General features: G+C 33.7%; 1 protein-coding gene across 2 annotated transcripts; it reads left to right on the forward strand.

Annotated features, from left to right (window-relative positions):
• Positions 1–7,727: 7,727 nt before the first annotated feature.
• Positions 7,728–112,695, forward strand: CUL3 (cullin 3). 2 transcript variants are annotated; one of them, XM_051983447.1, is made up of 16 exons: positions 7,728–7,839; positions 40,227–40,424; positions 62,252–62,365; positions 83,919–84,079; positions 85,627–85,741; positions 86,482–86,710; positions 90,288–90,433; positions 92,503–92,679; positions 95,685–95,855; positions 96,325–96,432; positions 103,279–103,403; positions 104,084–104,180; positions 106,460–106,594; positions 109,350–109,536; positions 110,795–110,940; positions 112,221–112,695. In XM_051983447.1, exons 1-16 carry the CDS (start codon positions 7,774–7,776, stop codon positions 112,350–112,352), a joined length of 2,307 nt encoding a protein of 768 aa, XP_051839407.1. In that variant the 5' UTR covers positions 7,728–7,773; the 3' UTR covers positions 112,353–112,695. The 2 variants fall into 2 exon arrangements, with proteins under 2 accessions (XP_051839407.1, XP_051839408.1); XM_051983448.1 differs by lacking the exon at positions 62,252–62,365 and adding an exon at positions 63,991–64,104.
• Positions 112,696–144,179: the final 31,484 nt, after the last annotated feature.

Raw genomic sequence — 144,179 nt, forward strand, 5'->3', positions numbered from 1 at the left:
GTTGAAGAAACTTAGCTTTATAGTAAAGAAGTTGTGCCTTGTTATGTTGGGCAGCCTGATATTTCAGTAGCAAGAACACTGGGCTCAGAGTCAGGATCTCAAATCTTCCTTCAGACATATCCTAATAGTGTGACCCTGAACAAATCATTTAACCTTGTATGCCTCAGTTTCCTCAGGAATAAAATAAATCGGAGAAGGAAATAGTAAGCCATTTTAGTATCTTTGCCAAGAAAGTGCCAAATGGGGTCATGAGAATTACACATGACTGAACAACAAAATTTTTTGTCAGACTAGAAAACAGTTGTGTGTTTATATATATTTTTTTTGATTGACAAAGTGTCATCTTATTGTGGAAATACACAATATTAAGTTCCTTTTCCTGCTCATTAATATATCTAACAAGGCTACCATACCTAGTAGGGTCATTGTTGAGAAATGAAAAGAAATTATTTTCCCAAGAAATCAAATTATTTTGCTTCAATTTAAAATGTCATTATACCAAGGCTAATAGTCTCTTTCTTTCACGGACATAAGTAAAATAGCTTTCCAAATCAATGATAAAAGTTTAATGTCAGGAGGTTTTGATTTCAAGATCAGTTAAAGATGTTTGACTGGATTGGGTACATTTGGTTTCCCCAAAAAAACATTTATAATTATCAACTAGCAATTACTTTTAATAATACACTTACATATTCTCTTTAGTTAGAAAACAGATGTAAATAACCCCCCTTTTCTCTACAAAATGTTGCCAATAAGTATTTCAGAGTCAGAGGAACTGGGTTCAATTTCCCCTATACAACCTTGGATGAGCCTCTTCATATCTGGGGCTCAGTTTTACCTGGGTTACTAGATGGTTCCCCTCTAAAATTCCTCTCAAATCCCAATTTTGTGAGAAGCATGATGCATTAAAAATATTAGATAAGGATGATTTAACATAAGGAAAACTATTAACATAATTGATTACATCAATAACAAAAGTAACAAAAATCATGTTTATATGAATAGATACCAAAAAAACTTTTGACAAAATACTCATTCCTATTAAAAATGTGAAAATATAAGCATAAATATTTTTTCTTAAAATTAGAAGAAATATCTACTTGAAATCAACAGCAAGCATTATTTATAATGAGGATAAACTAGAGCCTTTCTAAGAAGATCAGGAGGGAAATGAGGATGCCCAGTATCACCAATATTATTAAATATCTTATTAGAGATGCTACCAATAGCAATGAAGAGATGAAAAAAGAAATGTAATCAGAATAGACAATGAGGTAATAAAACTATCTCTTTTTTCAGGTGATATGATGATACACATGGAAAATTCTAAAGACTAAACTAAGAGGTTGGAACAATTTACTAATTTTAACGAAGCAGCAGAACCTATATAAACCATCAGCATTTCTATATATCACCAATAAACCCTGCAAGAAGAGATAGTTAAGAGGTACCCTATTTAAATAACTGCAGTGAAAAATACCTGGGAATACACTAGCAAAGACAAACTCAGGAACCACATGAAATTCTAAAACACTTTTTAAACAAATAATGCCAGATTTAAATAACTAGAGAAATATTAGTTGCTCAAGGATGAGTAGAGTCAATACAATAAAAAAATGACAATCCTATCTAATCTACTTATTCAATGCCATCTCAACTGAGTTAGAAAAAATTTCAGCAAAATTCATTTGAAAGACCAAAAAGTTAAGAGTATCATAAGAATTAATGAAAAAAAAAAAGTAAAGAAAGTAGATTTAGCAATATCACATCTTAAATCATATTATAAGACAGTTATTGGGAAAACTCTCTGATACTGGCTAAGAAATAGAAAGGTGGATCAGTGGAACAGAGTAGACATACAATACATAGCAGTAAATGACTGTAGTAATTTTGTGTTCGACAAATGCAAAGAATTAAGCTTTTGTGATAAGAATTCATTTCTTATGGTAAAAAAAAAAATTATTAGGAAACCTAGAAAGCAAGATGATAGAAATTGGATACAGTCTTATATCTTATACTATTTACCAAGAAAAGGTCAAAATGGATACATAACCTAAATATAAAGGGAATTATCATAAGAAAATAAGAACATGGAACATATTACCTATCAAATTTATGGATGAGAGAATTTATGAATAAACAAGATATATACAAGGCATTGTGAGATGTAAAATGGATACTTTTGATTACATCAAAAGTTTTTTATAAATAAAACTAACATAGCTAAGATTAGAAGGAAAGCAGAAAATCGGAAAAGTTTCTTGGATAAAATCTCACATCTCAAATATATAGAGAATTTTGTGAAATTAAAAATTGATAATCAAAGACAGTATTTCAATGAAGAAATCAAAATTATAGATATGTGAAAAATATTCTGAATTATTATTGATTAGAAAAATGCAAATTAAAACAACTTTGAGATATTTTATACCTATCAGATTGGTTAAAATGAAAGGAGAAAACATCAAATGTTAGAAGAGATGTGAAAAAAACAGAACACTAACACACTGTTGGTCGAACAGTGAAGTAATGCACCAAAATTTTGGAGAGCAATCTGGAATTTTGCCCAAGAGTTATAAAACTGTGTATACCTTTTAACTTAAAAATACTACTATTTGGTCTGTTTTCCCAGAAGATCAGAGACAAAAGGGAAAGGTTATCTATTCTAAACCTTTATATCAGTTCTCTTTGTGTTGACAAACAATAAGGAATTGAGGGTATGCTCATCAATTGGGAAATGGGAAAACAAGTTGTGATGTATGACTGTATACTAAAAAAAATGATGAATGAGTTAATTTTAGAATAATATGGAAAGACTTGCATGAAATAATGAAGAATGAAATGAACAAAACTAAGAGAAAGTTATATACATTAACTACAATAGTGTTTGAAGAACAACTAAATTATTCTGATTATTATATTCAAATTAACTACAAAAGAAGATTCTATCTACTTCCAGAGAAAGAATTGGTAAACACAGTTATGTATAGGATGGTTTTACAAATATGTGTATAGACATATAGACATGTATGTGTGTACACACATACACACACACACCCAAATAAAATGTTTCAAATGGTGGTCTTTTCTACTTCAGAGTGGGGAAGGAGGAACAGAGGGTAACAGTGTAGAATTTAAAATGCAACAAAAAAGAAAATTTAATTTTTTAAAAAAGAATGCTAGACTTGTAGTATCTCTGCTATTTACTACTTGTATAACTATCATTGGTTGGGGTAGTAAATAACTAGTATTTCTATGAATAGATAGATATAGTAATATTTTGGTGTATATGTATAAATATATTTTTAGGACTTTTCCCTCTTCTTTGACTTCCTTGGAACTCATATACACACACACACACATATATACACATATGTACAAATACATACACGTGTACACACACATATATGTATGTACATTTGTCCAGTAATGTGATTACTAGATCAAAATGTAAAAACAATATAATCAATTTTCTTAATTCCAAATTTTTTCTGAACAATTGGCCCAAGTTACAACTCATACCAACGTAGGATTTATGAAGATTGGGCAGGGGAGTGATAGTGATGTCAAAAAAACAGAGGTAAAATATTTTAAAAAGAAAAAGTGTCTTGGTTTGCCTGTCTCATAGCCTCTTGTCAATAATTGTTTGCTTCTTTTAACATCTCTGCTACTTTGTGGGGTGTGAGGTTAAACCTGGGATGTTAAAGTTTGTATTTCTTCATATTGATTGATGATATCCAGTATTTTAGCCTTAAAGAGTTATAAGGAACCTTGGAGGTAATCTGGTCCAACCTCCTCATTTTAAAGATGAGAAAACTAAAGCCCAGGAACTGTCATGATTTGTTCAAAGTCACACATACAGACTGTGATAGATATCAGACTTTGATGAAAATGCTTTTTGTGCCCCAACCCCTACTCAGGCTTCTTAAGTCAAGCTCCATTCATTTTCTTTAAACAAAAGACACTCAGGCTGTTTTCCAAAAAAGCATTTGGTACAGCAATGAAGCGAACCATGGGCTTAGGTCAAAAGTGAGAGCAGAGACTTCGTAGATGTATGACCCTGGGCAAGTCACTGAATCTCCCCTTCAATTTCCACAGTTGTAAAGATAAAAATAGCACCTACATCCCAGGAAGCTTTGCAAACTGTACAACAATCTATATAAATGCTAGCTGTTAGTACAAATGACTAACAAAGTAGCCAAGAAAGGGTAGAAAGTTGTCATTTAGACAAGAAACCTGGGCTCTATTCTTTGATGTCACTAGCTGTCAGATATTACTCAAATTTCCATACGATTTCAAAACACTTTTTCTTCACAATGATCAGGCAAAGTGCTTAAAATATTTACTATGTTAGATATAGTAATATATAGTATACTTATCCATATCTTGATAATAATGAAAGTTTTCAGAGTTTAAGTGCTGGGGCTAATACTTATAAACCTGATCCCTTTGAGCTCTATAAGTCCATTCAATTGGTTAAATTGTAAGATCTTTCAGTTATTTTGCAAAGATCAAAATCTGTTCCATCAGCTATGCCATTGGTCAAGAAATTATTAAGATGACTTAAAACACTAATTGACTATCTTTAAGATCAGTAAATTTCTCTCTCATTTAATAACCACTTCTGTGCAAAGATCTTTTCCTCTTTCTTCAACTTCAGATTGCACATTTCAAGGTTGAAGTCCCAGGGAATTTAGTACATTCTGCCTGTGTCCTCTACATAGGCATGTTGGCAAATGGAACTGTCATTTTCCCAGCATGTTCCCAAATAAGCATGTTCAGAATGAGCAAAAATATAGGCTGGAATACATGTGAAATTCTGGCAGCTATTTTCCTTGCTCTTCTTTCTCTGCTAGATTGAGAATCAATATACATTAAAGGAAGTACCCACAAGTCTTTAATGTAAAAGTCAGGAACCACTGAGTAAGAGGGAGTTCTAAGGCTCAAGAGGCTTTTTCAATATAACCTGATGATGTGCTACTTTTCTATAGAAGAAAAAGCGTACAAATTCATTATTCTCTCAGACCTCTTATGTAAATTGTACCGAAGAGTAATTCCTATCACTCCAAAGCCAAGAATTTAGATGTAGAAAAGGTGATGGATTTCCCCATGAAACTGGGTTTAGTTATAGTTCAAAAGACCTTCTGTTGATTGTATTATGTACTTTTAGATCTAAATAACCAAATTGGTTGTCATAATGGGCTAGCTTGTCCTTTGTTTCAACAGAAAGAAAATATGAAAATCTGGATTTACAAAACAAATAAACCTATAAGGTGACTTCATTTTATAAAAGCATTCTTTTATACTTTCTTTAAACAGTGAAATGCCCAAATATATTTAAAGTAGGGCTGAATTTAAAAAAATCTGGATTTAAAAGCATTTTTTTTTTTTAAAAGAAAACAGCCTTATTACACAATGCAAGGCAAACCAGAAGCTGGGAGAGCAGCTTTGACTCTGGTGCTAATGATGTAAAGGCATCACAACAAAATAAGGAATGTGCTCCTGAAGTTATACTGTAGAATCAATAGCAAAACATCAATTGTTGCAATAATCTAATAAGTATAGAAGGGTAGACTTAATTAGTACAAGAATAATCAGTTCCTTCCTTGGATCCAGATCTTAGGAGACTACATGATACTTACTTTACGCCCCTCCCAATCGTAGGTCATTGTTCCAGTTCTCAGGTGACCTATATTTAGCCTTATAAGTTATGGGCAGGTCTTGCCTCAAGCAACATACTCATTTCTCAAGTCTTTGTTTTGATTTGAGCAAGGAACAACAAAAACGATTAAAAAAAAAAAAAGGAACAATTTTTTTCAAACATAACCATAGACTAATCAACAAAGTAAGTGTTGAAAGCATAACAACACCCAGTAGTTTAATTACTCAATGAATTCATTAACCTGAGGTAACTCCAACCTCTTTAAAAATATATCTGATCTTATTAAATAGTTCTGATCTAAAAAAGAATCATAGACAAATGTTCTCAAAAGTCGAGAACATGCTGCAGAAAATAGGGGTAAATTCTGTGTGGGCAAATAGTTATTTCAGAGGGGTTTAAATGGGAGGGTCCCCTAGTAGAGCTTGTAGCAAACATTAGAGCAATTAGTCAAGTAAGCAAAATCAGGAAGTAAAGTCGATTATAATTGGAAAGTAAAACCACGATTCAGACCTTGTGGGGCAACTGAATGAGACGCCAAAAAAACCAACCGAAAACAAAAACAAAACAAAACAAAACAAGCTCCTCCCCCCGACAAAAAGACCAAAACGCAAAAACAAAACCCCAGACAAAAGTCTCAAACCTTGAGTTACAAAAGATAAATGATTTTAAGTCTAATTTTAAGGATTATCAGTAATTGTGAACAGACTTTGAATTGTTTAAATTGTATTTGCCTTCATGTTTCTACAACTTGATCACGTCTAACCAGTTTACACCTGATTTGGGGAATTGACATGACTTTATTGCCATAGCAACTGATTTTTTTTTTCTCCTTGGGTCCTGCTTAAAACGTCAGGCCTGAGCCGCCTTCCGTGGACCCCGGGGCCTGGGGCCGCTTGGTGGCTAGGTGAGTCCACAGAAGGTTCACCTTCCCATCTCATTCTGGAAAACCCGCTCGGGCTGTCGCCCCCTCCCACCCTCCCCCCAGCCCCTTCCAAGCTGACAGCAGGGCAAGTACCTCCTCCTACCCAAACTCTTTCCTCCTTCGGTCTCCCACCCCACTGGTCCATCCTGTTCCATTATGCCCCAGAAAAACAGCCTTTAATGCAGGGATGCTACCTCCCAGCCCAGGCCACAGCCTCCACAACAGAAGCCCCACCGAGGATCTCACGCCTCGCCACAACCAGGGTCACTACTCCCACTTCCACGTGACCAGGACCTCGTTCCGCTCTCCACCAATCAAGAGTCACCTCCGCCCCGAACCTGGTCTCGGACTCTCCAGTTTCGAAGACGTAGCTTTCAGCTCCCCGCCCTCAACCCCTCCCCTTTCCCGCCCCTCCCCTCCGGCTCCTCCCACTTCCCCCCCCACACCTCCCGCCCCCCCATCCTTCCTCCTCCCTTGGCTCATCCCCACCCGCTCCGCCCGCCTCGGCGGCCCCGCTCCGGCCTCGGGCCGCTCTCGCGAGATCAGCGCTCCCTCTCCCCCCCTCCCCCCCACGCTGCGGCCGCCTCCCCCTCCCGTCCCACCCCCTACCCCCCTTCCCCCAATCTCTCTTACTCTCTGGCTCTCCTCCCTCCCTCCCTCCCCCCTCCACCCTCTGGGCCGGATCTTGTCTCGCTGAGGCGGAGGAGGAGAAGGAGGAGGAGGAGGAGGTTCGGCCTGCGCAGTGAGATGTTTGTCCGTCGCCGCCGCCGCCGCCATCGCGGAGGAGCGCGATAGAGGGAGCCCAGCCGCGAGTGACGGGCCCGGGGGGAGGGGGAGCCCCGCGGAGCCGCCGCGCCAGCGCAGCCCCCGAGGGAAGGCCGAGCCACAGCCGCAGCCGCAGCCGCCGGGGCCGGGCCGGGGCCGGGGCCGGAGCTAGAGCCGCCAGAGCCGCCTAAGCCGGAGCCGGGGCCAGAGCCGGGGCCGGGGCCGGGGCCGCGGGGGTCCGGCCACCTCCCCCACCCCCGAAGTCCCCCTCCCCCCTTCCCAGCCCGGGAGCCGCCGGTGTGTCCAGCCCGCCCGCCTTCGATGTGACACGGGCGCCCCGGAGCGCGACCTGAAGCCGCCACCGCCGGAGCAGCAGGAGGAGGAGGAGGAGGAGGAGCAGGAGCAGGGGAGGAGGAGGAGAACCATGTCGAACCTGAGCAAAGGGACGGGCAGCCGGAAGGACACCAAGATGCGGATCCGGGCCTTTCCGGTGAGTCTCTCCTCCGCGCCCGGGGCCGAGGGGCCGGGGGCCCGGCCGAGAGACGCACTCGAGGCCCCGGGCTGAACTCCCCCCAACAGGCCGCAGGGCCGGCCGCTCCCCCCTCCCCCCACCGCCGCCTCTAGGGCCGCGGGGCTGGAACCTTCCCGGCAACGGGGGAAGCTCGGGGGGCGCCCCGCGGGGGCGGGCAGCTAGGAGGGGGCGCCCCGGAGCGGGCGGGCTGCTCCTGCGTCCCTTCCGCAGGGCCGGGCCGGGCGGCGGCGGCGGCCCAGCTGGCGCCCGGGGGCCTGCGCGCCCCCCGCCTGCAGGCCCAGGGGCCCGGCCTCTCCCCCCGCCGCCCCCGGCCTCCGTCCCGGGGGCACCCGGCGCTGCTCATTGTAAGCCCGGGCGCGTGTGTGCGTGTGAGTGCGTGCGTGCGTGTGAGTGTGAACTTTGAAAGGGGGTTTGCTCTGCTCTGAGAGAAAAGTGCCCGAGCGGCTGCCCGGCGCCCGAGCCGCGTCCCACGGGCCGAGTTTGGCGGTCGGGCGCTGTGACAGGTGTGCCCCTGCCTGCGCCCCCACCGTGCGCGCTGCGCCCCCGGGACCCAGAGCGGCCCGGACAGACTCCGGGAGGCTATCACCTGGTGTGCGGACTGTCCCGGAGACTCTCGAGGTCACGTTTGGTGGAGGCTTAGTGACGAACGTAGAATAATAACAGACTGCACATACTTGAGCGAAGAGAGTATTAACAGGCGTCTAGCCAGGCAGAGATTCTTCTGAGCTCAGAACTGTAGTGATAAAACGGTAATTATAAACAAAACTCCCGCAGAGTAGGAGTTAAGAATTTTGCTTTTTCAAAGGTGTATGCATATATATGCACAGTAACTGCTGAGAAGGGAGAGTTGTTAATTTTTTTTTTTGAGTTCTCAAAAAGAAAAAAGTCTTACTCTATAACTTGAAATTAACAATTGTCATAGACATATATTTTTTAATTTTTGGATTTGGTGGGAGAAGTGCTGGCAAACTTGTGACATCTTAATCCTAAACTTTTAAAGTGCAATATATGTACTTAAGAATTTGGGGGAGGGGTAATGAAATGACTGTATGCAATGTTTAGGGGATTAGATTGCATTTATAATATTTTATAAATGTATTTTAGTCTTGTGAAGTAGGTAAGGCAAGTATTATCCCTATTTTACGGATGAGAAAACTGAGGTTCACAGAGTTTGTGACTTACCTAATGAAGGAGAGCTATTTGATTATGAATAAAAGGAATTTTGCCCACCGACAATTCATTAAGTGAGTATGAGAGCCTTCATTAATTAAGAGTGAGGAATGAGATCATGATTATACTGGTAGATTTTGTAAAGGGAACTGAGAGAACTTTTAGTCTAACTTTTTAATTACAGAGGAGGAAATCCAGGAAGCCTAGAGAGAGGGGAAGTTAATTTGTCCAAGTTCACACCCAGCCAAGTAGCCAAGAAGGGATTTGAACCCAGATCTTTCTATTCTGAATGTCTATTCTCCCCTTTCTACTACTTCACTTAACAGTCTTTGATGAAATTCATTAGCACCTTTTCCTTGGGAAGGGAAAAATGGTACAGTACTAACACTTCCATTGATGAAATCTTAATTGAGTCCAGAACTGCATTTAAATGCATATGAAAATTTTACCTTTTTTTTTTTTTTTTTTTTTTTTTTAACAAATCCTCGGGATTGAGTCTTAGGAAATCAATTGCTTTTTAATTATTATGAAATGTCAGATTTTGTGGGAAACTGTGGTTTCCAGTCACTTACCTTGTCATAGTGAGTTCATCTTCAACATTTTGAATATTAACTTGTGCTCAGATTTATTATAAAATATAACAGCATTCATATTGATAACAGCTCTGGGTTAGAGTAAAACTTGGGTTGGGCTTCCCTTTTGCCTCTCTGTACTTTTGACAATGTTCAAATCTTTAACCTACCAGTTGGTTTTACTTCACCATCCTTCAGTAAATTTCAGCTTTTGCATTAGCTGAAGAGTGTGAACTTCAGGAATTAGCAAGATTTTTGTCTTGTTTGAAACAAAAGTTAGAGAAGCATCATAGTCTGGTGCTAGTCAAGGTATTCTATCTAGCATCTCCTGTTTGCTACATGCTAGGGATACAAAGACAAAAATGAAACAAATCCTTTCCTTCAAGAAGTAGAGGGAAGGCATTAAATGTAGCTTGGGGGTCAGGAAAACCTTCAAGTAGAAGTTAATCTGAGCCCTGAAGGAAGCTAAAGATTCTGAGAGTCAGATGAGGAGGAGATAGTATGCTCCATTTTGGGGTATCAGTTAGTGTAGAAGCTTGGAGGAGGAAAATGGGGTGTACCTTGTATTATGGAACAGCAAGAAGAGTGGCTTGGCTTCATTATGGTCTACTTTAAGGAGAGTGAAGTGAAACAAGGCTATAAAAGATTAGATGGGGATAGGTTGTAAAGGGCTTTAAAAAGGATTTTCTATTTTGTCCTTCAGGTAGCTGGAAGCCCTTGGAGTTTATTCAAGTATATCCCAGTTGTACTTCAGAAATATTCAATTCCTATATGCAATTACTTATAATTTTAAAAAATGTTAAAATTCCTTCTTTTTTCTTTATCAATATCTAGTTTTAAGTTCATTGTTAGTGTGGCATCTGTGGCAACACATTAATTACAGATAAGTACCTCTATGGTGATGTATTTCATTGGTGGCTTACTCATCTTCAGTTATAAAAAATTTGACAGACCTTGTTTTTCTTTTCTTCCTGGTTAGTTGCTTTTATTATTTGAACAGATTAAAGTTGGAGTCACTAGTCACAAGTAGTAAATGAGTAGAATTTCCTATTGAGAAAATATGTATTGTCTTATTAAATCTGTCACTTTAAGTTTGACTGCAGTCATTTTAAATTAATAGAAATTAGATTTTTAAGGTTTCAAAATTTCACCTCAAGTTATTAACTTCCCTACTGGAAAATTCAGATGGAAAAAAATTACTGTTTTTTTCATAGTTTTTAGTTTTTTCACTATGACTTGTTTGATAATTAGCTACTTGCTAATTTATGCTAGCATTTTTGTTTATTTGTTTTGGCAAGGTTATTGGAGTTAAATGATTTGTCCAGGGTTACACTACTAGTAAGTGTGAAGTGTCTGAGATCGAATTTGAACTGGGTTCCTTCTGACTTCAGGCTGTTTATCTATCCATGCTAGCATTTTCAAAATGATTCTGAACATTTTTTCTTAGTGCTAGTAGTAAAAGGAGGCTCTTCTATTTTTGAGCATGTATAAATATGCTCTACACCAAATCCTTCAGATACTTCATTATGTCATGGTGGTGACCTAGAATTTTTGAACGTTATGCCAGCAGAACTCAAATTATGGCATATTCTTTTTAAATTGAGCCTAAAGACTGATAGGTCTATTTTCCGAAGATTGACCTAGCTAAGTTCAGACAGGCTCATCTCAGGTTAGCGCAGGATGATTTATCTCTGGGGTATAGTAGATTTTGTAGTTGTATGTACAAAATTAGATGAATTATGATCTGTTTTGGTGGAGGGAATACCTATCCAGATGAAATCACAGGTCCTTGACATGTTAAAAGTATTATAAATGACTTCTCAGCATTCAGACCATGATTCTAAAAATTACTGTTGCCTTGATACTAGAGTTTTTAAGCAACATTCATTATATTAGATTGCCAAAAACCGATTTTCCCTATGATGAAAAAAAATGAGGTTTCTATATTTGTTTATTATTTACAGAAATTAAGGGTTTTTACTTTTTGAACTCTGGTTTGAATAAAATAGTTCTTTACATTTTCTTGTTCAAGTTTTGTAAACTATTTTTCTTTTGCACTTTATAGTACATGTCAGGAAAGCTTGTGTAGATAGCAGCTTTGTATAGGCATGTAACAATAGAAGTTTAGGAAACTTGAATGCTGCTAAAAAGTGTATATAGCACTTCCTTTTCAAATTGTGCCCTTTACTGAACCCTTTAGAGTTTCCTTGTTAAGTTTTTCCCTGATGGAGGGTCTGTCCTTTAGACAATTTATCTGGTAGAACTGCTCATTATTTAGTGTCTACCAGCCTTTCTTTAGGGAATAGATTCTGGGATGATACTACCTAGGCGGTTTACATGATCCTTGATTAAGATGTGTAACAATGGAGGACAGATAGAAGAATATTTCTTGTTTTCAAATTGTCTAGGTTGTGCTTGGAGGCCAGCAAAAGAGAGTATTAGTATTTTAGGGTTACTTGCATATCGTTTTAATTAGTAGTCATTTCCAAGATTATGTAAGTCCAAATCGAGAAAGTTATTTGATTCTTATGTCTGATTTAAGTTCATCTCTTTAGGCTTAATTAGGTAATACAGTGCTGCAGCTCTGAGTATGAGAAAAATAATTTTTCAGCTTAAACTCTGAAAGGCTTAGAGATAGTAAAAGGATTAAGCTTCAAGAGTGATGAGTGGGGGACAGGCCTCACAAGCGACTTTTCAGCTTTTGTGTGTGGCCTCAGACAGACAGTTCTGCTGTTCTTACAGTAAAATTTCTTCTTTAAAAGTAACAACTGTAGAAATAGCGATATGGAAAAAGGAGAAACTACGAAAGCAAGTCAATATGGAATGTTAACAAGTGGGAATTGAGTAGAATTAATAGTTATATGCTTGTAAAAAATTAAACTTTGGAGTTTTACTTACTCTAGTCATCTTTTGATATAGATATCTGTATTAGATGTTATTAGTACCATTTGGCTTTAGTTGTTGAGAAAGAAAGGTGACATAGAATAACTATCCATAAAAAATGAACATTTGCTCTAAAAAAAATAACATCTTTTTCTTCAGTTGCTGGGAGCTTGCATAATTGATCATTGATATCAGTAATTGAGTTAAGTAGATCTGTAGTGGTTTATGAAAAATTGGTTATTTTGGTAATACATTGTACTGTAGTCTTCGGGCTCTGAAGTAAAATACATAAAAGCTTCTTTAGTTTGGAATCCACTATTTTTCCTACATTAAAATAATTGAAAGTAACAACTGTTTTATTCCTCAAAAATCTGCCATTTGAACTGTTTGCTTATGATAGCATTCAAGTCCCTGAATTTGAAAATAGCAAAATTTTGCTGAATTTTTCACACCCCTTTCATCTCATCGTGAATTATAGAATCTGAGTGCTAGAAAAGGTCTCAGAAGCCATCCTAATACAACTTGTAACTGACCACAAATCCTCTCTTCAAAGTTTATGAATAATGATCATCCAAACTTTTTTTTTAAAGACTGCCAAATACAACTTTTAATGAGCATAAAGTGCCTGTAATAAATTGAATAAAAGGTAAATGTGCAAGAAGTAGTAATAATAATTCACATGTGCACCATTTAAACATTTTCAAAATTTTATTCATAACAAAACCATGAAAGTAATATGTTATTCCCATTTTACAAGTAAGGAAACTCATGAGGCTCAGAGACATTATGTAACTTTTAGGTATAGTCATATATCTAATTTCAGTGATGAACTCTTTAAGTTTGCTCACCTTCAAATCTAATTCTCTTTCTACTATGCCATATTGATAGTGTTGTTAAATAATAGATACATTTATTGTACAGGGAAACAGAAGTAAATTAAAATATCATCTCATGAAAACTTTGGGTAGTAAGTATAGTACTTATATACAATGCTGTCATTTCCTAACTATTTTTTAAAAATTTTAATAAATGCTTTCAGTACCAGTTTACAGAAGCCATATCAAGAAATTGGTTTCATTGAAGATTTGGCATCTTTTCACATCTTTAAAAGAATGCTGTAGGTGTTAAAAACTGTTTCCAGAGAGAAGTACCAAAAGTGTCCTTTCAGTCATCATTTGAATAAGTGCATAATATTGTGTGCAGACTACTTTAGAAATAATATTTATTTGGATCTAAAAGTTCACCAATGTTTGTTTCAAAAATTGAGCCATGCTAATTTCCAGTCACATCTTATATGTAATACTGTTTATTTACTAATTGATCATTTCATAATCTTCTCTAGGTTATAATTATTTTGTGAGAGATGATCTGATCTTTCCTCCCTCCTTCCCCCTCCCTTTTTCTTTTTTTTTTTTAAATTCTTGAACCTATTTAGGAGATAGGAAACACAGGATTAAGATAGCATATAATATAGTCACCAAAGTAATTAGTTTCTAAAACTCTTATGATTCTGATTACATAGGTAAATCAATAGAGAGGTAGTAAGCTAGTGAATGTTAGGAAGCATTTGAACTAATAATTATGTGAACTTCTAATAAGATGAAATGGATTTTAATCTTATGATTGATAAAGATTTAAAGCCTGTTATCATAAAGGGGCAGTTATCCTGGACTTATGGGAAAGGATTTTAACTGTTAAATTATTTTCTATCTGAGAATTTTATGTTAGTCATAATTTTAGAGCAAGTAGGGAACATTAGAAGGTGTACCCTGCCCCATTTATGACAAACTTAAGATGAACAAACATGGACATTTTTCTATACAAAGAAAAGCCCCAAAAAATCGTATATAAAGACTTAAGCTGTGCTTAAGTGCAATTTGTTTTTTAATGCACACGTATACACACACACACAACAAACACACACACACTGTAATAACAGAATTACTGTTTGTGGCCTCTTCTGCGCCTTTTTTCTTCTTCTGCATTCTTTTAACATCTATCTCACCTTTCAGCAAATATAATTCAAAATAAATCACAGTGGTTTTGTTTAAAAATGTATAGATCAAGCTACGCCTCTAGTCCATCATCTTTCTGACCAAGAAAAGGGTTGGCGTGCTTCACATCAGACTTACAAAATCACATCCATAGTCTTTCCAAGTTGTTTTTTTTTTTTACAATATTGTGGTTGTTTTATTAATATTCTTATTTCTCTTTGCATCTGTTCATAGCTGTCTTCCCAGATTTCTATGAACTCATTTGTCATTTCTTATGGTGCAATGTAGTAATAATCCATTACATTCCAATTTGGTCAACTATCCCTCAGTTAAGAAGTAGCCACTTTATTTCCAATTCTTTGCCACAGGAAAAAAAAAATTAGAAATATTTGTGTGTATATGGGCCCTTTCCCTTTGACTTTGAATTTTGGGAGATATATGCCTGTCTTTTTTTCATAATAATCTTTGCCAATGTAATGAGTATGAGATAGAATTTTAGAATTATTTTTATTTTGTCCTTATTTTTACCAGTTCTCCCTTCTCCCCAAGGTTGTTGGTAGCTTCCATTTATTTTGAGAATTGCCTTCATATCTTTGTAATATTTGCCTTTTGGGAAATTGCTTTTATTTTTTATGTATTCATATCGGTTTTCTGTATTACTTATTTTTAATATCAAACTGTTAATAGAAAAAATAAGCTACAAAAATTGTTTTCCTTCAGTAACTGTTTCCTTCCTGAATCTAACCACACTGGTCTTTTGCAAAAGCTTTTCAATTTTATGTAATCAGAATTGTCCATTGTATCTTCTGTGACCTACTCTTTTTCTTAATGAATTAAAAATCCTTCCCTCGGGGATTGTGGTGGAAGGTATTTGTTATTTCATAAGATAAACACTATATAGCACTTTAAGGTTTGTTATTTAGTTTTCTTTCCAATTACAATAAGCATTTATTTTTCGCTCATCCTCCCTCCCCAACAGAAAGTGACCCTTTATTATAAATACATATATTTAGGCAAAACAGATTCTCTAGATTGGCCATGTCTAACAATGTTTTATTCTGGTATTTAGTTAGGCATCTCTTTGTCAGAAGGTTCATTTTTAAGTATTTATACCCTGAAATCATGGTTTTTTCATTATGTTGATCAGAGTTTTTTAAGTTTTTCAGTTTTCTCCACACATCCAGTTCTATTGTATAAATGATTCTCCTGGTTATGCTCACTTTAGTCTGCATCAATTCATGTAAGTCTTCTCAGGTTTTTCTTAAAACTGTTTCTTTTCATCAATTTTGTATAGCACTGTGGTATTTCATTACATTGCTTCACCAAAATTTGTTTAGCCATCCCCCCAATTAATGAGCACTTCTTTTCTTTCTATAGCTATTTTGGTGTACATAAAGGGATTTTGTCCTAACCAGTATCTTCCTTGGAGTATAAGACCAGTAATGTAGTAAAATCTGTGGTTCTTAAAGTTATAGATATTTTTGTCACTTTCTTTGCTTAAATCCAAATTGCTTTTCAAAATGAATATACCACTTCAGAATTCTATCAACAATGTATTAATGTGTCTATCCTACACCCCATTTGTTTCTAGTTCTTTGTATCACAAAAAAAGAGCTGTTGTAATTATTTTTGTATACTAGGGTCCTTTTCCTCTTTGATTTCTTTATGGTATGAACTTACTAATGGTCAAAGGAATATATAAACAGCTTAGTAACTGGACATGGTTCCAAGTTGTTTTTTAGAATTGCTGGACTAATTGTGCCTGTTTTCCACAGTCACTTCAACATTTATCATTTTTTTCTTTTTTGTACACTTTGCTAATCTGATTATTTGTGAGGTTCTACCTCAGAATTACTTTAATTTACTTTTCTTTAATTATTACTGATTTGAAATTTTTGTATTTGGTCTTGCTGCAAAGATATTTTTTTCCAATTAGCCATTTTCCCTTCTAACCAAAACCAATTTACTTTATTGATGTTTTTATTTGTATGTTTTAAGGGTTACAAAATCTCCCCACAGCAACTTAATTCGTGCGTTTATTATCTCCATTTTTATCATATGAAAAAACTAAGATTCAGCAAATGTGATACAAGTTGTGGGATGGTGCCACAGCTTGTCAGTTTCCAACCCTGGACTTAATTTAATGTCTTCAAATCTAGGGCTCTTTCCAATTTATAGAAATCTTGCAAGTTGTCAAAAGTTTCCTTTTGCACTTTTAAAATGGGAAAGGTTTCAAGAAACCCATTTAAAATAAATTACTTGAGCATAGTATAAACTAGCAGTGTTTAGAATAATGCATTTTTACCTATTCAACCTGATATATTCTAGACTAGGCAACACTTTGCCAATTTCCAGCTACTGTTTGTGCTTGAAAGCATAAAATTGCATTTAAAAATAGTTATAATTAGTTGCTTGTTCATTAACTGTAAGTGATTTTATTTTATATCTGTTTCCAAACCTAATATTCATAACTTTTTGGTCTAACTTTAGAGATTTTTTTTTTAAGAGCAGATCTGTGATTTCATTGGTATAGAAGCTCTCAAGAAAATTTCAACCAATGCAAATTTGCAATCTAGAGAGTTTTCTGGGGGCATTTAGAGAGTGGATAACTTGTTTAGAGTCACATAGCCACTGTATATCTGCAGGGGAATTTGAACTTAGTCGTAGTACCTGTTCCAAAGACAATTCAGGGATGTGTTTTTTATTGCAAGGAGAAAAATATTTTATATAATGAATAATTCTTGCTAATAACTACTTATCAAGTATTTACTGAGTTCTAGGTACTGTGCAAACCACCAGAAATAAAAATACAGGGTGAAATAATAATTTTAAGAAACTTGCATTCTGATGGGGGAGACAAAATTATAGTATATATAGAATAAATACAAAGGAAATAAATCCAATAGTATTGAAGGAGAAGGGATCAACATGGTGGGATTGGGAAGAATGATGTCTAACATTGTACTTGAACTGCTTTTTAAGGAAGAAAAGAATTCTGTAAAGTGGACCTGAAGAGATGGTACATTCCAGGCATAGGTGAAGGAGGGCAGTTACAAAGGTACAAGTACAGAGAAGGGAGATGAGAACAAATTTGAGGAACCAGAGAAAAGACCAGTTTGGCAGGATTGTAGATGGCTTTGGAAAGATGTATTGATGTCAAGTTGTAAAGGACTTTTAAAAACTAATAGGAGACCCTGGAGTTTATTGAGCAGAGGAGTTTTATAGTCGGGTCTGCATTTAATGAACATAATTTTGGCAGCAGTGTGGAAAATGGATTGCAATTGAGGAGAGACTTGATGTCCTTTGCAATCCTCCACAGAGATGATGGGGGTCTGCGTGAGCTAGTGAGCTAGCTGTTGGAGCAGAAGAGGAGGGCTTGAATTTGAATAGAATTATGTAGATTGCAAAGGTTGTATTTTTAATTTTTTTTTGTGATTATGTCTCAGAAATATACTTTACTATAAATCTTATACGTTTGGAATGTTAAAAACATGAAGAACTGAAAATATCTTATTTATAATTTTCCACATTTTATATTCTTGTTGGCACTGTATATTAGAGTTACGTAACAGAATATCCTATAGAACCCAAGGTGTCTTAAAGCTTCTTAAACTGTGAATTAGGTGACTCCCCTATAGGATCTCATACCTTAATGTGGGGTTGTAAAATAGTGATTTATTATCATGTCTGCCTATTTTATATACTACCTATATACCCAAGGTCATGTAAAAATTTCTTGCGTGAAAAGGAATCAGGAGTGGAAAAAGTTTAAGAAACCTTGCTGTGGAAATGTTATGCTATTTCTTTTACATCTTTTTTTGATGGAAAAATTTTGATTTGCTTATACCACACATTTATACTGAAAGTAAATCAAGAGGTTCATGTTGTATTGTAAATAAATTTTAACATGAATGAATGATGCTCCCTTGTTCATGGAAATATATACATGTGTCAGATTTAAGTGCTTTGTGAGCTGAACATAGACTGTTTCATTAATTATCTTTTTGTGCTCATATACAAACCTGCCACAAGTGCTTAATAAATGCTTGTTGATTGAACTAATAGGATTCAATGAGAATTGAATAATTATTGAGCAGATAGAATCAAACAACTTGCAACAATTCCCTCCTTTAATTTGTAACACTGACAGGATCAACTTCCAAAGTGTCTATATCTCTGGGTTTCAGTTTCTTCATCTTCAAAATGAAGGGGTTTCTTTAGCTTTACATCTGTAATCTTATGAAAAAAAGTGGCTTGGATATGTCAATTATTTGGGGGATGTTACATCTTTGATTTTTTTCGTAAAAATCATATACTGTAGGTTAAAATCTTATTTTACCTTTGGTAATATGATGCAATTCAGTTTCCCAAGAACATAGCGTGTTAAATAAGGAACATGAAAGATAAGATATTTTATTTAGTGAATGTTATTTGTGGCCATATATTAACTTATATTGTTTTTTAAAGTATTTTTTGAATAGAGAATTTTAAATTGGGAAGAGACTTTATAGCTATTCAGTTCAACCTCCTTATTTTTATGGATGAGAAAACTTAGTACAAGCGAAGTTGAGTCACTTGGCCTTCACATAGTTGGGACTGAAATTCAGGTCTCTTGACTGAGTTAATCCATATCAAGAAGTTGAAACCTAAGACAGAGCCATTCGTTGCTAATGTTACAGAATGAAGACATTTATTTAAAAAAAAAAACAGCTGATTTCTAAGTAATTAGAAAAATAATCATAGGTGGTTTTGTTTGAAATGGTACGATACAGTAGAAAGAATACTGGATCATCATATTTGGGTTCTTGCATTCTTCACTGTTGCTGTCAATTTGGGCTGATTACAAGTCTCTGGATCTTCTTTTTCTCATTGGTAGAATAAGAAGATTGACAAAATATCTTCTTGCTCTAAAATTGTATGGTTTTATTTATTTTTAAAGTTAGCTTATACAAGTTACAGATAAATGAAAGCTTATGAATTCTAGTGTAGCAATTGTTTAATTGTAATCTTAACTTCTCTTTTCAACTTTTTACATTCTATAAAATAAAACTGTAAACTCACATGGAATTTATGATCATTACATCAAAATGTGAAGGACATGAATGATCTGACAGCACTTTTAATTTGAAATAGAATTTAGGTTTACATAACATGATACCATAAGTATTTATATTATGTGACAGTACCTTAGAATCTTTTTTGTGTGGTGTTATTTTCAATCTCAAACCCACCCCATCAATTCTTCCAGAAAAAAAAGATTCTTTTAAGAGAGAAAGAAGTAGATATTTAAAAATTTATAGTATTTCACAAAGGCTGAAGCCTTCACCCTTATTTTGTGGATGTAATAATGAGGTGTTATTTTGCCATTTGTCACAGTTGGGAGTTTGTTTTTCATGTTAGATTTTTCATTATAATTTAAGGGAGTCCTGTTTCATCTGCTAAATGATCTTTTAATATCACAACCCAAAGCTCCATGGAGGCTGGGATGGTGACTTAATTATCCTTGATTAGTTCTACTTTAACATTAAATTTGAGAAGTTACTGTAATTGACCGTAAAGTAAACCATTTTCTCTATCACTTTTGGAACTTTCTGAATTACTCCTTGTATTTGGCTTTCCTATTGTTTTCCCACCCTAAAGTCCAAATGGGCATGGGGGGTGGGGGGGGGAGAGATGCTTTTTTCAATTATGACTACAAGAGTGTTAGGGAATAGCATCTTGAGAAAATAAACTAATCTCCAGTTGCATGTATGCAAATGACAGGCTCTAGTTAGTATTTCAGAATGTTGGTTTGATAGTTTTGCTTAAAAGTCAGTTTTCCAAATACGGAAACTTTGTCTCTTTTGTGTCTTTAGGTTTCTTTTGAGGAGGGGATTCTTGTTTTTGTCTAGTTTAAATTTTTTTTTTTTTTTTTGATGGAAGTCTTTCTAAGGCATGTAAACTCTCAGGCCTAAATAATATAAACAGTTTCTGGCATATAGGCAGTGCCATCTTAAGAATGGACAAAAGTGGAATCCTAAACCCATCTTCCCTTTCATTCATCTTTACCTTCCATAGAGGATCTTTCTCTCCATTCCCTGTCATCTTGGTAAAATACTAAATGTCAGGTACTGTTCCTAGAGATGTGGGATATTTGGAGGGGCTTATGATGCACTCTTGCACCCCAAATTTCAGGTCCAATTGTATAGTTTTTTTTTTCTTTCTTTTTTTAGCCCTACTATACTTCTTTACTAATATGGGAACATTTATAGCATTGTTTCTCTGGGAAAATATATTTCAAATTGGTGAACAATATTAATGCTCACAAATTCATCCCATTCATAAATATGAGAATGTTGTATGAGATACTTAATTTAACGTTTTTTTTTTTTTCCTCTGAGGCAATTAGAGTTAAGTGACTTGCCTAGGGTTACATAGCTAGTAAGTGTTTAGTATTTGAGATCAGATTTGAACTCAGGTCCTCCTGACGGCAGGGCTGGTGCTCTAACCACTGCACTACCTAGCTGCCCCTTAATTTAACATTTTATAAATGATACAGATAGATCGTCCTGAAATTTATTTTTGTTGTGCTTTGATATCCTCAGGAACTATTCACATGTTAGGCTTACCTTATAAAGCCTTTCACTGAATTTCTCTTTATTGATACTGTTTTCTATCTACTTCAGATTTCACTTTTAGTAGCAAACTCCCTTTAGACCTTTCTCCTCTTATCCTTCCACCTGCATTTCAAATAAGTGAAAGATTGCTAGATGAAATGAGATTATCAGAATTGGTAAATCCATAGACTTAGTTCTGCATAGAATTATAAGTCAATAGATAGGCTTTAGTAAGGTATTTATTATCTGTCTTTTGGAGTGAAATATGGAAGCTATGTGAGTTGTTTTTTTCCCCCTAAACTTTGAAACCTTTTAAGGTATGGAGCAATGTTTCAGTTGGATGTAACTATATTTACTGGATTAAAGCAAAGAAAAGGGGTGAAGATTAGTGGCATGTTAATCTGACTTGGTCCAGAAGTCTCATTGTGATACTTGAATGCCTACTGTGTGTGTGTGTGTGTGTGTGTGTGTGTGTCCCTATTGTTAAGGAGTTTGTCTAATGAGAAGCAGAATCTTGAGAAGTTATTTGTAATTTTTTCACTGGTCAAAATATTGTCATTCTTTGAACTTCTTTACCAAAGCAACTAATTTGAGCTTTTAGATTTTAATTTGAGACTTAGATTAAAGCATCACTCATTTTTCTTTTTTCATTTGCTGTGGCTCTTTTTTTTTTTTGGCTTTGTCATTTTGAATTGCCTGGAATCTCAAATTCTCACCCTTTTCCCCCACCCACCACCTTCTAAATTTTTTCTTGTAGCAAATTATTCATAAGGGACTAAAGGACTTTCTTGTCCTTTGTGTGCTGTGGATATGAAGAATAAAATTCTTTTCATTTACATTTCAGTGTAGTTCACTGAATCTTTGAGCAGTACCGTCAGAATGTGTAAGTACTGTACATTTATAGTATGTAAAATCAGATTTTTCTCAATTTTGGCTATGCATTTTGTGATTATTTCAAGTAATATTAAAAAGAAAAAAAGAGATTCCTGAAGGGAAATCTAGAGTATATTGTGCAAGCAGTGTTCCATAATAATTGATTTTGAATTTTGGTTACAAAGTATGGGCACTGAGAAAGGGATGTACTTTCTGGAGATTGAAATGATTGACTTGCCTTAGATTCAAAAAACGTTCTTAGTGAATTTAACTATGTGCGTTTAAAATGTTGGCATTTTAAAGATCAGTATTGTAGTTTATTTTTGCACAATTGATTTACTTGAATTTTTTTCATTAACTTTTTGAATAAAGGTATTATATGAATTTAATTTATATAATTATCTGCCAGAATGATGTTCCTTAGTTCGTCTGGGCAGCATAGGAATGGGTGTGATGTCTAAGTTCTTTGATTAATTAGTCTGGGAGGGAAGAAAAAACATTTATTAAGCACCTACTATGTGAGTGACTTTGTGCTAAGCACTTTACAGATATTAGTTATGGGATCATTGGCTGACCATTTAATGTTATTTGTTCCCACATTTTTTTTTTTTTTTTTAAAGGAGGAGGGCTGGAAATAACTTGCTCTTAAAGTTGTTTGAGGGGGAAAAAAGACCATAAACTAAACAATGATGTAAAGTGAATTAATTTAACCATTTTTGTTCAAATTACATTACAATCAGAACACTTAATCACTGTGCAATCTAATAATAGTTTTCACTTTTTGAGAATATTTATATTTAGGCATCATCAGTTCTGTGAAGTTTTTCTGAGTTAAATATTTATAAGCATGTCTGTAGTTGATGAGACTAGGAGTTGACTGATTTAGTTTAATCCCTTAACTTTTCATCAGCCTTTCATTATTGTGTTCTGAAACTAGGTGATTGAGACCATTATAAAACATTGATTATTCTGCCAACATTGCTGTAGTGTTAAATATAAGTTGCTTTAACCTGGCAAAAGTAGCTATCCAAAAGAATTTGAATATGAAGCTTCAGTTCACTTTGGTTTCAAATGTTGTTTAATGGAAACCCTTAATCAAATGAGAAGAATCCCTAAAAATTGTGCCTGTCATGAAATTGATTTTGTAGATTTTTTAATCATTGAGGAAGAAAGAAAAAATATGGTGCTGATTACACAAATAATCTTTAAATATAATTTTATTTAATTATGATTAATCCCTGGAATTTAAAGCTAGGATTATTTGTTGAAGAAAAAGATTGCATGAATGTGATGGATAATTTAGAAAACTGTATTATTAGAGTAGTTTTAAGTTACAAGTGTCAAACATAGAGCCAGCACATTCAGCAAAATACCCTAGTGCAGTTTGAACCAATTTAGGCTAGGAAGTATTTAACAAAATAAAATACTATAAAGCATAGATAACAATACATTTAAAAGCTAAGTCAGTGTGCAAGGATAAAGGCTGGTTATATATGGCTTAATGGCCTTTTTTTTTTTTTTCTATTTGATTTTCTTAGCTTTGGAGATTTTTGTGAGATATTGCCTAGATTTTTAGTTAACAATAGTTTTTACTGTTAAAATGCTAAGAATATACATAAGTATTATAAAAACCCAATAAGTTAAGCAAGTAGGGCTTTCTCATTTTGTCTGGTTTAGTTTTTAAAGTGTACCACCTCCATGAAATCCACTATATACAAATATGAATTTATAAAACAAAAAAGGGAATGTTCTCTAAAAATTTTGTTAATTTTGACCACATGGTATCTCCTTTAACTATCTTCTTAAGTGAATTTAAAATTTTAAAAACAATAACTTTCCAAGCTTATATTGTGCAAGATGAAAGACTCCTTTTAAATACACAAGAAAATGTTGATGTGGAGTCTTATGTGGTATAAAATAAAGCAGCTCTTTGACTATATCCTTTTACAGGTGAACAATCATTACACTGATATTTCTTACCTCCTAGTTTATTTGCATGGATACTAGTAGATTATGTATTACTTCTTATCTCTGTCTTCCTTAATTCTGCAAGAATCTGACCCAGACTGGTTTTTGTACTGAAAAGAGCCTTGTAGTCTTTTCTATATTGTTATAGCTATATAATATTATGCTTCCTCCCCTCTATTAAAATACATTACAAGAAAATTTTTTGAGCACCTGTGTGCAAAGATCCTGGAAGTTCTACTAGAGTTATAAAAAGAAGCAAAAGAAAGCCCCCGACATTACAGGGCTTATGTATGATATGAGAATAATAATATTTTAATATCTGTACAAATATAATATGTACAGAATTATTTGGGGTCTTATCTCAGAGGAAAAGAGGTAAGATTGAGAAGTGGAAAGCAGATGGACTTTGGCTAAAATTTGAAGAAAGTCAGGGAAGCCAGTAAGAGAAGAGAGAGGAAAAAGAGAATTCTAGTCAAGGAGCAGCCAGTGAAAATTAATGGTTGGAGTCTGAAGATGCAGTATCTTGTGCAAGGAGCAGCAAGAGTCTGCTGGTTTGCAGAATACATGGAGGAGAATAAAATGGAAAAACCTTGGAAAGGTAGGAAGGGGGCAGATTATGAAGGGCCTCAAAAACCCAAAACAAAATCAGAACTGTTAGACAGTTGGGTTCGTTCAGAACAATTGTTAATAGTTCGATGTTGGTGGATCAAGAGGTCTTCAGTGGATGGGGCAAAAGGAATTGTAGTTTAAACAGCCTTATGCTGTTGGATATTTTTATCATTTATCTAGGTAAAGGATTAGGCATCATATTCATTTAATTTGATAATAACAAAAAAAATTGAATTGGATAGCTAACAGTGAACAACATGCTCTAAAATGATCTTTGTCAGACCAGTGGTTTGAGATGAAAGGAGTACAATTTAAATTCAATAGATATAAATAAATTTTAAAAACAAAATTCGCATATATAAGTTGGAAGTGAATTGTGTAGACAGCATTTATTATGAAAAAGATCTAGAGGTTTAAGTGGACTGTCAGCTCAACATGAGTCATCATTTTAATGTGGTATCCAAAAGCAACTAATGGGATCTCAAGTTAGGAAGAGAAAAGCTGTACAGCTGACAGGAATAGGGAAGTGACAACCTCAGTGTGCTCTCCCTTCTTCAGACTTCATTTGGAGTGAGAAGAGATTTAGGGTTGGGCTTTAGAATATCCAGGCATGAGATGATGAAGTCTTGTGCCATAGTGGTAGCAATATCAGAGGAGAGAAAAGGGACAAAAGAAAGATGTTACAAAAGTAGAATCATCAGGAATCAGCAACTAATGGAATATTGGCAGGAAGGGTGAGAATGCATGAGATGTCAATTCCTGACTCAAGGAGCCAGCATGTAAACATAAAAGTGTATTTATAATAATCACATACAAAATCAATTCAGGGTAATTTAGAGGTATTGGTGCCAGCAGTCGGAGCAGGAACCGGTATCACCATGAGATAATATTTTTGCTAAGCTTTGAATGAAACTAAGGATTCAGTGTGGCAGAGGGGAGAGGGGAGAGGGTGATTTCCTGGCATGCTTGACAAAAATGTAGAGATGGGAGATGGATGGTTTGTTTTGCGTGAGTTCTCCAAAAGAGCTAGTTGGATTGTAATAAAGAATGTGAAGTGGAATAACATGGAACAATTCTGGAAAGGTAGGTTGGACCTAAGTTGTGAAGAGCTTTAATGAATAACAAAGATGTTTGTGTTTGATCTTAGTGTTAAAAAAGTAACCTTTGAGAAAGCAGTTGCATTAGAACTTTAGCACAGAAGCTAGGAATATAAACCATAAATATACCTTAGGGAAAACAGTTTGAATTACAACAGTAGGTTATTGAGTAGAAACGCATCTAAGTGATGTGAAAGAAAGAATTTCTAAGTTTTAAGTTTTTAGAAATGGTATGTAGTTTCATGAGATAGTTACTTAATAGGTATTGTTGAAGTAAGGTAGAGAAATGAAAATTGCTATAGTTGAGTAATTGGGTTGCCATTTGTTAGAAGGAATAGAGATATCAGTGAATATTGAATTGCCTGAGAAGGCTAGCAAAGGGATGGATTCAAGAGAAAAATGATGAAATAGATCAGGGGTCCTCAAATTACGGCCTCAGGCCAGATGCAGCAGCTGAGGACGTTTATCCCCCTCACCCAGGGTTATGAAGTTTCTTTATTTAAAGTTCCACAAAACAAAGTTTTTGTTTTTACTATAGTCCGATCTCCGACAGTCTGAGGGACAGTGAACTGGCCCCCTATTTAAAAACTTGGAGGATCCCTGAAATAGATAATAGTTATTAAGGAAATTAGAGGGGTGACCTAGAGATCTGTAGGTGATGGTAATATAAATAGAATGTTAAATAAAGTTTAATAGAATAAAGAAGAAAAAAGTTATTGAGGTATGGTGGGGCAAGAAAGGTTTGGAAGATGAAATTCAGAATAAAGGTTATTAATGTTACCTGTGACTACAGGACAGTAGACAAGAGTGACCACCATGGATTGTAATCAATGTGATTCCCCCTTTCCCCCCAGGGGAAAATGAGGTTTATAAAAAGGACAAAATAGATTGAAAGGAGTTTGAGGAATAGAATTAATGGATTGTGAGTTCTGGAAGAGTTAGAGGCTAGTCCTCAAAAGATAAAATAGTCAAAGAATATCAGCAAGCAATATTCACTGGATTACCCCATCATTTAGTGAAATGTTCTAAATCACTCAAACAATTATGCAAATTAAAACTCAAAAGATTAAAACCAAAATGATAAAAGATAGAAGGGCTGAGGGATAGCTATTTTAAAACACTATTGATATTTTTACCAATATTTTACCAGCTATTTTTAAAAACAATTTGGAGTTAGGATTAGAATACTAACTAAATTGTTCATACTCTTTAATTTATTAATATCAGTACACGATGTATACCCTAAGGAAGTCAGAGATGGGAAAAATCCTGCATATACAATATTTATAACAACACTTCATAGTAATAAAACTAGAAAGAAAATGAATGCCTGTTATTTGGAGAAATGGCTTGGATACACTGTGATTTTAAGGGAACATTATGACATGATAGAAAATAATGAACGTGAAGAATACAAAGAAATTTGAAATTTGTTTGAACTGCGGAAAGAATGAAATAAACAGAAACAGCAGTTTATAAATGACCACCGTTATGTAAAGAACTTTAAAATGCAAGTTCTTTATAATTCAGTGACTAGTCTTCAAATGATGATGCAAAGCGCCCCCCCCCCCTTTTTTTTTCTTGTCAGAAGTGGTAGGCTACAAGTGGAAAATGAGGGTATCACTGGCTGATAGTACTTATGTACTTGTTTTGTTTTGTTTTGTTTCTTTTGTATCTTAATTGTTACACTTTGTCCCTAGGGAGGATATGGTTTGAGCTCCTAAGAATCATCAGTAAAGTGTGCTTTATTTATTAAGATAAAAAACTTTTTTTCCAGCATCATTGAAGCTGGATTTTTTGATTTCTTTTTTTAAGATAAAGCATGCATTTTTACATCTAAGGCAAAGAAACTGAGGATTGGGAAACCAAATCTATGGGAAGGGAAAGAAATAGAAAGTATTGACAGGAGGAAGAGAAAAACAGCCTAAGTCAGTGAAAACAGCAGTGGCCTGATTTAAGGAAGAGCTGGGTTTGAATCTCATCTTTGATACATAGTTTTGTTACTTTAGTTGTGTTACTTAATTTCTTAGTCTCAATTTCTCTCCAAAATTGTTCTTTCCATTTCTTATGGTTGTTGTATGGAAAGGAGTTTTGTAAAATGTAAAACACAATAAAAATGTACATTTTTATTGTTCTTAGAAACTTAGTCTGAAATTCTAGATAGAATTTAGAATGCTAATTTTTCAGAGTTTGATCATTTCTGATAAAGTGACCTCTAAAATAACTGTAAAAAAATCTAATGATATAGTCATATATGTTGTCACTTCCATTTAATTGTTATTACATTTTTGGACAATAAAAATACATATAATCTAGTTTTTTCTGATTACATATAGGATTGTTTAATTTCAAAATATTCATTATAATTTTCTAAAATTGGCATTTATAGAATCAAGAATTATCTGTTAAAAAAGTATTGCAAGCCCTGTTTGTAGTAGCTAGAAACTGGAAAATGAATGGATGCCCATCAATTGGAAAATGGCTGGGTAAACTGTGGTATATGAATGTTATGGAATATTATTGTTCTGTAAGAAATGACCAGCAGGATGAATACAGAGAGGACTGGTGAGACTTACATGAACTGATGCTAAGTGAAATGAGCAGACCAGGAGATCATTATACACTTCGACAACGATATTGTATGAAGACATATTTTGATGGAAGTGGATTTCTTTGACAAAGAGACCTAACTAAGTTTCAATTGATAAATGACGGACAGAAGCAGCTACACCCAAAGAAAGAACACTGGGAAACGAATGTGAACTATTTGCATTTTTGTTTTTCTTCCCGGGTTATTTATAGCTTCTGAATCCAATTCTCCCTGTGCAACAAGAGAACTGTTCGGTTCTGCAAACATATATTGTATCTAGGATATACTGCAACATATCCAACATATATAGGACTGCTTGCCATCTAGGGGAGGGGGTGGAGGGAGGGAGGGGAAAAATCGGAACAGAAACGAGTGCAAGGGATAATGTTGTAAAAAAATTACCCTGGCATGGATTCTGTCAATATAAAGTAATTATTAAATAAAAATAAAAATAAAAAAAACAGAAGCAACACAGTTAAAATAAAACGGTTTGTGTCTATCAAAAAAAAAAGTATTAAGAGAACAATTAGTGCAATTTCATACTTGAACAAGGATATTCTTTATATCATAAAAAATAATCTTTTTATCTAGCTTTTGCTTGACAACTTCTCATTCAAGGGAGGTTACTATTCCTTACTCCTTAAATTGGACATCCCAAGTTGGATAGCTCTAATTTATTTGTTAAGGAGATTTTCCTTGATTCAGGTTTTAAATTTGACTCTTTGAAACTTTTGCTTATCTCTTATTCTTTATTCTAGCTGTGTGGTTCTGCAAAATGTTTACATGCTAGCCCTTCAAATATTTGACGATAAATACTATGTTCCTTCAAGTCTTTTTTCTCCCAACTAAAGATCTTTTAGCTGATTTTCATATGACATAAGTTCTATTTGCTTTCCTGAATCCCCTTTCTTGCTTAATAATATTCCTAAAATGAAAAAAACAGAACCAGAATACAGTGCTGGAAATGTGGTCTGATCAGGGCAGATTACAGCAAAATTCTAAGTCTCTAATTTTTGACATCATAACCCTTTAGGAATCCTAAGAATGCACTAATTAGTTATCTTGGCTTCCATATCACATCTTTTATTAATATTGAGCTTGCATTTCACAAGAACTCCTCAAAAAGTTGGTTGTTTTAAGTGAAATAATGTCTAATAAACCTGTGAAGTAGTTTATATTAAACTTATCTATTAATTTTTTCCTATTCAGTTTTCTCTGGATGTTATTACCTGTGGATATATTTTTATTTTTTGAATCCTGTCATTTATTATATTAAGTATCCCTTACAGCTTCGTATCATCTAGAAAAGCATGTCATCTGTCCTTTATGAGAGTTGTTCTTAAGGTTAAACAGGACAGGGCCAGTCATAAATACTTCTGACACTTCACCTCCTTTAATGCTAACAGTGAATCATTGAAGATTACTCCCTGAATTTTGCCAGATTACAAGTTTGAATCTCCCTTAGTTTTCTTGCTTATATCATTCTACCTTTTCCACAAGATTATATTGAGAAATGTTCAGATGTCTTGCTGTAATTTAGGTAAATAATATCAGCATCATTCCTCTGGTGTACCAATCTGGAAATGATACCAGAATTGTAAATGAATCCATCGTCTTTCTACTTGACAAAAGGAAGATGTTTGCTGGGACCTAGATTGGTCAGAACAATTAATTGGAGTTAGACTACTTCAGGGAGTTGTTTTTAATTACATTAACCTAGTCACCAGTGTTCTCCTGGTTCTACTAATCTTGTTATATTCATTTTGTCTTCACTTAGTAAATATACTATTATTTGTTTATTCATTGCTACCAATTTTTCACAGATCACTGACTTTTTTTGCTCTCAGTGATATAGTTAATCTGAGCTAGGGAACTTGAATTTAACGGTAGATAGATGCTCTTAATGATCTCATTAATTTCATATTGATTTCTGTTAGGTATATTTTTTCTATTCTTAACCAGTCCAGATCTCCTTGGCAAAAAACAGAAACAAAATAGGAATTGAATAAAACTGCCTTCTCTCTATTGTCAGACCAATTGTCCAAGCCCATCTTTTTTTCCTTTTAATATAGTTACTTATTACCCCACCCCCACCCCCCATGTTACTTATTATTTTTCTTACCAATGTCAGCTCATTATAATAGTCCAATAAACTGCTTGAAGTCAGCTTTTTTTTTGGGGGGGGGGTCCTCAGTGGTTTGTAATAGTAGGTACTTAAAATGCTTCTTGATTAATTTGGCCCTTAAACTTATCATATCATGCAACTTTTTTTCATTGATTACTTGCTTACTTAATTTGTAATATCTTTAAAATCTTAACTCCATTAACAATGGAGTTGATATATGAAATGATAAAATAAAATCTTTATGCAACTATGTTTTGTTTTTTCAGAAAACTATAACATCAGAATTCTTTTTGTTTTGTTTTCTCAGAATTTTTTTTGAGAGTTTCTCATTCTTCCAAGGTTAAACTTCACCTATAGAAAATTGTCTTGACTTTCTGAACTTTAAAATTTGTTATTCTTGATCCAGTGTTTTGTCACATTTTTTCCTGCCTTTTCAGCATTTATTTTTCAATTGGAGTGTTCACTTTCTCCCAAAGTTGCTATCATTTCTCAGCCATAAGAATCTCCTGACTCCAGTCCATCCTGCATTCATTTATTAAAATGATCTTCTAAAGTGAAGGTCTGACCGCTTCTCTGACCTCTTACTCCTCAGTAGATTCCAGTGGATCCCCTTCATCCCCAAGATCGAAATCTTCCTTTTGGCTGGCTTTCTAAGCTCCTCACCACCCTCCTTCTTCCCCCCTTCTCCCCAAATATCTGCCTCCTGATTACAAGTCTCAGGTGGCAGAGGTCTTTCCTGATCCCTCCTCGTTCTCCTGCCTTCCCTCTGTTGATGACTTTCAGTCCTTTCAGTACATGATTTGTTTGTCTGTTGTCTCCCCCCTTTAGATCAGGAGCTCCTTGAGAGCAAGCTCTGTGTTCTGCACTCATTTGTATCCCTAATGCTTGACATCACTTGGCACATAGTAGGTACTTAATAAATGTGTGTTGACTGACTAGATCCCACAGACAATGGGGAACTAGTGAACCAATTGAATGAAGAAAGTTACAGTCATTTAAGGGAAATTATGTGAGTAGCATAGAGAGTATGGATTGAAGAAGGACAAAACTTGAGTCAGACAAGCCAATTAATGGGCTATGGTATTAATTAAAAAGTTTTTTAAGCTTTTTCTTTTCTTTTTTTATTATAGCTTTTTACATACACAACATGCATGGGTAATTTTTCAGCACTGACTTTTGCAAAAACTTCTGTTTCAATTTTTCCCCTCTTCCCTCCAACCCCTCCCTTAGATGGTAGGTAGTCCCGTACATGTTAAATATGTTAAATACAATATTTGTATACAAATTTATACAGTCTTGTTGTACAAGAAGGATCAGATTTAGAAAGAAGGTAAAAATAACCTGAAAAGAAAAAACAAAAATGCAAGCAAACAATAACAGAAAGAGTGGAAATGTTAGGTTGTGGTCCATACTCATTTCCTAGTGTTCTTTCTCTGGATGTAGCTGGTTCTGTTCATTACAGATCAATTGGACCTGATTTGGATCCTTTCATTGTTGAAGAGAGTCATGTCCATCAGAATTAATCATCATGTAGTATTGTTGTTAAAGTGTTTAATGATCTCCTGGCTCTGCTTATTTCACTTAGCATTCATGTAAGTCTCTCCAAGCCTCTCTGTATTCATCCTGCCGGTCATTTCATATAGAACAATAATATTCCATAACATTCATATATCACAATTTATTCAGCCATTCTCCAATTGGTGGGCATCCCTTTAAGCTTTTTATTTTCAAAACATATGCACGGATAATTTTTTAACATTAACCTTTAGAAAATCTTGCATTTCAAATTTTCTTCCCCTTCTTCCCACCCTCTCCTCTACATGGCAAGCAAACCAATATATGTTAAACATGTCAAAATATATGTTAAATCCAATGTGTGTAAGCATATTTATACAATTCTCTTGCTGCACAAGAAAAATCAGATCAAAAAGGCAGTAAATGAGTAAGAAAACAAAATGCAAGCAAACAACAATAAAAAGAGTGAGAATGTTATGTTGTGACCCACATTCAGTCTGTGGCATTAATTTAGGTAGAAATCATGAAACCCTGCATTCAAGTGGTGGTGTGTATGAGAAGGTTGGATGAGCAATGTTATGAAGATAAAATGGCAGGATTTTGCATCTGATTGTATGTGTGGTGTGAAAAAGGGAGGAGAAGGATGCTGAGGATACCAACCTAGGAACCTGGGAGAAGAGTGGTGCCCATAGAAATCAGGTTTGGAATAGGGAGGGAAAAGGAAGGGGGTATTTGGTTTAAAAAAAAAAAAAAAGATGAGTTCTGTATTAGACATATTAAAGAGGCACAGTTGCTGATGCAATACTGAAGCTCAAAGAAGATACAATGTCTCCTTCCCTCGCCCCACTCCCTTTTTCCTCTTTTTCTGCTTCTCCCTCTTCTCTCTCAAGTGTATAGATATATAATCAGATTTCTGAAGGTTACAAATAAGTATGTATTTGTAAACCATCATCAGATATGTGATAATTAAACCCATGAGAATTCATGAGGTCACAGAGTGTATAGAGAAAAAAGAGGACCAAAGACAGTGTCATCAGGAATATCCCCCCTTAGGGGGTATGATTTGGATGGTTAACTAGCAAAGGAGTTGTCAGATGGATAGGAAGAGAATCAGAAGAGATTAGTGTCAGAAAAGCAAAGGAGAGAAAGTTAAGGGGGTTTTTTTTGTTTGTTTTTTTTTGTTTTTTTGATAGTGTTAAATGAATAGAGAGATCAAGTAGGGTGAGAATTGAGAAAAGATTATTAGATTTGACAGTTGAGATTATTGGTAATTTTGGAAAGATCATTTTCAGTTGATTGGGTTTGAAGGGCTATTGCAAAGATTCCCAGTAGAATTTTCTGTTTTCTCAACCGTTTGAAAGATGAAACTACCATGAGTAAAGTCAAGAAATGGTTACATGTTCTGTTTGGGGTAGTAAGTTTTAGCAGATGAAATCTTCATTCCTACTGTATGTATATTCTTATATGTTTAAAACACATCCATAGCCACATTCTGTCTTTTGAACTATATTATAATCACGTTATCTTCCCTGTCCCTGTAACATTTCATCAGAACTAAACAACATATTAACTGATTGAGCATATTCAGTGTTTCACTCCATTTCCATACCTCAAAAGAAAAGGTGTATCTTATCTCTTCTTGGAGTTAGATTGTTCTGATTCTTTTGAATAAAATATAACCTCTTTGACTTATATTTTAGTTATGAGTTCATCCCATTCTCTTTTACTTTATGCTTTCATGTCCTAAGCCTTGGAGTGACTACTTAAATAGCCTATAAAGATCATTTAGGGTTCCACTGTATTATCCCTAGTAAATTGTTTCTGAGTAGCTCATATTTGTTATCTTGACATTACATTTCTTGAGATTTTCATAATCCTTATGCCATTTTTACCATGAACTTGTTTTAAAGGCATTTAGATTTTTTTCCCTTTGATTTTAAGCTATTTCATGGAAAGTAAAAAAAAAAAATTTAATATACTCCAACAACCTCATTTTTTTTTGGTGCATATTATACTCGAGATTTTGAAAGTGATGATGAAATCATTGATTAAATCAATCTCATTAATTTTTTGTTTTAATAGCAGGGAATTAGATTATTTTATATTTTAAAAGTCAATTTTGATGGTTTAGCTTGATGGAAGCTCAAGATTTATTACCTATTTGAGATAGTTCTGCCAAAAAGGGGGATATGAGATGATCAGAAAAGTAAAAAAGGACAATTTGACTACATAAAATTTGTTTTGCACAAACAAAATCAATGCTCTTAGAATTAGATGTCAGTCAACCGGGGAAAACATTTTTGGTAGCATGATTACCTTATAAAAGGACTGATATCCAAACTTTGTAAGAAGTTGATGCCGCTATATAGAAACAAGAATTATTTGTCAGAAGATTTAAACAGTTCTCAAAAGAAAAATAGGCTAGTAACTATGTGGGAAAAAATGCTTAGCATAAACAAATAATACAAATACAAATTGAGTAACTGAAGTATACTTCAGATTGGCAAAGATGACAAAAAAAAAAAAAAAGAAAATGGTAATTTTTGAAAGACCTAAGAGGACAGGCTTTCTAATTTAATGAACTGTTGATGGCACTGAAATTCATTTGAACCCCCCCCCCCCCCAAAATCAATAACCCATCTATAATATTTTTGAAACATTGCTACTACTTCCTGGTCTTTTGCCCCATAAACGATCAAAGATAGAGGATAAGGAATAACATGTACAATATTTATAGCAGTATGCTTTTATTATTATAGCAAAAAAAGTTATGTGTCTCCATGTAGCTAAACATAGTATATAATGAAGTAAGAAGTAATCTTGAATTCGGCAAGATTTGTGTGAACTGATAACTAATGAAGTGAGAAGAACCAGAGAACAATTTATGCAATGATCATAAGTGTTATGAAATTGGGGGAGGAGAGAGGGTAAGGGAAACAATTTTTAAAGACTTAAGAATTCTGATTAATGCTTTGTCTGATCAGAGCTTCAAATGATGAATGATGGAACATGCATTGAACAACTTAAGGTACAAAATAAGACCAAGATCATATTTAAAAAAAAATTTTATTATAGCTTTTTATATACAAAGCCTATGCATGGTAGTTTTTCAGCATTGACCCTTGCAAAAACTTGTTTCAACTTTTCCCCTCCTTCCCTCCACCCTCTCCCCTTCATGTTAAAAATGTTAAAGTGTATGTTAAATACAATGTATACATATTTATACAGTTAGCTTGTTGCACAAAAAAGATTGGATTTAGAAAGAGGGTAAAAATAACCTGAGAAGAGAAGACAAAAATGCAGGCAAACAATAACAGAAAGAGTGAAAATGTTATGTTGTGGTCATACTCATTTCCCAGTGTTCTTTATCTGGGTGTACCTGGTTCTGTTCATTACAAATCAAATGGAACTGATTTGGATCCTCTCATTGTTCAAGAGAGCCATGTCTATCAGAATTGATCACCACATAGTAGTGTTGTTGAAGTGTAAAATGATCCCCTGACTCTGCTCATTTCACTCAGCATCAGTTCATGTATAAAACCATATATTTTTAGACCCGACTGATTTGTGAATTCATTTTGCTTGACTAGTTTTGTTGCAATGTAGGGATTTTATTTTTTGAGGGGATAGTTAGGTGACTGGGGTGATACAGATATAATTGAAATATTTAAAAATAAATGAAAGCGAGCAGAAGGAAGTTCAGAAGGGGAAAGGAAAGCTGTATAGTGTTGGTACTGCTGTGTTAAATTTAATATATACTTTAAAAAAAGGTATAATAGAAATTAATAGCTTCATGAACAGTCTTAGTCTTCTTTTGTTCTTGTTTGTATATATTTCTGTTCGATATCTGTCAAGCTAATTTCTTAAAAGATAGTGTTCTGATTAGTCAGAAGAATATTTGAGCTCTGAGTCCTACTTTTGTTAATTGACTTTAAGCTAATCAGTTCTTCAGGGTATTATTTCAAACTATTTAACAAGGCTGCTATGGAGAAAACTTGTCAAAGAGGTTTTTATTAATACATAGATTTTTTTTTTTATCACCTACATTTCCCTTTGCATTTCTCCAGGAAAACAAATTATATTATTTATTTTAAACAAGAAGGAAGAAAAAACTCAAGTTATAGACACATTTAAAACATTTAATATATATAGGTATACTACAGCTATGGGACTCCTACTCCCAGAAAGAAGCATCTTCTCAAGTTTTTCATTATCATTTTGCAATGTTTTTCATTTTATTATGTGATGATTTCTTTCATTTACTTGTGTGTATGTGTTTATTTGTATGTATACACAAGTGTACATACACACAGACATAATTTTCTAGGGACCCGCTTCCTTCTTTTGCAATATTTCATTCAAGACTTTCTAGTCATCATGTTCTTTGTTTCTTTATGGCTCAGTAGTAGTTATTGCATTCATGTATCATAATTTCTCCTAGCCAGCTCCTTAATCAGTGGGCTTCTGCTTGATTTGCAGTTCATAGCTATCACAAAAAACGCCATCATAAATATTTTGGCATATGTGGCCTTTTTTTGAGGGGGAGGGGTAATGATGGTATCACTAAGCTCCTTTTACCTAGTAGTGTTCAGAGGTCATGGACATTTGAATCATTTTATTTGCATAATTCTATATAATAGCTAATAATTTACATGGTAAACCTTAAGGTATAGTGTTTGTTAAAGTTATAGAAGAACAAGCAATAAATATGAACATTCCGTTACAATTTAAATGATTTCCTTAATAATACTTGATATTTGAGCTGTTTTTAGGCATTAATAGGAACTTTTTTGGGGGGAGAGGGTAATTAACAGAGAGCAATAGGTTAAGTAAATGTCTTGTCTATTGGGGCATAATTAAAGGAATTTATGATACATAAATATATTATTCTTTCCAAATATAAAGAATTCAGAAAAAATAAGGAGACAAGTTTTTTTTTTTTTTAAATAGTATTATTTTTCCAAATATATGCAAGGATGGTTTTCAACATTCATCTTTGCAAAACTTTGTGTTCCAAATTTTTCTTCCTCTCTTACTCCCCAACCCCTCAAACAGCAAGCAATCTGATATAGGTTAAACGTATGCAATTTTGCTAAAATAATTGAGGAGCACATTTTTAATTTTTTTCTTAAAGCTTAATTTCAAAACATGCATAGATAATTTTCAGCATTTACCCCTCCAAAAACTTGTATTCCAAATTTTTTCTCCCTCCCTTCCCCCATCCCCTTACCTAAACAGTGAGTAATCCAATTATGTTAAATACATGCAGTTCTTCTCTACATATTTCCACCATTATGCTGCACAAGAAAAATCACATCAAAAAGGGAAAAAATGAAAAAGAAAACAAAAAGCAAATAACAAAAAAGTGATAATACTATGTTGTGATCGTTATTCAGTCCCCACTCAAAGTTCTCTCTCAGGGTGCAGATGGCTCTCTTCATCGAACGGTTATTAGAACTGGTTTAATCATTTCATTGTTAAAAAGAGCCAAGTCCATCAGAATTGATCATCCTATAATCTTGCTGTTGCTATGTACAGCGTTCGAGGAGACAAGTATTTGAGCATATCGGACATATTATAACTATAACAACACATGGAAATATTAAAAAGTAGATGGTCTCAGATTAAAGGCAATTGACAACTATTGGTTCCACAGAAACTGACATTGAAGCTCTGTCAAATGCAATCACTGTGTCAGTTGGTTTTGCTTATGTTTTCTTTGAGACGAAATTGAAGGGAAAGTTGCTTTTGGAAAATGATTTTAATGTAAAAAATACAAGACAACAATAAAACTTTTTTTTAAATGAAGAAAGCAGGATGTATATTAATATAAAAATAAGATTGTTGAGATTTCTTTACAGAGCAGATAAACTATATTTGAAGGGTTTTTTTGTTTTGTTTTGTTTTGTTTTGTTTTGTTTTGTTTTATTTTTTGAGGGACAAGTATAGTGATATTCAGGAATCGGTGATTGAGATGAGTGACATTCTTCAGAGTTGTATTTCAGAAAAGGTAGAGAAAGTGTGAGAATGTGTGTATATGTCTGTGTATATACATATGTATAAATGTGTAATATTTGAGAATCATTTCCATAGAGGTGATAATTGAAACCATGTGAGTAGATGAGATCACCATAGAGAGACAGCCAAGAACAGCCTTTGGGAGACACCCATGATTAAAGAAGATGAGATAGCAACAAAAGATGCCTTTTTTTAGGCATTTGTAGATATGTTTATTTGTGTGAGTAGATTCTTTTCAGATTTACTCGATTAAAATTGTTATGGTCAAGGTAAAATCAGATGTTAACATTTGTTGGCACAGTGGATAGAGCACTGCCTTGAAATCAGAAGAACCTGAATTCAAATACTGCCCCTGAACTAGTTGTGTGACTCTGGGCAAGTTTCATTTATCATGTTTGATTCACTTTCTTCATCTGTAAAGTAGAGATAATAACTGTACTTATTTCTCCAGGATTGTTGGGAGGATCAAATGGAATGATAATTGTAAAGTGCTTTAGCTGGAATAGCTAAATGATTAGCTGTCATTATTATTATTAGGTTATGAAGATCTGTGTATGTCAAGTAATTAATCAATAAATATTTATTAAATGCTTTCTAAAAGAATATTTTGCATTTGATCTTGGAGGCAAAAAAAGAACTACTGAGTGAGGGGGATAGGGTGAGTGACATGATCAGAAATATACTTTAGGAAAATCACTTAAAATGGATGAGTGGAGAATGGATAGGAGTAGGGAGAAACTTGAAACTGGAAGACCCACTGGGAGATAATTGCTATAAATCAGATGTGAGATGATGACTAATGGGGGCTGTGTGAAGAGGAAAGGAGGCTTATTTGAGAGATGTTGCAAAGGTGAAGTCAGCAGACATTGATAATGTAATTATGTCAAATTTCTGGTTCTCACTTTAAATGAGTTATGAAAATCTATAGTTTTCTTTTTCCTTTTGAATTTTTAGAGAATTAAATTTAAATAAAACTTGAGAGGGGTGTTATAAAAGTGTCTGTTCTTTATCCCTTGGTTGTTATTCTTACCTACATAATATATTTTTCAGTATTAAAAAACTTTCTTAATTTTAACAAAATCAAAGTCTAATACTAGGAGACTGTTGAATTATATATCTGGTGAAGTCATTGAATTATAGTACTTAGCTTGGTCAAGCAATGCAATGCCTATTGATTGGCTTGGAGTTCTTCCTGAATCCAGGCAGGTTTTCTGTTCACTAGGCCATCTAGCTATCCCACTGTTCTCTCAACCACAGACTCATCAGTTCAGTGACTCTATCTTTTTGGCTGTTCCACAAACTGGGTCCAGCCATTTTTTCTTTCTCCCATTCTTGGAACATTCCCTGACTTCCTTTAAATCCCAACTCTAATGAATCATCCAATTCTTCATTCTAGGGTCTTCCCTCTCTTGGTTATTTCCTATTTATCCTGGATATAGCTCTGTGTGTGTGTGTGTGTGTGTGTGTGTGTGCGCGCATATGCATGCGCGTGTGCATGGGCATGTTGTTGTGCATGTACTACCCCATTAGATTGAAAGCTCCTTAAAGGCAAGAAATGTCTTTGGCTCTTTTTATATCCTTAGCTCTTAGTACAGTGCCTAGCACACAATTGTTCATTCTTCATTTTTTGAAGAGGATTAGTGACATCACAAGGTGATATTTTGACTTGCATGTGAATGGGATTTAAGTGAGGCAGAGTTGCACAGTCTTCAGCATCTCTCTCTCTCTTTCTCTTCCCGAGTCATCAAAGCCCAATAGTGAGAGAGAAGTCAGAACAGTAGGTGGAAAGTCCAAGATGCAGTGGATGACCTTGGTATCTTCCATATATGACTGAGCTCTAAGCACACCATAGCACCTATGTCAGCTGATTTTCATTTCAACTGGAACAAATGGGCTTATCAGCCCATTTAGCTCAGGGATGCTTTCACATGCTTGGTGTTAGTATCGCCCAATGGCTTTAAAGCCCATCAGTTATTCTTAACCTGGTTAAGCCCATCTGCCGAAACAATTTACTGAAGTGTGACTAGTGTACTACAGCTTCTTGGAGCCACAGGTGAGAGTGGGTGAGGTGGGCACCAAATGTGGATGAGCAGCACTCAAAAGGGCTCAGCAAGTCCTCACATCAGAGTTACTTTAATCATCCCTGAATATCCTATATAACCCTAGGATGTAGTAGGTGCTTAATAAATGCTTAATGATTGAATTATTCTTGACTAGTCATTTTTAGCTAATTTTGTTCTGTAAGAACAAATTTGTTTCTGTATTTCACAATACTGTGACTGATTCAAATAAAGCTAATTCCTTTTCTTTATATCTTTTTTCTTGGATATTACAGATGACCATGGATGAAAAATATGTAAACAGCATTTGGGATCTTCTGAAAAATGCAATCCAAGAGATCCAGCGTAAGAATAACAGTGGTCTTAGTTTTGAGGAGCTGTATAGAAATGCATATACTATGGTTTTGCATAAACATGGAGAAAAGCTCTACACTGGACTAAGGGAAGTTGTTACTGAGCACCTCATAAATAAGGTATCTATAATTTTTAAAGACTTGATTTTTTTTTTTTAATATTAAAGCTTTTCATTTTTCAAAACATATACATGGAAAATCCTGTAACATTAGCCCTTGCAAAATCCTGTGTTTCAATTTCCTCCCCTTCCCCCATATCCTCCCTAGATGGCAAGTAGTCCAATATATGTTAAACATGGTAGAAATATGTTAAATCCAATATATGTATACATATTTATACAATTATTGTGCTGCACAAGAAAAAAAGAAAAGCAAAATAGAATGCAAGCAAATAACAACAAAAAGAGGCAAACTGTTTTCCTCCTTTAGAAATTTGTTTTCATTGTATACTGACAGTCTATAGAAAGTTTTTCTTTAATGTGAAACTTCATTAATTCAGTGCCTACTTATTTGTAATGAACAATCTTTTTGATGGTAGTTGTGATAATGCTATTTGTATTATCTTTGTAGAAGGGGTTTGCTAAGCAATGTAAAAGTATAAAGACTAAGGGGAATTATGGTTACTTGAGAGAATAACGTTTTCAAGTACCTTAGAAGTGATTGTTTACTAAACAGGCTGTCTGATACTTCTAGACTAGAGCACTAAAAAGTTAAGTGATGTCTTACCCAAATTCACACAGTCATATATGTACCCATGACTTTCTGGCTTTGAGGCTAAGTGCTATGCTTTAGGATTAACTCCCCTCCCCCCCAAAAAAAAATTAGAAAGAAAAAGAAAAGAATGATTTTATGTTGTAATTGGGGACTAAGATATGTGTTTCAATAAATAAGTGCAATGTAGTTTGAGAGAAAAGAAAGCAATAGTAGTTAAGTGGTAAAGTGCTGTTAGAGAGATCTTCCAAGAGGAGCTTTATAACACCTGAACTGAGTCTTAAAAGGAAGAAAAGGATTTCAATAGATAAATTAGAAAACAGCCGTCATTTATTTATTTATTTTGAAAGCATAGCCCTAAACTATAATATTTAGGGATTGAATTGAATATTTTCTGAAGACCTGTTTTCTAGTATAAGAAACTTATTCTGCACACTGGATGTGGTGTAAAAGTTACCAAGAAATGTAAAGAAGTACTGTGGCTTCAGAGAAGGGCAGTAGCGTAGACTTTGGTTTAACTTCTGCATCCAATATTTACTTATCCTCTCTGTGTCTTAGGGTCTTCATTTATAAAATTGGTCCATCATTTTCATTACCAGCCTCGAAGGATTTTTTTTTTTTAAAGCTTTTTTTTTTTACAGCTTTTTATTTACAAATATAAGCATAGGTAATTCCCCAGCATTGACAGTTGCAAATCCCCTTGTTCCAATCCTTTCCCTGCCTCCTCCCACCCCCTCTCCCAGACAGCAGGCTGACCAACAAATGCCAAATATGTCAAATACAACATATGCATATATATCCAAACAGTTATTTTGCTGTATAAAAAAAGAGTCAGACTTTGAAATAGTGTACAATTAGCCTGTGAAGGAAATCAAAAATGCAGGTGGACAAAAATAGAGGGATTGGGAATTCTATGTAGTGGTTCATAGTCATCTCCCAGAGTTCTTTCCCTGGGTATAACTGGTTCAATTCATTACTGCTCTATTGGAACTGATTTGTTTCATCTCATTGTTGAAGATGGCCATGTCCATCAGAATTGATCAAAGAATTCCTGTAAGGAAAGTGCTTTATAAACCTTTACAGATTATATGCATATTTATTGTCATTGTTATAAATGGCTTATCTATTTGATTTGGAGAAGTAAAGCAATATGGTTTCTGAATCCAAATTTAGAAAAAGAGATCACAATGTAATTTTAACTTTTCCTTGGAAATTGTTTGTCAGCCATTCCAGGTTACATGGAGACATTTCAGTGCAGTGTCTGCTATTTGAAAAAGAGGATACAGTCCTAGAATTTATAGGTTCTTCATGATATGATTTTTAGAACTTGGGCAACAAGGATGGGCAGCATCCTTTATGGACCTTATACTAGGTTAGTAAACCAAGGTGGCAGTTCTAATTCACTGCTTGCTAGGGAGTTTGCTGGTTTTGATTTGGGGGGCCTCGGTGCTTGAGAGAATTAATGTCTCTGCAGTTATTTTCCTTTAATTGGACATTGATAGAAATGACTGTCGGGTCAATAACTTTCATAATTCAGCTATAAGGTAGACACCATTGTCAGGGATACAAAGAAATATAAGACTTTAAGCCTGCTTTCTAGAGCAAAGCTTCTTAAACTGTAGTTCATAACACATGTGGGAATTGCCTAAAAAATTGGTCAATACTAAAAGCAGCAACCAAAAATTAATTGAAAATCAAACACATAATGAATCTAGGTGGCAGCACTTGCCTTTGGTGCATTGTGTAATTTCAATATAGTCTTGGCTCTGAACACACAACATGACCGCTTTATATATTGCATCCATGAATGCTACCAGAAACACCTTGGCTCAGATTTAGGTTGCATGATAATTTCTTGGGTGAAGAGGGGTCGTCAGTGGAAAAAGTTTTAAGAAGCTGTTTTAGAGCATACTTTTTATTGACAGAACACATGCCAGGGTAATTTTTTACAACATTATCCCTTGCACTCACTTCTGTTCCGATTTTTTCCCTCCCTCCCTCACCCCCTCCCCTGCCGATGGCAAGCAGTCCTATACATGTTAAAATGTCACCGTATATCCTAGATACAATATATGTTTGCAGAACTGAACAGTTCTCTTGTTGCACAGGAAGAATTGGATTCAGAAGGTAAAAAAAAACAAACAAACATGCAAACAATTTACATTCATTTCCAGTGTTCTTTCTTTGGGTGTATCTGCTTCTGTCCAAGATTGATCAATTGAAACTGAGTAGATCTTCTCTTTGTCAAAGAAATCCACTTCCATCAGAATACATCCTCATACAGTATCGTTGTTGGAAGGATATGGTGATCTCTTGGTTCTGCTCATTTCACTTAGCATCAGTTCATGTAAGTCTCTCCAATGATGTATTCATCCTGCTGGTCATTTCTTACAGAACAATAATATTCCATAACATTCATATACCACAATTTACCCAACCATTCCCCAATTGATGGGCATCCATTCATTTTCCAATTTCTAGCCACTACAAACAGGGCTGCCACAAACATTTTGGCCCATACAGGTCCCTTTCCCTTCTTTAGTATCTCTTTGAGGTATATACACAATTTGATAACTTTTTGGGCATAATTTCAGATTGCTCTCCAGAATGGGTTGGATTCATTCACAACTCCACCAACAATGCATCAGTGTCCCAATTTTCCTGCATCCCCTCCAACATGAAATATGAATATTAATGATAACTAGCATTTATATCCTGCTTTAAGGTTTACATTTGAACTTCATTGACCCTGTGAGATGGTTGCTATTATAATTGCTATTTTACAGATGAGAAAACTGAGACTGAGAGGTTAAGTGACTTGAGTAGGTTTATATAATGCCAACAGCAGATTTGAACTCTGACCTTTTGATTTTAAGTCTAGCTTTCTATCTACTTTGCCAGCTAAGCACATTAAAAGTCAAGTGGTAATTCCAGGCGATATTTAGAGTCCTAAATGGGCAGTATAAATGATGCTATAGTAATCCTAGAAAGAGAGAGATTGGTAGGAAGTCAGCTATGTCTCACATTTTGTCGTTCAGTTGTGTCCAATTCTTTGTAACCTCATTTGAGGTCTTATTAGCCAAGATACCGGAGTGGCTTGCCATTGCCTTCTCGGGCTCATTTTACAGATGAGGGAACTGAAGCAGATACATTTAAGTGACTTGCCCACGGTCTCACAGCCCCTAAGTATCTGAGGCCAGATTGGAATTCCTGAAGAGGAGTCTACCTGACTCAGTCCCGCCCCTGCTCTGTTCACCATGCCATCTATCACCAATGACTCCCTTCTCCATTCCTTTTTTCCCTCTTTTCTCCTCTGGTCTCCTTCCTTAACTGCACCAGCTTCCCTGGTTATCTTTAAGACTCGGCAGAAATCCCATCTATTCTTTATCTCATTCTTCTGATTTTCTACCCTTTATTCAGGTTTTCATTTGAAAACAGCCTTGGTGGAGTCACTGTTATTTTTTTTAATTGTTATTTTTAAATAACAGCTTTTTATTTTCAAAATGTATGCAAAGATAGTTTTCAACATTCATCTTTGTAAAACCCTGTGTTCTCCCTTCTTTCCCTTTACCCCCTCTAAACAGCGAGTAATCCAATATATATTAAACATGTACAATTCTTCTACATATTTCCACACTTGTCATGCTGCACAAGAAAAATCAGATGAAAAAGGAAATTAAGCAAATGAAAAATATGATAATATTTTGTTGTGATTCACATTAAGTCTCCACAGTCCTCTATCTGGAGGCAGATGACTCTCTCCATCGGAAAAGTCCATTGGAGTTTGCCTAAGTCACTTCATTGTTAAAAAGAGCCCATGCCTAGCAGAATTGACTTGCTGTGAACTGATTGGGAACAGCAATTCATTTGATCTTTGTGGTCTGGTTTCACTATGGATTTAATGATTGAGTTTGCCAGGTCATTTTGAGGTCTGTATATATAGTATGGAAATTTGTTGTATGTTAATCATTTAAAGAATATAAATTTCTGGCACATAATTCTAGTAACCACATCAAATTTGCAAGGTACTTAGTAGGTACCAAATTTTTGTGAGAGGCACCCTTGAATCCAAGAACACTATGGTTCAAGTTTACCCTGTGACACATACTAGCTGTACTGTCCTAGGAAAGCCACTTAACCTTAATCTCTTAGTACTTCAGGAACTCTCTAAGGCAGTAAGTTGTAGAGAAATGGTCAACATATATATTGGTAACTTTAGTTTGCTCACTTTTGAATTCCATATATCAATGAATTCATGCAGTGTTTTTTTTTTTTTTATCATTTCTGATGTTATGTTGGGAATAGTAGGAGATAGATTTCAAAGATTGGCGTTAGATTGTGGAAAATAGTGAATACCAATCTAAGGAACATGAATTTCATCCTATTACTAATTGAGATTTTTAAATGAAGAATTCAAAGACTCATTTTACTAACATAAATACTCAAAGACAGAAACTACCAGGAAAACTAGAAAACAATCTAGCAAAGATTAGCTATAAAGCAACCTCTTAAGCTGTATACCTATACAAAGTTAGTAAAGAAGAAAAAACTTCGACATTATGGATTGGGGAAGAGTTCAGAAAACATAATTTTGTATGCATAAAATTAAAAAACAAAAAAAACTTTTGAACAAGAGAAACCAGTGCAGCTAAAAACTAGAAGAGAGATGGGTAATGGGGGGGGGGGGGATCTTTTCAGTAAGTTTCTCACATAAAGTTCTTCTATCTAAGAAATATGAAGAACTTATTCAAATATATAAGAATCACAAAAATTTTCTAATAAGTTGGCAGAGGACATGATGAGACAGTTCTCAGGGAAGAAATTCAGGGTCCCCTGAACATGTAAAAAAATTTTCCAAATCACTAATAATTAAAGGAAGGCAAATTGAAGTGTAAGATTCTACTTTATATGTTCAACTGACATTGTTATAAAGAATATAGGAAATGTAACAAGTTTTGAATTTTGAATTACACTCAAATAATACTCAAAATGATGCTAAACTGCATACTTTTTGACTCACTAATCCCATTTAGTACTTACTGCGTGTACCCCCAGCCAGATCAAAGCAGAAAAAAGGACCTATTGGGACAGTAATTTATAATAGCTATTTTTGTTGTAGCAAAGAACTAGAAACAAAGGAGATAGCTATCAATTGAGAAATGGCTAAACAAATTATAGCATATCAATTTATTAAAATATTACTGTACCATAAGAAATGATGAAAGAAATGATTTCAGAGAAACCTGAGAAGACTTAATTGAACAAAATGATGTGATCAGAACTAGAATGATGCATACACTAACGTTTCATTTTTTTTGAATGTTTTATTTTTTTCCCAATTGCATATAAAAACAGTTTTGAAAAAAAATTTTCTAGATTTTTGAGTTCCAATTTTCTCTCTCATTGAAGCAGTAAACAATTTGACTTAGTTATACATGTAACAACAGCATCTTAAAGAAAACAACATTGAAAGATTAAGAACCCTGAACAATTCAATCATTTATAAAAAGGTCTTCCTTGTCCTGATAGCAGATCATGGGACTCAAAGGTGCAGAATGAAATATATATTGTCAGACATAGTCAAAATTTGTTTTGCTTGATACTACATATTTTTAAACAGTTTTTGTTGAGGGTGTTTTTTGATGGGGGTAAGTGAAAGAGAGTGAGAAGCTAGAGACAGGGTAGCACATTCCCTTTCAAAAAAAGACATAGAATGTAAAGAAAAGAAAGTAATTGAGCTTTTGTTTATTTTATTTTATATATATATATATATAAAATTTTATAATAACTTTATATTGACAGAATCCATGCCAGGGTAATTTTTTTTTACAACATTATCCCTTGCACTCGCTTCTATTCCGATTTTTCCCCTCCCTCCCTTCACCCTAGATGGCAAGCAGTCCTATATATGTTGGATATGTTGCAGTATATCCTAGATACAATATATGTTTGCAGAACCGAACAGTTCTCTTGTTGCACAGGGAGAATTGGATTCAGAAGGTATAAATAACCCGGGAAGAAAAACAAAAATGCAGATAGTTCACATTCGTTTCCCAGTGTTCTTTCTTTGGACGTAACTGCTCCTGTCCATCATTTATCAATTGAAACTGAGTTAGGTCTCTTTGTCAAAGAAATCCACTTCCATCAGAATACATCCTCATACAATATCTTTTTTTTTTTTAATTTAAATTTTATTTTATTTAATAATAACTTTGTATTGACAGAATCCATGCCAGGGTAGTTTTTTACAACATTATCCCTTGCACTCGCTTATGTTTCCTTTTTTTCCCCTCCCTCCCTCCACACCCCTCCCCCCCCAAGATGGCAAGCAGTCCTATATATGTTAAATATGTTGCAGTATAGCCTAGATACAATACATATTTGCAGAATCGAACAGTTCTCCTGTTGCACAGGGAGAATTGGATTCAGAAGGTAAAAATAACTCGGGAAGAAAATCAAAAATGCAAATAGTTCACATTCATTTCCCAGTGTTCCTTCTCTGGGTGTAGCTGTCTCTGTCCATCATTTATCCATTGAAACTCAGTTAGGTCTCTTTGTCATAGAAATCCACTTCCATCAGAATACATCCTCATACAATATCGTTGTCGAAGTGTATAATGATCTCCTGGCTCTGCTCATCTCACTTAGCATCAGTTCATGTAGGTCTTTCCAAGCCTCTTGTATTCATCCTGCTGGTCATTCCTTACAGAGCAATAATATTCCATAACATTCATATACCACAATTTACCAAGCCATTCTCCAATTGATGGGCATCCATTCATTTTCCAGTTTCTAGCCACTACAAACAGGGCTGCTACAAACATTTTGGCACATACAGGTCCCTTTCCCTTTTTTAGTATCTCTTTGGGGTACAAGCCCAATAGAAACACTGCTGGATCAAAGGGTATGCACAGTTTGATAACTTTTTGGGCATAATTCCAGATTGCTCTCCAGAGTGGTTGGATTCGTTCACAAGTCCACCAACAATGCATCAGTGTCCCAATTTTCCTGCATCCCCTCCAACATTCATCATTATTTTTTCCTGTCATCTTAGCCAATCTGACAGGTGTGTAGTGATATCTCAGAGTTGTCTTAATTTGCATTTCTCTGATCAATAGTGATTTGGAACACTCTTTCATGTGAGTGGTAATAGTTTCAATTTCATCATCTGAAAATTGTCTGTTCATATCCTTTGACCATTTATCAATTGGAGAATGGCTTGATTTCTTGTAAATTAGTCAGTTCTCTATATATTTTGGAAATGAGGCCTTTATCAGAACCTTTAATTGTAAAGATGTTTTCCCAGTTTGTTGCTTCCCTACTAATCTTGTTTGCATTCGTTCTGTTTGTACAAAGGCTTTTTAATTTGATATAATCAAAATTTTCTATTTTGTGATCAGTAATGGTCTCTAGTTCATCTTTGGTCACAAATTTCTTTCTCTTCCACAAGTCTGAGAGATAAACTATCCTTTGTTCCTCTAATTTATTTATAATCTCGTTCTTTATGCCTAGGTCATGGACCCATTTTGATCTTATCTTGGTATATGGTGTTAAGTGTGGGTCCTTGCCTAATTTCTGCCATACTAATTTCCAGTTATCCCAGCAGTTTTTATCAAATAATGAAATCTTATCCCAAAAATTAGAATCTTTGGGTTTGTCAAACTAGATTGCTATAGTTGACTACTCTGTCTTGTGAACCTAACCTTTTCCACTGATCAACTAATCTATTTCTTAGCCAATACCAAATGGTTTTGGTGACTGCTGCTTTATAATATAATTTTAGATCTGGTACAGCTAGACCACCTTCATTTGATTTTTTTTTTCATTAATTCCCTTGAGATTCTTGACTTTTTGTTGTTCCATATGAATTTTGTTGTTATTTTTTCTAAATCATTAAAATATTTTCTTGGAAGTCTGATTGGTATAGCACTAAATAAATAGATTAGTTTAGGGAGTATTGTCATCTTTATTATATTCGCTCGGCCTATCCAAGAGCACTTAATATTTTTCCAATTATTTAAGTCTGACTTTATTTGTGTGGAAACTTTTTTGTAATTTTGCTCAAATAATTCCTGACTTTCCTTTGGTAGGTAGATTCCCAAATATTTTATGCTATCAACAGTTATTTTGAATGGAATTTCTCTTTGTATCTCTTGCTGTTGGATTTTGTTGGTGATGTATAAAAATGCTGAGGATTTATGGGGATTTATTTTGTATCCTGCTACTTTGCTAAAATTATGAATTATTTCTAATAGCTTTTTAGTAGAATCTCTGGGGTTCTCTAGGTTTACCATCATATTATCTGCAAAGAGTGATAGTTTGGTTTCCTCATTGCCTATTCTAAGTCCTTTAATCTCTTTCTCGACTCTTATTGCAGAGGCTAGGTTTCTAATACAATATTGAATCATAATGGTGATAGTGGGCAACCTTTGAGCTTTTGTTTATAAATGCATAGAGTAGAATGCCAGAAAAAAGTGGAGACAAGTAGAGCAGCTTTGAAGACTGTACGTCAAATTTTAAGTTGTATATATTTAGGACTTCTAGTTTCATGTACAGTCCTTTCTGTTCTAAGTATATATGGAAATGCCTTCCTCTTATATCGAAGGTCAGACTTTTTTTTAAATAGTGCAGTTGCTGGCCATTGGAAGTTTTTTTTATTTTTGCTTTAAGAAAAGATAATGATGGCAAAAAATATAGTATTTTAGAAATACACTACTGCCAATTTAGTATAGCATTAAGTTTGAATGTGTAGAAAGTTGAGAGACCAGCAATGAACCTCTTAAACTACTTTAATTTTAATACTCAAAAGGAGATTTTTAAAACTGAGAGGTCTTAAAAATGATGATCTAGTGTAAAATTCTTTTCCCCTATCTCCAACTGAAGAAATTATTGTGTTTCATATGGTGATAAAATATTCAAATGAAACCGTTAGGAGGTAATCGGTGGTTTGGGAATAGAACTGGAAAGAAAAGTCTTAGATTTGGCATCTCTTTGCAAGAAGTAATCCTTGGTGGGTGAGAGAGAGAGAGAGAGAGAGAGAGAGAGAGAGAGAGAGAGAGAGAGAGAGAGAGAGAGAGAGAGAGAGAGAGAGTGTGTGTGTGTGTGTGTGTGTGTGTGTGTGTGTGTGTGTGTGTGTGTGTATGTATTTTGGACCATGATTCAATTGGTCAGAATCCATACTTAGGAATGATTGGGAAGAAAGTTATTTTCCACTAAGAATTTTGATTATGAAAAAGAATTGTCTAAGTAGATGGGACAACAAATTTAATCAAAGACTTTTCAAGTATAGTGAACCCCACCCCATCTTTTGTTTTCTAATAGTTTTTTTATTTTAAAGTTTTGAATTACTTGGTTTTTGGCATCTTCATTTCCAAAGATATTTTTCTTCTTTTCTTATACCTAGCAAGCCATTTTTTAAAACAAAGAACAAAAAGAGACAATTTAGTAAGAGGGACCAACACATCAACTAAATTTCATAGTATATGCAATATTTCACATCCTTCATTTTCATCTCTTTTCCAGGACCTACCAAATCTAATAATTGCAAAGTTTTTGGTTTCATTTTTATTCATTTTACATTGTATTATTTTAGTCACGTATATTATATCACTCCCAAGTTTTCCCCTGCTTCTCTTAATTCTTCATATGAATTTGTTCTTGTGCCATCATAATATTCCATTATGCTAGATTGTAAATTACTGGAGGTCAGAGGCAATTTTTGTCTTGTATACTAAGAACTTCGCTTAATGCCTGAACTTAAGGGATGTTTAATAACTATGAAAATTTCCAGTTCTTTACTCCTGACAAAAAAGAGCTTTTATAAATATTTTGGACCTTTATTCAAATCTTTAATCTTCTTGGGGTACACACACACACACACACACACACACACACACACACACACTCTTATATAATTATTGATTATGATGTTAGAATAGGCATCAGGCTTCTATAAAGTCAAGATATCTATATTGATATTTTCAGAGAAAGTCTAGAACTAGAGTTCTTAACCTAGGTTTTTCAATTATAATTGGTTTCCTTCCCTCTGTTTTATTTTGTACATTTAAAAATAATTTTTCTCATAATGTTTAGACTGCTGGGGTGGGGATGGGGGTCTATGATAGACACAAGGTGAAAAACTCCTAGAACATGTGTCTAATAAGTGTGTGTTTTTTTAATTGAATTGGATTTAGTTTCGGTCAATTATATATCTCCTTATCCATTTGTTGCTTCTCAAGGAAGCTAAGAAGCTTAAGAAAGGTAGCCAGCCATATTTGTTAATTTTAGAATAACTGAGTTTTATAATGTTGTATTTTAAAGTGTCACTATCAACGATTCTGCCATTTCAATTGGAGTATGCTTGTTTTTTTTAGCTTATTTTTTATTGCTTTTGTTTATATACCACCTTCATTCTAAATCTCTCCCTTTCCCACCCAGTAAGCCATATGCTTTAACAAAGATGAAAAAAAGAAAGTGAAAGAACACGGTACAGCAGAACCAACTGTTGAATCATCCTGTCTGAAATAGAACCCTCTACTTTCCCCACTTTAAAGGAAGAGAGGGAAACTACAGATAATGTTCTCTAAAAGCACTTGGAGTACTTTTAGATTTAAATTTTTTTTTTTAAATTTTAAACTTTTAAAACTTTTTTTTAAAAAAGGTGGTGCTTATCCTCATATACTACAAAATATAGCAGCACTTTTTGTAATAGCTAGGAATTGGAAATAGAGCAGATAGCCATCAGTTGAGCAATGACTAAACAGATTGGTAAGAATATATATAAGAAATTATGTAGGTGATGAATACAGAAAAGCATGGAAAGGTCTATATACACTGGTGCAGACTGAAGTAAGTAGAACCAAGAAAACAATCACTACAATGATTGTGACAATGCAAATGGAAAGAACATTCACTAAAAAAGAAAGTCATTGTAACAAAATTAACAAGATCAAGCTGATTCAAATGAAGAGAAATGAGAGGACATCCTTAACCTAATCCATCCCACTTGGAGATGAGAAGTCTAGCATATATTGCACATATTTTTGGACTTTTTTAGTGAATCAGTTCATTGTGCTGACTGTTTTAATCATCTCTTTAAAAAAAAAAAAGATACTATTTGTTATTGGGGTGGTTTTCAGATGGTGAAGGATACTTAAGATGACTATGGCAATTAAAGAAACCTAAATATCAATAAAATGTTTTTAGCTTTTTTTTTTTTTAATGAAAGGTTATTTGAACGTATCAGTTACTAGTTGTAATCCATGTTTTCATTACATAAATGGCTATTCAACTGCCAGAAAATAAAGCAGTGAGCATGCCAACAGGCTTTCATCAAAAATGGGTTTCTTTCAGCAACTTAGTTTGCTTTTTTGATAAGATTATTAAACTGGCAAATGAAACTCACCTAGATTTTGGCAAAAATGTTTTGTGAAACATATACTACATTATGGAAAAAGAAGAGTGATATTGGCTAGATTATAGTATAATTAGTCGAATGTAGAACTATGTGTTACTTTAAATTTAATTTTCAGATCTACATTCTTTCCCTCCTACTTCCTCTACCCCGTGTCAAGAAATAAAGAAAAACAAAAGCCCTATTATAGTTATATACATGCATGCTTGTGTACATACAATCAAATCCCCACATTGACCATGTCCAAAATACAGTGCATACACAATACACATGTACATACATGCTACAAATGAATGCATGTGTTTCACTTTGTACTGAATTCATGCCTTCTCATCAGAAAGAGGTGGGTAAGGTAGCATCTTTCATCTCAAGTCTAATGAAATTAGGATCGCTTGTGTTGTTTTTCAAAGTTGTTAATCTTTATAGTATTGGTTTTTATAATACATGTTATTATAGTTAACATTTTAGATTAATATCCAATTAATGCTGGATCTGCTCACTTCATATTGCTTCGTTCATATAAGTTTTTTCAGGTTTTTCTAAAACTGTACTTTTCATCATTTTTTAAAATTTCATCATATATATATATATATATATAACTTGTTCAACTGTTTTCTGACGAATATCCCATCATCATACAATTCTTTGCTACCATAAAACGAGCTGCTTTAAATATTTTTATGTCTATAGGTCCTTTTCCTTTTCCTTGATCTCTTTAATGGTATAGATTGATTAGTAGTGTCACTTTGAGTTACAGTGTATGCAGTTTGATAGATTTTGAGCATAGTTCCAAATTACTTTATAGAATAACTAGAACAGTTCATAGATCTCTTTACAGTGCATTAATGTATATATTTTCCCACAGCTTCTCTGATATTTGTCATTTTTAAAAATCAACTTTTCCATCTGATGGATGTGAATAGAATCTCAGAGTTGTCTATCTTTGTATTTCTCTAATTGTTAGTTATTTAGAGTGAGGTTTTTTTGTGGCTATTGGTAGCTTGGATTTCTTGCTCTGAAAATTGCTTACTTTGAACAATTATTAACTGGGTAATGGCATTTATTATTTATTAATTTGAATTAATTTCCTTTATATCTTTATAAGAGATCTTAGAAATGAGAGTTATTACAGATACTCTCTTCCTTTTTCCCACCCTAATTGCATTGGCTTTACTTGTGCAAAATCTTTTTTTGTTTTATGTAATCAAAATTATCTTATTTTGCCATCTTATGATCTTTTGTAATTCGTGTTCGGTCATGAACTCATAACTTATTGATAAACTTGATTGCTTTCTCGTTTAATTTGTTTATGTTGCCATGATTGGAACTATATGAATGATGTGTAAGTAGTTATCAGTAGTTTGCTGTCTACAATGGAGTGCACTAGGTATCCAGATGCTACTTATACCTAATTTGCTGATAACAAGCTCTATTGTTAAGATAACATATAGGCAAGATTCAAAGGACCCTCACTTGATTCTGGAACTAGGAATAATGGGTAGATGTTGCCAAGCAGCACATTAAGGCTTGAAATCAGGAAAATCTTTTGAAATAATCGAATAATTGACATCTTAAAAGAAGTGCTGGGTATATTTTAGAAAGGATTTATTTTTATATATAGTTTGGTCTAGATGGTCATTGAAGCATTTTGCAATGTTCTTGCTTTGATAAATGACTAGATTGTGTATATCACATTTGTACTCTGAAATTAGGCTTAATAGTCAAGAATAGAAATGTCATCCTTATCATTACTCTCTTGAGGAAGACAAAACTCTATGTAATCATTTATCTGTTGTCTTTAAAGGGAATTACAATTCTATTTCAAAATTAACAGCTACTTCCACGCATCCTCTTAAAGTGAATTCTTTTTTATATTTTGGGCTATAGTTTTTGAAATTCTTTTTCTTTAGTTTATGGGAGAAGATGGATTATGCAACTATATATGTCATTGTTTTTTCTCCTATGCTTATAAGAATTAAAGCATCTGTTTTATTACTTAATTTTATCATTGTGCATACTGCTCTGTATTTGACTGTGCCAATTATTTTGTGATGTTTACCAGTCTTTACTTTGGTTAGATAAGTATTTATTACAGGTTTTGAGGGAGAAACATCATTCCACTTATCTGTACCTTTTTTTAACCAGACTAGCAAAAGGCCATTTTGCAATATGAAGATTGAGTAAAGTAAATGATAATTAGCCTGAAAAAGAAAAGACTTCACAGGGCCTTCAGATTAAACTTGGCTCTGGATAGCAGCAATAGCAAGAGTAGAAGAAAATATAGTCTTAATATAAGGTAAATTTTTTTTTGACAGAATTGTCCAAAAGAGGAAGCATTGGTTGTATTGTCTGCTCTCATTGTAGATTTTCTTTCTTTCTTTCTTTCTTTTTTTTTTTTTTATCATTTTGTCTTTTTATTTGCAAAATATACATAGGTAATTTTTTCAACATTGACCCTTGCAAAACCTTCTCTTCCAAATTTTCCTTACTTTCCCCTTACCCTTTCCCTTAGATGGCTACTACATGTTAAATATGTTAAATTATATGTTAAATCCAATATATGCACAGATATTTATGCAGTTATCTTGCTGAACAAGAAAAATTGGATCTAGAAAGAAGAAGAAAAAACCTGAAAGGAAAACAAAAAATGCAAGCAAACAATAACAGAAAGAATGAAAGTGTTATGTTGTGATCCACACTCAGTTCCCATAGTCCTCTCTCTAGGTGCAGTTGGCTCTCTTCATTACTGGACAGTTGAAACTGGTTTGAATCAACTCATTGTTGAAAAGAGTAATGTCCATCAGAATTGATCATCATATAGTATTGTTGTTGAAATATATAATGATCTCCTGGTCCTGCTCATTTCACTCAGCATCAGTTCTTGTAAGTCTCTCCAGGCCTCTCTGAAATCATCCTGTTGGTCATTTCTTTCTTTCTTTTTTTTTTTTTTTTTAATTTTTTTATTTTTAATTTTTTTTAACTTATTTTTTTTTAATTTTTATTTAATGATTACTTTATATTGACAACATTATCCCTTGCACTCGTTTCTTTTCCGATTTTTTTTCCCTCCCTCCCTCCACCCCCTCCCCTAGATGGCAAGCAGTCCTTTATATGTTGGATATGTTGCAGTATATCCTAGATACAATATATGTTTGCAGAACTGAACAGTTCTCTTGTTGCATAGGGAGAATTGGTTTCAGAAGGTATAAATAATCCGGGAAGAAAAACAAAAATGCAGATAGTTCACATTCGCTTCCCAGTGTTCGTTCTTTGGGTGTAGCTGCTTTTGTCCGTCATTTATCAATTGAAACTTAGGTCTCTTTGTCAAAGAAATCCACTTCCATCAAAATATGTCCTCATACAATATCGTTGTCGAAGTGTATAATGATCTCCTGGTTCTGCTCATTTCACTTAGCATCAGTTCATGTAAGTCTTGCCAGTCCTCTTTGTATTCATCCTGCTGGTCATTTCTTACAGAACAATAATATTCCATAACATTCATAAACCATAATTTATTCGGCCATTTTCCAGTTGATGGGCATCTATTCAAATGATTCATATGTATTTTGTATTCTTCAACTTTGCTAAAGTTGTGGATTATTTCTAATAGCTTTTTAGTTGATTCTCTGGGGTTCTCTTAAGAATTTACTGTAGATTTTCTAGCAAAGAGTGTGTGATTATTTTTTAGAAATGTAGTAGATGAGATTATGTTCAGAAATGGGTTAGACTAGATATGCCCTAAAATCCCTTCTAATGCTAATTTATTATTCAATGTGTATATGTTTGCACACATGCACATGGATGCTACATTTGTCTGTGCATCTCTATAATATTTTCAATGATTAGCAATTGTGGTTCCTTCACCAGATTGGGATTGTTAGCTCTTACTTACTTAGCCTTTTGGAAGGTTTTTTTGTTTTTCTTGGTACATTGAAGAATAAGTGTAGATGAGCTGAAAATTTTAGGAAGAAAGTGATTCAGGGGAAACTATATATACATTGTGACATACTGTCACATTATAAGCAATTTTAATTCTAAAACGCCAAACATTGTGCTTTCTTTCCTTTTTTTTTTAAGCACGACATAGCTAGCATCACACATGACAAAAATTGGTAACATTTTAACCTGTTTTTGATGGGAGGGCTAATTACAGAATCAGCTGTTAATATAACAGACCATCAAGTACTCAGAGCTCAGATGAAAATTTGTAAAATGCAAGAAAAAAAAAGTAGAAATTTTTCTTTATTTTCAAAATACACGCAAAGATAGTTTTCAACATTGCATCCTTGTAAAATTTTTGTGTTCCAAATTCTTCCTTCTTTTCCTCTACCTCCCTCCTTTGGACAGCATTTAATCCAATATAGGTTAAATATGTGCAGTTTTTCTAAACATATTTCCATACTTATGCTGCACAAGAAAAATGAGATGAAAGCAGGGAGAAGGGGAGATAAAAGAAAAGCAGCAAATAATAGAAAAGATAAACATACTGTGTTTTTATGCACATTCAATCCCAACAGTCTTCTTTATGGATACAGATGGCGCTCTCTCCATCACAAGCCGATTGGAACTGACCTGAATCGCCTCATTTTTTTTTTAATTGTTGCTGGTTTTATTTTTGTAGTTGAAATTTTAACTTAGTTTCTTTATTAGATGTGTGATCTTTTTTTTTTTTTTTTTGAAGCCTTTCATTTTCAAAACACATGCGTAGTTTTCAACATTACCCTTATAAAAACCTTGTGTTCCAATTTTTTTCCCCTCGATAGTAAGGAATCTGTGTTAAATATGTGCAGTTCTTTTATTCATATTTTTACAATTACATATTGCACAAGAGAAATCAGATCAAAAAAAGCAAAAAACGGAGAAAGAAAACAAAATGCAAGCAAACAATAAAAGTGAAAATACTATGATTTGATCCACATTCAGTCCCTACAGACCTCTCTTTGGATGTAGATGGCTCTCTACATCACAAGACCATTGGAACTAACCTGAATCATCTCACTGCCAAAAAGAGCCATGTCCTTCAGAATTGATCATCACATAGATTTGTTGTTGCTGAGTGCAACAATTTGTGTGTTTCTATGTGTTTGGTTCTCTTTACTTCCCTTTAGATCAGTTCATGAAGTTTCTCCAGGCCCTTCTGAAATCATCCTGATGATCATTTTTTATAGAATAATAATATTGCACAACATTTATGTACCATAATTTATTTGGCCATTCTCCAACTGATGGACGTTCCACTCAGTTTCCAGTTTCTTACCACTACAGAAAGGACTGCCACAAATATTTTTGCCCATGTGGATCCTTTTGCCTTTTTGATCTCTTTGGGATACAGGCCCAGTAGAAACACTGCTGGATCAAAGGGTATGCACAGTTTGATAGCCCTTTGGGGAAAGTTCCAAATTGCTCTCCAGAATTGTTGAATCAATTTACAACTCCACCAATAGGGTATTAGTGTCCCAATTTTCCCTTATCTCTCCAACATTCATCAATGTCTTTTCCTGTCATCTTAGCCAGTCTAAGAGTTTTGTATTGGTACCTCACAGCTGCTTAATTTGCATTTCTCTTATCAATAGGGATTTAGAGCTTTTGTTAATATAACTAGAAATGGCTTTAATGTCTTCATCTGAAAATTGTTCATAACCTTTGGCTATTTATCAATTGGAGAATAGCTTGTATTCTGATAAAGTTGAGTCAATTCCAGAAATTTTCCCCAGTTTTCTCCTTCCCTTCCAATCTTGGCTGCATTGGTTTTGTTTGTACAAAACTTTCCAATTTAATACAATCAAAATCATCCATTTTGCATTTCATAATAAACTCTAATTCTTCTTTGGCCACAAATTTCTTCCATCTCCACAGATCTGAGAGGTAGACTATATCTCGTTCTCCTAATCTGCTTAAAGTATCATGAACCCATTTCGACCTTATCTTGGTACGGGGTGTTAGGTGCTGGTCAGTGCCTAGTTTCACACCCTGATCTTATTGGGAATGCTTCTAGTCTATTCCCATTACATATGATGCTGGTCTTTAGAGTAAGAAACACCTGACTTGCAATACAGTTTAAGGCCATTAATAACTGTGACCTTGGACAAGTCATTTAACCTTTGGTTTTCTCAGTTTCCTCTACAGTAAAATAGAGATTATAACTCCTATCTTCCATAATTATTTTGAGAATTATATGAGGTAATATCTGTAAAGTGCTTAGTATCACACATGGCACCTTATAAGTGCTATAGAAATGTTTGTTCTCATCTTTTCTCACCCTTGTTCTAATTGGTATCAGAGATCAGAACTGACATGGATGGAAAATATAAGCAGTCACATCTGCACACCATATAAATTTTGGCCAGCCGTCTGTGTATTTATGACAGACAGTATAAATAGATGAACTAGGTCTGCCTAGAGTTAGAGAAGAAAAAAGACTTGTTCCTTTAGGAAATTGCAAGACTTTTTTTCCTACTCTAAACTTCCCATAAAAGCCCAATTTACCTATTTTTTTCAGTTCTTAAAAGTCTATGGCAGCAGGAAGTGGAATACTATTGTGTCCAAAGACCTAAAGTTGAATATCATGGAGAAGTATGATGTGTATATGAGCAGACTGCAACATGTAACCGATGAGGAACTTTTGTCATCAAGGGATTATATGCAAGTTATGATTGCATTTGGTAAGAGTGCAGGTTAATAGATGCATAGCCAGAGGGCCTCACTGGTACCTTTGTAATGCTGAAAGAAAGTGAGGAGGCTTCCAGAACTTTAGATAAACTCTTTATGGGGAACCTTTTGGTTAAAAAAAAAAAAATAGTTTTATATGATTATCTGGCATGCATGGATTTGATCTGCATTCTTGCAAGGAACTCTTGAAGTGATGAGAGCATAGATATTTAAGTATTAAAAAACAAGGGTACTATATTTTAGTTTTTTGAATGCCCACATCATGGACATTTTTGGCTATTTTTTTCCCCCTTAGTTACCAATATATCAGGTATGCTTGATAAGTCATCTTTTGTTCTTTTGGGGAAAGGGGTAATTAGTTGAAAGTACTCAATTTTCTTACAAGTGGTTATGTTTTTATAGGGTTGGGAGTTTTGTTTGTTTGTTTTTGTATTGGATCTGTCATTTTCTTGCTGTGGGGAATTCCCAATAAATAAATTACCAGTGGAAAACAGTGCTTACTTAAGAATGTCAGAGAGTTGCCTGAGTCATCGAAAGGTTATATACACTTAGAGATCAGAGATGGGATTTATGATTATTGAATTGTCATTGGGGATAATAGTAGAGCAATTTTAGTCTGAGGATTTTAATTTTTGAAAAGTATCTTATTTATGATTTTTGTTTAGAAGTATCATTTGCTCTTTCAACATAAAATTTCATTGCTGTTACATATTTGTGGTGTTCTTTTTTTTTTTTCCCCTAAAAATAATATGATGGTTCTCTGTGAGCAGGTTTCTTGGGAAGGTTTTCTGGAGGCAGCCTTAGTTTCAGTTCTAATCAGTAATCACTTCAAATACAGCCAGATATTAAAAGTTCAGGTCTTTATTACTTCCTCCAAAATTGCACGATTAGTTTTCCTGGTGGCCTATCTCCCTCCTTGGTTCCAAGCGCTCTTGCAGCTTCTCTGCCAGATTCTGCCTCTAGCTCAATTCGGACTCCTGGCAATCTTCTGAACTGACTGACTGACTGAAGCTCTTTTTATGCTCTTTTAGAGGTGTAAACTCAAAGGTTGACTCCTCCTCCAAGAGTGGGATGGGAGGTGTGAATTCACAAAGTTACAAAGTTAACTTTGTGTATCTCCGTATTTGTGAATTCTAGTGTGTGAGCTCTAATGTGTAAACTATTAAAGGTATAAACCCAAGCACACAAACATTGCTTCCATCAATTCCATTGAGTTATCACCTTGTTTCAATTTCTGGTTCATAATACATATTTTTAAAATAATTAATTTTTTTTTCCAAAAAGAGTCCAGTTGTACTGAATAGCTAAAAATTTCCTTTTAAACATGTTATTTTAATACTAAGTTAGCATCATACAATTAATTTTCTTCCTACCTTTTAGTTTTGATTTATTGTTGATTGATTGATGTCACTTAGTCAATGTTTATGAGTATGTGTATGTGTATGTTTGTGTATGTAAATGTAATTGTAAGTGGAGTGTTTTACAGAGCACAGGAAAAAAAATGGCTGAGCCACAGTATCTCTTAATTTAGAGAGGAATGGATCTTAAACCACAGATGTTATTTTGACCTCTGGTAACAAAGTTTGATTATATAATGTTGGAATATGTTCTCTTTAAAAAAATTTTTATAATAGCTTTTTATTTTTCAAAACACATGCAAAGGTAGTTTTAAACATTTACCCTTATGAAACCTATTGTTCCCTATTTTTCTCCCTTCCTCTTCTACCCTAAATAGCAAGTAATCTGGTATAGGTTAAACATGTGCAATTCTTCTAAACATGTTTCCACATTTACCATGCTGCATAAGAAAAATAAGATCAAAAAGAAAAAAATGAGAGGAAAAAAGCCCAAGCAAACAACAACAAAGGTGAAAATAATATGTTGTGCTCCAGTCAGTCCCTATAGTCCTCTAAATGCAGATATTTCTCTCCATCACAAATATATTTGAATTGGCAAAATATATTCTCTTATGAGCTATTGTGGTTGCTTCTACTTTTTATAGAAAGACAGACTTATTGTGTTATAGTAAAAAGATAAAAATGGATTGTACCCCTTTCCCTCTCCCTTTGTATTTCTTCTTATGTGTCAGATAAGGCTTGTTTTTGGAATCTGATAGTACCTTTTTTAATCAATTATAATTTGTAACCCTCAAATGATATTCTTGTATCTTTTACAAGATTATAAATTTAGAGCTTCTAGAAGTGAATAGGACCTTATATGCTATCAAACCCAGCCTCCTTATTTTGTACATGAGTGAACTGAGTCACAGAAAGGTTAAATGGTTTGCCCAGGGTCACACAGTTAAGTGTCTAAGGGGAATTTGAATCCACCGATCATTAAGTCCCCTTATCCACACTACTATCTCTTTCGAAAAATTGATTATGTATCAGGACTTCTTATTTATATACCCCCTAGTACTTCTCTAACTTGTCTCTTGATTTTTTTTCAGGATAGTCTTCTATTACTTTCTATTGTGTTAATTCTTGTTATTCCTTTATTCCTTCATCTTGAAACATTTGTCAGAATTTTTATTTTTTTAAATTGTAGTTCTAATTTTATCATGCTCGTTATATTTCATAATAAAATTGTTTTGTTCTTTAAAAGCACTCTCAGAGACTTGTATCTATTATAATTTATAACATTTTGCAATTTGCCATAACTTTATTTTGTGTTTAATTATTCTTTGCATGTTTATATGGCATATTATAAAGTTATTTGTTAAATGTTTCTAGTCCTGTTATGTTGTTGTAGAGAAAAAAGAAGTCCTCTCAATTCCATCAGATCAGACTTCTACCCCATCCTGCCCTGAAAATTTTACATTAAAAAAGATGAGAATACAGTATAACATAAGAGACTTAAAATATCAAGGCTCCCATATTTCTGACCTGGGCAAATTTTATCAAACTGAACTTTCTATAGATTGTTTTCTTTAAAAATGAATGTTGTTAAATTTTTCTTTTTCTTTCTTTCTTGCAGTGGGGTTTAAGTGACTTGCCTAGGGTCACACAGCTAGGAAGTATTAAGTATCTGAGGCCAGATTTGAACTCCCGTCCTTTTGACTTCAGGACTGGTGCTCTAACCACTGCACTACCTAGCTGCCCCTACTTTTTCTTTAATAAACCCTTCAGACTAAACTCGATCTTTTCTGTTGCAGGTGCGAGAAGATGTACTAAATTCGTTGAATAACAACTTTCTTCAAACACTAAATCAAGCTTGGAATGATCATCAGACAGCTATGGTGATGATTAGAGACATTCTAATGTATATGGTAGGTAGCAATTTTTTCAAGAGGGATGATAATTGTAAAATATAAAAATCTTTATATATATATATATATATATATATATATATATATATATAAATTTTATAATAGCTTTTTATTTTTCAAAACACATGCAAAGGTAGTTTTAAACATTTACCCTTATGAAACCTATTGTTCCCTATTTTTCTCCCTTCCTCTTCTACCCTAAATAGCAAGTAATCTGGTATAGGTTAAACATGTGCAATTCTTCTAAACATGTTTCCACATTTACCATGCTGCATAAGAAAAATAAGATCAAAAAGAAAAAAATGAGAGGAAAAAAGCCCAAGCAAACAACAACAAAGGTGAAAATAATATGTTGTGCTCCAGTCAGTCCCTATAGTCCTCTAAATGCAGATATTTCTCTCCATCACAAATATATTTGAATTGGCAAAATATATTCTCTTATGAGCTATTGTGGTTGCTTCTACTTTTTATAGAAAGACAGACTTATTGTGTTATAGTAAAAAGATAAAAATGGATTGTACCCCTTTCCCTCTCCCTTTGTATTTCTTCTTATGTGTCAGATAAGGCTTGTTTTTGGAATCTGATAGTACCTTTTTTAATCAATTATAATTTGTAACCCTCAAATGATATTGTTGTATCTTTTACAAGATTATAAATTTAGAGCTTCTAGAAGTGAATAGGACCTTATATGCTATCAAACCCAGCCTCCTTATTTTGTACATGAGTAAACTGAGTCACAGAAAGGTTAAATGGTTTGCCCAGGGTCACACAGTTAAGTGTCTAAGGGGAATTTGAGTCCACCGATCATTAAGTCCCCTTATCCACACTACTATCTCTTTCGAAAAATTGATTATGTATCAGGACTTCTTATTTATATACCCCCTAGTACTTCTCTAACTTGTCTCTTGATTTTTTTTCAGGATAGTCTTCTATTACTTTCTATTGTGTTAATTCTTGTTATTCCTTTATTCCTTCATCTTGAAACATTTGTCAGAATTTTTATTTTTTTAAATTGTAGTTCTAATTTTATCATGCTCGTTATATTTCATAATAAAATTGTTTTGTCCTTTAAAAGCACTCTCAGAGACTTGTATCTATTATAATTTATAACATTTTGCAATTTGCCATAACTTTATTTTGTGTATAATTATTCTTTGCATGTTTATATGGCATATTATAAAGTTATTTGTTAAATGTTTCTAGTCCTGTTATGTTGTTGTAGAGAAAAAAGAAGTCCTCTTAATTCCATCAGATCAGACTTCTACCCCATCCTGCCCTGAAAATTTTACATTAAAAAAGATGAGAATACAGTATAACATAAGAGACTTAAAATATCAAGGCTCCCATATTCCTGACCTGGGCAAATTTTATCAAATTGAACTTTCTATAGATTGTTTTCTTTAAAAATGAATGTTGTTAAATTTTTCTTTTTCTTTCTTTCTTGCAGTGGGGTTTAAGTGACTTGCCTAGGGTCACACAGCTAGGAAGTATTAAGTATCTGAGGCCAGATTTGAACTCCCGTCCTTTTGACTTCAGGACTGGTGCTCTAACCACTGCACTACCTAGCTGCCCCTACTTTTTCTTTAATAAACCCTTCAGACTAAACTCGATCTTTTCTGTTGCAGGTGCGAGAAGATGTACTAAATTCGTTGAATAACAACTTTCTTCAAACACTAAATCAAGCTTGGAATGATCATCAGACAGCTATGGTGATGATTAGAGACATTCTAATGTATATGGTAGGTAGCAATTTTTTCAAGAGGGATGATAATTGTAAAATATAAAAATCTTTATACATATATATATATATACATACGCACAAACTTTCCATTTCTATTCTTAAGATTTTATATTTCCTTATAAGTGGAAGTGTTGGTCTCCTTTTTTTTCCTGTAATTTGTGGTTCAAAATAAATTTTTTTTTTAAAATAGCTTTTTATTTTTCAAAATACATACAGATAGTTTTCAACATCCACCCTTGCAAAACCTTGTGTTCCATATTTTTTCTCCTTTCCTCCCCACCACCTCCACTGCCCTAGACAGCAAGTAATCCAATATAAGTTGAATGTGTGCCAATTCTTCTTCTTCTCCTCTTTCTTTCTCTGTCTTCCCATCTTTTTCTTCCTTTTTTAAAGAATTCATCTTTTTTTAAAATTAAAGCTTTTTACTTTCAAAACATATGCATGAATAATTTTTCAACATTAATCCTTGCAAAACCCTGTGTTCTGATTTTTCCCCTTCCTCCCCTTCCTCCCCTAGATGGCAAGTAATCCAATATACATTAAATATGGTAAAAATATATGTTAAATCCAATACATGCATACATATTTATACAATTATCTTGCACAAGTAAAATTAAATCAAAAAGGAAAAAATGAGGAAAAAATAAAATGCAAGTAAATAACAACAAGAAAGAGTGAAAATATGTATGTTGTGATCCATACTTAGTTCCCACAGTCCTCTCTCTGGGTATAGATGGTTCTCTTCATCACAAGATCATTGGAATTGGTCTGAATCATCTCATTATTGAAAAGTCAATTCTAAACATATTTCCACATTTATTATGCTGCACAAGAAAAATCAGATCAAAAAAAGGGAAAAATGAGTGAAAGAAAACAAGCAGACAACAACAAAAAAGGTAAAAATACTATGTTGTGATCCACATTCATTCCCCATAGTCTTGTTTCCTGGCTGTAGATGGTTTTCTCTATCCTAAGTCTATTGGAATTGGCCTGGAATCACTTCAGAATGTAAAATTCTTAGAAGATACTGGAAAAAAAAAATGGGGGTAAATACAGTATCTTAGTTCATACAAATTTTTTTATGCTGAACATTCAATTCAAAGTTCTTTAAGTGAAGGAAATTTTAGTTTTCCTATAATTTATATAGGTAGTTATTTTTAATATAGATGACTGACTTTGAAAAATTGCAGACTCAACATAGTTTATTTGCTCCTTTAGTGGTGCTTTTTCATGTTCTTAGAAAGAAACTAGTTTAAGTTAATAGTATTTTGAAAGTGTACTTGCATCCTTTATCATTTTCCCCCCACAGTAAAAATCCACTCCTGAAAAATATTTTTGTTTTTTTTCCCCATGTGTTTAATAAGATAAAATCTTTGGAAAATGTTATGTGTAAAGTAGACTACTTGATTAATATAAGGGAATTGAACTATCCATGATAAGCAGTTTTCTTTTGGATTACAGAATCGTATCATTGTGGTTATACACACATAAATTTCCTATATGATAAATTATCACAAGCCTGGTTGTGATACTCTTATCTTTATGTTGTAAAATGCAATTGGGTTGGAGCTAGAGGCTCTGTTGAAATGATAAGGATATTTGTTCACCAGGAGCTTCTTACTTACCCAGCTGGGTATATAATTTTTTAAAAAACTGACATTAATATAGCACTTTAAAGTTTTCAAAAGAATTTATATAGATTTTGTTTTTCTTAAGCTTTTCAAAAACCCTGTGAGGTAGATAGCAAAAGTAATACTTATATCCTGTTTTATAGATGGATGAAATGTAAGTTTCCAAAGTTCAAATGCCTTACCACTGGTCATGTAGATAGTAAAAGGAGTAGGATTTGAACTCTCATCATTTTAATTCTAAAACTGGCACTTTGTTGGTCACAACTTACTGTCTCTGAAACTTAGTAATTATATAGTACCCAAGCCCTATAATTTCTCTGTCACTTGGACATTCAGAGGATTTACTACAAAGTCGTAGATTTGTTTTGATCCTTATTGAAGGAATTCTATTTATGATGTCCTCAGGCTGATATTTCACAGGTCCTTGATATATTATAAAATTAATTCATCATAGTTTAGAGAAACAAAAATAATTGTAAATGCAGACTGATCTGATCAAATAACATACATTATTATTCCTTCTGTGTCTATTAAGCATACCAGTTTTCTCTCAAGACTTTGTAGTTTTAGCCATATTGACCCCAGGTATTAAAATGCAACATAAAAACAGATATTTCCATTTATTGATCTAAAGTTTTTCTTTTCTTTCTTCATTCTTCTTTGCCTGTCAGTAATCCATCTTCTGACAAGGGAAAACATGAATGAATAGTATGGATCTGCTCTTACTGGTGGTAGTAAGAATGTGATTATAGAAAAAAAAAGCTATATTATTTGGATGAAATTATATAAATACAATATAGCCAGTATCAGAGAGAGAACTGTTCTGTCTTTGGCCTCAATTTATTCTTATCTTCCTTTAATACCTGTTCCATTTTTTTTTCTTCTCTAGGCAGTAGCCTACTCATTTATTTTCCTCCCTTGCTTTCAGCAGAAAATCTTATCAAGTATTTCAGTGAAAAAAATAGTTGGAAAGTTCTCTACTAAAGGGAGAAGAAATGGTAACATGTGACTCGTGGATAGAAGAAAAGGTTTGGAATAGGTGCTGATGGGAATGGAATTAAGTAAATGAATGTGTATAGTGTAGTGAGGGCTCTTTTGAGATTATATAACATAAATTTATAGTGGATGCACTTAGTGTGATTGTATGATATTGTTGACATTCGGTTACATGGCTATTCTTGCCAACTCTACACTCAAGATCTTCTCCTTTTCTCTAGTTCTGGAGGAAGAGATAGTTCTTCTCACAAAGGCTTATTCCTATCCCTTCCTGTTTACTCCAGCAGTATTGTCATTTTGATTATTTCCCTCCATTTCCTTCCCATTGCTTGGAAAATGGCAAGATCTCCATCCTCCTTTAAAAGTCTTCCCTTTTTCCTACCTTCCCTTCAAGTTATCATCCTATGTCTCTTCTCTCTTTTACTGCCAAAGTCTTGGGGAGGAGAAAACATGCTCATTGTTTCCATTATCTCAATTCCTTTTCATTTTTTTAAACCTCTTGCAATCATTTCTGAGCTCATGATTAATTGAACTTTCTCTCTCCAGGATTAATGACATTAATTGGCAACTATTATGACACTTTCTCAGTCCTATTCTTCTTGATCTATTCAGTATTTGACAAAAATTGATCATCTTCTTCCCCTGCTTCTGCTCACCCTCTATTCTCTCAGTTTTTGTGATACTGTTCTCTCCTGGTTTTCCTACATGTCTGTCCAGGGATGTATGGAGTGCTTAGAAGGACGAGTATCTTTAGTATGAGGTCTTGCTGAGCCCTTCAGGACTGCTCATCCACCTGATTCACCTTCCTCTCACCTGTGGTTCCAAGAAGCTGGAGCATGCTCAGCAGCCACACCCTGGTAAACCTCAACAGACAGGCTAAACCAGGTTGAGAGTAATCCACAGGCCTCAAACCTGTTGGTGAGTTAGGGGGATGTCTACCCCAAGGATATAAAGATTTTCCCTACAGTATGGGTAGATGAGTGGCCGTGCAAGCAGCTGCAGTTGTCACTGTAGAATGATTAGAGCTTAGTCACTCATACATAGAGAACACCAAGGTAATCCCTTGCCTTCCAAGCTTTCATCAATTGTTCTGATGTTTTACTTGCTACTGGATTTCAGTGACTCAAAAACCGAGAACAAGGCTGATGACTATGTGCCTCTCTGCCTCACTTAAATACAGTTCATATACAAGTTAAGACATCACTCTATGATGTGATTAGGCCTCTTCTAAAATGAAAGACAAACAACAAGAGGATGGACCACTGCTTTTTAGTCTCCTTGTTGAATTCGTCCAACAAATGACCCAACCATCCTACTCCCTATGTTAGCTCTATACCAAAGCTCTAGCCTGGATCTTAACTTACCTCTGAATTTTCTTGATGAGTTTATGAGCTCCCATGTACTGTGTACTATGATTTCTCTGATTACTACTCTGTATATTTATCCCCAGTCTGTTTCCTGAACTCCAGTCCTATATTACCAGATGCCTATTGAACTTCTCTGAACATGTATTGACGTTGTTTTCCATTTCCATGCTGCTGCACAAGTTTCCTTAGAATGTACTCTGTCCCTTACCTTCACCTAGTAAAATCTGTAACTATCTTCACACTTAATTCAACTGCTACCTTAATCTAAAGGACTTCTATCCTGATCCTATCCAAATACCAGTGACCTTCCCCCAAAACCTGCATTATATACATTTTGTATTCAGCTTTCTATTAACATCTTGTTTAAAATAGCTGTATCAATAGATATCAATTTCTTTACATTATAGACTTTTTCATTCTTGTCTTTATATTTCAAATTCTTAACATAGTTCTTGATACATTAAATTTTTTTAAGTAAATATTACTTTACGCTATCAGTTTCATTAGTATAAGGCAAAATGATTTCTGAGATTATTTCCTTTTATTTTCTCTTAATTTGTTGTGAATTCTTATTTTTATTTTTGATTTTGGCAATTTCCTCCTTTTTAATCAGAGATTATAATTAATCTAATTTGTCTTTTTAAGCATTCACTCCTAGATTTTTTTTTTTTTTTTTTTTTTTTGGCGATTTTAAAATGTCTGTTGTTAAAATTAATGGATACTCCAACAAAGTTCTATCCTTGGATCTTTCTGATTCTACCCACTTTCATGGGGATTCCAATTATTTTTTTATGCAGATAACCTCCAGATCTATATAATCCTATCCTGGCTTGGAGCATTTCTTCATCATTTCCAGCCACTTGATGTAAATGAATGGTTAAATAATTTCTCATAGTCAGCTTCTCAAAAATTGAACTCATTGTTTTTCTCTTTAAAACTTGACCTTTTACCAACTTTTCTGTTTCCATTAATGGAATTATCATCAACTCTTTCATACAATATCTTCTTTGACTCTTATTCCCTTATATAAATCTGCCTCTCATATTTTTTTCTCCATTCATATTGTCACTACCATAGTTGAGGCTTTGGTTATTTCTCAACTTTACTACTGTAATTACTTTATTTTGTCTCAGTTTCTCTTTTGTTCTTGACCTAAATGCCAAAATTATGTATTCTTGATTTAGTTGCTAAGCAATACTTTATTGTTTAATAACAGTTACTGCCTAATTTTGTTGATCTCTTTTTGATTTTAAGAATTTGAGTATTTAACATTTGTTGGTTTTCTGTCTTTTTAAAAATTAAGTCCACTTTATCTTTTTTTCCCCATCTTTTGATGATGAACGTATTTAGAAAGATAAATTTTCCCTAGAGGTTTGCTTTAGCAATTCTATTTTCCATTTTTTTTATACTGTTCCCCTTTAGACTCTATTCTGTTGTTGTAGTTATTATTTTAGAATTGTTTCAGTTATGTCTGACTCTTTGTGGCTGCATTTGAGATTTTCCTGTCAAAGATACTGAAATGATTTGCCATTTCCTTTTCAAACTTATTTTACAAATGAGGAAATTGAGGCAAATGGGATCACACAAACCTAGTAAGTGTCTGAGGCCAGGTTTGAATTTGGAAAGATGAGTCTGACTAGAAATTCCAGGTTCAATGCTCTATATCCATTGCATACTTAGCTTTCCCATACTTCATTCTAGCTGAACTGAATTATCAACCTTCCTTCTGTCTCCCTGAACTCCTTCTGTGTTTACTGTGGTTGAATTCCTCTTCCTTTAACACCCATCTTGGGTGCTACCTCCATGAATAACATCTTCACTGATTTATACTTCTCTCCCTAATCCTCAATTGAAAGTTTTAGATATCTCCTACCATTTTCTTGTAGCTATATTCTTTGTCCTAATCAGTCTAGCTTTTATCACATTTTTATTCATTCACATTCACACATGCATATGTGTACAACTCGCCGTTTCCACAATGAAATTGTCTTAATTAGTAAACATGTATTTAGTGCATCCTATGTGCTAAGTGCTAAGAGGCAGAAGAGAGATTCTGTCTGCAACAAGTTTACAATCTAGTGGAGAAAGATAGGAACTGTTTTAGTGTTCATTTTCTATGTCTCCAGCATAATACTTTTCATAGTGATTTAACACACTCTTGAATAATTTAACAAGGAAAAACATTTAACTTAACAATTCAGTTGCATATATTTCAGTTTTTTTATATTTTGGAAGCAATGATGCCTGTGGTAGCATTCTGCTGGTGTTTTAAGTCTCTCCCCAGTTCAGTCCATCCTCCATTCAGCCTCTAAAGTGGTTTTTCCTAAAACTTGGGTCTGACCATGTTTCTTTCCTTTCCTTTTTCTCAGTAAACTCCAATGGCTTCCTGTTGTCTTCAGGAGCAATACGAAGTGCTTTATTTGGCATTCAAAGCCTTTAGTAAACTAGCATTTATACGTTGCTCCCTAACAGGTCTCCTCTAACAGTGATCCTCTGGCTTTTTGACTGTCCTCCTTGCTTAGAGCATTCTTTCTCCTCTACTCTGCTCCCTGGCTCCATTGAAATCCCAAATAACATTCCTCCTTTCACAGGAAGCCTTCCCCAACCCCTTTATTCCAGGTGTTTTCTTTCTTGTGATTATTTCTTGTTTATTTTGTACATAGCTTCTTTTGTATATTGTTTTCCCCCATTAGATTGTAAGCTCCTTGATGGTAGGGACTGTCTTTCTCTCTTTTGTATTCCTAGTGTTTAATAAGCATTGAAGTGCCTGCTATGTGCCAAGCCACTGAGAACACAAGAGAAACTTGCAGAAACAGGCCTATTGTTAAAGCGCTCACTGTCTAATAGGGGAGACAGCATGCAGACTGTTTGAACAAGATATAGACAGGATGTGTTGAGATAACAGAAGGAAGATGTTAGTATTAATGGAGATCAAAAAAGGCTTCTGGTAAAACGGGGAGCTTTAACTGAGATTTGGAAGAAGCCAGTATATGCAATTGAGAAGGGAAAAATTTCATGTTTTGGAGTGGGATGAACACCTCAAGAGTTGAGAGATGGAATGTCTTTTGTGAAGAATATTAAAAAGATTGGAAAAGTGGGAAGGAGCCAGGTTATATGAGGGACTTTAAAAGTCAAACAGAAACTTTTCAATTTAATCCTGGAGTTTAGTGGATAGGGAGGTGGGCTGGGAAGAGACTTGAAGCCCAAACAACAGACTGTGGGCATAGTCAGTACATGAAGTGACGAAATGTTCCCTCATATACATGGAGGAGATGGGGGGCATTGAAAAAAAGTATGGGTTCAAAGATGGTAGGGACAATACCTGAAACCGTATGTAGGGAAGGTAATAAATTCAGTTTGCGACCTCCCCCCTTTTTTTTAAGATAGCAACAAAATATCTAATAGGTATAATTGCAAGACTAGAACTTGAGAGAGTGGTTCAAGCAGGATAAATAGATCTGAGAGTCATCTGCTTAGAGGTATTTGAATCCATGGAAACTAGGGAGTTTAATGAAAGAGTACAGAGAAAACAGAATAAGCCCTTGTATATAACTTGGGAGGAACATAAAATGAGTGTGCCCTCAATGAAGGGGACTGGAGAGAGGCAGTGTCACAAAAGCCAAAGAAGATGGAGTATCAAAAAAGGGGATGATCTGCAGTGTCATAGTCCAGTCAGGAAGGGGAAGATTGAGAAAAAAGTCATTAGAGTGGGCAATGAAGGAATCATTAGTTACCAAACACATAAGTTTCAGCAGAGTACTAAGTTTGAAAGCAAGATTGCAGAGGGTTTAGGAAAGAAAGTGGAGATACTGATTCAGACCTCCTTATGGAGTTTAGTCACAAAAAAAGCAAGCATGAATGGATCATGCAATAGTTCTTTTTAAGGATGGGGCTGGTATGCTCAGGAAGATATGGATATATTGCAGGCAGTATGGAAGCAGCCAGGAGAAATTGAGAAGTGAGAGGGTAGGAATGATAGAGGAAGAGAGCTGTGGAGAAGACAAGATAAAAATGAATAATTTTATACATTTAGAGGACTTCACCTTGCCAAGAAGATGGACCATCTCTTCATGTAAAACAGACATGAAGGAGATGGTGACTTAACTATTTGAATGATGTGCAGTGAAAAGGAAAGGATAAGAAGGAACTCTGAGGAAATGGCCTCAATTCCTTCAGTGGCACAAGAGGCAAAGTTCTCAGCTAAGAGAATGAGAAGAGGAGGAACCCATGGGAATTTTGAGATATATTTCGACAAATTCTGTGAAACATTAAAAATACAGCACCTTTTCTAAGTTGATCCTACCTGTGGTTGGAATTATTTTAAGGAAGTGAGACAATAAAAGAAAATATGAAAGATTCTCAAGCATAAGTGCTGTAGAAGTGTGGGTTTGTTCAAATACAAATCTGATGGTATTCCTCTTTGATAACACTAGGAATTACTGGAAATAGATTTCTGTGAAAGTTTTTTTGAATTTGAGAAAGGAAAGATTGACTAAATACAATATTCTACTTCACAGTTTTTAAATATGTGAATAGTTTTGTTTAAGAACTGTTCAATCTTAGTTACAGAAGGCATAGGCTTAGAGAATTTTAGAATTGGTTTTGTTTAACACTTTCATGTTTGAGATCAGATAACTGAGACCGAGAAAAGGCAAATAGGTCTTACAGGGAGCTAGTAGCAGTCCGGCCTTCTAGACCCCCATCCATCCACGGTTTCAATAAACTAAACAAAATTTTAAAATTTGAACAATTTACTATTTAAAGAAATTGCATGGCTAGTCTTTTGGTAATTATTCATGCTCAAACTCTTACCTGATGTTTTCGTTTCCTCCAACCCAATTTCAGATCCCTTTTATGCCATTTTAATACAAGTTCCATGATGGCAGTCTTATTTGTATTTCTTTCTCCAAAACTGAAAACAATTCTTGGCACAAAGTGAGCACGTACACACACCTTTTGTCTATCTGTGCCTTGTGGTGAATTTTTTGTATATTGTGTAAATGAGGGTTTTCATACATTTATGTTCAGATTATTTGTAGTTGAGTTTAGATTGTACTTTGCAAACAAATATTTCAAATTCATTTTTATTCTGTGGAGTATCATAGACCTGTAATTATCTCAGCAAGAATTCTATATATATCCAAATCATGTAGTAGTTCTGTTATTAAAATCTTTGTCTATTTACTGTTAAGTGATCAGCTGTGTTTAATGATTTTTATTAAAACTCCATGGGGCCACATTTCCTTTGAGTCGTTAAATTTAAGAATAGGAATTCCAGTTTGCCAAGTGTGGTGCATTGAATTGTGTGATGATAGTTCTCATATGTCTCATGTATGAGTTTTCTTTTTCTTTTGGGAGGGGGGCACTATTTTCTTTTTTTCAAGATTACCTTCTATAACTGTTATGTAACTTAGCTAAGTTAATTAAGTAGTAGGTAAATTTTTATCCCATTGATCGTGGGTATTAGCTTAGTCCATACCCTTCTTGTCCTGTGCAGGCCATCATTGCTACCCCATGAATCACCATTCTAGCATTCTCCAAGTCTTCTTTTAAGTCTTTGATATGACCTGGTTATCACTGTATTATTTAGGCTCTTCATCTGTTTTGCTACCCTTGTTCTTTGTGCGTGACTTCCTTTTCCACCTCCCTTTTCCAATAATAATCTTTTAAATGATATGTTTTACATATGATTACTTATGTACTTAAGTACAGCAAAATACTGTAGCCTGCTTGCATTTTCCCTTACTTTCCCCATTGTCCTGTGGGATATAATTGCCATTCTTCACTGATTTTGATATAGATAAATTGCAGGCTCATAGAGTCACTGGCAAAGTATTTCTGTGGAGGGTGTGCTTGTATGTGTGTATATACATTTAGGAAGTAGCTTGAGATCATTAAAAGTGTTGTACAATTTCTGTGAAACAATCCATTTGACTTTTCCCCTTGCATTCACTTCTGGATTAGCTCATTAACCATCTAATGTGTCTGTCCAAGATAACGTATTGATGGACTGGATTATTGAACTGTCTTTCCTATTGCATGCTATATTCTGAACAATAAGCATTCTACTTCCACTTGGTGATTCTTGTATGCATTGTTATGGTCAAGTTTTGGACAACTATGAATTTATTTAGGAGGTTCTTCAGTTATTCTCTACTTTATACAATCTATGCAGTGTCATCTATAATTGGCATCTGGAAGACCTCAACATCTGTGCCATGAGTTCTTAAACTTTTTTGTGTGTGTCATGGACTCCTTTGGCCATCTGGTGATGCATCTTGCTCCCTTCTCAGCACAGTTTTCTTAAATCCATAAAATACATACGATTACTAAAGAAATCAAAGGTTGGTGAAAATGATGAAGTATTTTTTTTTTTTTTGTTTCTGCTCTAAGTTTATGATTTTTCTTAAATCAGGGTTAGAACCCTTAATCAATAGGGAAATCCCCCTTTCTTGGATCTTGCAGTGTGCATTCTTTGTGATAATGACAAAAAAGATTTGGTGAGCTTCCATGCTTCTGTTGTTGTTAAACAGTGAGTTGATTATGGGAATCAGTTGTCAAAGTTTTTGTGTCTTATCAAGGAATAGTATATGATTCTAACATATATGGGACATATCTTGCTGAAGGAAAGACTTAAAAAGCTACAACCTTTTTTATCCTCTAAGATGTATAAATAGGCACAGAATAATCTTAGATTCCATGTTTTTTATGTAATTATATAGTTGTAATCTACTGTAGTAATAATAGATAACAATTATGTAGTGCTTTAAGGTTTACAAATCATTTTGTATACATACATATATACATACATACATAATCTCATGTGATCCTCACAACAACTCTGTGAGGTAAGTGTTGTTATTATCCTCATTTTACAGATGAGGAAACTGAGGCTGAGAGAGATTGTGACTTGTCCAGAGTCACACTGCTGGTAAGTGTCTGAGGTAGGATTTGAACTCAAGTCTTCCTTACTCCTAAGTCCAGCATGCAATGCAATCAGCTGTGCTTCTTAGTTTCTTAGAAAATTGTTTGAAATTCTATTTCTCTTCTCGTGTTTTCTTCAAAGATGCTATCAACATATGTGTAAATCATTCTTATAAAGATGAAAAAGTAAACAGATGGTTTGGCAGATATTGATGACTTTGCAATTGTAGTTTTGGATAATACTCTTTTTTTCCCCTTCAATTTGTTGTCATCTCTTTCATATATCTTGAGTCACTCTTCCATTATTCCCTACATTATGTCGTCTTCAGTAAAGATATTCTACTATGTCCTGTCTGTTCCAATTGCTCTTATCTTTTATCTTCATTAGTACCATTTCTACCTCCTTATTTAGTGTATCAGAAATTGACCTGGTAAAATATAATGACTACACTTTTATTGCTAAATAAAATAATTTCTTATAGAAATGCTGTTAAATTTTTTTGCTTTCATTTGTATTTTTTCTTGTTCTTATTTTTCTTGTTGTATTTTTTATAGTTTCACTTTCTAAATGCTTTTAGAGTGATAAGGTTTAATTGGATCTCACAACAATCTCTACAAATAAATTACCTTCCATTGCTTGTTGATATTCTATGAGACTATCGTGTTTATAACATTTTACTATCTTTTGAGGGATTTTTTAAAATATGAAATTATATTCTCTACTAGAGTTTGACAAACTGCTGGCCTAGAGCCAAAATCAGGCCCAAGCTAAAAATATTTTTGTTTGCCTTAAAATAAAGTTTTATGCTTTAAAATGTAAAAAATTATTCTTACCTACCAGATTGGCCTTCCTGACTAAACTCTAACATAATACGAATGTTATTGTCGTAGTAATTTGATATGGGTAGTAAGTATATGTGTTGTCTAAGACAGTTTCTGGACTCATTAATTAAATTTCTGTGAGAAATGGTAATATTTGATTTCAGTTTTTTTTAATTGTTCCATTTCCCATTTTTGAGCATTAATAACATACTTAACTGGTTCGGGTTGAGACTGCTGTAATTTTATATTGTATCTTCATCTCATCTTGATCCTTTTGATTTGCATTTTGAGTCTAGAATCATCTGTGCCCACCAAGGTGATTATTAAATGACTCCCACTTAGATAACCATTCATTTGCCATCAAGACATGTTCAGCTTTGTTTTTATTCTGTTGTTTAGTGCTTTCCATGTCTTAATGCCTTTCAGATTTCTTTTTGGAAAAAAGTAAGACAGTGGAGCAGTTTTTCAAATTTCACCCATACCAAAATTTCTGAAAAAGAAGTTTGGCACTAGGTGCAGAATCACGAAAACCAAATCTTTAAAATAAGGAATATTACACTTAAATTTTAAACAATTAATAAAATATTAAATAACTTAAGTTCTTCATTTCATATTCAGTATTCCTACCGCAGCCCAACTTACCCTGGTATTAGGCAATATAATAAATCCTATTCCGTTCCATTCCCACTACTTTCTCTGTTTGCTAGGCCTTTCCTTGTTGATTCCCTATTGCAATGACTTGGCCTAAACCCCTCCTTTGCCACCCCAAGTGCCGTAAGATGTTGATTTTTTTTTTTTTAATCATCCAGCGATGAGTACCATATTGCAACATAGTAATTCAGGAATAGAGACAGTAAAGTACTCATTAATATGCATCCACATTGTGCCACCAAAGAAAAACACTACACTTGAGATTAGAATTTCAAGAACAAGTAATAAATTTTGCAAGTAACCAAAGAAGCCAAGAAAACGGTACCTAGTAATAGAGCACACACTTAAGCAGTGTTTGTTGACTGAAGTGAAAGGCAGTCAAGGAGTTCAAACTGCAACCAAAAATCATGTCTTTCATTGCTGAGTCCAGCCATCACTGAAGAAAGATGGATCTTAAGCAAAAGAGAAGATTTTGAAGAATTTCTGCCAAAAACTAAAATCTTCCACAGGTAAGCAGCAATATTTGACAAGTTAGCACCTTAAAAAATAGAAACAAATGACACGTAAATAAACATAATTATCAACAAAAGACGAAGTCAATTCTCAAAGGCTTTTTTCAAAAACTGGGTTAAGGGGTTTAAGGGAAATAAAAGCTCAAGGACATGAGGTGCTTATTAAAAATAAGGACAAATTGAGGAATAAAAAGAAGGAAAAATTGGATTTAAATCTTTGAATTAAATTCTTTGATCCCTCTTTTTAACTAAATCTCTTCTGTGGGAAGGAAAACAATCAGAATATGAGAAAGGAGGTAAAAGAAATTAGAGTTAAGATGTAGCTCCAATGGAGCTACAGGACTCTTGTAAAATATATATTAGCTTCAAAGTGAATGTTGTAAGCAAAGCTAACTGAAAAGACAAAGTAGTAATTTAAAAAGGGAAAGGAATAAAACCAGTATAAAAGGAATGAATGGAAGAAAATAGAATTATATTTAAATTTTAAATATGAAGGGATTAACAATCCAATGAAATAAAAAATAGGATGGGTGAAACAACAAACCCAACAATTGGATACATACAAAAATATATTTTAAAATATGATATATCCAAAATTTTTTAAAAATTTAGAGACTAGAATTAAATTTGCCATATACCAGTTAGATCAGAAATTAGGAGTTTCAAGCTATGCTATTGAACAAAGCAAAAATAATCTATCATCTAGTTCTAAACAAAGGAATTATGTTATACTTAAAATTATTGTGGATGATGAAACAATATCAATAATAGACAAATGGACCAAAGGAAAAGTTATTTGACTTGAAAAACAAAACACATAACAACACAATAACTGTAGGCAACCTTAATATTCTAATCTCAGAGTGGGACAAAGTTAATTTTTTAAAATAGCTACTTAGAAAGAATACAGAACTGAATGGAAAATATTAAAGAATTTATGTTTATTTCCATACCGTGTGATTCTTTTACTAAAATTAAATCATGTATTCAGATAAATTTTAAATAAAAACTAAAGAACAGAACACTAAAAACATTTTTCATTCTATCACAGTAAAATAGTAATTAACAAAGTTAACATAAGCAAAAGAAACTTAAAATGAAAGATATTTATATACCATTTAATAAGTGGGTCATAGAAAAAAGTCATAAAAACTATTGGCAATAGGAAGAAAATGTTAATAATGAATCAACACTCTCAAACTTCCAGCATGTGGCTAAAGTAAAATTTTCTTTAAAATGTGTATAAACAACTTAGAAAATGAAAGTTGTATTTTAAAAACTGGGGAATCCATAAAGAAATACCAAATGAACATAAAGTAGAAATATTAAAAATTGAGAGTTAACAAGGTTAAAAGTTGGATCCTTGAATAAAATAACAAAATTTACAAAACACCAGTTGTTTTATAAAGGAAAAAGGGAAATCAAGTACAAAAAAACAAATGATGGAATTATATAACAAAACCAAAAATTTAAACGTAATGGAGGAATACTTATTAAAATGCAATATTAAAAAAAAAAAAGAAAAAATGCAAGATGCCCAGGTTATTTTGAAAGAGATCTTACCCATATCTCAGGGCATATCATTTAACAGATCATAAAACAGCTATTATGAAGGAAAAATTCTTTGATTTAGATAGATTTACAGATTAAAACTATCAGACCCCCCTTTTTGGAGACAAATAAAATAGTCATAGTGTATGTTACCCCCATATTGCATTCTTCATCACAGTTAAAGAGTTAAAAATATTGTGTGTGAAGATGGATTTATAGGTGATTATCATTTTATTTAATGCTAGTCATCTAGAATACTCAGAGGTCATTTGTATCCCCAAAGGATTTCCTGAAAGCAGCAGAGAGATATCTGCCTTTTTCTAATAATTTCCAACATTTAGAATGCTCTTTATTAGGAATGCAGGATAGAGTAGTGATGTACTTGGAAAATCTGGGTTTGAATCTTTTCAGACACTTAAAAAACTATATGATCTTGGGTCAAACTTTGTGTGCCCTTATAAAGTAAAGGGATTAGACATAGCTTTTAAGATCTCATGTACTCTTAACTCTGATCCTATGATAATACAAATGCTGCATAAATTTTCAACAATTAGTAGGAAAACCCAAACCAGGAAGGGAATAAAGTAAACAAAGCTATTGGGGGTAGAGGGGACCAATTATTAATGCTGATATTGGTGGGGTTTTTTGTTTTTTAATTTACAACAGAACATAATATGGCCAATAAGTTTCTGTGACTAAAACATTTGGAGAAATTGTCATTGGACAAAATAGGATGATATCAATGCAAAAAAAATAATTAATTTACACATTTGATGCTATTCTGATTTATAGAATTAGACAAAATAGTCAAATTCATTTGCAGAAGCATAAGAAAAATGTGCAAGAAGGAAAAAAAACTAGAAATGAAGACTAGGACTTTGACCTTGTTTTACAGTATAAAGCAGTTATCAAAATTGTTACTGATTTTAAAGTGGAAACATGGTTACATGTAATATACTACAGAAAAATTAAAAACACTTGTTCAATAAGTCATTATTTGAAAATAGGAAATGAGAAATTACTTGGACAAAATTTTCCAGAAAAACTAGAAAGTCATTTGGAAAAAATTATTTTTATACCAACATCTTATACTGTAGACCATGATAATCTCTAAATGGAGATGTGACTTGAATATTTGAAGTCATACCATTAATAAAATAAAAGAAAACCAGATAAGGTTAAAAAAATTCAATATGGTTTGGTGAGGAATCCTTAATTCTAATCAAGATGATAGAAAAGATGATAAACAAATGGGTAATTATTATGACATGAAAATAAAAAACCTTTTTGCATAAAAAAATCAATGCTAAAAGGAATGTATCAGTTGGGGAGAAATCTTTGCCTCAGCCCTAATAAGGGTCTGACCAAGTATGAGATAACCAATCTTGTAAGATATACTAATATCTTAATCATGTAAGATGAATCATTATTTTAGTATTGACCCAATGATTACAATTCTCATTGTCAATATGGTGAAAGATTTCACATCACTACTAAGGAAATACAAATCAAAACCTCTTTGAGGTCTCACTTCATACCAAGAAAATTGACAAGATGACAAAATATCAGAGAAAATAGAAGAAAGGCAAATTAATATGCTGCCAATAGAACTATGAATGGATCTAGCCAGTTTTAGAAAGCAAATCCTTAAAAAGTGATTAAAATACCCATACCTTTTGACCCAGAGATTATCCCTTATGACTTATATGCCAAAGGGATCAAAGATAGAAAAGTCCTCTTTACACTAAAATGTACATAATAATACTTTTGGGGGGTAAGCAAAGACCTGGGATCAAAAGTACATATCCATTACTTGGGGAATAACAGAATAAATCACTCAATATTAACAAATTGCCTAAGATGCATAGTTATAAAAAATTAAGAAAATCTATTACTCCTAATTTAACTATTGGTACAAATAAAACAAGTCTTTTCTTTTTTTCTTTACATGTAATAGCCATAAATTGTGTCTTTTCCAGATTAAAAATTTCTGGTTCTTTCTTACCCAACTTAATAAAAGTCCTTAAAATATAACATACCAAATTGAACACAGTTTCTCAGTTTGATTTCACCTGAGCACAAAATACAGTCCCTGCCATCATCTTCTTTAGCGAGAGGAGCTGCTGGACTTCTCTAAATGCAATCTAAGATTACATAAGCCTCTTGGGGGGGAGACGGCTATAGTTGCATAGTGTACTTATTGAACTTTCAGACTATTAACACCTTCCCCCTTCCCATCTTTTTAAGCTGACTTAATATATTTTGCCTCATTTATATTAATGAAACCTGTTTGTTTAACTGGCATTTAATGTTTTATATCCCTATTAAATTAAGTCTAACTAGATTCTATTCACTGTTCTAGAGTATTGAAAAAAATTTTTTTTAATTCTATATAATATAGAATGCAGTATGGTACAGTGCAAACAGCACTGCCTCTGGCACCAAAGGATCTGGGTAATTTAGGTACATTTCTTATCTTTGTTGACATTCTAGTTTTTCGTACATTTTTCCCTATCATTTCATTTCATGTGATAGATGTTTCTGAATGAAGTTTAGACTGCTAGAGTTGGTTCAGAGGACCTGGATTCCAATCTTGTACCTATCAGTTATTCCATTAAACAAGACCTTTGTTGTGGCCCAGTCCTCAGGCCTCTTCACCTGTAAAACTGAGGGTTTTTTTAAATATCCCTGATGTGTCCTGATATCTGCAAACAAATGATCATCTGATCTGTGATGCTATAATCTTCAGGATGGTATTTTTCTTTGTGCTTCTAAGTAGTGTTAGGGAAGGTAACCAAGGATCCCATGAAATATCACTGCTTTGATTACATTTGGAAACCTAAATCCTTTACTTGCTCTTCCAAGAAAAGCTTTGAGATATCCTTTTATGTAACTGTGATTTCTCTTTTCTAGCACTGTTTATAACCAAAAGGTCAATATTGATATGGTGGGAGCTGCTTTAGGAGTTTGGTTGGTTGGTTGCTGGATTACAGGTTTACATTTAAAATACTAACAGTTAAGTGAATATGATAGATAATTGTAAAATCTGTGATTCTTAGCTCTCTTATTACCCTTTTTATTACCCTTTTCACTTCTCTAACTTAATCATGGTGGAAGGAAGCCCTATGGATCTTGCAAATCATTTAATTTTTCTGCTTTTGGATTGCTGGGGTCAAAGGAATTATGAACTTGTGTGTTTAAGTGAGTTTGCCTCTCAGACTTTGTAGGGTTGGCTTTAAATTGTAGGGAGAAAGATGGCTCAGGAGAGATGGATAACTCAGGAATTAAATTGTAAAGACACCAAGATAAACAATTCTGATGTGGAAGAAAAATGGAGATTTCTGAAAGTTGATAGTATAGTGAACTAATCAATCAAATTTGAAGCAAAAGACAGGTAATGGAAGATGAATACAAAGAAAGGGCACAGTCCTTTAAAAAAAAAAAAAACTCAGCAATGCTAATGCTTAGAATGAATTGAAACTACCAAAGAAAAGAGAGGACAACAAAAATCTGGAAATCTCTTCCCTTAACCTATTACCTTCTGTCCCCTTGTTTTTTTGTAAGGAAAAGGAGCTTGAAGGCTATAGTCTAGTGAGCTGAACTTTTTTTTCCTGGCAAAACTCTCTATTTTTAAAAAGATAAATTACAATGATTGTGACTGGTTTACATGCCACTGTGCACTTTTTTAGTTAAAATTTTTAACGAGAGGAAAGAACTTGTGCTTAATTTAAACAATGGGTCATTAACAATGTCTGTTGAATTTAGCTTGAATTCTGTTGGGATGTCTTCATTTGAATTCTTATAGTCAATGATTGGTTTAACTTTCTGTACTATCATTTTGAACCCAATTACATGTCTCAGATTATTCATTTTGGGGGAACAGTTTGTTTTCTGCTTTTAATAAGGATAGTGCCATTACTATTTCTTAAAATCTGGGTTTTTTCAGGGATTAACTTATTTTGGTTGTAAAGTCAGTTAAGATATAAAAGTTATATGGTTACAAAGGACTTGAATATTGAAAATGATTGATTGAACCCAAAATCACTAAAGTTTTGATATCAAGTTGGAAAGCATTGGTACAACTGACAGGCTTGTGTTAAATTTTTTATCAGTGACTTGGATAAAGATATTGCTGACTTGCTTATCAGATTTGCAAAAATACAAAACCAAGAGGAAAAAACTAACATATTAGATGCCAGCAAAAGAACCTGTCAAGATCTTGGACAGCAATATAATAAAAAAGGTTTAGTAATAACAGTAGTAGAACTGTTGTGAGTTCTAGAGTTCCAGATACCACTTTTTTTTTTTTTTAAAACCAATCGTGTGATGTGGGTGATACACATCTGATAGCATTTTTCACAGTGAAAAATAATGGAAGGTTTTGATGGAATGCAGGCTCATGAAACAATAGCATTCATTATGTGTAGTCCTATAAAAGTACATTTTCCACTTTAAGAGATTTTTAGTAAATAAGATTAGGAAAATGATAGACCTATCACCTTAGTCATTACTTGTATATATGATTCTGTTCAGTATTGGGCGTCATGTTTTAAAATGGGATTTGATTAGTTAAAGAATGTCTGGAGAATGAGCAAGATGGTCAAAGGCTTTGAGATCATCAATCACAACTTATTTGTGAACATTATTAAATGTCTCCTGAACATCAACATTGTACTAGACTTATGGGTCATATTCTTGTCACCTGTAGTGGAGAACATATGTATACAAGTAAGCATTTACAAATTAAATACATTTTATCATGAGAAAATTCCATTAGAGATCACACTGCCTAAGGTTCAGTTGAATACTTAGCCTGTGCTGGAGAGTATGGCCTGATTTCTTTCAAATTTTTCAGAGATTTTAATGTGGAAAAGGAATTAGGCTTGTTTTCCCTGTCCTCAGAAGGCAGGATTTATGAGCAAAGGGTAGAAGCTACCGAGTGACATAAGAAAAAGTTTACGAACCTTGAGAGATAATTGAAAGTAAAAAGGACTGTCACAGGATCAGGTCCATTCCTTTTCTCAAAAGATTGTAAAGCAAAGGTAGATGAAGTAGATCTGATAAATTTCTAGAATCCCTTCCAGCTCAGAGATTCTCTCATTTTTGTTAACACAGTACAAACAACCAGGCTGCCTTGTATGGCTAAGATTATTTTTGTGCATGACTTTAATTCAAGCAATTTTTGTTTTTTGAGTATAACTAAGTAGTCTGTTTTTACCTCAAAATAATGCATTGAAAAGAATTTTATTTATTTTTACTCATTTGGGAAAATTAAAAGTTTTATATACATACATATATATATGTATACATATATATATGTGTGTGTGTGTGCTTATTTACTTTGGTTTTGAATTACAGGACCGTGTCTATGTCCAGCAAAATAATGTGGAGAATGTCTACAATTTGGGATTAATTATTTTTCGAGATCAAGTTGTACGATATGGGTGTATTAGAGATCACCTCAGGCAAACTCTGTTGGACATGATTGCAAGAGAGAGAAAAGGAGAAGTCGTAGACAGGTATGCTAATTTCTATTTACTGCTGTAATTTTTGAAATAATATTTGAGTGAATATTTTTCAGCTGGTGAGTCAATGGTTAAAGCTATAATTTTAATTCTCTTCCCCCCCCCCCCCAAGGCAGTTGGGGTTAAGTGACTTGCCCAGGATCACACAGCTAGGAAGTACACATGTCTGAGACCAGATTTGAACTCGGGTCCTCCTGACTTCAGGACTAGTGTGCTATCCACTGCGCCACCTACCTGCTCCAAAGCTATAATTTTAAACAATAAGATGTATTAAATTTCCTCTCATATGTTCTTAAAGGGTCAAAAGGGGTTTTCTCTTAACTTTTAACAATGAGAATCTTTTTTAAGAAAATAAATTTTTTTCATTGGAAAGATTCTTGTAGACAGTTGTCCTCATGTTGACTTTTCATACTTGTTTTCATCATCATACTTCTCTTCGCCTTTTTTTTTTTTTTAAGTAGTTTATTCTTTTAGTCTTTTTCATGAAAAGTCTACATTCTGTTTTTATTTTTTCATCTTTTTTTTTTTTTTTCAGACTTTTAAAATTTGAGTCCTGACATTATTTTAGCTTTTACATTTTGATTTCTGGCAGTAATAATAATAGCTAAAGTAGCTCTTCAAGATTTGCAGTGCACTTGAAAAATACTTCATTTTTATCCTCATAACCCTGGGAGGTAAAACCTATCTATTCACATTTTACATTTAAGGAAACTGAGGCAGACAGTGGTGAAATGACATGTCTAAGATTACAGAGCCAGGAATTGTCAAGGATCACATTTGAACCCAGGTCTTCCTGACTCTAGACCAAGTGCTCTATACTGTGACACCCTTATCCACCTCTGGATGGTATTTTTTATATATATATTATACATATACATACACACACACACACACACACACACACACACACACGTGTGTGTGTGTGTGTGTGTGTAGGTAGATGAAGTAGATCTGATAATTTCTAGAATCCCTTCCAGCTCAGAGATTCTCTCATTTTTGTTAACACAGTACAAACAACCAGGCTGCCTTGTATGGCTAAGATTATTTTTGTGCATGACTTTAATTCAAGCAATTTGTGGTCAAGGTTGTTCTGAAGCAATGTGAGAAGCAATAGAATTTCCTTTTTTTCTTTTTTAACTGTGCTAAATAGTCCCCCTTTTTAATAGTTGTTGTTATTATTGTTGTATATCCATAGGTATAGTTTGATATCTTAGGTACTTCAGAATACATATAGTATCTTAATCAACAATAAATAGAATTATAACTAGCATAACATTTAGAAATGGTATACATTCTTTTGTATATGTAGTATTTTTCTTAGAGGTTTTTTGTATACAAATATGATGTTTTCTGAATACTTGGCTGATTAATTAAGAATGTTGGACATTCTCTCTTTTTTCCGATAAAATTATTTGTGCAAGGTTATTTAATCAGATTGAGTTTCATGAATATAATACAATTTAAATCATGTTAAGTGTTTTGATCCTTTTAAAATTTCTTTTGCTATCTGTTTGTTTAAATTGTTAAATTCCTTTTCACAGAGGTGCAATAAGAAATGCTTGCCAGATGTTAATGATTCTAGGTCTTGAAGGAAGATCAGTTTATGAAGAAGATTTTGAAGCTCCATTTTTGGAGATGTCTGCAGAATTCTTCCAGGTAAATTAATAATGACGTAAATACTCTTAAAATGTGTCCACATGCATACTATGTAATGCATTTGAGTAAAGTTTTCAATGTAAATTAAATTTACGGAAAACAACATTTTTAGCACAAAGCATTTTAGTGTTTCATTTAGTTTTTACTTTTGTTTAAATGTTCATTTGTAAAACAAGTTCCCAAAATAGGCAGCATGGCTATTTTTACTAGTTATTTTATAACGAAAGTTGCTATATGGTGACAAAAGTTTTACTAGACATTTTAAATAGTAACTTAAGGAATTCAAGTCATATCTGATGATTATAGACTTTATACAAGATATATAAAAAAGGTATTTTTCTCTGTAGATTAAGGTAGTTATCTTGTTCATCTATCATGTAATTTTTTGATACTCTCTTTAATATCAATCAAATTAGAGTGAGAAAGGGTCAATAAACAATGATCAGAATCTCTGCAGAGTTGGTTTTAGATACTTATTTAACTTCAAAGGTATGCTTTTTCAGACTTAAGTCTTATAGTTGAAGAACATCATTTGATTTATAGACTAGATTTTTTTTTTTTTTAAAGAATCATTATAATTAGGATCCTTTCAACAACCTACATAAAATGTCTATAATATCTTTTTAAGATATTGTCTTGTGATCAGTAGTGTAGAAGTGAAAATAAAAACACAAATATTTTACATTTTAGGTCTTCTATATGTAAAAAAGTTATTCAAGAATTTTTTTTTTTAATAACAGATGGAAAGTCAGAAATTTTTAGCTGAAAACAGTGCTTCAGTTTATATAAAGAAAGTAGAAGCAAGAATTAATGAAGAAATAGAACGAGTGATGCACTGCCTAGATAAATCGACTGAGGAGCCGATTGTGAAGGTGGTTGAGAGAGAACTAATTTCTAAACATATGAAGACCATAGTAGAAATGGAGAATTCTGGGCTTGTGCATATGTTGAAAAATGGAAAAACAGAAGGTAAGTTTTAAAAATATCTAGTGTTGGCAGGTTCTTTAAATTTTATGAGTTTTTGAAATTAATTGTGGTTTTTCAAATATTGATGTAGGTTCTTCAGGGGTAATAATAGAGCATCATTCTGGGATTACTCTCTTATTGATCTTAAGTACTTGAGCTTCTCTGCTTCTGGCGTGTCTGCCTACTAAGAATCTTAGAACTGTTTTAGAAGAACTTTATAATCTCCTGGCTCCCTTCTTTTCTCTCTCCATTTTCCCTCCTTCACTTGAATTTCCCCTTGCAGAAAAAAGGTGAGCTCCAGGATGCTTTTCCTACAAATTTTTTTAAAAGTAATTGTGGACATTGATCTTTTCCGAGGTTTCTGAACTTCTATTTTGTGATTGTTTAGAATTAAATCATTGATTTTGTGTATGTGTGTGTTAATTTTTTTTCAAGTGGTTAATATGGTTTCAGAATAGTTGTGGTTGACTATTTACCTTTTTAGACTTTATTAGAAAAGTTCTTAGAATTTTAAATTTATATTGAAGAACATTGAAAGGTAAGACAGAACAACCAGAAACTCTTACTTTCAAAGATTTTAGAGAAAAATCAAATACTTCACAATTTGGGAATTAACTGTCTTATTGATGCTCATGTTTAGATTATAGAATTTTAGAAGTAAAACATACTTCCAAGGATCCTACCACTATATCACACTACTTTCTTTTGTCTTTGTTTTCCTAGAATGACTTTAGAAAAGACAGAGACTACAGAGGCAGTTAAAACTTATTGAGAGAAACTACAGAAAGCAATTGCTTTTGTGCTATTTTCATTGTCATCAAATTTGTTTTTAAATTAATATTGTAATAAAAATGCAAATGCAACTCTCTGATACTTTGTGTTTCTTGTTAGAATTGTTAATAGCTATTTTCTGTACACCCAATTTTACTAAAGGAGTTTGGGAATGTTTCTAGTTATATCTAAAATATTTAAAAAGATTAATGGAAAATGATTTGTCTGATTCATAGCTATTGCATCAGTCCAGGGAGAGGTAATATGAGCTTGAACTAGGGTGGTAAGTGTGTAAGTAGAGTGAAGGAGAAGCAGCATACAAGTCATTTTGGGGAGAGAGAAACAAGCTTTGATAACTGGTACCAAGTATTCAGAGGCAGTTGATAAGAGTATGGAAATTGGAATTCCAAAGATCTGGGTTGAAATCCTTCTTGTATCACTTGTTTGTTTCTGAGCACATCACTAATCATCATTGAGCCTCAGTTTTCTCATTTGTAAATGGAAGAGTTGGCCTATCAGTAACCTCCTATCCTTCTCAGCTCTAGAATTATGATCCTTTGTGTATTTACCCTCACTTACTCTCATGCTTGCAGTCATCTCCTTCCTCACTCTTGCCTTTTAGAATTCTTACTTTCCTTTAAGATTTATGTCAAGTTCTACTTTCTGCCAGGACTGTAGGATGCAAAGACCTGTGCTCAGAAAGACCTAAATTTAAATCTTATCTCATCACCTGTTTACCTTAGTTTTCGTAATTATAAAATAGGAATAATAATAGCATCTGCCTTCTAGGGATGTGAGGATCAATTGAGATGCTTTTTATAAAGTGTTTTGTACAGAGCATGAAACATAGTAGGCACCAAACAAAAGTTAATCATTTATGTGTATTTGGTTAAGATAATTATTACTCACTAGAAAACTCTTTTAAGACATTTCTCCTCATATTTGGCCTATCATACTTTCTCCAAGTTATAGTAAGTGTTTGAGGATAGGAACTTTTCTGAACTAGTAAATAGTTCTTGAATGTTCTTACTGCTGTTGCCAAAAATCTTTCATTTTCTTACATCATTTCTGACCAATTCTTTTTCTTTTACAACAAAATAAAAAACCATATGCAAAATAAATATAAGCTACCTACAGAAAACTTTTAATTACACATATACAAATTTAACAATGGGATATTTGAGTACTAGTTTGTCCAAAGTGCTTTTGTTTTACAAATTTAATTTGGTATGGCTATATCGGTCAGACTCAAAACACTAGTTTTTAAACTTGAGAAATTCAGTAGTAATCATTGTCAGGTTTCCTAATTAGTGGATTCTGAATAATCTTTTACCATTTTAAGATAATATTTCAAAAACTTCATTGGTCAAAAGTAATAATTTAAAATGTAATTTTTATATTAAAAGGTTAAATGTTAAACCAAATATGGGTATAAAAATACTGGTTTATGCTAAATAACAATTTATATGCCCCATTTCGTTTTTAAAATGTGTGTTAAATTATTTTATTAACAAGATTCTCTGTATGATTTAACCAAACTGATGAACATCCTCTTGTTAGTATTAATCCATTTAAAAATTTTCCCTTATTAATACTTTTGAATATATTTCAAGTAACAGTGATAATTACAACAACAAAATCATTCTCAAAACTATTCCATTTTAATGAAGAAAAAGTATTCATCAAAATGTAATTCAGTACAGGAATCTGAAGATTTTGATGAAGGTAATCTCTCTCCCTCTCCCCTACCCCCTTGCCATCCTCACCCAACAAAAATTCATAGTAGTGAAAGTGAAGTCTTATTGAGATTATTTGCCAACAAAGTGAAAAACCTCTCTGAATTTAGATAGGTTCATCCTCGGTAGACAGATGTGATGGGTATCAATGGGCTTGTACAACAAGCTGTTCCGGGTACTCCCATTGTCATAGCCTTCAGGAACATAAGGTTAGTTCTAAACCATAAAGAGATTTAATAGAGTAGCATTTAATTATAATAATCTTTTTTAAATTTCAAGTTTCTTACATTTTAATCTAATAATAGCCATAAAATGGGAGAGGGGCAGTAATTATCCTAAATGAAAGATTACAAATTTACAGTATAACAGAATTTTATAATATAGGTATGATGGTAGACTATTTATTGCTTCCCAGTAGAAGAGTTTGTAGTTATTCTGAGAAGGTTTAGTGAAGAGAAGGCTTTTCTTTCCCTTTGTTTCAAACAAAGTTTGCAAGGATGAGAAATGTTCAAATGATGTTTGTCTTAAGAAATTTTTCCATTATCTTTTTTTATGTGATTCTTAGATTCTTTGGCTGAAGTAATTAGTCATGATTGTCACATGACTTTCAAAAGATGAACAGAATCAAAAAAAATTGTTTTCAATACCTATAGAGCTTGAGGTCATTTTGATTTTTTTTCCCTAATTGTTATCATAAACATTGTTATCACAATTTCATTTTTATAAGGTATTTACAGAAACCACATATCTAATATAAGAATTATAGTAGATAAATGAATTCAAGGTTCTCCTCTAAAATTTTGATGTCATTTTGAAAATTTGTTTTGCTGTAAATGTGTATTCTAATTTTGATATTTTGAGATTTCTATTTTATAATTTTAACTTTTAACATCTCAAGGAAAATAAGTTTGAATCAAACTTATTTGTGTAATATCTAATTCTAGTTGTATTTTTTAATCTTAATGAAGCACTCATTGCAGCATTAATTAATAGTCTTTTTAGAATAGAGTACTTTGTTTTTACTCATATTTAAAAAATTTTACTTTAATCACTTTTTTTCTTTCTAATTGTAGACCTTGCCTGCATGTACAAGTTATTTAGCCGTGTGCCAAATGGTTTGAAAACTATGTGTGAGTGTATGAGCTCATATCTAAGGGAACAAGGTAAAGCCCTTGTTTCTGAGGAAGGGGAAGGAAAGAATCCAGTTGATTATATTCAGGTACGTATTTGTATATCTTTTATATGAGTATTTCAGTTAATAGTTTTTTAAAACAGTCATGACAGTAAGAATATTGGGAGTTTTTAAAATGCCTTTAGATCTTAATATAAATAGTTTCGAACTTGACTATGCCATAAATGATCATTTGACAGCTGGGATATCTTAAATGTTTGGAGAAAAGTGACAAATATTGTGAGTCATTTTCTGTCAGTTCCATCCAGAGAATGCAGAGCCCAATGAGGTACCATTTCAGAGTGTTGACATCTTGAGCCAGCAGTCCATTGAAACCCTCAGATTTGTTTCAGAATAACTGCCCTCTACCCATTTTACTTCAATTTTATATTTGTGAAGTTGATTTCTTTTTGGCAACTAATTTATAGCTGTTAAATATAATTACATTAGAGTCAGCCCAGTTTTCTGACCTGTCAAGATTTTTTGGTGGCATGTTCTCTGTGTTAACTTATTCCATATTTTTGTTTTGTTTTGTTATTTTTAAATTGTTTATGATCCCTTACCTAGATCATTGATAAAAGTATTAAACAGCAATCAGACAGTTTTACCACAGTTCTTCTCTTGATCTCCTGACATCAGACCATAAATAACTATTCCTCTCCTTTCTATCTAGCCAGTTCAGAGTCCATCAAATTGTTTGGTCATGTAGTCTATAGTTTATTCTCCTTATGAGAAGTGCTAGATACTTTACAAATGCTTTGCTAAAAACGCCATACTAATTAACAATCTGATCAATAAAGGAATTGGGGTGGAGGGGTGGAGGTTAGTTTAATTGAACCTTTCCTTTTTATATATTCAGTTTTGTGTGTGTGTGTGTTTTTTTTTTTTTTGTTAAATGTAAACAGAAATTAAGTTCCAAGTTCTCTCCCTTATTTATTCTCTCCATTTTCTCTCCTCCTACTCCCATTTGAGAAGACAAGCAGTTTGATATAGATTGCCCATATATGTACACTTATGTAAAACATTTCCCTATTAGTCATGAAGCAAAAGATCCAAAAAATCAAGAATGAAAAAGAAAATTTTAAAAAAGTATGCTTCAACTTGCATTGAGATTTCATTAGTCCTTTCTCTGGTGGCAGGGATAGCATTTTTCATCAAGAATCCTTCACAATCATTGGATATCATTATATTGCTGAGAATTGATCCTTATACAATATTGCTGTTATTGTGTACTGTATATATTGTTCTTCTGGTGCAGTTCAGTTCACTTTTCACAAGTTCATAAAAGCCTCCAGGTTTTATTGAGAGTGTCCTTCTTGTCATTTCTTATCCCACAATAGAGTTCCATCACAATCACATACTATAATTTGTTCAGGCCTTCTACAATTGATGGGCATTCCCTCAATTTCCAGTTCTTCACCACCATAAAATACAATTGTTATCAATATTTTTATACATATAAGCCCTTTTCCCCCCCCATCTTTCGAGTTTTATTATTGGGTATGTTGCATATGTACAGTTTCATAACTCTTTGGGCACAGTTCCAAACTTTGATACAGAATGACTTGATCAGTTCACAGTTCTACCAACAGTTCATTAGTTTTCTTTAATCTCCTCCAGCATGTATCATATTGTTTTTCTGTTATGTTAACCAATCAGAAAAGTGTAAGGTGTAACGTTACTATAAACAACATTTGGCCCGAAGACTTCTTACAAATAAAAGTGTTTCTAATGACTCTGAAAAAGATATGATATCTAAATCAAAGTTTGCATTTCCATAATTGATAATCAATAAACTTGATATTAATGAAGCCAGCCTAACTTTTTGGGATCACCACTTATTTTTTCAGATGCACCAGCCATATTTTTAATAACCAATTGTAGAATTTTCTAAGGCATTTAACAACTCTTCCTCCTGTTCTTATTCTGGTTAACATTTCCCTTTCTCCTTCTTCTACTAACTTCTGTGATCTTTGATGTAGCTAATTCATTGTTATAAGTAGAGTCAGCTAATTTCTCCCCACCTTAAAATAATTGTGCATTACATCAATTCAGTAAAAAAAATTAGAATTTATCAAAATGTCCTCTTTTTTTTCTTTTTTTTTTCTCCTCGTAAGGGTTTACTGGATCTGAAGAGTAGGTTTGATCGCTTTCTCCAAGAATCATTCAATAATGACCGGCTCTTTAAACAGACAATTGCGGGTGACTTTGAGTATTTTCTCAACCTCAACTCCAGATCCCCAGAATACCTCTCATTATTTATTGATGATAAGCTTAAAAAGGGAGTCAAAGGAGTAAGTATGAATATATTTGAGGCTATATAAAAGTAAAATCAATGGAAAAATTAGAACAGCAAAAAGACAAATTACTTTTTATGATTCGTGTGTTATATGAAATCTTTTATGAATTATTTTAGTATTGATGCATTGTGAAACATATACTTTTTATATTTTAATCAGCAGAATAGGTATCAAGACCACACCATAAAAGACAATAAAGCTGTGGTGGAGTTTTCTCAGTGAATGAGCCTCTAGCTACAATTGTCACAGCTCTTTTTTGAACGTACTTATCAATGACTTATATTTCATACTTTTGGAACCAATTAAGGGGGTAGAAGTTATACATTTTAAGTTCAGCTAAATAGGTAATATACTTGACACGTTTGATACAGAGTTATATATTGTGTGAGAAAAGGGAGAGTCATTTAGTATTTATTAAGCATCTTCTATGTGCCCAGACATTGTGCTAAACTTGAGGGATACAGCCTAAAAAACAAACAAAACAATTCCTCTTCTCAAGGAATTTGCAGCCTGATGAGAGAGACAACAGACAAACAACAATGTACAGACAAGACAGATCCATGTTAAATTTGGTATAATCTTATAGGGAAGACACTAACATTAAGAAAGACTGATTTCAGAAAGACTTTAGTTGAGACTTGAGGAAGCAAGAGGAGGAGAGTGGCCAATCTTTGAAAACATTCAGAATTGGGAGGCAGAGTGTCTTGTGCTAATAACAGCCAAGGAGATCAGTGTCACTGGATTGTTCATTAGGTGGAAGACGGTAAGTTGTATGAAGACCTTGAAGTAGGGTGGGGAGGAGGTGGTTACAAAGGGCTTTGAAAAGCAAACTAAAGATTTTATATTGATTTTGAAGGTAGTGGGAAGCCAGTGGTGTTTAACAAATAAAAGGGTGACAGTTAGGCTTGTGCTGTAGGAAGATCAGTTTGATAGCTGATTATAAAGTAGATTGGCATTAGAAGCAGGGACAACAGTCAGCAGGCTATGACAACAATCCAGCTGTGAGGTGATGAGAGTTCCCAGAAGGGTGGTAGTGTCAAAGGAGAGAAGGAGGCATATACTCAAGGTGTTACAAAGGTAGAGAGGACAAAATCTGGCCACTGATTGGATGGGAGTGGGGAGCTTGGAGTATGGAGCTGAGGATGACACGTGGTTTGAGCCTGGTGTTCTGCTCACTAACCCAAGGTGCGTCATTTGGGATACTAATGCTCAATCACAATAAGGAGGTTTGTTAGAAGGGAAGTATTGGAATGAATATAATTGGTTCGTTTCCAGACATGTTGGGTTTAAGATGCGTATAAGATGCATCCCAAGATGCATATGGGATATCAAGTTCAAGATGTTTAAATGGCAACTGGATTTGCAAAACTGGGGAAAGGAAAAGAAGAATCATTAGATCTAAATTCTTTGCATAGAGATGATAAATAAATAGTTAAATCCATGGCCATTGATGCGATCATCAAGTGATCCAGTACAGGAGGAGAGAAGAGAACCCAAAACAGTACTTTGGAAGGCATCCACTCTTAGCAGGCATGAAGTGGATGGAGAAAAAGAAGTGGATGTCATTTAGTCAAAAGCAGGAGTGAGGAATGTAGAAAAGTTAGTGTTGAGAAAAAGAAAGCTAAACTGTGTCTTAAGTTGCAGAGTGTAAAAAGTATGGGGATATCGAATTGAGAAAAGGCCATTAGGCTAGACAATTAAGAGATTGTTGGTAACTTAGAGAGAGCAGTTTCAATTAAATGATCAGGTTGAAAGCCACACCACAGAGAGTTAAGGAGATAGAGGAAAGGATGGGAAGTCATCAATTGTGTACCTCCTATAGGTGTTTGGAGAGAAGAACTCTGGGATGACAACTTGCAGAATTTGGATGGCTTAAGTATGAGTTTTTTGTTAGGGATGAGAGTTTATTTGTAGGCAGTGAGGGAGCAGCCAAGAGACAGGAAACTGCTAAAAGATAGGTGATAGTGAGGGCCATCTGCTGCAGAAGATGGCATGCAGTAGAATGATTTGTACATGTAAAGAATTCCATCCATGGCAAGAAAATGGGCCGTGTCTTTATGTGAAATAGACTTGAAGGAGGAAATAGTGGCTTGAAACCTCTGAATGACATGAGCTGAGGAAATAATGAGGTTTTAGCAAATGGTCTCTTTTTTCAATGAAATATAAGACTAAGTTCTCAGCTCAGATGATTAAAGGAGCAGGAGTTTGGGAAAGTTTAAGTAGGGATGAAAAGTTTTTGATAAAAACTGGACCCGTCATCTCATTGTCATCAGAAACTCACAGGTGAAGACACCAAGGTTTCTTGGTACTTCGTCTGCAGGATAATCTTGGAGGACTGCCAAAAGTTAAACTGATGTGCTCAGGACATCACCAACATATTTCAGAGGTGGACCTGAGTGCCAGCTATTTCTGTCCTTGGGGGACAGCTCTGTCCACTCTTCCAAGATGACTCTCTGTTGTTGGATTCTTATAAGACCTATCAATTGTTGTCTGAGATAAAAAAAAAAGAGGAATGGTAATGTCTATCAAAATACAAATCTAATAGGTGATTATTACCTGTTTGAGAGATGTCGGAGGAATAGTTTGACTTTTAAAATTTGTTATCTCTTTATCATGAATGACAGATTGCTGTAAATTTCCCAAAATTCATTTGTTTTTCCCACATTTTGTAGAAGTAGATGAATTTAAAAAAAAAAAAAAACCCTCCATTCAGTAGCATTTAGAAAAAAGTAATGTGTGGCTCTCAGGTAGACTGGATATAGATTTATTGGTTAGAGAGGAGAGAGAAGTGGAAAATGGGTTAGTGGGAAAGGACATATGAAAAGCAAAGAAGGAAACATAGTAAGTGCAGCTATAGTTAATTGCCTGCCGTACAAAAAGTAAGAGGTTCTTTTTCAACCATTGATATCCCTTATGCATTTGTTTGTTACACATTTATGTTTATGTGGTAGTTCTTTTCATAGAAATCAGATTTCTGAATTATTTCATTAATTTTACAGCTTACAGAACAAGAAGTAGAAACAATATTGGATAAGGCAATGGTCCTATTTAGGTTTATGCAAGAAAAAGATGTATTTGAACGTTACTATAAACAACATTTGGCCCGAAGACTTCTTACAAATAAAAGTGTTTCTGATGACTCCGAAAAAAATATGATATCTAAATTAAAGGTAAGATAAAATATCACACCTATTAATATTTAATACAGATGTTAAAGTTTAACACAGGTAATGTGATTGTTAACATTGTGAGATGTTATGTGATTGAAAACATTTTAAGTAAGCTTTTAATTTGTAAATTTTTTTTCTCCTCGCAGTTAATGTAGTTTGTTCCATATGATGCCTTTTTCTAGAGTTAATAAAATCCTAAGAATTCCAGTGTCTTTTGTAATTCATTTAGTGCTACCTGAATACTCTTCATTCCACTCTCTTTTCTCCTCAGCTAACTGAATTTAGTGGAGGTAATTCACATTTCAAAAGCTTTATCTTGGCCTTGTCACCGTTTTTCCTCAAAATAATTTAATAAAGATTAACCTTACTATTAAAAGAGATTTTGTATTTAATTTTCTATAAAAACATTGAGAGTTAATTTAATGCATAAAAGATTTAGTTTTTGTTTATGTTTTCTTTATTTCCAAAGACTGAATGTGGATGTCAGTTCACATCAAAACTGGAAGGAATGTTCAGGGATATGAGCATCTCAAATACAACTATGGATGAATTCAGGCAGCATCTACAAGCCACAGGAGTAAGACTATTTTTATTTTTCTGGTATTCATATTTATCTATCTACACATCAATATTTTTAATGTAAACTTTTTCACAGTAAACATTCTGTTTGGTAAGCAACATAACCAAAGTCTTCTCTTTTGATAGTGAGCTAACTTTATTCTACTTCATTGAGGGCTGTAAGCAGTTATTTGCTTCTTATATATTGTGTATTAAGTATTGAATATTTTTTCAGAGAGCTTTTCTTTCATAGCTCACAAAACTTTTCAGAATCTTTGAATATTCTTTCAATATAAAAAAGCTTTTGTGTATAACTCGGATTCTTTGTTATTTAAAAACATTTTTATTCTGAACAATATGGTATAAGATTATTGCTAAAAACAAGAGACATACAGAAAAACTATTACTAGAAAGGACACCTAACTTGTAAAATTCTGTTAAATTGTATCATCTCAGAAAATCACCTTTTGTCCCTCATTGTTTTTATGTAAAATCAGAATAAACAAAAAATTAATTTTTTTATATTTACATTGAATTTTTAAAAATTGAGAACATTGATTTTAACTTGTTTGAAAAAAACAACATCATCCAGAAGAATCTAGATTATACTACAAATTCCTCATAGTAGAAATGATACTACTATAGTAATGTTATAGCAATTTATTAATACTGATTACTTATGGAATAGAAAGCCATGTTCTAAGCACTGTGTGTGTGTAATAGAAAGCCATGTTCTAAGCACTCTGTGTGTGTGTGTGTGTGTGTGTGTGTGTGTGTGTGTGTGTGTGTGTATAGTTTTCCAAGTATGTGGCAAAAATTTGAAAAATAGTAGTTTATCTATCTGATAAGTCACACCATACCCAACAGTCTTCTTTGGTGTCTATACTTGTGAATAAATATGACTGAGATTGTCCATATGGATTATAAACTTCCATTTATAAATATAATATGTTATATAGTCCATTTGAATTTAAGGCTGATGACTCCAAGTAACACAACTTAATTATTAATAATTTTTTAATGCTGAAACAAACAATACTTATACCACGGTTCATTTGGATGAACAAAAGAATGTATAGATTTTCTAGATAAAGAAGCTGCAAAAATAGGAATGAAGAGGAGAATAGCATTTCCAGACCTCAAATTCTGTTTCAAATCTATAATCATGAAAATATTTTGATACTGGTTCAAAAATAGAAAACTAAATCAGTGAAATCTTCTTAGCAAAGAAATTTCACAAAACATAATCTCATCTTTGGTGAACTTGAGAAAGAATTCCCTCTTTGGCAAAAATTATTAAGCAAATTAGAAAGCAGTCCAGTCCATGATAAACTCAAAATAAATTTGTTATCCAAATACAAAAAAATTATACCATATACAATGGATACAGTGAGTGTCTATGCCAAGATATGACAAAAGCATACCAACCCCCTTCATTTAAGCTCTATCAGAACTAGTCAGCTCTGCTAGAACTACATATTAGCATATTGACTTTTAAACTTTGGGACTCCTACTATATTGGACCAAGACTCTCCCCCTTCCCTCCTGCATCCTCTCCCCCCCCCCCCCAAAAAAAAAAAAAAAAAAAGAAGAAGAAGAAAGAAAGAAAAGGGGAAATTTTTTTTTTTCTTATTGAAGGAATCAATCTTAAATAATACCTGGGGGGGGATGGGGGAAGAGTATAGTATTTGACTATACCAATCATAAATAAATATGAAGAAGATTGGTTTAGTATATCTCCTATTTGTTGAGATGGCTCTAATCAAAGCAGGGTGTTTCACATTACAGATTCATTATTAAATTAGAAACATTCTTGGATGCCTTTTTTCTGTAATTATTAGTATAATAATAGTATTTATAGTGGAGAGGAGAGGTACAGAACAGAAGAGATTTGGGGTCAAGATAAATAAGAGACAATTTGGTTAATTTTGGTAAACAGTTTTTCTTTCTCTTTTTGAAATTTATATTAATGCATTTAATAACTATTTTGAGGCATACCAATTTTATGTGTGCCACCTTTCTCCTCTCCCAATTTACTTATTTACTGTGTTCTTTTAAATTTTGATTGTGAATTCTGACCTTTCATCTGCTCCTCTCCTACCCATTGAGAAAGCAAGAAAAGTGATTAATTATACATGTGGAGTCCTGCAAAACATATTCCCTATTAGCCATACCGCAAAAATAAATAAATAAATAAATGAAAGAAGGGCAAGGAAAATAAAGTTTTAAAAAATTATGCTCTAATCTGCATTCGGTCTCCCTCGGTTTTTTCTCTCTGAAGGTGGATGGCATTTTTTTTTTTATCAAGACACTCAGCCACTTCCAATGGTTGGGACAAAAGAATCCATGTCTACTCTCCATTCTGGTTGGTTTTCTCCTTCAGGAGCTAGGTAACCCTAAATTCCAGTGGAGGAGTAAAAGGGAATGACTTAATTGCTTTGAGACAGATAAACCAAGATCTCCTAAGTTAGATGGGGTCCCCACTCAAGATTTAGGAAATAGTCTCATACAATTTGAGAAATCTCATCAGTAAGCCTTGTCTTTCAGGGACTGGCTGATTGACCCTAAAGGGACTGCTCTCTAAATGAGAAAAGAAAAAGAAAAAGCCTTAATCCTAGAATATAAATAAGTATTTCTCTCACTTTGCATTAAACAGTATAAGTTGTCTATGTTTTTCTTAAATCATCCTGCTTGCTTTTTCGTGTGTGTGTGTGTGACAGAGAGAATAGACAGATGAGTCAGTCTTCCATCTAGCTTGAGTGTGGGAAGGGCACAAGTTATTATAATTAATTTGACTGCATACATTCACTCACATATATAATCTTCCATATGGTTCCTTTCTTATCAACATTGAGAGGTTGTTCATACATATAAGCTGTTGGTAGATAGGTAGGTAGAGATAAGCCAAAGAAAATAAAGACAAGGGGGTAAGGGGGTGTTTGGTGATTAGGAAGCCATTGATGACCTTCTGTAGGTAATTTGAAAGCCAAATTATAGGGGGTTGGCGAGAATGGGAATGGATCCATTTTTTCAAAAAGTTTGATTGTAATATGGAGTAGAGAGATGGAACATTAACTGGATGGAATAAAAAATGTTTAAAGAACAAGTTTCTTAGCTCTGAAGAATACTGAACAGATTTTTAGACTAAGATAAGTAAACCAATGTAGCCTAGGGGAAAGTACCTGTATGTCTAGTATAAAGTACTAGAGGAATATGATTTTAAAAAAAAAAAAAAAGATAAATTAACTTTGAGTGAGAAGGAGCAAGGGAGGCTGAGAGCTCTGAAATAGAAAAGGAAGGTGGAAGAATGAATGAGTATTGATGCTGAGAATCCTTCAGAATTTTTTTTTGGTAGCTCTTCAGATTTCTTATTTTTCTTTATCATGTTCTATATTATGCTAAATTATATTTTAAAATATATATAATTTGGAACATTTTTTATGTGCTTTTTGATAGCTTGCATTTCTTCCTTTGGGAAATACCATTCATACATCTTTTATTCATTTCTCTACTGGAGAAAGACCTTTGTTCTTATATGGTTATCTCAATTTTTGGAATTTTGGAATATTAGACTTTTATCAGAGAAATTTACTATAAAAATCTTCCTTAGGTAAAGTTCTTCTCTACTTCACTCTCCATTAATTTTGATTTTGAAAAAGTTAGACTACAAAAACACTAATTTAGGTTTACTTTAAGGAAAAACTTACTAATAATTACAACTTTTCAAAAAGAAGCAAGCCTCATAAACTTAAGGAGAGATTGAACAAGTTGTGGTACATAATTGTGTTGGAATATAGTTGTGCTATAAGTAATGACAAAGCAGCATGGTTTTAGAAAAACCTGGGAAGTCTTACGTGACTTGTTGTAAAAGAGGTGAGCAGAAGTTAGAAAAGTTGTATGTAGGGACAGCAGTATTAAAACAGTAATCTGCTGTGAAAGACCCAGCTACTCTGATCAAGACAGTGATCTAAAACAGTCCAAAGGTCCTATGACCCAAAAAAAAAAAAAAAGATCTCTGGAGAGAGAACTGAACTCTAGTGAAGATTGAGCATACTTTCACTGTGTGTTGTGTGTGTATTGGGGGGGGGGGGGGAGGGAAGGGGGACGAGGTGTTAACTTAGTTGATATGGAAATTTATTTTGCATGTCTATATATACATTTTTTCCTTGTCTTTTCATGTTGTGGAGAAGGTAAAGGAGAGAGATTTTGGAACTCAATTTTTTTTTTAAAAGAATGGAAAAAAAATTTAAGTTGGGAAATATTTAACAAAATAAAAAATTTTTAATTTAAAAAATAAAAATGAATATGCTACTTGGTGAGAGCTTTTAGAGTCTCCTTTATTGAAAATCTTTTTATTTTCTTTAAAATAAGTGTAGATATTGTAAAACACCTAAGAGTACCCTTGCCAAAAGAAACCCCAAAACTATATAAACAAAATTATGTTTAAAAAAAAAAAAACTTTTTTAGATAAATAAAACCAGATTAAGATAATTGGAGAAGAATTGTTTGTGGGTAGACATCTCCATATAATGACAATTTTACCAAAACCTGAACCAATTTATCTTTTCAAGGCCATGCCAATTAAATTACCAAAAAAAAAAAATTTAACTGAATTAGAAATACATGATACTTCATTTGAAAGTACAGAAAAGCAAAAGTTTAAAGGAACTAATAAAAAAATGTAAAGGAAGAAAGATTTAGTAGCAACAGATTTTAAATTATGTTTTAAGGCAGTAATAATCAAAACTATCAAATACTAAGAAAGTTAGATCAGCAAAATAGAGTAGACATACACTTTACAACAGGAAAATACACAAACTCTTTTGTTTGGCAAATTTAAAAACTTTAAGATTTGGGGATAAGACTTCATTATTTGTTAAAAACTGGAAAACAATATGGCAGAAACTGGGCATCGACCATCAGGATAATGTCACAATAAGAAAACTTGAAGAACATGGAACATGTGACTTAGAAGACTTAAGGATAGGTAAACACTTTATGAATAAAAACAAAGGTGTGAAAAAAGGATATCAGTTACATTAAATTTAAAAGGTTTTGTGCTAATAAAACATGTAAGCAAGATCAGAAGAAAAAGAATTTGAGGGATCTTTTGTAGACAGATTCTCAAAGGTCTTAAAAAGACAATAAGACTCATGAAATAATGAAGAATGAAGTAAGCATAAACAAGAGAACATTTATTTTGAGAACAAGTCTGAATGAATGAGTCACTTTGACTAGTATTAATGCCCATTACAACTTTCCTGTCCCTTTCTTTTCTAAACTCCAGCCTCACATTTTCAGCTGCTGCTAAATGTCTCAAAGTAGTTTAATATGCATTCAAACTTAGTGATTTAACAGCAGAACTTGAATATTTTCCTCTTGCTCCTCCATACTTCTGTTTCTTTCAGGCTACCATGACCTTTTCAGTATCCAAATGGATAGTCTATAAATTATTAATTTCTTGGCATCTCACATCTAATATATCCAGTAAGCTGCAAAAGACTTGTCCATTAAAACCCCCACAATATTTCGTGAATTCATTACATTCTTTTGTGTTCACACAAATCACCTGCCGATTACTGCTTTAGACTCTGGTTTTCCTGCTTCCTCCCAAATATATTTCTTCCTTCGCACAATTATCAAAATGATTTTTCTAGCCAAAAGTCTGATCATATCACTCCCTTAATCAAAACCTTTACTAGCTGGTAGCCTGGCATTTTTAGCCCAGTATAATCTTGTTCCTGCTATGCTTTGCAGTCTTATTACACAATACTTTCCTTCATGAATTTTGTTGTAATCAAACTTGACACTCCTTTCACCTAGGTATATGCATAACCCATACTTTGAAGCCTACAATATACTTTCTGCTCATACTTATCTCTCTGATCCTTGTGTCCCTTCAAGTCTCAGTGGAATCGCACCTCCTCCATGAAACATTTTCTAATCTTCCTGAATTTTTTGCCCTGAGTTATTATTCTAAGATATCTGCTTTTATACTGTATTCCTCCAGTAGAATGCAAACTCCTTTAAGTTCAGGAATTGTTAAGTTTTTGTTATTGCATCCTTAACACAATGCTGTGAAAATAAGTATCTGAAGAGTCATAGATTATGATAGTTAAATGAGTTTGCATCATATAGTTAAAATACTTTTCTTCAAACTTTATTATGAGGCTCATATAAGGAATTAAGAAATGGAAAACTCAAATTAAGTGGTTTGAAATGTTAAATTGAGATGAAAAGGATTTTTGTTTTATCTGTACATTTGTAGTTCAGGGTCAGGGATGCCTATATAATGTTTCTAAAACTTCAGCAAAGAAGAACTAATACTAGAAATATCTTTACAGAAAGAGATCATTGTGATATCTTGACAGTTTCCTTTACAATTTAAAGTAAACTTCATGACCTTATAGATGTGTTTAAAGATCACAACTTGTTTTTCTTGAACCTTCTCACTATTGACCCTTGTTCTTAAACTGAAACTTAGTTCTCTATAAATAGTTTCTTTTATAGGATTAACTGCTCAATATTTTTCTCTCAGATCTTCTGCTCTTACCAACATTATTTCTTTATATGTAGTAAATACTGGTAGATTTTTGAAAAAGTCAAGTCTAGTAGATGGTAAGGGAGGGTCACAAAATTTAACAGTACACATATCTCTGCTGTGTGCTCTGTTTTAGGCAGAGGAAATTATACTCGTGTATGAAGATGGGATGTTAAATAAGTAATTTTAGAGGTTAGAACCCTGCTTTGCCATGTGCTTATTACCAACTTAAGGCCAGCCTTACAGCATTAACTCATTGTATTTAATTGAAAGATATAATTAATTCTAATTAAAATTTGAGATATTTGTCCCTGTTGTGCATAGGTATCATTAGGTGGTGTTGACCTCACAGTTCGAGTCCTCACAACAGGATACTGGCCCACTCAGTCAGCCACACCAAAGTGCAACATCCCGCCAGCACCAAGACATGCTTTTGAAATATTTAGAAGGTAAATACTAAATTAGGCTTTGTGTTTCCAGTACCAATACTGCTTCACATTGAAGTAAGTTAGAGATTTAAGAAAGAATACAGGTTTAAATGCATTTTTTTTCTTTTGCATATGTAGTAAAAATCATTAAATTTCATCTAAAATGGGGAACCCAGGAACACCATGAAAGTAATTTCAAGAAGTATATTGCTGTGAATGAAAGATCTTGAAAAATATACCAACTATAAAATTCTTGATGGATCTTAAAACAATGGTGTTTGGAAAATTGGCACATTGATTTTATGCTGGTTTGTTTTTGAGAGTAATATATTATTAGTGTCTTCTATTTGATGCTTTTTTGAAAAGTCTTTTGCAGGAATACATGGAGGCAGAGGCATGGACTCAATAGTATTTCAACTACTTTTAAATTATAACACAATGGCTATTTTAAGAGTATTCAGTTGCTATGGTGGAATGTTACCTGAGTGACAGTGCCTCTGCTAAATGCCTCTTCGAAGGTTGGCTCCATTCTTCCCATATGTACTAGTGTGACTTAGAGCAAGTCAATTCTCTTTGGCCATTGATATTCTCAGCTACAAGATACAATTGGTTATTATCTTCCTATATTTTAAAATATATAAAGTATATGAATTGTTAAATTTTTTTTGTATGTGAATTGTTATTTTTTTGTAATGCTGTAGGTTTTATTTAGCCAAACACAGTGGTCGCCAACTGACACTCCAGCACCATATGGGTTCTGCAGATCTCAATGCCACCTTTTATGGACCAGTTAAAAAGGTAAGTGTTTGAATTTTTGTATATACCTATACTAAATAATCTAAAATTTAAAAATACTATCTTTGAAGTAAATTATTGTGGTTAGCTTTTATTTGGTCATATAGAATACAGATATACAAATTCTTAAGAGGGCTGGTAGGTAAGAACCTGGATTTTGATTGTTTTCTTACCTCATTTAACTTTTTTCATTTTACAAACAGGTTTTTTGCTATAAGTCTTGTCCTAAAGTCTAAGTGTTAACAATTACTAAGACTAAAAATTCTCATAGAAAGCTTAAGCTCATATAAGCATTAAAGTATATAAATTTTTTAATGTTAAGTTCACCAAAAGTGACTAGAATTCTTATGTTTTGGTAATCCTGAGATCTCATGGACTAGATAATTTTGCAAGTAGGCAAAAAAGTTGAAAGTAAATTAAGTGTGAAATTTTATAATTGGCTAGCATTTTAAAATTAGGAAAACAGTGAATCTTTTAATATTTAATTCAGAACAATGAGATTGTATTTTATTGTTTGCTATTCTCAATCTTTTGCTTGCTTTAAGTACCTCAAGAAAATTTATAAAAATAAAAATGTTAAAAGAATAAGCTGACTTAAAATAATAGTTCTAAGTTACTAATGGATAAAATTTTTCTGTCTTGATGTTTTTGTCAGCTGTGTATAATATAAAGGAGGCAGTTTGGTGTAATGAACAGAGAGCCAATCTGAGTCAGAAAGAAGTCCTGTTTCTGATGTACACTGAATTAGTGATCCCTGAGCAAGTCACTTAACCTCGGTACACTCAGTAGTTCTAAGGTGATGAAGGAAAGTACCAGTTTCCATGGGAGACTTCCCTCACCCAAGAATTTCCTATGCCAGCTAAATTATGAATCCAGTCATTATTTCCATAAAACAAGTTTAGAATTATCACAATTGTGCATAGATTGGAATGAAACTGCATTCATTTATTATCATTTTAATAATATATTCATATTATTTTAAAATCCATCACTTATATAAATTTTGAAGATGTGTTGAAATAAGCACTAATCCCCGAGATAAAATTGAAGTATACTTACCAATCAGGGATAAAATAACCAGGGGTTACAAAGATTCTTCAGATAAATCGACTCCTTTCAATGTTTGGAAGTTGGAATTGAATTACTAGTAGACTTTAAAAGAAAACTTTTAAATTATTTAATAACCAAAAATAAATAAATATACAGAATAAAACCTTATATAAATACTAAGCATTTAACAAATGTTTAATAATTTATGCTCCTTACTTGTTTTTAATAAATATCTAGTTCTACTTGTAATGCTTTTTCTTTCTGGATTACCTCATAATTCTTTCCACATTTCATTGTGTACTCCCTATATGTTATTTTTATGGAACCATCATATTTGATTACCATAACAACTATAATGTATTTAGCCAGTTTCCAAGTTTGTGACATAGAGATTGTCACCAATTTTTCCCATCAGAAAATGGAGTGTCAACCAACATTTTCACACAGATAAATGTTTTTTCCTTGTAAATTTTTTTTTTTTTGACAGAGATTGAATTTTTGCATTATACTCTGATTGTTGAAAGGTATGATCATTTTTGAGACTTACTACATATTGCTACATTGCTCTCTAAAATTTTTATATCAGTCTTCAAATCTGCCAATGGTAAATTCCTATTCCTACATACCCTAATATTTATATAATTAATTTTGCAGAAGTGGTTACCATATTATAACTTAGAGTTGTCTTGATTAGTATTTTTTAACAAATTTTGAAGATCTTTTAACTGACTCAAACTTTATTACCAGAAGTTGTTGAAATATTTAAGTTATAATGTTTAAACATTTCTTATTTATTAGCTTTTTGTTCATGATTTTTTTCTCCCATGTAACATAAGAATAAATTTATCAATCTTTTTCTAAAATTATTTTTGGAATGGTTTTGAAAAAATTGGTATATTTCCAAAATATATACAAAAATCTTATATTGTTAATCCTTCAAAGTCTTATAATATTAATCCTTAGTAAATTATTAAAACATAGACCTTCTCATCAACTGATTTTTTTTTCCCATTTAATTGTTTTAAAGTAATTTGTGTGTCATTTACATATCCAGTGTATTATTTCTTAATACTAAAATGCGTTTCTAAATCTTGATCCAGGCAAAGTGACAGAAGCTATGAAATTTTTATGAGAATAATAAAAGATAGTGTACACCAGAAGTAATTGAAGTTTAAATAGAAAAAAGAATTTTAAAATTAATTTTATTGTTCTATTTTTATTTTTAAAAATAGGAAGATGGATCAGAAGTTGGTGTTGGAGGTGCCCAAGTTACTGGCTCTAATACACGGAAGCACATATTGCAAGTCTCTACTTTCCAGATGACAATATTAATGCTCTTTAATAATAGAGAAAAATATACATTTGAGGTATGATTTACAACTCTGTGAGTTTTATTTAACTGGTATAATTTTAACTTGAAGATCACAAATTTCTGTGTCTTAATGTAATGCTACCTATCTCATTCCTGCTTTATGGAGCATAAAACTGTGTTTGAAAGTGTTTGAAACATTATTCTAATATTGTTTATTTGTGGAGTTGACTTTTATTGCAATTCTTTTTTCCAACTCACAGTTCCTTGCTAGAATACCCTATGAGAATGAAGATCCAGTGAGATATGTCTTTCATGGTGCTAAAATTGACTCACCCATTCTTCTGATTAGAGACTCCTTTAAGCCATTAAACATCATAACCCTGGTGATTGTCCTTCCTTTCTGTCCACAACATAGACTTTGACTTCTTCATGGGAATCATTGTACTTTTAAAATGCACTCTGTTCTTTCCATTCAATTTATTTTCAAACTAGAATTAATTGTTAGAATTTGGAATTGGTTTCCTAGATAGAAATATTGCTAATCCTCTCCATTATGCTTTTTTTTTTGCCATAAAGTCTTTTTCCTTTTTTCCTTTCCTAAAACAAACACACACACACACACACACACAACTTATTTCATGTTTACTGGATGTCATTTTTTCTTTTAAAAAAAGAAAAAGTGAAAATCTTTGAGGAAAGTTTTTTTTTTCCCTTCACAATATCTTAGCAGTTTCAATTTTTCTATTTGTTTGAACTATCTTTTATTCCTTTTGAAAAACTGTCATTAGTAAGTCTTTATGTATTATAAAATTTCTAAACCTGTCAATTCTTAAGACCCTGATGAAGGGCAGGGGCATTTATATTGTGTTTATTTTCTATGCAGCAGTTTCCATATTTAATAACATGGGTATTTGGTAGGTGTAAAGCTTGGAATTTGATTTTCTTCATTTAGATGCTTAGTTTTACTTACTATTATCCATTCTGGTGTAGTTCAGAATTTCCATTAGAACATTTCCTGCATCACTAGGACCTTATTTAAAAGACTATTTTTTGATCTTGGTGTGAACTTAGCAAGAAAATCAATTGACTTTTAATTTGAGTTAAGATATTTTTCTTGAGCAAGTGATCCAGTGTAAGCTAAACAATTTTAAATTGATAATTTTCTTTTAAAAATCTTAACTTTGATTTGAGGAACCATGGGAAAAAAACACAGCTATTTATCTTGTCTTGAGTCACAAGCGAGTTCCCTCAATAGTCACTAACTTATTTTATAAACATATTTTCAGAGTATTCTTAATTATGCAGGATTATTAATTAGCTATAGGACTTTGATAGACCAAGTTAATTGTGCTATGATCAATACTAGAATCATATTCTTGCATCAAAGTTTTTTTTAAAAGGTGTTATGCCACAGTGTACCAAAATTTTTACTTGTTTAAATTTGATTAGACAACTTAAATCCTCAAAAATGAAGGGCTTCAGTGATTATCTCCTCTAGACTAAATGACAAATTAGAAAATTTATGTTTATCATCTCCCGAAGTTGAAAAAAATCTGTTTCCCAACACTCCTTTTTCAATTGCCAGAAATTTATAAGCTTCAGCAATGGACATGAAGAAATAAAAATGAAAGAAATTGCTAAGAGGAAAAATATATAGTCATTGATGATGACCATGTCATTTAGAATTCGTCACTTCCCAATTATAAAAGAAATCAAGAATTTATATAAAAAGATATTCTAAAGCATTCTTGATCTTTGAAAAGTGATTCATCTCATCAGTCACATAAACAGTGAGCATGACCATTCCTGTTTATGTGTTCATACTGTGCAGTGCTGCTGAAGTGGTGGCAGGAGTTTAGCCCACTCTTCTGAGCTGCTCCCTTGCCTTTTCTTTAGGAATGATTTGTGTCTGATAATGATAAACTGGACCTTTGAAAAAGAACAGGCTTCCTAATACAGTGAAACAAGACTAAAGGTACCAACCTCATTTTTGTTAGATATTTGCTCCAGACACCAGTGATCATGAAAGTAGTATTTAGTGGCTAAAAAGCATACTGGAGTTTGAAGTAAACGAGTACAAAGATTTTTTTCCCTTTCACATTGCTTCTACAGAGTGAAGTTAGACCAATTAGAATGTGTATGAGAAAAAATAGATCATACATTTATTCTAATGACAGTTTTTTTTTTAGCATTACATAACTTAAACTGTCTCTCTCTGATTTTAACTTTTGCTTAGTGTTAATTACCAACCATGTTTAAACATTTTCATATTCTAAATATGTACTATAAATTGTATTAATTTGAATTTAATAATTTAAAATTTGTGATTTTTAGCTAGGCAATGGTTGTACCATTTTCAATTTTTTAAAAAGTATTTACTAAGGAAATTGATGCCATTAGTACATCTAGAGGAAATATTTTTATATGTCTGCAAAAGTTTTTTTAATTTAAGTATTTTGGAAATGTCTGGGAATGAGTGATGATAGTCACAATTCATTCTTCCTGAATGACCCCTACTTGCATATGTACTGCTGACCTAGTTATTTGAAAACTCCTGGAAACAATGAAAATGCTTTATTTTTGAGGGTTAAAAATTTATTTTAAAAATATTCTTTTATTCACATTGGTCCTTTTTTCCCAGTTGGTTGAAGTTTTATTATAGCGTAATATATGTAGAGATGGCACTTTTGTGAGTTTACTTTAATGTAATTTCCCTTGACTTCTTGGTCATTCTCTTTTCTGATAGCCTAATCTGTTTGGATCTTTCTTTAAAAAAAAAATCTAATTGTATTGATCTGATGAATTTTCAGGAAATTCAACAAGAGACTGATATCCCTGAAAGAGAACTTGTTAGGGCCCTGCAGTCCCTTGCATGTGGCAAACCAACACAACGTGTTCTCACAAAAGAGCCCAAGTCAAAGGAAATAGAAAATGGTCACATGTTTACGGTGAATGACCAGTTCACATCCAAACTGCACAGAGTCAAGATTCAAACAGGTATCTGTATTGGTGTTTACCTGTTGTTCCTTAAAAACATCATGCAATGCTGAAATCTTACATTAAGAATGGATTTTTAATACTGCTCACCTGAGCTTGAAGGGAAAAATGAGCATGCAGAAGAGTAAATTAAAAAGGACAAAATAGGAACATTTTCAGATATTCAGATGGGTAACAAAAATGCTTATTTTTCATGAATAAAAATCCATTAAAAGGCTGTTAAGAAATTGATGCTTGGATTTTTTTTTTTAATTCGCATAAACATAACATAAAATTTCATTATGTTGCTTGTAAATTGCAGTAATAAAAAGAACTTTCAAATGTCTCAAGTGGAGTTATTTCTTCCTGTTCCTTTAGAAAAGAATTTGTTTATACATATTTTTAAAAGTTCACCATAGAATATCAATCTCTACTAAGAGATTGGTGGTTTCTATTTACATGCAGGTATTTTAAAATTCCTTTCCATGTTGTTGTTCATTTGTTGCTGCTTTAAAAAAAATAAGACTTGTTCACAATTCACAACAACATAACGAATTAAAAAATAGTAATAAAAGTAATTACTTTATGTGTAAAATATATTTTTAACTAATTGGAAACGTTCTTTTCCTTCCTGAGTTTTCATTCTTTTGCCACATGAAATTTAAGTGAGTAAGCTTTAAGAAAAAATAGTCCCACATTCACAACACATATTGATTCATTGGACCTCATGAGATGTTACAGGCAATTTAGATGGAATAGGTGACTTTGGAAAGTCCCTTTCTACCACATGATTTAATGATATTATGGAAATAAAATGAATCTGCGATGAATCTTGTTGCCCTGACAAATTCTAGTATTAAACATGTCTAGAAACTACCCTTGAAATTACTTTTTTTTTCTTTTCCTTTTTAAAAGAGTGCCTGACTTAGAGAAAGGAAGGAAAAATAAGAGAGGGAACCTGAAACTAGATTTCTTGTCATTTTGTTGTGTCATATATAAAATGTGATCTTCAAAAAAATGACTGAATAGTATAGTGGGATATAACAAATAAGAATTAAATTGTATGTGATAATATTATGAATAGTTGTGATTATTTATAAATACAATAGTATTCAAATATTGGGACATTTCTTAAGAATGTCACTTAACTTACAGGAATGTTTTCAGTGAACATTCCTATATTCATTCTGTGTATATCTTGTAGATAACATTATTTTATTATATATAACTTGTTTTATTCTAAATAACTTATATAACATTTGCTTTATTACTCTTATAGTTGCTGCCAAACAAGGAGAATCAGACCCAGAAAGAAAAGAAACAAGGCAGAAAGTAGATGACGACAGAAAGCATGAGATAGAGGCTGCTATAGTACGGATAATGAAATCTAGAAAGAAGATGCAGCACAATGTGCTAGTAGCAGAGGTAAGATTAAAACATCCTAAATGAGCAGGAGAACCAGTAAGAATTACTTTTTTATATAAAATTTTAAAATATGGGTTGTCAACAAGTAAGAGTAAACTTTACAAATAGCCACTGATAGCCAAGACATTAAAATCTCTTCAATTTTAAAGGATAGACTTTTTTCATAGTGCAGACGCAGAGTGTTTCAAAAAAATAGATCTTTAACAATTCACATTTATTTGTAATAATAGCAAATATAACATTTAAGAGCTTAAAAAAATGTCTAAAAAACTTTGGTGAACCATTTTTCTCCCTCCAGATGGACATATTTACATGTTTCTGGTAAAATTTACACTAGAAAGCATAATATGGTAATGATGGCCTTACCATTTTTAATGCCTTTTCTAGGAAAAAATTTTTGTACTTATTTTGGAAGTCAAAGTTTGAGTACTTAATAAAGAAAAATTATAGCAGAATGAAAGACACTGCTTTCATGATGATGTTTGTGGTCTATCAGAGTAGCTTTTTTGCTTGACTTATTTTGTGTCATCTGCTTCAGAATGGTGAATGTTTTAACATCGCCTTAAAATCATTACATGTATTGAGATTCAGTTTCAGATTCATCAAATGATAATACTTGGCATTTGCATAATACTTTAAGGTTTGCATATCATATAATATTTATATATTAATCCATTTGAGCCTTCCAGATGTGATTCTGAATTTTCTTTTATCTGTACTGTACTATTAGTATCATCATTTGACTTTGCACTTTTGTCAAATAGCAGTTCAGTCATATAGGAATTTGAATTAATGATTGTAATATTGAAGGCCAGTCCCATAATTTAGATAAAAAATAGGCTTTGAATCCTTCATTTTCTTATTTTTTATTTGTTTCTTTTCACATTTGATTGTTTGGCTTTCATCTTGGAAAAGTGACAAAATGGAGAATTGTAGACCAAGATGGAGAAAAGATTTTCTAGCATTACTCACCTCATACATTCTAGTCTAAAATTATCCAATATTCTAATTATCACCAGTTTTCTGCTTCAACAAAGTGAAGCTCAGAGTGAGCTTTAGTGTTCAGGACATCATCAAATTGTATAGACTTTCAGTTTTCAAATGAAAACTTACAGAAATTATAATAATGATTTGAACTATATGTTTTAAGGTCAAGACCATACATAGACTTTCTTATTCAAAACAGATGAGGTTTGCACATTTATAGTACAACTTTTTCTGTGATGAATTTTCTATTAGACAATTAAGGGTTGGTCTTTTTTTCCCTCCTCCCTTTTTAGGTAACTCAACAGCTGAAGGCCCGATTCTTACCAAGTCCAGTTGTTATTAAAAAACGTATTGAAGGACTTATTGAGAGAGAATATTTGGCACGAACACCTGAGGATCGCAAAGTATACACTTACGTAGCATAAAATGCGTTCAGAAAATTGATTTATTCTTGGACTATACTCTTCGCATGAACTGGGAAGTTCTTTTAAATCATTAAATATTAAGACGACCATCTCTTCTATTAAATTGCAGTACGTGTACTAGACCATTCAGATCAAGCCTTTACTCCCTTTGAGAGTTTTCAACATCAATTGATTGAGCTTCAGGCTTTTCAACGTTATCCCTGTAGAGATCATCTTTACAGTTCCTTGGGAAAATGTGAATGTGCCGCGTTTTGTTTTCAATACTGTATGAAAACAGGAAAAAAAAATAAAACAAAAATTTAGAAAATACAGCTCATTAAAAAATAAAATTGTTGGAATTTCATTTTCCCAGGTCTTCAGTGTTGATGTAAATGTGTTTTTGTAGTGTTGCTTAGCACTTTGCGCATTGTATAAGTTGGGTAACAGAAAGATAAAAGAAATGAGAAATCCCAATTATATTTCCCTGCTTCCAACATTTCTTGAGTCATGTTTAATTTAAAGATTTGGTAAATAAACAAAAACCCAAGGATACAATTTTAGCATGTTTCACTACTCAAATTGCACTTAACTAATCTAACCTCACAACCATGAATCTTTGTTCTGTCTTAATTGGCTTTTTTCTTGTTTTAATTTTAATTTTTCCAAATTAAGTCCTTATGTTGATTAGGTTTTGTTCTGCATTATTTCTAGTGGTTTAAAAAAAAAAAAAGAAAATATTTTAGTATGTATAAATTGTATAATAATTTTTTTTTTGCTGTTGTACTCACTAATGATAGTGGATTGTACAGGGCGGTGTTTTTATTTCATTTATTGTAGACAAATTTAAAATAAATGGATTTAGTGTTCACATACCCACAAATTCAAATATGTCAGAGCACAAAGGTGGCAGTTGTTTATTTCGGCCCCTTTGAAAAGCACACCAGTCTACACTTTGTTATAAATGTCTTTTAGGGTTTTTTTTGCAACCATAAAGTTCCTCCACCGTAAATACTTTTGGAGAAAAAAGTGAAGCCTGTTGTGCACTATTAATTTACTGTTTTAAAATACAATCTAAAGATGCAATAAATATGGTTACTTTAATCTTTTAATGAAATCTTCAGTTCTTACAGCCAAATTTTATGTTTTGGAGTGTGATAAAGCAATATTTTTTTAAAGCTGGTGATTTGTGGACAGAATTTGTGTTCCACAGAACCAGTTTTACTTTTTTCAAAAATGTGCTTTGTACTGAAGTTGAACTTCAGTTTTCCTGTACTTCCAAACATTTGCAGATGTTTTGACCTAACATCTGCCAAGAACTATATTTTTCTTTATTTTAACATCAAAGTATTTTTATCTTTAATTTTATTTAATTTTGATTCTATTTTGTTTTCCTAAGGCAATGTTTCAAAATTGTAATTGGGACAAACCACTATAAGATGCCTGTTGGGTGGAAAAATAGATTGTTACTAACAAGTTTGAATTGAATAACTGACACTTGGTTGAATATAAGTACTATTGATACATTTATTAATGTGTGTCTCAGAAGATGGTTTCTGTTCAACTTTATAGTCAAGTTAAATTAATTGAATTTTAATCTGGATTAAAAATTCCACATAAATATTTTTTCCCATGCGTCTTGGGTAATAATTTTTCCTTCTAGATTGGCAAATGTGCTTATATTAGATTTTCCTCTTTTTTTGCAGCTTCTTCAGAATCTTACATTAATACCATTTCAACAGTTTTTTCTTTTTTCACGTTGAAATACAAGAGAGATTAAAAAAATAATAATAATCAGCATCATTCTCAGGTTTATCTTTTCTCATCCCTCTAAGGTTTGAATTGTGGAATCAGTTATAATATGAAAAGCCAGAAAGTTTACATGGCCAATTGTATGTAATTAGAATTTTAGTTAGGGGTCATTAAGCTTTCCTAAAAATTTTGGGGGTTTTTGTTTTGTTTTTGTAATTTTTCTGCCAGTATTAAGTTATCTAAGTTGAATTGTTTGGTGTATATGTGCTTTTATTCATAAAGCACAAAAGTTTTGTTTTGTTTTGTTTTTTTAAGTTGGGAGTGAAAAAGGGAAGATGGCTTTTAATAGAAGTGTCTTAAATATTCTAATGAAGTGCTTAGACATTTTTTCTTCAAAAAAATTCATGCCACTTGATATTAAAAATCAGCAAAATCAAAATTAGATTCATTTTTTATGTTGGAGTGGAAAGCAAATAGAAAATACAGTTGTTTCCTTCTCTGGCATATGTAGTTTTTTGTGCTTCTTAGTCAACATTTCAGAAACACCAGATGAATGAAACATTTTGACATAGATTATCAGAGAAAATTGCTTAGTTTTGTAGATGCTATTTGGTGCTGCATAAAAATTAACTATAGTATATAACTACCAGAATGTTGCCTGGAAAGGGTTTTAGCTCTTTTACAAAGTAAACTATCTAATTATATCTTAATTTGATATTGCTTTGTTCCTACAGATTCAGAGACTCTAGTCATTTTGTTTTTTCTTAATATTCTGGCTTTAAAAATTAAATATGTCCTTAGTATGCCATTCATTGGATAAATATGACTTTACATGAAGAATGCAAATAGATTGCATCAACAGTGTTTTTTAACGATAGAAGTTTACATACTCATGTTTTGTTTCATATTGTACCTTTACATTGTGCTTTGTGTCTTCTGAATTAACCTCTCGGATCAGAGAATTTAGATATGAGGGGCACTTAGGATTTCTTTAATCACTTCCCTACCTTGTTTTATGGATGAGAAAATTGAGATCACAACCATAAAGATTCTAAATTTTATGTAGTTAAAATTTATAGAACTCAGAAAAAGGATTTTCTATCTATACGGTGTGTATTTATTGCATTTAACATACTTCTAACAGTTCAAAGCTATCCTTAAACATAACAAATATCTGAAGTATTTTTAATACCTTATAATCAAAAGGTAACATTGACACAATACATTTTCACAAGTAATCTTAAAAGATTGCCGAGTTTTCTAAAACATACAAGACATGTATTCCAAATCAGAATTTTCATTTCAACCAGTGAAGTATTTATTGCTTGATAATACATGAATACAAATTATAAAACATTTGAAGTTAATCAAAAGATAGCTAAATTATTGCTACTATAGTCATAGAAATAATCTTGAATTATAACTATGATATTGACATAGGATGTTGGCTATGTTTTTAAGGAATATTTTTAGCTTTTTGTCTTCTCATTCACCTGAAGAAAAGTTATAGTAAGCTACATACTATGAAACTACTTAGCAAACGGATGCAGATGCATAAATATATCATCAGTCTGTTCTTATAATATTTTTCTTCATTGAATATTAATAATGATAGCATAGGTCATTTTTATTTTTCTTTGCATTCATTTAAAAGGACATTTTAATTCCTTTGTTTTCATCACAGAAAACTGGGTTGATAATTCTTCAGTAAGTACTATGAACTTTTAACTGCAAAAGTTATCACTTTAAATAGTAACAATTGACATTTTCTTTTTCTCAGATGAAACAGTATTTGAAAATGTGTGTTGCAAGAAATATTTTAACTACAATAGATATTTCTGACTTAATACATTTAGGCCCATCATAAATACTGATACAGATATTGACGCCAGCTGGGTTTCCAGCACTCCTTTTACTTGATAAAACATAATGTGAGTTTTGCTGAAAAATATTTTAGAAATGAATATTTTGTTCATGTAAACCTGCTATTACAAAATTATAATATCTTTTAGGATATATTCTTAGTTGGTAGAGGAAAAAGAATGTGATGTTAAGTATATGTTTAGAAGTATAAAGAGGGAAATTGCAAGTTTAATCTTTTTAACTATTCATCTGGATCTGAGTTTTTCCTAACTAAAACAGTTCCTTAATTAATTTTTTTTTTGTATTCTGTTAAAATTTAAAAAGGGGGGAAAATGATGTACAAAGAATAAACTGTATAAAATACTCATCTTTTCATTATCTTAGGGTATAATGAATGACAAAGTTATTGATGTTTTCACTAATATAAATGGAAATTCACATACAATAGATTTTGGTGGTGCCCAACATAATGCTTATACAGCTGGCTGAAGTAGAAAATTCAGACAGAATGAATTTTTTTTTTGCCTATATGACTCTAAATACTCTGATTCTCCCCTCCCTACCAATTGATTGTTTTGGTATTATTTGAATTCAGGGCTATGAAAGGTAAGATCTGTTTTTTCGTAATGTTTTAACTTATATCATGGAATTTCCTTTACAGATACTTTGATGAAAGTTTATATGAATTGGTTTTTGCTATCATTAGTGTCATGAAGAACTTGATGACTTGAATAAGGAACATGAAACTGGTTCAAAATCAACGGGAAAATTTGTGAGTGAAAGTCATTTCTATTTAATGACTCTTGAAAATAGACTATACATATAGTATGTGGTGTATATTCAAACTTTCCTTGTTCAAATTATACTTTAGAAATAGCAAAACTTGGCATGTGAACTTCATAGATAAAGGGGTAATTTTTTCTACATCTTGTTAATTATTTTACCATCCTTTAAAAGACATCTATGAATTTTCCTTTAACAAATAGCCCTTTGACAAGGTAACATATTTGTTCCAATGGTATTATTCAAAAATACTTAGTCTTATTTTCAGAGCTGTGAGTTAGAGCTATAGAAGAAAATTAGTCTCATAAATCAAATATTAGTTTTAATGAATTTTTTAAAAATTAGTGCCTATGTTAATCATTGAGTTTTAGAAGTTCAGCTTTTTGTTTGTCATTACACAATAAGTGTCCAAGGTGGAGTTTGAACCCTGATTCTTCAAAGATGATATTTTTTTCATTAAGTCAAGTCAACTGCCTGACAAAGCAAATCTTTGGTCTCTGAATCGGCTAGTTAGCTTTATACTCTTGTATGATTTGCCAATAGTCATTCCAGTTGTGGCCATGGAGGCTAGAAGGATGGATAAATGTAAATTCATCAAGGTACATGACCTGTTGATGAGTTAATGATTGGTCTTTTTGGACTATAAAAATTAGGAATATCAGCACTAGAAGACTATGATACTCATAGATGAAAAAATAATGGCAAACACGTACATCTTGACCAGTAAACATTGTCATTGCTAGAAGAACTATATGTTACAAACTATGGATGGTTAAAAACAAGATAGACTTAGCCATATGAAATATAAGATATTTTGGTTATTTGTCAGAATCCATAGAGCCAGTGACAAATGGCAGTGTGAATTTCACATTTCCCAGGGATTCTCTAAAGTGCTGCTTGTTTTTAGTCCTTCTCTGTCTTGAGCTTTCAATTTTTAGTGCTTGCTTTGTGTATAACATTGGGGTGGGCCTGATGTAGAAGCTAAGTAAGGTAACCTGTGCCATCAGGGAGCTTCATCTTTTGGATGTATCAGCTGAGATGTCTTTTTGGCTGAATTGAGCCCCTGACCTGGTCCTCTTATAGGCACAGTCAAGGCCATCTGTCCATCCCCAAGGTTCATCCCAATAAGCAGTGGTCTGGAATCAGGGTTAGAGTTTAGTCCCTGCTCTACAACAATGAACTGTTTTAAGTGTGAAAAAACCTTGCAGACGCCAATATTTTTTTCATTGTAAGTATGATTTTGCCTAAATGGTGTCCAATTTGTAAAATTTTACAAGACTACAAACCCCTTCCTATTCTGTTTGTTCAGAGTTGAGTGTACTTAATTTTTCTTATTCTTCTTCATCGTTGAGGAAAATGTAAAACATATTAAGGCATTTATGGAATTTTTTCTAAAATTAGTTTAATATTAAGAAAAATTATGATGTCTGGTTGCATTTTCAAGAAGAGTCAAGTATCACAGTAATGCTTCATAACTGTACTCCCCAGTTTGTTTTAATACACTGTTTCCTAACAAAGATGTTAAGTAGGAAAATTATTTGACTGGGAAAAGATTTATCTTTACTGATATAATTTTCCAACTTTAATGTAACCATTTACATTAGTTTTAATTTGTAAAACTTTTTTCTTGTGCTAGGCAGTTTTTTGATTTCAAAAACCAGGATACTAGTTTCATGTGTGCTGATAAACATAATAATAATAATACCTCCCATTTATAGAGCGCTATAAAATTTGCAAAGCACTTTACATACATTATCTCCTTTGACCCTCACAAGTAACCTTGTGAGAGGTAGGTGCTATTTTTGTCCCCATTTAACCAGTGAGGCACCACTATTATTCAAGTTTGTGCCCCAATCTCCCCTACAAGTCCAAAAATGTCTTAATGGTTTTTGATGGGAATTTTGTTCAATTGGTACTACACACTTCTAAGCCTCTTTAAATACAGGCTACTAAACCCTGATGTGACCATGCATTATGATACTGTGTTATACAGACGTGGGCTTTTTAGTTACTTCTCTTCTGCTATTGGTATACTCACTTTAGATTCTTACACCTTATCACTTGACATAGTCATTTCCATTCTACTATATCCTGGCAAACCAGATAACCAAAGCTGTCTGTTTTATTTTTGGTGGCTTTAAACAAGATTGTCAGCAATACAGTGCATGATTTTAATTCAGTGGCTTTGTGACGTTTTTTCAGGTTCTTGAAGATTCATTACTTCCTTCTAGACTATGGGTTGGGTTAATCTGAACTCTCAGTAACTGACATGCATTTATATAATTAAAGGTGATCTTGATCATTCTGCTTCTGAGCCTAAAAGACACCCTTTGGAATCTAGGTTTACTAGAAAAAAAAGCTCTGAAAGGAAGATTTCTGAAAAAAATTCAATTGAGAAAAGTACAAACTTTGACCTTGAATTTCCTCTTAGCGTTTACATGGACTGGTTTTAAAATTCTCCATTGCTCCAGTAGTGATCTCATCAATCTAGACATTACTTTCAATGGTACAGAGCCACAAACAATCTATACTTCCTGTACAACTCTCATTCCCATTAAATCTTCCAGTGGGACCTGCTAGATCTAGAAATGCTAGAAACCCTTTTTCTGGGTCTTTTAACTTTGCCTGGCTACTTGTGCAGCACTCACTGTCCAACTATTAACTCTTTTTATACTATGTCCTTTCCACCTTTTTTCCAGTCATCTGATAGATAACATCTTTTATTAATAATTAAAAGTATATATTGGGGCAAGTCTTCTTAGTAGTAGTTAGTGTGGCTGCACCAATAAAATCACATCACCAAAGTACCATGTTGGCATATATAGTAAACGCCCATTTGTCCAGAATGATTGAGGAATGGGGAGTTCTGGTTAATTGAGTATTCTGTTAACTGAGATTACCGTATATACCATGCATGGATATTATTAAATAAATTTCAAAGAAGTAGAATGCAGAAAAATATAATTAACACATAAAAAGTGCTGAACATCATTTAATGCACCATTGCTTCACAAGAAATTTCAGGACTTTGTGCTTTATATTCATTATAAGCATTACTTCTTATGGTACAGTACTGTAAGTGTAGGAGATTAGAATGAACCTGTACCATCTGGAAAACATATCATGGAAGGTTTTGTTTATTTGTAAATAAATTTCTGGTACCAGCTTGTATATTTGTCATTTGTCTCTTGCTTATTAAAAAAAAATTGAAATGTGGGGATAAAACCGCTGGTTGAATTCTCCAGGGGATTATATAAATAAAATATTTTTAAAACATTTTTAGCCTTGCAATTTAATTAGATGTTATTCAACCATCACTGCTAATAATAAACAATACTTTTTCCCTCCAGAAGCAAATTACCATTTTGTATTCAGAACTAAAGCTTTAGCAATTAGCCCATCAATCAGTTTGAGGAAGAGAATTTAAAAAAAAAAAAAACTAAGCCTCTCCTCTTCTTATAATTTGTTAGCTGACTTAATCTTTTCTCGGGTACAGTTTTTAAAAATTTCTGCTGGAAAAAAATTACAGGTATCTATTTAAAAGCTCAGATGCCAGCACTGTGTATTCCAGCTCCTTCATTTACAGATGCATCAATTGAAGCATAGGAAAGGAAAGTTCAGTGATGGGGTCAAAGATATTTGGCTCTTAGTGACAGAGACAGAAGAACCAGAATCCTTTGATAATACTTGTTTTAGATTCAACAAATCCAACTTTAACAATACTAAGGTCTTGTCACATACAAGCCATTTAAAATATCTTTATATAGATAAGCCACTGAGAATGTGAATGAGTACATTGGATAACAAGAGAAGCCAAAGAATGTGAGCGGTCTGACAATGAAGAGTCAGGGAAGTTTTTATCAAGAAGGTGGCAAATGAGTTTAACCTTATAGAAGAAATGAATCCAAACAAAATGAAATGGAATTCATTCAATAATTAGGACATAGCAGACAAGACAGAACAAAGAAGTGACAACTTCCAGTTTAGCTGAAGTGTCACATTCTTGAAAGTAGTGTATAAGACTGAAGGTTGGTGAAGGTCATTGACTTTGAACACAAGTAAGTAGGGCTGACCACACTATCCAAACATGCATGGAGGAGGAGCTTGACCCTTGCTTGGTACAAAACTTCAATTTATAAATAAAAGCTAAAGAGATGAGTAAACTTTTATAGCTCTATATGTGTATATATGTGTATAATAATAGTTTATAAATGCATATATTTTACATATTTACTATAGAGAGATAAAAAGGAAAGAGTGACTACCTAAAAACTAAAAAGCAGAGACTGAAAGGAAAAAAAAGGGGAGAGCGTTTCCACGAACTACAGGAATACCTAGAAGAAATAAAAGGAAACCAGGGATATAGTTCAGGATAGGACTGGAAAAATTATAAACTGCTTAAGAGAATAGTTAAACCTTAATCAGCATATTCCCTGAAAACTAGAATAGACTAAAGAAAAGTCTGTGAGAGAGATATCTGCTCTTAAAAACAAATGTTCTGCAAAAAACAAATCAGGGAAAGATCATTTATAAATCATGACACTTTTAAAACAAAAAGGAATCCTGAATATTGTGTTTCTGGAAATCAAATAACTGCTTACATTTAGTAGAAGTTGAGCATGAAGTATAGATTTTACCCATTGTTTCATTAAAGAAACTCCAAAAGAAAATGACCAAGGAATATGATAGCCTAAATCACAGTTCCTATATAAAAGAAAAAATAATACAGGTGTCCAGAAAGTAGTTGCAAATACCAATATCACATAAAACCTAGATAGCTTCTACTTAAATCAAAAATCTTGTATTCCAAAAGCCCGGAGTCCTATAACCAGGGATAACTTACCCTGAAAAGAGGAATATAATATTAGAGAAACAAAAATGGATTTTTAATGGAATAGGGGAATTCAGAGGATTTGTCATGAAAAGACCAAAACTGAATAGGAATTTTGAAATATAAACACATATCACAAAAAAAAGGTAAATTTATTTGAGCCATTGGAAGATTTGTGATGATGTATTAATATTCTAATAGGGGAGAAGAGATAAGTGTCTTCAAAGGACATAAAAAGAATTAAGAAAAGTAGCTTCAGGGTTTAGGAAGTGAAAGAGAAGGAAGGGTAAAAAAAATACACTAGTACAAAAGAAAGAAGAGAGTAGAATTGAACTCCCACAAAATGTAGGGCAAACAAACTGAGGAGAGCCAAGACTTGTGGAAACCAGTTGTCATTAATACCAACTTGCTGCAGAAATACATCAAACTAAACAAATGAATAGAAATGGGAGAACAGGTAATTGGAAAACAGAAGAGGGAAATGACAAGCAAAACAAATTTTCAGTGCCGACAAGGAAATTAAAAGACAAAGAAAACTAGAATCTAAAGGAGCATTCATCATTTGGAGAATAAATAAGTTATATGTAAATATAATGACATATTGTACTGTAGCAAGTTATAATCTTTAACATTTAGATAATGCTTTAAGATTTGCAAAATATTTTATTTGCAAAGCATTCATTTGATTCTCACAACAGTTCTAAGGTAGGTGTTGTTACTTTTATTTCCATTTTGTAGATTAGGAAACAAGTTAAATGACTTGCCCAAGAGAGAGCTAGAAAGTGTCTGGATTTGAAAGAGGCAGGATTTGAAATTATATTTTCTTGAATCCCAAACCCCACATATACACACACCACCTTTGACTACCTCCCTGTCTCATAAGAAATGATGACTTTAGAGAATCTTGAATCACATGAACTGATGCAGTGAGAATCTGGAGAACAATTTATACAATAACATCAACATTTTTTAAACATTAAAAAACCACCAAGCAGAGGATTTAGGCTGAATCATGTGACCCATCTTCTAATGGAAAAGTGATGAACTTGATAGAGAAACATATTTTTGATTATCACCACTGAGTGGATTTGTTTTGATTGCTTATATTTATTCATTTTTGTTACTTTAATTAAGGGGAGATATTGGGAAAGATCGTGAATAGTAGTCACAATGCCAAAAAAGATCATCAAAACTTTTTTTTTTAACACAGAAGAGAACACGAGGAAATTCAGAAGGAAGGAGAAGTAAGATAGTTTTGAAAGTAAGATAAACACACACATATATATAATTGTCCCTAAAAGTGTCATTTAAGCCATCATTTAACTTACCTAAGGTCTTTGTAGATTCTGATTCATCAAAAAATATTTGCTCTCTTTTCCTTCCCAGCTTCTTGTCATTTATAAATTTGAGAAATAAGCTATTAATCCGATACATTTTATCTTTTCCTCTTTTTTCCATTTTTTATTAGTGTTTTATTTTCAAAATATATACATGAATAATTTTCACTATTCCCCCTTATAAAATCTTGTGTTCTAATTTCCCCTGCTCCTTCATACCCCCTCCTCTAGGTGGCAAGTGACCCAATATATATTAAACATGTGCAATTCTTCTACACGTATTTCCACAAATATCTTGCTACACAAAAAAAATCAGATCAGAAAGGTGAAAAAATGAGAAAGAAAACAAAATGTAAGCAAACAACAAAAAGAGTGAAAATGCTACATTGTGATCCACACTCAGTTCCCACATTCCTCTCCCTGAGTGCAGATGGCTTTCTTCATTACAAGACCATTGGAACTGAATCATATCATTGTTGAGAAGAGTTACGTTCATCAGAAATGATCATTGTATAGTCATGTTGTTGCCATATATAACGATCTCCTGGTTCTGCTCATTTCACTTAGCATCAGTTCATATAAATCTCTCTGGCTTCTCTGAAATCATCCTACTTGGTGTTTATTATAGAACAATAATATTCCGTAACATTCATATGCTATAACTTATTTAGTCATTCTCCAACTGATAGGCATCAATTCGGTTTGTAGTACCTTGCCACTACAAAAAAGGCTGCTACATATTTGCACATGTGGGTCCCTTCCCCTCTTTTATAATCTCTTTAAGATATAAGCCCAGTAGAAACAGTATTGGATCAAAGGGTATGTACAGTCTGATAGTCCTTTGAGCAAATTTCCAAATTGCTCTCCAGAATGGTTGAATCAGTTCACATCTCCACCATCAATGTATTAGTGTCCCAGTTTTCCACATCCCCTCTTAACATTTGTCATCTTTTTCTGTCATCTTAGCTAATCTGAGAGGTATGTAGTAGTACCTCACAGTTGTCTTAATTTGCATTTCTCTAATCAATAATGACTTAGAGCATTTTTCACATGACTAAATTTGAAAATTATTTGTTCATATCCTTTGATCATTTATTAATTGGAGAATGGCTTGTATTATTATAAATTTGAGTTGGTTCTCTATATATTTTCGAGATGAGGCCTTTATCAGAACCCTTGAATGTAAAACAATTTTTCCCTGTTTACTGCTTCCTCTCTAATGTTGTCTGAATTGGTTTGGTTTATACAAAAACTTTTTAACTTAATATAATAAAAATTATCCATTTTGCATTCAATAATGTATTTGAGTTGTTCTTTGGCCACAAATTCTTTCCTTTTCCACAGATATATATCTCTTCCTTTTTTTTAACATGAGATAACATGAGAAACTTGCTTGCACATTTTACTAAAATTTCCCCTACCTTCACAGGAAAGAAAATGTTTTGAGAATGCAAAGGTGGCTTACAATATCTTCTTTAGTTCAACAACTAGCCCTTTAGTAAGTTACAAAGAGTTGAATTTAAGCTTATGTTGCTGGATTTACCTACCTTATTGAAAAAGTGTGTGTTCTGTATGTGTAGAGGAAACACATTTGCATGTCTCCAACTACAGGATCCACAACTGTAATGGATCTTAGATAACTATTTCAATCCTTAAATCTAAAAGGGAGTGGCTGTCATTACATATTTTAAGATTGCTACATAAATGTTTACATAGTACTAAGAAGTTGTAATTATTTCTTTGTGTCTGTGAGTATATTCTCCCTTCTCTTCCCCACCCCACCCCATTACAAGCTAAAATAATTTAATTTTTTTTTTTTTTAAGTTTTGAGTTCCAGATTCCACCCTTTCTTTCTTCCCATCCCCCTTCCCTAGATGGTAAGAAATCAAATATAGGTTGTACATGTGCAGTCATGCAAAACATTTTCATATTAGTCATTTTGTACAAGAAAGAAAGTGAAAAATGGCATACCTCATTCTGTATTCAAAGAAAAGCTATTCTTTGTAGGTTATTAGTATGCTTCATCATTTGCCCTTTATGATTATCTTGGATCATTGTATTATTGAAAATAGTTAAGTCATTCACAATTCTTTATTGAATAATCTTGCTGCTACTATGTACAACATTCTCTTGATTCTGTTTACTTCGCATCAGTTCTCATAAGTCTTTCCAAGATTTTCTCAAATCATCCTGCTTGTCATTTCTTATAGCATAATAATATTCCATTACAGTTGCCACAAATTATCACAGCTCATTTATCTATTTCCCAATTGATCCCTTTAATCTCCATTTCTTAACCAACCACCACCACAAGAGTTGCTATAAATATATTTGAACACATTTCTGATGAATATTATTTTAGTCAGATTCCTACCATTTCTTTTAAAGATACTTTGATTCTCTGATAATTTTCACAATAATGCTGATGGTCTAATTGGTAAGGATTTAGGGTTTTTATTCAAAGGAAATTTATGCAGGAATTGGGCCCAGAAATAAATATGGGAAATATAAATGAGCATAAAAATAGGTGATTACTCTTCTCTCTTTCCATTCAGTCTTCAGAGTGAGCTACCCCTTACTCAATAAATTCAAATGGTTCCCTATTGTCCACAGGATCAAATGTAAAAATCTCTGCCATTCAAAACACTTCATATTTTTCCTACACACTCACACACTTTCTAATCTTATACTTTATATACCCCTTGTTCTCATGCATTCTTCAATCAGTGATACCAAGTCTCCTTGAAGAAGAAATTTCCATCTTCTGTCCCTGGGCATTTTCATTGACTGTCATTCAAGCATGGAAAGCTTTCCTTTCTTGTATCAGTCTCCTGGTTACCTTGATTTCAAATCCCATGTCTAATATAGGAGGCCTTTCCCAGTTGAGAACAGCAGCTCCTTTCAGGCTTTTGTCTACCTTTTGAATAAGTAAATCATTTTAAAGGTCTCAGTTGCTCCACTTTTGTCAGTATAAAGCAGATGTTCAGATTCAAGTCCTGTTGCAACCATATTATGTCTTTGTGCCATATTTGTTTCCTTTTCCTCAATTCCTCAGCCCTGTTCTTGTCTTCTCTGAAACCTTGTTTCAATTCCATTTTATCTTGCTATGATATCCTCTTGAATGACCAAGAATGACTGTTAAGGTTGGCTGAGATTTATGTATAGACTACTTGTTTTTTTTTTTTTTTTAATTGTTACATATATTTAGTGGTCTAAAATCAGCCAGAATGGAAATATCTACCTTGTAAAATGCTTACTTTGGGATTTTTCTCTTTGAGCAACAGGCCATGTTTGCTGCCTGTTCTCCCTTTTGCTTTCTAAAGAAAGTATCTCAGTAGGGCAGGAATCCCAAAAGAATGTTTGTGCAGGAAAATTAGTTTGATATTGAGTATGCCCAATTTGAGATAGCCAAAAGACAGAAGAAAATGTAGGTTATCTCCTAATACTGAAAAGGCAGGCGTAGTCTTAGCATAAGGATCCTGACAGTTATAATGCTTAGAAGCAAAAAGGAGTTTTATGAATCAGTTAACTTATTAGTTTCACTTTGAGTGACATTTAAATTAGAGAAAAATACAAATTTAGTTATACACATATATGAATTTGTGATTTCATCAATGTGGATAGTCCCTCCAACAGTACATATCACAACTTCTTTTTATCTCCCATTTGAGTAAATCAGATCTACACATTAGGAATATCGTTTTTGGCAATTGAATGGAACATAAATTGGATTGGATGATAGAGACCTGAAGCAGGGAGACCAATTAAGAAATTAGAATTAGCGAACTCTTTGGAAAAATAGGGAAAGGAGTCCTACCAAGTACTTTTATGACAGAGATATGGTACTGATACCTAAACCAGGTAGGGTCAAAACAGAAAAGAAAATTATAGACCAATTTTTCTAATGAATATTGATGCAAAAATCTTAAAATATTAGCAAAGAGATTGTATCAAGTTATCACCAGGTTAATACACCATGACCAAGTAGAATTTATATCAGGAATGCAGGGCTGGCTAAATATTTTTTTAAAAAAACTATTAGCATAACTAACCCTATCAATGATCAAACTAACAGAAATCATGATTATCTCAATAGGTGCAGAAAAAAGCATTTGACAAAATTCAACATCCATAACTATTAAAAACACTAGAGAACATAGGAATAATGGAGTTTATGTAAAACTATCATAAAGCAGCAGTCCTCAAAACTATTTAGAACTGGCTAAGAGATAGAATAGTCAATCAGTGGAATAGGGTAGGTTCACAGTATACAATAATGACTGTAGTAATCTAGTGTTTGATAAACCCAAAGATCCCAGCTTCTAGGATAAAAACTTAGTATTTGACAAAAATTGCTGCAAAAATTGGAAAATAATATGGCAGAAACTAGGCACTGGCCAGCACCTAATGCCCTAAACCAAGATAAGGTCAAAATGGATTCATGATGTAGACATAAAGAATGATACTATAAGCAAATTAGGAGAACAAAGAATAGTCTACCTTTCACGCCGATGGAGAAGGAAGGAATTTTTAGCCAAAGAAGAACTAGGGTGCATTATAAGAATATAAGCCATTCTCCAATTAGTAAATGGTCAAAGGTTATGAACAAACAATTTTCAGATGAAGAAATTAAAACCATTTCTAGTGATAGGAAAAAATGCTTTAACTTTTTATTAGAGAAATGCAAATTAGACAACTCTGAGGTACTGTTACATCTCTCTCAGATGGGCTAGATGACAGATAACAAATCTTGGAGGGAATGTAGAAAACTGGGAAACTAATACATTGTTGGTGGAGTTGTGAATGCTATGCTCAAAAAGTTATCAAACAGTGTATACCATTTGATCCAGCAGTGTCTCTACTGGGCTTATACCCTAAAATCTTTAAGGAGGGAAAGGGACCCACATGTGCAAAAATGTCTGTGGCTTTTTGTAGTGGTAAGAAACTGGAAACTGAGTGGATGCCCATCAATTGGAGAATGGCTGAATAAGTTATAGTATGTGAATGTTATGGAATATTGTTGTTCTATAAGAAAGGATCAGTAGGATGATTTCAGAGAGGCCTGGAGAGACTTACATGAACTGCTGCTGAGTGAAGTAGAACCATGAGAACTTTTTTATAGAACAAGAAGAATATATGATGATCGAATCTGATTGGCGTGGTTCTTTTTTAAAAGCAAGTATTGATTCAAGCCAGTTCTAATGGACTTGTGATGGAGAGAGCCATCTGTACGCAGAGAGAGGACTGTGGGGACTGAGTGTGGATTCAGAGCTAGTATTTTCATCTTTTGTTGTTTGCTTGCTTTTTGTTTTCTTCTCATTTTTTTCCCTTTATGATCTGATTTTTCTTGTGCAGTATGATAATTGTGGAAATATGTTTAGAAGAATTGCACATGTTTAACGTATATTGGATTACTTACTGTCTAGGGGAGAGGATGAAGGGGGATAGAGGGAGAAAAAATGGGAAGACAAGATTTTTCAAGGGTGAATGTTGAAAACTTTACCTATTTTGAAAATTAAAAGGTAAAAAAAGTAATTAGTTAGAAAGTAATTAGAATAATCAAATGAGAGGCAATTTATTTCAATTTCATAAATAGATTTTCTCAGGATAATCTGGCTTAACTGAATCTCATATCAAGAACCTTGAGGTTCATTTTTTCTTAAACTGATTTTTGCTGTTTTGGTAGGCGATGCTGCACATAATTTTCCCTCCCCTTCTATTTTTTTTTTTTTTTTAGAACTCATATTCTAAATTGTGTTGCCCTGTCTCTACCATCTATTGCTGGCAAGAATGACTATATCTGCAAGATAAAGCAATTTCTAGCATTTTTAAAATTTTTGCAAGTTTGTGACAACTGTTTTGCATAGGAATCTTTAGGTCTTCACTCTCCCAAAAATCTCCCATCGGATTTGGGTTTTCCCTTAAATGGATAAGATTTCTATTTTAAAAATACTTTAAAACAACAAGAAAGTGACTCAAGTTTTAACCCATCCCAGCTCTCTATCCACAGTGCCACCTATTGCTAGAAGTACTCTCTGATTTTATCCCCTCTTTAAGTTGTTCATATTTTCTGATTTTTTTTTTGTTTCACATAAAAACTACAGTTGATCAGAACTTCTTTGTGATGCATCTCTATACATTAATTGTGTACCAAGGGGAACTACAATGGAGGGTACAAATTACTAACTTGGATTACACAGACAAAATTGGACCATTATTTAGAAGGCTGGGGGCACATTGATTATGAGAATTTTATGGTTTTAATTATTAATAATTTTGCCAAACTTCCCAAAATGTAGAACTAATATAGATTAGAACTCTTCTATCTTTGTCCTAGGCAAAAACAAGCAATTGTTGAAAAGGGAATGGCTTAGAGTTGAGCCTTTGCCTCCAGCTTCCATTCTGCTCCAAGTGGGCTACAGAGTGCTGGCCTTGGAGTCAGGAATTTGTTGAGTAACTTAAGTCCTTTTCAGTTCTTCATGACCCCACTTGAGGTTTTTTTGGTAAAGATACTGGAGTGGTCTCCATTTCCTTTTTCATCTCATTTTACCAATGAGGAAACTAAGGCAAACAGAATTAAATGACTTGCCTATAAGACTCTCAGGCCACATTTGAATTCAGGAAGATGTCTTCCTGACGCTAAGCCCAGTGTTCTATCCCCTCACCTAGCTGCCCCTGGCATCAGCAAGTCCGGAGTTCAAATCTAACCTCAAACAAATATTTCCTAGTTCTGTCACTCTGAGCAAGTCCTCTAACCCTGTTTGCCTCAGTTTCCTCATCTGTCAAATGAGCCAGAAAAGGAAATGACAAACCTCTCACTGTTTTTGCCAAGAAAACCTCAAATGGAATCACAAAGAATTGGATGACTTAAACAACCGAACAACCACAGAGTAGAGTAGTGCAAAAGACAAGGGTAGGTGTCACCTCCAAGGTTACGTAATGGGCAAGAAAAACCCAATCTGGAAAGAATCAGCCCTTGCCATTTACCCTGTGTGAAGAGTGAATTTTTTATATTCTTGAAGACGTTCTCTATTTTAATTGATTATTCTATTAATAAGACAGCAAAATCCTAAGGTTTATTCTTCTTAGGCTGCTAAACAACTGTTGTCACAAATTTTAATTGTAGTCGGGTTGGTCAGGGTTCCACTCCTGATTGCCTATAAACCTACTTGTCATCTTGGATACTTAAAATTTTATTGCTACGATTCTTGGTTTCCTTCTCTGTAAGTAATAGGTTTGTTCTTGATATTTTCTAGAGTCCTTTATAGCTTCAAACTTTGCTATATGAAAAGTAGCAACACTGATTGTAGAGCAGTGAGTAAAATGCCACTTCGTCCTATAGCAAAAACCATATAATGATACTAAGAATGATAGTTTTCTTTTTTATCAAATCTGAGTAACAAGAGACTGTTGAAGTGCACTTGAGATGCTTGAAGGCAGGAGATGACAAGTTAAATTCAGGGAACAAGCTCAAGGCAAGTCAACAAGCATTTATTAAGATTTATTATGTGCCAGGTATAATGCCAACCATATGTAACCCAAATCCCCAAAGCTCTTAGTACAGGACTTTCTCTTCACTGGTACAGAGCAATGTCCTTCACCTATGTGAGGGACAGCAGAACAGCCAAGAGCAGGGGAGAAGATTGTCAGGCTCTCTGAGCTTCTATATCTGCCATAACTTCAAGGATTTGGGCCTTCAGCTTCAAGAGAAAAGATGGAAGATGACAACTGCACTTCAGAATGTTGTAGAGAGACTTCAAGGAACTTCCCCTTGGCTGAGTTCTGGAACTTTCTCTCTCAGTTGGGCTATTATCCCAAAATGAGGGCCTCTTCACTCTGTATTGTCTGGTATGTATTCTTCTGTGTATACTTTTTTCAATTTCTGTTTTTTTATTGTCTTGAATCAAGTCTTGGATATAAAGGTTGGAGTCCTGCTTCTCTCAATGATGAATAATGATCTGAAGTTTAGCCTGATCCTGAAAATCATATCCCTTAGATAAATAATAGTTAACAGAGCAAATAGATATGGTTTTAATCCTGAGCTAGCTCCTACTTTCTCAGGAAAGCCAGGTGGCCAAACAGGCCTAACTTCCTGCTTTCTCTCCTGGAAGGAAGTAAAGCCTCCCTTGAAAAAGGTGGGAGGTGGGATGAGAGAAAAGTCCAAAGATGTCCATTATTCCTTCCTGGAGCCATAAAATGACACCACCATGCTACTTTTGGGCAACAGCCTGACTACATAACAGTTTCAATCCTCAAGAAGAAGACAGCACATAAAAAGAAACTGGAAAATGGGGAGTAGATGGGGAAAGGAAAGAAAATGAGAGAATTGTGGCAAAGTCTTGAATGTCAAGGACGGAATCAGAAGAAGAATCAAGAATGGTCTAATTTCTGCCCTTCATAGCCCCCTGCTTTGGAAACCCAGAATTTAGACTATAGATTCTATACAATATTAGCCAAATAAATTTATTTGAACTGCTCTGCCAAGGTATTCCAAAGGACCTATGGGAATGCAATCTGATTCTAAGCTGCATATGGTGTAAAGTTGTGTCCAAATGAGTGTAAGGGATTATAAAAATGTTATACAAAATCTGAAGAGGAAGAAATCATTGGGGGCTGTTATGAGTTCAAATGTTGGAATTCTTCTCAGAACACAGCCGGTTTAGCTTAGAGCCCTCCGAATGTCTCCAAATCCAAAGGTTCTGTCCTTCAGCCTCTGCCTCTGCTTTCTTCAGCCTCCAACCAACACAGAGATGGAATGTCTCTCTTGTCTCCTTCTGGGGAGCCCAGCCACCAACTACAGTGGTGTGAGATGAAGATGAATCTGGTTGTCCACTGAACTCTCCACTCGTAGCTTTATCCTCTGAAAACTCTTCGTCTGCCACCAGCCAGCCAAGAGGAAAAATGTATTCTGGAATGGCTGTCTCGCCTTATATGTGAATCTTCTGAGAGAATGGGATTATGGGTTTTCTCCCATAGTGCTCTCTGGCCCAAAGAGCTTTAAGGGAGGTGTGAACTCCCTTGAAATTAGAAAGTTTATTTTGTGAAGCTGGCATACTTGTGAACTCCAATGAGTAAAGGTGTGGACACAAGCCTTGTATTAATTAGTTCTACTTAGTACCTTGTTTCAGGTTCTGGCCAAAATCTTCTTGTAAGATTAGATCAACTCTAATTAGTTAGCAGTAAGGATTCCAACAGGGGGCAGTAGTTATATCATCTGAGATGGACCTTTAGTAAGCTATACATTGAAGGATGAAATTAGTAATATTTACTTTATATTATAATATGCGTATTATATGTGACAATTAAAATTTAACAAAAATTAAAAAGTAGAAATAGATAAGTTAATTGGTTATTTGTTATCCATCATTCTGGAACATGACCTTAAAATGACATCACTAGGTTGGAGTCATACTAATGTAGGGACTGTTACTGATAAGTGTTAGAATACTTACAAAGTGTTAAGTCACTTATCTAATTTAGCATAATACTTAGCAAGTTCTCTAGCTCATTAATGTATTTAAGTACTCACTGGAGTTCACACTTTTGGGAGATTCACAAGTTCAGTGGAGGAGATTCACAAGTCAGGAACCCACAATCCCACTCTCTGGGAGGAGGAGTCAACCTTTGAGTTCACACCTCTAAAAGAGCATATAAAAGGACAAGCCTCAGTCAGGAATCAGTGGAACTGGAGATTCAGAGAGAGCTGGAGGCTGAAGTTGGCAGAGGCAAAGGATAATCAACAAGAGCTCTTGAAACCAAGGAAAGCTTAAGGGGCTATTTTAAAAGAGACAATAAAGGACTGTATTTTATACAGCTGGCTGCATTTGGGGTGATTATTCAACTGAACTGAAACTAAGGCTGCCTCCAGAAGCTCCCCAAGAAACCTGCTCCCAAAGAACGATCATATTTTAGAAAAGAAGAACACTACAGATAAGGACCAAGAGCTAGGAATGTTCTACCACAGATGGGTCACAAATAGTCCATAAGCTGAGATGAGTATAAACAGAATGATATTCAGGAATAGTTAGATGATTCTACATAGAGGTAGTAATAAGGTTAGAAAATGCTAGATTTTTAGCTTTTATTTGCATGCCAAGAAGTTTGGACTTTATCCTGTAGGCAGAGGGAAGCCACTGAAAAGTTGTTTACCAGGTAAGTGATATGACTGAAGGAAGTTAATACCATAATTTTTATAGTGCTTTACACAGTTTATAAAAGGATTTTCCCCCACAGGATTATCATTTAATTACTACAACCATTTTGTAAAATAAGGGATTTTATGGATGAAGAAACAGAAGTCCTGAATTCTCAGTTATTAAACTTCAGCAATCTTCACACAACATGCAGATTTCTCAATTTGGAGCATTTTAGCAGAGGGAGGAAGGCTAAGTGGAAAAATTAAAACCGTGATGGTTTTATAAAGATAAAGGAGAGAAAAAAAAAGAACATGGAAAATGGGGAAGCAATCTAGGTGACAGTCTATTTTCTCATCTATAGAGATATTTGCCGTAAAGCAAAGAAGAAATGGCTAGATTTGAACATAGAATACCGTCTTCAAAACCTGGCTTTGTGGTCTCTATCTTTTTCAGTCTCTTCACATCTGTAAAATGGGAATAAAATTTGAACCACCCATCTCTTGGGATTGTTATCCTTACTCTGCCAGATACTATTACCCAGCATTACTTTTGCCGCCTCTGAAATCACAGAATTGATGGGGACTCGTGGTAACCAGTGCAATGGGTGAGCTCATACTAATTAAACGCACTAACCCCGAAGCTTCAAAGCTCGGCAGGGTCAGTGGAGTGGACAGCTCAGGTACCTGAGCAGACAGCCTATAGCTCCTTCTAGGGCTGTAGAGAAAGGGAGGTGATTTTGACCCATAAAGACGGGTGGGGTGGGGAGCCAGGAAGAGATCAGCATCCAATGGCTGCCCGGCCCTCCCTGGCTCTGGCAGGTGAGAGAGCCGCTGTCCAGTCGCTGGCCGAAGTCTGGGCGGCGCTGTTCGGAGAGGGAGGAGCTTCGGGAGCGGTGGGTGAGAACAGCAGAGCCCGGGGGCCAGACTGAGAGCGGCTGCTGCTGCAGGGTGAGTGGTCAGAGGTCCGGGGCTCCGCTACCTGCGCCCTGCCTGTCCTGTGCCCTTTGGGGGCTAAGATCCGTGCGTAAGCGTGAGTACAACTGGCAAGGGGCTCGTTTTCCTGACCCCGGGCGCAGAGCCGAGTTCCCAAGCTGGCCCTGAGCCCCGCAAGCCCCCAGACTGCCAAGCCCCGGCGCATCCGAAGCCTTGGTCCCTTCGGAGCTCTGCGCAAGGCTAAGCCCGCCGGATGCCTGCTTAGCGGCAGCTCCGACCGGGCCGAGAAGTTCGGGCTTCGGTCCCGGCTCTGCGCTGGCCCAGCATGATCTTGGAAAGTTGGTACCAACTGCAGCCGAGCGAGATGCTGCGTGTCCAAGGCTGCTTCCCAGCAGGCTCGGGGTGCGTGGCCAGCAGCCAGAGGGGCTTTGCCTCCGCACTAGGGAGGGCGCCTTGCCTTGCCTTCCCAAACGCGCGTGGGGACGCGCCCTTCTTTGCAGGTAGAGCTCGTTGGGGCTTTCTTCCAAAAGTCTATCCTCCCCCGCAAAAGCACACCACCTACATCAGTTAGCATAAGCGGTAGAGACTTCGTTCCTCTACCAGGGGTCCTCAAATTTTTTAAATAGGGGGCCAGTTCACTGTCCCTCAGACTGTTGGAGGGCCGGACTATGCTAAAAACAAAAACTTTGTTTTGTGGGCCTTTAAATAAAGAAACTTCATAGCCCTGGGTGAGGGGGATAAACGTCCTCAGCTGCCGCATTCCTGGTTACCACGATGAGAAACTTTTTGTGGCTTACCACTTGGTTACTCGCAGCTTCCTCCCGAGATATTGTGAGTTTATCTAGTCAGTAAAGGGCAAAGACCAGAATCTTGTTTATCTTTAACCCAAATAAAGGCACCAGAATCACTATGAGGACTGACAACCCTACTTTTTATTCATTTCCATTCTCTGAGTATTTAAGAAATTTGCCCTTTCATATAGGGAAAAAAAAAAAAAAAAGACCACTATTTTTCTGCTACTGCATTTCCAAGGGGGGGTTCCATTGTTTTTTATGTGTTGGCTATCAGTCCTTGAGTATGAGGTCAAGTATATGATTCTTGTCCCAAAAGAAAAAGAATTAAAGTATAGGCTCCAGTAGCTTCAGATTTTAAGATTAACAGAAACGAAATCAGTTTCAAAGGACGTGAGAAGTCATGAGCTGACCAATCATGGCTTCAGAAGACTAATGATAAGAAACTTGGCAGAAAGGTGATGGACTAGAGATACAAAAAGAGCTACCGCATGTTTACATAGGACCAGTTGACTGCCCTTGTTTATTATAAGGGAGAACTAGTGTAACTGAGCACTATTAAAAATAAAAAACCAGAATGTTAGTAGGGTAACCTACAGTACTTGAACAATTTGGCAAATTCCAAAGTTAGACAAGGGAAGAAATTTTAAGAAAACAACAATGTAAATCATAGAAGCTAATAATTTTGAATAAAAACAAATATCCAATACTTTTTTTTAAAAGGCTACATTTTGGTGCTCTGTAATTGTTACATTTTAACCTACTGAAGAGAATGCATGGAAAATGGTTTTAAAGTTATATTTATTTACTCTTTCTTTGGAAAATTATTTTTTCTGAGGCAAGGGCCAGAAAAAGATAGCCTAAAAATTCCCTTCAGTATTGTCATGGGAGAAGTGAAAATATGGAGGGGGGGAAAGTATGATATTCTGAATCCGTACACTGATTAATAAGAAAGAGTTGGAGTAAATAGATTTAGTAGCAAGGAAATGTCTGTCAGAATATGATCATGTTCTAAACAAAATACAAGAAAAACTCCTGATGGAGTTCCTAATACAGACATTTAAAATTGCAGATTAGATCTAGAATATGGAAGTAATCTTGGCAATTATTGGGCCAATGGAAGAATTTGGAAGCCTCTTTTAATAGCAAAACAGTTGAAAGACTAGCCAAATATGCAAGTGTTTATGATACCTAACGTTCATATAAGACTGAGCAAGATCCCCATGTGTGATCACACATTTCTCTCTCGCAAATTCATCTGACACAAATTTCACTAGTGCCATGGCACAGATTATGGACTTTAGAAACTGATTACTATAGAGGTGAAGTGATTTATTTGGGAGGTCATGCAGCTATATTTATATCAGCTATAATAGCAAAGCCAGGATTCAAATCACAAGTCTATACATGATAACTCCCACCTTTTCTACTTAACTGTGCTAATAATGTCTTGTTGTCAAGCCCATTTTATCATTATTTGCTTCTGATTTTGCCTTGCTATTATTAACTGTGACTGAGCATAGAACTTTATATTATTATAGTCCCAATAGAAAATGAAATATTAACTTTCACCTTTCAGTCCAAGCAAGAAATGAAACAAATCTAAATATGTGCATGCATAAGAGTCATTGCTACAATACTGTGGTTTTCCTTCACTGTGAAGTCACTTTCTAAATGAATCTACTTTATAAAAGATTCTTTTCAGCATGGAAATAACTAAAACTGTTGCTCTGACTTTTACCTAGTTCAGGTGAATGGTGCCACAATGAAATGCAGTGTATAAACTCCAGTGATAAAAACATACATGGGACTGAACAAGCTATAGTGATTGTTGGGTAACACACAGAAGAGCCTAATAAAAAAAGTTAGTAGGAAATGTACTGTAATGACTGAACTTAAGTGGAATGTATGTGCATAGATTTGATACAGGAGAGGCTCAAGCTGAATTCTGAACAAGGGAGAAGGAAAAGAAGAGAAATTAATGTTCTAGATGACATACACAACTAAAAGATGGGAGAACTTAGGATCATAGATGTAGAACTGAAAGGCACCTTAGAAGTCATCTAGTCCAAAAAAAAGAGTCCCCCTTTGGACTCTAGCTCCTCAGCTCCCAGCATTTCAGCCTCTCTTTCGGAATACCTAGGGCCTTTTAACCCTGGTTTCTATAGCATTAGTATCTATCTGCCAATTATCTCCTCTCCCACCTTTGTTTTTTTATAATTAAAAAGTTAATTTAAAAAAAAAATCCAATAACTTTAATAATCTAGTGTTTGACAAATCCAAAGACTCCAGTTTTGGGGATAAGAACTCACTATTTAACAAAAAGTGCTGGGAAAACTGGAAATTAGTATGGCAGAAACTAGGCATTGACCCACACTTAACACTGTATACCAAGATAAGGTCAAAATGGGTTCATGAGCTAGGCATAAAGAATGAGATTATAAATAAATTGGAAGAGCATAAGATAGTTTACCTCTCAGACCTGTGGAAGAGGAAGGAATTTATGACCAAAGAAGAACTAGAGATCATTATTGATCACAAAATAGAAAAATTTGATTATATCAAATTGAAAAGTTTTTGTACAAACAAAACTAATGCAGACAAGATTAGAAGGGAAGCAATAAAGTGGGAAAACATTTTTACACTTAAAAGTTCTGATAAAGGCCTCATTTCCAAAATATATAGAGAACTGACTCTAATTTATAAGAAATCAAGCCATTCTCCAATTGATAAATGGTCAAAGGATATGAACAGACAATTCTCAGACGAAGAAATTGAAACTATTTCTAGCCATATGAAAAGAAGCTCCAAGTCATTATTAATCAGAGAAATGCAAATTAGGACAACTCTGAGATACCATTACACACCTGTCAGATTGGCTAGAATGACAGGAAAAGATAATGTGGAATGTTGGAGGGGATGTGGGAAAACAGGGACACTGATACATTGTTGGTGGAATTGTGAACACATTCAGCCATTCTGGAGAGCAATTTGGAACTATGCTCCAAAAGTTATCAGACTGTGCATACCCTTTGATTCAGCAGTGTTACTACTGGGCTTATATCCCAAAGAAATCTTAAAGAAGAGAAAGGGATCTGTATGTGTAAGAATGTTTGTGGCAGCCTTGTTTGTAGTGGCCAGAAACTGGAAACTGAGTGGATGCCCATCAATTGGAGAATGGATGAATAAATTATGGTATATGAATGTTATGGAATATTATTGTTCTGTAAGAAATGACCAGCAGAATGATTTCAGAAAGGCCTGGAGAGACTTACATGAACTGATACTGAGTAAGATGAGCAGGACCAGGGATCATTATATACTTCAACAACAATAATATATGATGATCAATTCTGATGGACTTGACCATCTTCAGCAATGAGATGAACCAAATCAGTTCCAATAGAGCAATTGAACCAGTTACACCCAGAGAAAGAACTCTGGGAGATGACTATGAACCATTACATAGAATTCCCAATCCCTATATTTTTGTCCACCTGCATTTTTAATTTCCTTCACAGGCTAATAGTACACTATTTCAAAGTCCAATTCTTTTTGTACAGCAGAATAACTGTTTGGACATGTATACTTATTTTGTATTTCATTTACATTTTAACATATTTAACATGTATTAGTCAACCTGCCATCTGGGGAGAGGGGAGGGGAGAAGGAGAAAAATTGGAACAAAAGGTTTGGCAATTGTCAGTGCTGTAAAATAAACCATGCGTAAAACTTGTAAATAAAAAACTATTTAAAAAAAAGTCATCTAATCCAACTACCTCATTTATTGACAGATAAGAAAACTGAAGTATGGAGTGGTTAAGTGAACAGTTGGTCTTATGAGAGAGATTAAGTTCAAGTCACATAGTAGACATTTGAATATTGTATTTTGAATGAACACAAGTAGATATAAGTGCTGAGAAATGAGAAATGCTAGCTGCTGAATTTAAGTAGACAATTGTAAAAAGATCTTAAAGTACATAGCAAATAGACAAGAAAAGAATTGGATTAATGGAAGATAAATTCAAAATATCTTATTTTCCAATAAAAATATTTCTTTCCAGTTTATAAATAACTTCAAACTTCTATATTAATGGTATGAAGAACAAGGAAGAAATATTATTTTTCTTTTGATTTAAGGTCATAGAATCATAGAATTAAGTAGGAGTATTCAGAGGCTATCCTCTTTCCAATAAAGGAATTTACCTGTAAAATATTCCTAGTTTAAGTGGCTAGCCAACCTTAATTTAAATAACTTTATTGGGAGACCTAATTTAAAACCTTCATTGGGAGCTTACCTCAGAAGGTAGTCCATTCCTTTAAAACTAAAAACAGTAATAGCAACACTAATTGAGCCAAAATATGCTTCCCTAAAATTTTCTACTTTCCTCATCCTCTTTCTGCTCTCTGGAAATTCTCAAAATAAGTTTTTTCCCTCATGACGTCCTTTAGATATTTAAAAAGTACTTAGATGTTCCTTGTTCCTTCTTCTCAGGCCAAATATTTCTAGATCCTTTTGTTTGACATTCCATATATGACATCCATTACCTGCCTGCTTCCTTCCTTGTATAGGATCCAGTTACATGGTGCCTCTTAAAATGGAGGGCTCATAATGGAGCATAGTATTCCAAATATGAGCTGTCTAGTAAATCTGGACCAGTTTACTCTATGTACTTTACTGGAGAGGGTCGGAACTCTGCAGAAGTATACTTGAAACAAGGTGTTAACTCAGTGGAATTGATGAGATAATGGTTCTCTAGCTCACTATATCTGGTATGATATAATGATATAATCACTTCAGTTTGATACAATTGTTCTAGTTTGATATAATGATATAATCACTCTAGATTGGCTTATACTCAGGATACTGTAATGATATAATTATAATGGGTATTTAAGGGCTTAGAGAACTAGGGACAAAGTTAGACTCAGATTGAGACTGGTTGAGACTGGCAGACTAGCAGACTGCTGGAGGAGACTGGTTCAGACTGAGACTGGGTCAGACTATGAAAGACAGACTGTGAAGGAAACAATAAAGACTTTGGACTCTATTCTTCTCCATCCTTGTGGTAACTATCCTGCTGAGACTAAGGTGCCCAAACATTACACTTCATTTTTATTAAAGAAGCCTAAAATGACATTTTCTTATGTTTTGGCAACTATGTTTGGAAAGAAGGAAAGGGAAGGGAAGGGAAGGGGAAGAGGAAGGAAAGATTCTATGTCTCATATTGAAACAAGCTGCTAAAAATTTAAATATTTTCCATGTGAACTCCTGTTGAGGCCAAGTGAATATCCTCCCTCTCCTATTTTTGCTATTCAATTTTTGAACCTAAGCAAGGACTCAGCATTTATGACTAAAATTTTTCTTGTTAGTTTTGATTCATTATCCTACCCTATCCAAGTAATTTTTGGATCCCAATTCTGTCACCTGATATATTGACATCCCTGCCAGCTTCATTTATAATTTTTCTTTTTGGAATATTGTTCATTATTGCTAGGGGAAAATTGAAGATAAAGGATTTTAGGAAATCATATTTCATGGTGTTGATGTGAGCTGTGACTATTTCAGTAATCCTGTAGTTATGATCCTTATGCTTTTAAAAATAATTAGCTTGTGATGGTAATGAAACCCTGACAAAGCACTGACATGTTGATGCATTTATGAGATTTTCTAATTGGTAGTTATTTTGCTCAGCATAAGGGGAAAAAAACTAATAAAAAAATTGAGGGTTTAAATTTAAATTTTTCTTTTGAAAACTTACTTATGCAGGCCTATATCTTATAAAATTTAGTCACATGTTACACCCCTGGTTATCCCTACTGATTTCTCTCCGTGTTTCTGTTTCAGTATCACTTCTTGTTTTTCAGCTTTGATTTAATTGGTGAACTCTTTCCTTCTAAAGCCCTGTGTGTACATAAAATCATGTATATATAACATAGCCCCTATTTCTGGCTTCTGAGGTCAAACAGAACAAGTGTAACCTTTATCTGCAATTTAAAATCTTATCAAGTTGTTGGGAAGAAGTGAGACATTAAATGACTTGCTTACAGTCACATAGCTAGCAAGCATTGGAAGCAGAATTAGAACATTAATCTTCCTGACTCTAAGGTTACCTCACTATTCACTAAATATCCTTATTTCCTTCAGTGGGTCCTTATACTGTATGATCTTGAAATCCTTCATCAAAATTACTTCCTTCTTCTGGGTTCTTTCCAACTTATCAACAAATTTTCTTTCTAAAATGGGGTCACAGAACTGCACTTCAAACTCCAGATATTATTTGAGGTGTGTTTTGAGAGCAAATATGCCAATTGTTTAAAGAACTGTGAATGGAGCCTACAACAGAGAGCTTGTTTTGGACTTTAGGCAAAATTTCAGAATATATACTGAGTAGATAATTGCAAAATAAATAGACACTTAACCTGTAATCACAAGATCTAACTTGACTATCAACAAGCTAGATTAATGACAATTTTTTTAAAATAACTTTTTATTAACAGAACCCATGCCAGGGTAATTTTTTACAGCATTATCCCTTGCACTCACTTCTGTTCCGATTTTTCCCCTCCCTCCCTCCACCCCTTCCCCCAGATGGCAAGCAGTCCTATACATGTTAAATAGGTTACAGTATATCCTAGATACAATATATGTGTGCAGAACCGAACAGTTCTCTGGTTGCACAGGGAGAATTGGATTCAGAATTGGATATATAACCCAGGAAGAAAAACAAAAATGCAAGCAGTTTATATTCATTTCCCAGTGTTCTTTTTTTGGGTGTAGCTGCTTCTGTCCATCTTTGATCAATTGAAACTGAATTAGCTCTCTTTATCGAAGAGATCTACTTCCATCATAATACATCCTCATACAGTATTGTTGTTGAGGTATATAATGATCTCCTGGTTCTGCTCATTTCACTTAGCATCAGTTCATGTAAGTCTCGCCAGTCTTCTCTGTATTCATCCTGCTGGTCATTCCTTACAGAACAATAATATTCCATAACATTCATATACCACAGTTTACTCAACCATTCTCCAACTGGTGGGCATCCATCCATTTTCCAGCTTCTAGCCACTACAAACAGGGCTGCCACAAACATTTTGGCACATACAGGTCCCTTTCCCTTCTTTAGTATCTCTTTGGTGTATAAGCCCAGAAGTAACACTGCTGGATCAAAGGGTATGCACAGTTTGATAACTTTTTGAGCCTAGTTCCAAATTGCTCTCCAGAATGGCTGGATATGTTCACAATTCCATCAACAATGTATCAGTAATGACAAAATTTTTGTCAAAGGTTCAGTTTACTATATTATGGGGATATTTGACACCTTTCCACCCCAACTAATGTAACTAACAAAATGCTGTACATCTTTACCCCATTGATTTTTTTTTTTTGGTTTAGAATATCTTTTTGATTAAATGATAGAATCAATTAAATATTTAAAAATGTAAATTATATGTATATAATTCATAGACACATATATTAAATTAAACAAACTAGGTACAAATTAAATAAAAGTAGATGATAACACAGAAAATGTCTTGTGGTTGCCTGAACAGAATAAGGCACTTTTTATGGGGTTTAGACAAAACATCAAACTAATGTGGAATCTGGCATTCCAATAGGCATTCCAATACTCTATCAATTCTACTAGTGAAGAAACTCTAGTCTTCTCTCATTTGGAGAGAAGAGGATGTGAAATCTCAGTCTTTCCCAGTCACCCTCATCAGAGAATGGACTTGTGAACTTCAAAAGGTCAGATTTAGACTCCCTTTTATACCAGTAGCAATGAACTCTGAATAGTAATGGCTAATCACAGCAACTTCATTGGGAACTGAGCATGTATTAGACTCAATTAAGAAACAGTTTCAGAATACCACCAAGGCATCAATTCTTGGAATTCAACAAAGAGTTACACAACCAAGGGGAACTTCATAAAGATTTCACAAGGGAGAAATGGGTCTTTATCCAAGAAGGAGCTGTGAGTTATTCTTTTGTCACACATAATTTCTAATCTTGAGCCCGTTTACTCATGAACTTTGTACTTTTTTTTTTTTTTTTTTTTTTTTTTTAGGAAAGAAAGTCTCAGACTTTTAGGGGGTGTTTTGTAACACTATTCTTACTATATCACTTTAGTAAATATCCCTTTGTAAAAACTAAGTAATTTTGACTAACTGATAATCAAGGGGAAGTATACTTGATGGGGATCATTAGTGATAGTATTAGAAAACTACCCCCAATTTTTCAGGGTTGCCCCTAGAACTATAGAGAAAGAAATAATCTAATTCTATGATTCAAATTACCAGTGAAAGTTGGAGAAAGCAGCCCAGAGAGAGCACTATACCTAGATCTTAGCAAAACATTTTACAATATCTCCCAAGTATTCATGCATAAGGCAAATATGGGAAAGAAGGTGATGCATTGGGTTGGATTCAGAATTAGCTGAATGCCAACATCCAGTAAAAGGTTACTAATTATTTGATCTGAGGAAGTATCTTTAATGGAGTTACTCTTTAATGGAGTAAGTATTCAGTCCTCTGCTATTTAACATTTTTAATCTTTAACTTAGATAATGACATAATTAAAAATTATTAAACATGCAGGTGACACAAAGATGGGAGTCATGACTAACAAATTGAATAAAAGAATCAGAATCTGTCACAATTCTGACAGTCTAGAATAGTGGGCTGGATTTAACAAAATGTAATTGAGTGAGTACAAATACGAAGTACTGAATTTTGTTTCAAGAAATCAATTTTAAATATACTACATAAAAAAGCATGATTAAACAAAAATTTGTCTCAAAAAATCTGAGGATTTTAGTGGTCTGAAAGCTTATGATATCTGATATGATAGACAAAAAAAGCCAGGCATAGGCAAGTAAGAGAGGCAAAAACTACTACATTGGAAGTTAGAGTCTTATTTTATTCTGCTATGGTCAGAGTCTATCTAAATAATGTATTCAGTTCTAGGGATCATATTGAAAAAAAGACAACACAGATGAACTGGCTATTGTTTTTTGTTTGTTTGTTTGTTTGTTTAATTTAAATTTTATTTTATTTAATAATAACTTTGTATTGACAGAATCCATGCCAGGGTAATTTTTTACAACATTATCCCTTGCACTCGATTATGTTTCGTTTTTTCCCCTCCCTCCCTCCACCTCCCCCCCCCAAGATGGCAAGCAATCCTATATATGTTAAATATGTTGCAGTATATCCTAGATACAATACATATTTGCAGAACTGAACATGAACTGACTATTGTTGAGAGAAAGGAAATCAGAATAAAGAATGGCTTGGATATCAATCTATGTGAGAATATGGGTCCCCAGTGCCACGATAGCTGTCTTCAAATATTTGAAGGTCTGTCAAATAGAAGAGGAAAGAGATTTTTATTCTCAGCTCAGGGGGGAAGAAGTGAAAGAA

Source organism: Antechinus flavipes, chromosome 3, assembly GCF_016432865.1.
Source record: "Antechinus flavipes isolate AdamAnt ecotype Samford, QLD, Australia chromosome 3, AdamAnt_v2, whole genome shotgun sequence".
NCBI classification, from domain to species: domain Eukaryota; kingdom Metazoa; phylum Chordata; class Mammalia; order Dasyuromorphia; family Dasyuridae; genus Antechinus; species Antechinus flavipes.

Excerpts from the sequence above, each read along its gene's own strand:
- CUL3 (XM_051983447.1), top strand. The coding sequence starts at position 7,774 with ATGTCGAACCTGAGCAAAGGGACGGGCAGCCGGAAGGACACCAAGATG. Across the intron at positions 85,742-86,481 it reads TGTCTGCAGAATTCTTCCAG|ATGGAAAGTCAGAAATTTTT; the intron begins GTAAATTAATAA and ends TTTTAATAACAG. Across the intron at positions 86,711-90,287 it reads GAAAAATGGAAAAACAGAAG|ACCTTGCCTGCATGTACAAG; the intron begins GTAAGTTTTAAA and ends TTCTAATTGTAG.